Here is a 144179-nt window from a genome sequence, read left to right on the forward strand (position 1 = left end):
TCGTAGTAGATAATGGTGGTGTATAAGTTACAAAAAACACATGTCCTAAATGGTTCTAAACTAAAAGGTCGTCCTAAAATAACCCACCCCAAAAACTATATATATATATATATTTAAGAGTACACGAAACGTGTTGAACTTTATATAAAAAAATAAAATAAATCAACAAAAGTGTAAATATCCAACTTTTATTAGTAAAAGGCATAACATATATCTAATAGGATAATGACGGGTTGAATTTTGTTGCATTGTCGGGTGTCGGGTTTTGTACGGATCTGGTCGGGTTTTGACCCATGCTCATGCCTAACAACACTATCGCCACCGCTGCCATCCGTCACGACGCCACGCTGCCACCCGTCACCTATGTTGTATTGCACGGGTACCCTTTTAGTATAATAATAACAATGCATATATGACTTAAACTATTTTTACTTTTGATTTGAAATTATAAGTTTAAAACCTCATTTTATGAAGCCTTTTTTTCTTTCTATATATCTCAACCGATAATCCCACGCAACAAAACTAATTTACACTTGACACAAAGATTTTTAAATGAAAATTACTTTACGCTGTTTTAAGTTCTTTCCTTTTTACTGGTTCTTCAAGTCTAACACCATTATAATTTTGTTAGCTATGTAAAATATTTAAATTTAAATTAAAAAAATTAAATACATGTCGTAATTAGAAAATGTATTTATATAACATTAAAAAATTACCTTATTTACCAAAAGTTTGACTTTTAATTTTAAAGGCTATGATTGTTTTGTGTATTATTTTAGATAGCTTAGGAGAAAAATTTTATCTATGGGACTAAGGGGTTCATAGGCATTTACCCTAAATGGAGATCAAAGCTTGAATGTATATATATATATATATTCTCATTATAGCTTGACCGACTGGTTACCAAGTAATTTAAAAGTTTTTTACCCAAAAATAATAACTTATTGTCAGTTTAATATAGGGTTTAGTGCGCCGGAATGCAACTAACTATGCCTAGAAAGTTATAGTGTGCAAAAACTAACGTTTTTTTATTGTATGCATAAACTTAATAAAAAAGTTTAAATCATGTAACTTTTTGTGACCGACCAATCAAAACTTTACACGTGACATGTTCAATTTATTTTTTTTCACGTGATAGCTTATATGGGATGCCATGTATACACATTGCATGATTTGAATATTTTACTAAGTTTATGCATACAATAAAAAAATGTTAGTTCGTGCACGCTATAAATTTTTGGGCATAGTTTGTTTCATTCTCGCGTACTAAATCCTTTAATATATTATATAAATATATGGTTCCCATAACAAAAAAGAAAAAATAAATTATCTTCAACTTTGTAAATTTTTTTTATAATATAATATATATCTTCAACTTTGTAGCACGTAAGTAAGGCGTTCGTTTATAAATTAGCTTGTTAGAATACTTGAGATTTAATTAGAATTTTGTATATTTGTGAATGTAGGGCAAATTGATTAATCATATAATTAGTGTGATTTGTTCTTTTTTTGGTTGCATGGTACTAGTATATAATTGCGTTATGCACATGTGATTAACTATTATCCCAGACCGGAATAAAGTACTAAACTTCTGATGAGGGGTAATGGGCCGAATATGAGCTACAAAGATTATTATACAGAGTTCACTGATCATTTGACCAAAGACTACTAGTCCTAAGAAACTTGAAAACTCCACGCGGCCGGGTGACACGGTTTCAAAGTCAGCCTCGGTAATAAACATAACTATTATTTTCAATAAACATAACATATGTCTTTTAACCCCATTTTAAATATAAGTTTGATTTTTCAAGTATGTCTTTCAATTTTGACCGCGGATATTTTTATTTGTGTTATATATAAATTGATTAGGTTTAAACTTTATTTTACATTGATATAACTTTTATCAATTACTCAAACTATATATATAGGATTGGGATTCTCTAAAGTTATTGTTAACTTTATAGGTGAAGTTGATGATTTTGACCTTTGGATTAAAATCAAGAGTCAAGATTCAGATATCATTTTGAATCTTAACCTTTGATTTTAATCAAAAGGTCAAGTTTTTCTCAACTTCACCTATGAAGTTAACAATAAATTTAGAGGATCTTAATCCATATATATAACACTAGTCTTAGACATGTATAAAACACGGAATATTGATAGCCTTTTTATAAGTTTAAATTTTTTTGGCCTCTACTTATTTCATCTAAGTACGTACAAAAGTGACTTCATTAGTTTCATGTATGTTGACAATACCGGTTACATTAGTCATTCATTGGGATGGATGATGGATCTTTGTTTCTAATTACATTTTGACAATCCATGGAATGTTATGTTTGCGTTGGTTTGAATTTGTTCCCAAGTTATTTTTTGCGATGATCAAGCATTGTATATTTGTATGTAGTTAATTAAATTTTCTAAACAAAATCAACACTTTTAAAAAGAAGGATAAAAAGACCAAAAATTTAACCTAACAAATGATGGTCGATATTTTATACAAGTTTAAACATAATTAATGTGGTTTAATTTTGAAAAAGTTTATAAAAAACTTTAGAGATTTATAATAAAAACTTATATTTACGTTACAAAAAACTTTTTACATTTTCTATAATATGCTTTGTACAATTAAAAAGTCAAAGTTAAAGAAATGAGATTTAAAAAGTTAAAATTAGACATTTAAAATTTATATATTTTATTTTGGTAAATTTGATCTCAATCAGACCCGGTGATGAGCCAGCGCAAGCTGCGCACTAGAGCAGGGTACCATTTTTTTACTAATTTTTTGTGGGCACCAATTTTTGTTTAACCCTCCATATATATTGGCTCGGATTACAATTATAAAGAATGTGCTACACGTTTCGCTATACTGCTACCACTTTTGAAGTGACTAATTTTTTTTTTATATATATAGATTAATTAATTCATTTACTTTATTATAATGTATATACATAATACTTATTTTTAAAATTAGGTAAATAGGTCTTATACAAAGCATAAATATCGCTACATTTGACTATATAAATTTAAGAACTTTGTTAAGATTGCTTTAATATGTCTATACATAAGTTTTAATACTCGTAAGATATATAAAATTTTTATATTATATGACTGATTTTATTTATTTTTTAGTAAATAGTATTTGAACATGCTTAATCACATAAGTTTATTTCTCCAAGTATAATCTAATTGCAAAAAACGTTTATCGTAACATATTATCTTTTTATTATATGATGGATTTTTTTATGTTTAGAGGGCCCAATATATATTATTGGGCAGCGCATCTAAAATCGACGGGACGGGCCTGATCTCAATAGAATTTATTTATTCATTTGTTTTTGTAGAAACCATATATATATTACACGATTAGGATATAGTTATTACTGTTTATATGATCGATTATGAGTGACGCCAATTAAGTAGTTTATGGATTCTAGAAGGAGTTAAAGCCGAACCACTCTTGGACAAATTGATCTCTAGAAAGACACATGTACGACATGAGAAAAGGTTGACCATATATGTATGTTGTGGTGTTTGGTTTAGCCCTCTTTAAAAGAAATTAGGACAATTAAATGTCGTCTAATTTAACTTATTCATATTACCGAGTCTAATTCACAGAAGTTTCTTAAGCATTTTTTATAAATAAAAAGTTGATATATATGGTCAGAAGCTCACTAATTACACCATGTGACCGAATTATAGTCATATTAATTAAGAAAGGAAAAATATATATTTCACTCGGTTTCTGTAGTCAACGTTTGAACTCCCTACCAATCAAAATCAATGATTAAGCTCAATTCCTATATATACTTCATTGTTTCCTTCCATTAGACTTGCATCTTACTTCTATATTCCTATATCATATATAGATATAGATATAGATATAGATATAGAAGCTAATCATATATATAGAATTACTAGCTAACATTGACTTTTAAAAGATATGGACAGTGGTTGTGTGTATGAACAGCAGAGAGTTATAAATGAACTGACTCAAGGGATACAGATGGCTAAAGACCTAAGGGCTAATCTCAATTCAGCTGAAGCAAGGAAGTTCTTTATACAAAAGATCTTGTCTTCATACCACAACGCTCTTTCGGCTCTCAAATCAGGTGACAGCAGTACCGCCTGGGCTACCACATTATTACCAGCTCAAAGTCTGCCAGACTCATCGATATCCAACACCAGCACAGAATCTGAATTTGATCAATCCTTTTTTGATCATCAAGGACAAAATGTCGTCTCCAGAAAGAGGTATTTGGAAATTTCCACTTAATTGTGGTCGATCATTTCGGTTTAATTTATACAGTACTAAAATGAATGATGTGATTATGTACACATTCTAAGTTTTGTGAATATTGGTGTGTGTTACAGAAACCTGGGGTTGACAGGATGGGAAGATCAAGTTAGAATGTACACAGACAATGTACTTGAAATGGCACACGACGGGAAACGAGCATGTAACCAAGGAGCTGGTCGTGGTTGGGCTGCATCACCACCACAACCGACTTCACCTGAAAATTTTGAGATAAAGCCAACCCACAACAACCATGATCACGAATTTTCACTGCCAGCTCCCAGTGAAGCCCTCTCAAATCTAAGAGCCAATCTCAGTGTTGATATAACCTCGGACTTTAGTACTATCATTGATGTTCCATCTATGTTTTCCATCCCGCCTTCAACTCCGTCAGTTGGATTCTCTGAAGAAGGTTTCCAACAACTTCATTTCCCAAATTATATTGACGATGAGTTGTTGCAAGTCTGTTCACCATTTATCTCCCCAAATACCTCAGCTGAATCAAACTACTTCTCAGAGTGGGGAAGCTCGCAATCATTGGATTTCTCATCATCAGGCGCTGATCATCATCCAGCGCCACATGTAGACGACCCTGCTGATTTCCTATTCGGTAGTAGCTCCTTCTTTTTAGACAGCAACAATGATGATCCCAAATTTTGTCGCCAACTAAGTCTCGTGGATTGGGACCCTACCTTTCTAGGTTGAATCATCAGATCGATTACTACACCGCGCTCAGCATTGTGAAATTATAGACATTTTTAGCAGGGACGTACGTTTGATCGACCTAAAGTACCTGATAATTAATCAAGTGATCGATCATGTCCTATCCAATAGTCATCATTAATGTCGTCAATCCTTTTTGACGCAGTTATAATCCAAGATGATAAGTATGCAATATATGTTAATTACTAGTAGTGAGGACGTAAGTAGAACCGGCCAATACATATTTTAAAGCTCAAGACCAGTGATCATCAGAAGACATTTTTGTAAAAAAGGATGATATATATATATGTAGTGTACATAATGGTGTGTTAAATCATAAATGCTTTAGTAATGTATTGTATAAAGCTGGCGATCATATAGTACTTTAGATGTACGTTGCAATGTAGTATGACATATATATATATATGTTTGATATATCCATATTGGAATGTCAATTAATCTCATAATTACTTGTATATGGTGTTAAGATCTGATGGTGAAAGGGATTATTGCTAGTGGATGAATGAATGTATATAGACCTAAAAGTCGCATTTTTGGTGCCAAAAATATGATACCATAGGGACGAAAAAGTGCAATTAGATCTAAAAACAGCATATTTTAGAGTCTGGACAATTTTTGCTTAAATTATGTCATTCCAAATTTCAATACTCACACTTATACCGGAATTTTATAGTTTCATACACTAGTAAGTGTGAAGTTTTACTGAACATAGTTCTACACTTATGATATAGATGACAAAATCTTATTATTTCTACACTTTTTAAATACGTGAACATATACATATATATATTTTTGTAAAGTGAGTTTCGATTCAGACGTATTGTAGACAATTTTAACCAGAGATTTTCTGAACCTCCAACCCCTTGCTCATGGAAAATTTCTTTGAGATGAGAACCCCAATACTCGAACTTGAGACTTGGGTAATCTTACCCTGGGCCCACATATATATTATTTTTCATAGTAGTTTGGGAAGTATGCGATTATTTAATTATGTTTGCAATATATATGTTCAATCCTTGAAACACCGGATAGCCCAGAATCTGTTGAACACATGATGTGCTCCTGTTGGGTCTTTGCGGTGGTCTGGCAGGAAATCAGTAGTTGGTGCAAAATCAACCCCATTTTTAGTTTTTATGTAATGGATTTGACATCCGTTCATTAGCATGTTGGATGTGGTGGAGGTTCGCCACAAAAAGATCATGCAAGACGTGAAGACTCTTAGTTTTTTTTTTGGTATGAAAATAGAACGAGTTACAAATCGGTTAATTAGTTTGGTTGATTGGTGTAAATTTAACGTCATTTAACGTTGTATAGAGTTTGGTCGTTCTGTAATTGATGGGCGGTGTTTGTGAATATATAATAGTTACCTATTTAAAAAACAATGTTACTCCAACTGATTTTTACATTATATTCACATTTCACAACATTTAATTGGGATAAAACTTTACCAATTCAGCAAAACTCGAACCCGAGTCTTGTATTACTGAAAGACCTGTGTGAAATATCTTGTACCATTGAGTTATTTGCTAGTACGTTGGTTTCTTTGAATTCTAACACGAGGTAAAAAGAGTCTAAACAAAAAGAATAGATAGAGGATAATCAACACGTTTCCCTTAATCCCCTTAATGACTTATTCATCTCTTTTTATTCTTAGCAACTTCTTGATAGCTTTGTGTCATTCTTAATTATTTTGTTTACAGCCAATAATACTTGATGCAATTATTATTAATTAAGCACGTGTCGTTATGTACCCTAATTATAATTAGCAACTTGTATCCTAATAGAGCTCACTCAATACACCTTTGACCGAGGATACCTTATTTTTATTGATTTCTTTTTTGTCTTGAATGCATTATTATACACGTGTGGTTATGTAACCTAATATAATAATTACAGCAGTAACTTGTAACGTGGATTAAAGTGTTAAACTAATAAGATTTTTAGAAGGTTGTTCGGAATATGGTCAAACAGCAAATAGAGCTCACTCGTTTGACCAAAGACTAGTCCATGATAGGAAACTAAATACAAAAACTTCACTCGGTTTCTTCTTGATCAACCTTTGACCCGCCACCAAATACACTCTTTAAACTACCTATATCAACTCTTTCCTTTCATTACACTTCTATATAACTATATATACCATATCATACAAGCTCTTGTATATCTCGAACTGGCATTGACTTTTTTTTTTCTTTCTAAAGTCAACCCAGTTTTTAGTCTAGCTATATTCCCATAATCTACAATAGCTAGTACTAAGAAGACATGGATGGTGTTTGTCTTCATGAACAAAAGACAGTGGTACATGAGCTTACTCAAGGAATAGAAATGGCTAAAAAGTTAAGGGTCAATCTCAATTCAGCTGAAGCAAGAGAATTCTTGATACAGAAAATCTTGTCTTCATATGAGAACGCATTGTCTGTTCTTAAGTCAAGGGACTCCACGGGGCAGCCTTTGGTAAGTAGCCAGCCGGCAAACAGTCTGCCGGAGTCAACAAATTCCATTGGGAGCTCATGGAGTAGAGAATTCGAGTTTGACTACTTTGATCAATCCTTTTTCGACCAGCAGAGCCAAAATGCGGTTTCCAAAAAGAGGAAATCCCCCCTGCTTCCACCCCCTTCACCAGAAAAACACAACAAAAGGCCATGTCAAAACCACCAAATATCACCAACAAACCCCAATGAGATGCTATCAAATATTGGATCCAGCAACCACAGTGTCACCACCAGTGCTACTGGTTCACCCACATTTTCCTTCCCTTCAACACCATTTGGATTCATGGAAGATTATCAACAACTTGATTTCCAGGATCTCCTTGATGATGAACCAATGCAAGTGTGTTCACCCCCATTTATCTCCCCCAAAACCTCTGAATCAAACTATTTTTCAGAATGGGGAAGTTCAACATCGTTAGATTGTGCAGCTGATCCGGCAGATATAAACCCTGATTTCATATTCAACAGCTCATCTTTCTTCTAGAAGGTTGTAGCCATGAATGTTGAAGATGATACCAAAATTTGCTATAAATCGCAAATGTGGCATTCTTGAACTGGATACGTGTATTGAGCCTCGTTACACTTATTGTTAGCGTCACCCTAAGATGTTCTTCCTGGAGGTAATCTGTCATCAAGTTAGAATGTACTATATATGTAATACAGAATCTCTATCTCTGTCTAAAGAGAGCTTCTATCATTTATAAAGATAGGATGGGTATGTTATTCGCCGTGTTGTGATGTGTTGTAGAGAGTTAGAGATTATATAAAAGGATATTACTCCATTCTTTAAATCTTAGATTTCTGCTTTTTCTTTGACGTTTAACCATCAAGTTTCAACGGCTTAAAACTTCCATAGGAATCCGGGGTTTGCTTTGCTGCTCAATAGCTTTACCTGAATTAGTGATAGTATTGTTTAGTTGGTCCCTCACTTAGACTATCACACTCTCAATATGTCTCATTATGTATGTATTTTACTCAAATATTTTATTGTCAAAAATAATAGTACTTAATTTGTAATATTCAAGCATAGAAATTAGAAAACGTCGGCGTTGTACAGAAGATTAAATTCGAAGCTGTGAATAAAAATATTTTATTATGCCTTATGATATTGACATGTACTATGAGCTGAGTGAGGAGAGTTTTCGGATTCCAGGAGTAAACTAAGTTATAACCACTTTTGGACACATTGGTTTCTAAGAAGCAACCTAAAAGCTTTGACTATTTTTGGGTGTTTGGTTTGGCCATTAAAAGAAACTGGGGGGGTTTGGTTTGGCCATTAAAAGAAATTGAACGATGTAATGTCTATATTAACTTATTCATCTTTCTTATTGAAAGAAGCTTCCTAGTATTTTTATAACATTGTTAATAGTCGGTCAGCAGCTAATAGAGCTCAATACACCATTTGACCAAAGATTGGTCCTTAATATGAACCTAAAAACTTAACTCGGTTTCTTCTGTCAACCTTTGACCTCCCACCAAACCTATATATAAGATCTCCACTCTTTCCTTCCATTATGCTTCCATCTCCATATTATAGAAGCTTGCACCTTTGAAACTCTGATGTACTAGCATTGACTTTTTATAGTCAAGCCAGTATTAGCCTGTATCCCCTTTCCACCTAAAATCGTACTAAAATGGTATGGACAGTGCTTGTGTTTATAAACAGACAACAGTTACACATAAATCAAATCAAGGGAACAAATAAGCTAAATAGCTACGGGTTAATCTCAATTCAGCTAAAGCAAGAAAATTCTTGATACCAAAAATCTTGTCTTCATATGAGAACTTTGCTTGTCCTCAAATCAGGTAAATCTGCTGGGCAGCATCAGGCAACTGCCCGTTCAGCACCCCCATGAATCATGAATATCCAACAGGAGTCCACAAAGCAGAGACATCTAGCTTGAGCAGTATAACCTACTCTTTATTAATCAGCAGAGCCAAAATGTTATCTCTAAACAGCGGTAATTCCAGTTTCGTTTCCCATTCTTTTTCATAAAGAAAAGGATGTACAATATCTAAATCTCTCTGATTTTTTAACTGGTGCCACAGATAGAAGTTGCCAACATGGGAAGATCAAGCTAGAGTATGATACTGGGTTATGGGTAACAAAGATGATGGTTGGAAGTATGAGCAGAAAGACTTTTTGGGTGCCAAATTTCCATAGTAAAATTGCGTCCTGCTACAGTCAACCATTGCCCTTAAAAATGACAGCAAGCACACACCTACTAGTGATTCCTACAGTCCCGGTGCTAGAATAATTCTAACAGATTATATTACTATATTACAGGGGTCAACAAGTTGTTTCACTAAATACTCACTCTAATGCTAAGTTTTGATTTATCTAGCAGGAACAATTATGCATGCATATACCGTAAGGTTCAAACTGCATGGGAACAAAACAAGTGCAGCGAACAGATAAAAAACCACTCTATCTGAAATTGCATACAAAGGGAAACAAACTGGTGCCCTGTTGCCGAAACCATCTTCGCCTGAAAAACATGAAATAAAGCCAGCCCACCACCATCACTATTACTATCAATAATCAGAGGCTCAGAGCCCAATACTGGTGGTCACAAAATCAGAGCCAGCCTTGGTTTTGATACCTTTGACTTGGGAAGTGCTACTATTCCAACTTCATTTTCCCTTCCTTCAACACCATTTGGATTCATGAAAGATTACGAGCAACTTAACTTCCCAAATCATTGTGATGATGCACTATTGCAAGTCGAGTCACCTCTGTTTATCTCCCTAAATTAACTATTGTGATGATGAGCATATTTTTGAAAACAAAAATGAACATATATAGCACGTTACCCGTGCAATGCGGCGGAGGTGGCGGCGAATTGTGATGATGGCGGAGACCATTGGTGGTGGTGGCAGCATCAAGTGGTGTAGGTTGGAGTAATGTAATTGACGTAAAGGTGATAGGAGAGATATTTTAAAACATAAGGGTTGAGGGTGTGAATTAGTAAGGATTGAGGGTGTAAATTGGTTAATTCCAAAAGGGCGGTTCAATAAGGGTAATTGGGGCATTTCCAAATTAACCTTTGTGTAACTATTTCTAAATACAAAGGGGTGGATAATTTTTATATAGTAGTAAAGATATAATATTTTGAACAAAAGTAGGCAAACTGATAATTACAAATTACTCATGCTAGAAATAAAAAATGTACGTTTCATAACATACATTTATATTTATATCTCTATCATCGAATTCTCAATAGCAGATTTAAGAAAACCTAAATGAAATACAGATAGTTTGGAGCTAAGTGGAAGGAGTGTTGTCATTGGGTACCTCTGCATCAGGTACAAGGTCCTTTGCATCATTGGGCTTCCTAAGCGCTTGTCTTAGGCCAATAACAATAAACAAATTGGTCAAAGTAAGAAGAGATTCAGCACCACCATGTAACCAATCCACATTTGATAAGGAAGTTCCATAATGCACCTTAGCTGTTCCAAAAAAGCAAAAACATACCTTAGCCGCACATTCTAAACTGAAAGAATGCTCTTTTTGGAAGTCACAAAAGGTTTTAGCATATACTTTGATACATATACATATCATGTATCCAAGATTGACTAACAAGAATACTCTAGCATTGAAAACTGAAATACTATTTTGAATAAACAAAAATGACAATTTGTATTATTTCACACATCATAAATGAAAATGTGATTATGGCCTTATGGGTAAAGTGGACAAAATTAAAAAAATTACAATAAACATAACGGTAATGTCCGTAATTTGAAAATCTGAATGATAGCAACTATAATTAAATGACTTGAAAAATATTGGTGACAATATTGCCTTCAAAAAACATTTTGTTCCGAAGACTCATTTGTGTCACATTACTAGTCGAATAATTCATCAATATATTAATCAAGTTGGCAAAAATAATAAGCTGTTCAAAAGACAAATGAACAACAGCGTATTTGCATTTTTCAGGGGATCAAAGATCAGATCTATATAATATAAAACGAGACCTAAGTTGGGAAAAAAGAAATTACCGTAAATTCCTGCTGGGACTGGACGTGAAGAAGAGAGCCAGAGAAAACACCAGCACAGCGCACAATGAAAGTTAGTAAGATCGCCATTAAGCATTTAGCAACAAATAAGATAGTCATTAGCATTTCAAACAATTGGACTATGCATGTAAAAAAGGAACAAATGTTACGTTCTTCATATCAACATGTTGCACAAGGTTTTCACAATTAGGTGATTGATTCTTAGAAATAATCATGCTAAATTTCACCATAGCAACCCATTTTGACCACAAAAAACCTACACTATTGATTGCATGCCATCTATCGTTGTAGCTAACTGCAAAACAGTTTGTTATAGTTTGCAAAAACCAGAGATTCTGAACATATCATGGAAGCATAAATGATTGACAAAAGAAAAGATGTTTGACATTTCGTTTCCAAAAATGATAGTTATTTCGTAGAAACTAGGCATGCAACTAAAATCAAACATTACAATCAATTGATTCTGTATATAAACGCTTTTCATGCTCAGCAAAGGGTAACATAAAACGAATGCCAAATTCTTACATTTACAGGAACATAATATACCAACATTGAGGCGTAAAATCACAACTTCCCGATTAAGTTTCCCCTAAATGAATTTGTAACTCTGCCATTTTGGCTAACTAAACCATGCTCAATATATAAGAACACAATGTCAACAAACACTTCATAATACACAACCAAAATCTAATCATAAACTTTACATACAACAATATATATACACATTTTTCCGAATATGTTAGCACAATTCACTAAGTAATTTCATCAAACAGTTGGCAGACAAGAAAGCAAGAACATAAAATGAAAAGGGAAACTTAACTGGTGGCACCCACAAAAGCAAGCAAGAAATAGAAGCCAAAAAGGGTAAGCTTTGGAGCAGAATTTGATCTGGTAATGAAGTACAAAAAACCTAAATATGGAAACAATGAGAATGCAAATAGTTGTGAAGCTATACTTTGTGAATCTATCGTTGGTGACCATGGGTCTATGATTGGTAATGCCTTTACAATCAAATTATCTTTTTTGTTGGATTTTTTGCTGAGGAAATGCTGTGTCAGTTTTAAATTGTTATTGTTATGAAAGACGTAGTAAGAAGATGGAGGTAATGATGATGGCGGTACTGTTATGAAATAATAATTATTATTATAATTAGTATAAGGGGAAACAGTTTGAAGACAGTTGATCATTTTTTGGTTTTGGTTTAAACAAGATTTTTCAAGCTACTTCCCTTCCTTCTTATCTGTTTTTTCCGGTTAAATGTTCAGTGTCTTACCCTTATTTTTATTTGAGTTAATTACAGAAATGGTCCTTGTCGTTGATACCAACTTGCAGCTTCGTCCTTAAATTTAATAAATTACAGTTTTAGCTCAAAAAACTTTGTTATGTCATCACTTCAGGTGTGGGTTGATAACGTCCGTTTAAAAACCCATCATGTGTCATATACGTGATAGGTATTTCAAACGTAAGAAAATACTCATCTGCTCTTAAGATTAGAACCTGGGTTTTCCCAGACCTAAGAAGATCCTCATGGGAAGCACTGTCGGCTTGTCAATAGTTAAGGGTTAGACATGGCTCTAAAGTCCCCAAAATACAAAAACCTCTAATTTTTATGTTTTGGGCTTAATATTTTAATTAAACTTTAAACTCGTAAGTTTGATATATGTGTTATATAGATTACAATCGACAACAAACCACAAACTACCACATACATCCACTACCAAGTCCACCAGTGGCGTTCGTGTCATTAAGTTACCACTCGCCTTTTGTGATTTATTTTTATTGTTATTAACGCTAATTACATGTAGTTTGTAAATCTGATTTTGATGATTAAAATAAAATTTTATGGTAGTAAGCTAGGCTCTTAATATTGATCATATTCTCTATACTATATATAAAAAGAGAGATTGAACGCAAATGAAAGTGTTATTTAAGTCCTCGAAATAACTTAAACCGGTACTAATGGAAAGACTGGAATACCAATAAAATTTGAGTGTTGATATTCGTACCATAATTTTGAATGATGTCTCACAATATACTATTTTTTATAGCGGACTATACACACTAAGAGTGCATAGCTATGACAACATTAAAACTAGTGGGGTACAAATATCATTTCTTTTTTACTCAATCAGAAGCGCAACTTTCTACATCAACCAGATAGACTTCAAATATTATATGTGGTGGATATATGGACAAAGAATAATTCTACAACACATATATATACAGTACTAGTAGTAAATAGTAATCAGACTCAATAATGGAAGAAGCAGCGCACATTGCCATTTTCCCAAGTCCAGGAATGGGTCACCTCATTCCACTCGTTGAGTTGGCTCATCGCCTCCTCGTACACTACCGCCGCCTCTCCATCACGTTCATCATCCCCACCGCCGCTGGAGCTCCCATAAAACCCCAAAACGACATCCTTAATGCCATGCCAGAGAACATAACCTCCATCTTTCTACCCCCAGTTAGTCTAGAAGATATCCCAGATGATGCTGCCTTAGAAACCCGGATATCACTCACTTTCATCCGCTCATTACCCGCTCTGCGTACAACGTTATCCGAATTAACTGGTGAGTCGACTCGGAAAAAGCCACCCTCGGCTTTACTTGTTGATATTTTTGGCCCTCCTAGTTTTGATATTGCAAAGGAGTTCAATATTCCATGCTATATTTTTAGTACGGTTTCTGCTATGTCCTTGGTTTCTATTTTTCAATGCCCACTTTTAGACAAAATGTTTACATGTGAATATAGGGAATTAACTGAACCGGTTAAGTTACCCGGGTGTGTTCCGATTCAAGGGGCCGATCTGGCTGAACCGCTTCAAGATAAGAAAAATGAGGCATATATGCATGTGATGCAGTTAGCAAAAATATTTAGTATGGCAAAGGGTGTGTTGGTTAATAGTTTCTTTGACTTAGAACCGGGTGCTTTTAAGGCTTTGGGAGAAGGTCGTGAGTGGTGTAAACCGGATATCTATCCGGTCGGACCACTGATACGTGGCGGTTCTGAGGATCCGACCGGTGATCGGTTTGAATGTTTGAAGTGGTTGGATAATCATCCGGTCGGGTCGGTTTTGTTTGTATCTTTTGGAAGCGGTGGAACTCTTTCCCAAGAGCAGCTTAATGAGTTAGCATTTGGGTTAGAACAAAGTAGTCAAAGATTTCTTTGGGTAATAAAAAGTCCACATGGAAAGTCAAATGCAAGTTATTTCAATGCACAAAGTCATCTTGACCCGTTTGGGTTTTTACCCGAGGGGTTCGTGGATCGGGTTAAGGACCGAGGCTTGGTTGTGTCGACTTGGGCCCCACAAGTCGAGATATTGAGTCATAGTTCTACTGGAGGGTTTTTGACGCACTGTGGATGGAACTCTATTTTGGAGAGTGTGGTGAAAGGGGTGCCAATGATTGCGTGGCCGCTTTTTGCTGAACAAAAAATGAACGCGGTTATGTTGACCGATGGTTTGGGCGTTGCTTATAGGGTGAAAGTTGACAAAAATGGGTTGGTGGGAAGAGAAGAAATTAGCAAGAGTGTAAGAAGTTTAATAGAAGGGGAAGATGGGCATAAGATGAGGCTGAAAATGGGTGAGCTCAAAGATCAAGCTGCAGTGTCTTTGAGCCAAGATGGTTCATCGACTATGTCACTTCAACGTGTGGTTCAAAAATGGGTCGAGTAATGTTTGTTGATTTCTGAAACGTTAGTACTTTTTGTAATAAAGATCGAGTTTGATAAGCAACAAGAATCTATTTATGCACGTAAGTGATTTATTTTGTGACGTGAAATGTATGATTGTTACTTCACTTGTCGATCACTTATTATATAATTTTAATTACATGTTGTTGGTTGATTAACATATGAATGTAGTGTCTAGAAACGTGATATATTGCAAATATGAAAGTTACAATATCAAATCTATACATAGACCTTTTGTTATGTAAAGTATGGTAATGGAAATTAAACATATACACCAACATTGCAGCTAGTAGGATCGGAGTGTGAGGATCCGTACACCGTGAAGATACCTCGTCCATGGAATTTCATCGATCTCTTAAATGAATTCTATATATAAATTCATTGAAAATGAAAAAAGATAAAGAGATGTAACATGTTACCTTCCTATCAAATCAAAAAAGTATATCACATGGCCATACATAGTTAAAGTCATGGACCACCTTAGACCACTAACCGAGTTATACCAACTTACCAACCTTAAGTCAATCATACATATCTTGCTATACGAACATGGTACCCACACAATGCAGCGATAATAGTGGGGAAAACGGTCTGTTTTATTAAAGATTTTGGGTATTTACGTAAATAAAAAAAAACAAAAAAATCTAAGGGAAAATAAGGTAGCTTAATTTTTTCACTTTTCGTCCCTCAGGTGTAACGTGAAATGACATTAGTGCCCTCACGTGTTTAGCACGTGCGTTCGTTAACGGCCAAAAATAAACGTCGTCGAGTTGAAGGACCTTGGTTGCAAAATTTTGCCAACTTTAAAGTCAAAGTTGATAATTTTTTCCACTTCATGATCAAAAGTGAAAAACGTGTCAACTTCAGGGACGAAAAATGTATATACTCTAACTATAAACAATATTAGGACAATCTTAACTTGTTTAACATTTGTAGTTATTAAAGTGTCTAGAATTGAACCTAAAACTTTGTATTATTTATGACAATTATGTCTCATTTAACCGAGTTGATTAATAACCAACTTGAAGTAGACCCTCGAAGTTTGGTTATTGATTTTTAGCCACTCAAACAATGTTGCTCGATTGTATCATATTCATAACATTTTATGATATTTGAATTTTTAGTGGTGGCTATTAAAGTCAGAAAGATTATTTAGTAATATATCCAAGTGACTAAGTTTTTAAAAAAATTTATAATTGTTTAATAAACCAATATATTTATAAAAATAAATAAATAAATAAAGCCATAGTTAGTTAATAGTGTTTTATGTGTGTTCTAAATTTATATTTACTGGAGAGCATTTTTTTCGCGAGTAATTTCTACGTACGCTATAAATCACTAGTGAATAAATGATCTTTACAATGCATAGAAATAATATTTACATTTAAAAATGCGTACAGACAGTGAGTAAACATTTTTCTTGATAATTATATATGACCCCATAGAGTTTGAATATGAGTGTACGGCCATGTGAATTATGAAATATTTGATACAATATATTTTAATGATGATTGTACCATGTGAAATAGGAAACTAACTAGATTTTAGACTCGTATCTAATACTGGACATGAGACTTACGACATTATTAATATTAGATATTCATACATGTAACTCATAAAAGCTAACAAGTTTAAAGTTGAAGATATAAATAGATAATAAGTGTTCAATTCAAATGTCAATAATGTTAAGCTAATAAAAAGAAAACTAATGTAATAAAAGAACATTGGAAGCACATATTCTCCTTCATCATTTAAAAAACTTCTTTATAGACGAAATTTGTTTAAGGTGTCACATATTAACGCCTTAAATCCCTTTCTCGACTTCACTCGAGATACTACAATGTACAATTGTTCATGTGTGAAAACCGGGTTTTGTAGATAAAAACCAATTTTAATAACACTGTAAAAATAATTATTTCAATTATTTGTTTTTTATTAATTAAATAAAATTATGTAAAATTAATTAATGACATCAGCGAGAGTCAATTTGATAAAATCGAGCGATTAATAAGTCATTAGTTCAACTGTCTTTTAGTATATATTAAAATAAAATAAAAATAAAATTAAATAGTACAATTACTATTAAAATCATAATATATTTACATTAAATTTAATTTATATATATATATGATATAACAAATTATATATTAGTTATTATTTTATTGGATTAATATTAGCTATTATTCTATCGGATATATATTTTTAGGTTAAGTCACTGGATGACCATCGTACTTTTCTTCTTGTACATGGTTGCCCATCAAACCAGAAAACTAAGCTGTATGACCAACATACTTTTCAAATTTGTACACGATTGACCAAAAGTTTACCTTTTTACCGGTTACATTATTTTTTGATGACGTGGCCTTGACGTCGCAATTTGAAAAGTCACTGGATGACCATCGTACTTTCCTTCTTGTACATGGTTGCCCATCAAACCAGAAAACTAAGCTGTATGACCAATATACTTTTCAAATTTGTACACGGTTGATCAAAAGTTGACCGGTTGACCAAAATTTGTACATGTATTTGAATTTAGTTTGGATTTGGGGGTTTTGAAAACCCTAGTTTTGAATTAGGAAATAAATTTCCAGATCTGTTGCATGTATAACAGATTTATTTGTATTGAATTTAGTTTGAAATTAGGGGTTTTGAAAACCCTAGATTTATTTGACAATTAGTGAAATGAATTCGTTTTTCATATATGAGCATGTATGAATTCGTTTTCAATATATGGGAATTTATGTTTGGTTAACTTTTTTAGAGTCTGCTGCTTCTAGCCGGACTCTGCTAGTGTTAATTCAATATATTATTATTATTATTATTATTATACAAATTAGGAATACATTTTTATACACATAATTGCTGATTGGCCATCCAAGTCATTATTAAAAATAATCCACTTCATTGCCACGTCATCAAAAAATAATGTAACCGGTAAAAGGGTAAAGTTTTGGTCAACTGTGTACAAATTTGAAAAGTATGCTGGTCATACAGCTTAGTTTTCTGGTTTGATGGGAAACCATGTACAAGAAAAAAAGTATGATGGTCATCCAGTGACTTAATCCTAAAAGAAAATAAGTTTAACCGGCTATCACCGGTCAACCGGTCAACTTTTGGTCAACCGTGTACAAATTTGAAAAGTATGTTGGTCATACAACTTAGTTTTCTGGTTTGATAGGCAATCATGTACAAGAAGGAAAGTACGATGGTTATCTAGTGACTTAACCCTAGTTATTATTATTTATTTATTATATTAAAATTAGTGGGTAAAAAGTGTAAATCTGTGATGGAGAACAAAAAAGTGTAAATTAAAGTCAAAATTGAAAACAAAAGTCAACATTAAGAAATCGAGAGTTGTGATTGGTCAATAAATTATTAGAGCAACTGTGTTTTAGTATAATAAAAGATATGTTTTTTTGGCATTTATTTAAAAAAAATCTTCGTAACATCATTTTAGTTTGATTAGTGGATTTCTTTTATAAAAAAATTCTTTTATCCTTCTCTTGATTTCTTCATGCATCGTGATAATCTTGTTACTAACAAATATTTTTAGAAATATTGATTACAATAATGTATCATAACTCAGAAGTCATAACACTTGGTTTTAACTATTTTGTTAAAATAGTACCTGTATATTTTATATCTTTCTAAACTAGAGAATGGTTACGAGTAAAGACAAGCCCAAAGATAACCCAAAATATGGTTAATTGGGCCCAAAGTTAATGGGCTAATATACATTCTGATCAAACCAAATTTAGAACTAGTCAACCAGATAGGGGCCGTAGGGCATGCGGATTAAGTTTTTAGTTTTTAAGATTTTTTTTCTTTACCTGCAGGCTGCAGCTATTAATAAGAGGCCCAAACTGAGTATGCTAATAAGTACGAGTCCCATTTACCAGGCGATATTCCAGGCGAAAAAACCTCATTATTTCGATGAGGCACCTATAAATGGTTTATAGGATTATAATAACTTTGAGCACAACATGAAAAAGAAATTAACCCCTAGACGAGGAAGAATATTTTTATATTCATTGTGGGGTTATTTATTTGGTGAAAGCCCTAAAAATAATGCAACATTGAAAAGCATTGTAAACGTTTGGTTTTTACGTTTTATTTGAGGAATCAAATAGAAGAATAAATCATAAATATTTATGTGATAACTTCTTTACTAGTTTATGAACTTTTTTTGAACTGCCAACTATGATAATGTCATGTATTCTGTATCTAACGTCTTTATGGCTAAAAGTAAGCACAACCATGTAGTCCCTCGCCTATTTAGAGGGTGTTTGGGATTGCGTAATAAAGTGATTATCTGATTATTGCGTTTGCAAAATGCAAATAATCTAAAAAAGTGTTTGTATGAAAAAGTGATTATCGGCTATGGAGACGCATAATCTATTTTGTAAACGCAGATTTTGTTTTGTAATCGCAATACCAAACACCCCTTAATTGATTTATAAGTTTTCCATTATGAGTTTCAGCTTGATTATTAGGTTTACGCATTAAAGTACAATAGTTTTAAAAGGGTTATATAATCCGTATATAATATATAGGCCCGTTTCTTTCTCTAGTCATTAAGTGTTGAATGTATAAAGTGACTGGATGTATAAAGAATGTTTGTATGTAATAGGTAAAATAAAAATAATTAACGGTTATTTTTGTTTATTAAGTCAAAAAAGAAACATGAAATTTGACTGAATAATTAAGTTTTTAACTATTAAGTTAATTAAGTAAAAAAAAAAAACAAGGCCACAGTGACTAGTAATCTTCGAGTTAAGGGCTATTCTAGCCATCCGTTTAAGCGTGTCATCATAGTTACGTCTTCATAGCTAGCATTTTGGTTAAGATTTCGTGGATTTTCTTCAAGGTAGGTGGTGGTCTTATGCTTCAAGAAGCGTAAGGAGAATCAGTTCCGTGTAATTTTAAGATATACACTATTAACTTGATCTTATGTTCTTGATTACATGTTTTTTTTTTGTTTCTCCTTCTTTTGAGCATAGTACCCGCGCAATGCGACGACGGTGGTGGGAAATACGGTCTAGTGGTGTCAGTAATGGTACTATTGGTGGTGGTGGCGGTGTCAAGTGGGGTAGGTTGATCGATGTAATTGTGATAGTGAAAATTTTTAAATTATAAGAGCTTAAAGTGTTAATTATTAAAATAAATATTTAAAGTGTAAATAATAATTTATTAAGGGTAAAACATAAAAGTTTAAGGGTAATTCTGGTAATTCAAAAGTAGAATTACCTAGAATAAAAAGAGATTATTTCTTTTATAAGGGAGTAAAAATGTTTATCAATCTAATGTTTGATCATTAGAGGATCTTAACAAGTGCCGTAAAGACCAACATACACAGAACCCTAGATGATTTTTTAAAATAGTAGTTATATATCAATTTGAATCTAATTATGTAATTGTGTTATAAAACAATCCACAACAACTTTTATAAGGGATTTATAAATAAATGTAATTTTTTAAAAGAAAATTATCATTAAAAAGCCATAAAATTAAGTAAACAAGGAATGAGCCTCATTTTTTGATCTTACACATAGCATTGATCTACATTCACTTGTTGGCTCTGTATTTGATATCAAGGTCTATTGCGTAATTCTGTGTGTATATATATATATATATATATATATGAAACGCTTCCAGTCATGAGTACGAACGTGAGATATCATCAATGTTACTGATATCAAACAAAATTTTGGTATATCTGCCTTAAATCTCGATCTCTCTATATATATATAAGGTTTGAACTACCAAACTATATATTGTCTTGGGCAGGATTTGATCAGGATCCAGCCTAGTTGGTTTACGTTCGGCCACACAAAATTTTGTGCTAGAGCCTTCGATCAGACACCATATTAATGATAACTGTACGTCGTGTATGACCATGATACATGGCATTAATTACAAAATATATTTATACGTACGTAATAGTTTTATCTTTGAAATGTCAAATAAATATGCGTAATCATTGAATTGATTGGACTTTTTTTAAGTTGTTACCACTTGGACACACAAGACAATGAAAATATTTTATATGCGCAAACTTAGTTACCTCGACACAATTAAATTAAAAGAAAATTTTAATATTATTCTTAATACTTGTATAATATACATAATTATTACTCGTATATATTTACTGTAAATTAAATAATTATATCTCTTGTGCTAAGTAACGTATATGAAAGTAAAAAAATGAACTAAAAAATTTTCAGTATATATTAAAAAAATAAATAAAGTAAAGTAACTCACAATGTTGTTTTTTACGGGTTTTGGGTCTTAGATACCATCTTTGACGGTGTATGGGGGAGGTTGAGATGTAGACAGCCTTACCCCTAACAAATGTAGAGAGGTTACTTCAAAGTTCTACCAAAGGTAGAAAAGGACCCTCAGCCTTGCTGGACATGAGGATCAAACCCATAATACCTGTCTCCAAAAGCAAGGGTTCTAACCACTGATCGATCCAACCCAGTTCATTTTTATATATTAGAAAAACATAACTCTTATGTATATTCTTATGAAATTTACTAATCATATGTTATTTAAAACTTTAGCAGTTGTTATGTCTTAAACATAACTACTTGAAATACCTAATCAAACACTTAAAATAAAACTAATTTTATAAAACTACAAAACACCTAAACATTAGTTAATAGGTGTTCTAACACTTAAAAAATAAACAAACTTCAAATAACACTCCCCTTTGATTGTTTTATCTAAATATCTATATGGTCAACATGCACTAATTGATCAAAGTAAGATATTAGTATACAACAGATCGATCGACATATACTAAAAGGGCTAAGGTATGCTTTCCTAAGAGATCGCGCGAGTTATATTTTTGGTTTGGTAATTAACATTAATTGATCGAACTGGAACAAAATAATTATTTTAAAGAGAGACCAAAGTACCAAACTAGAAAACAACAAATAATATTCATACAGTATATAAGAAGTCAACTTTGATCGTTTCTTAGTCAGCTATATTGTAAATTAACTGGCATATATATATATATATAGCTAGTCAAAAAAATCCATCTACCATATATTCTCTACACCTAGCTATATAGCTACTTTAATCTACATAGCTAGTCAAAAAAATGAACAAAATAACTCGTATTCAATTCTTCTAAGTATTCATATTATATTGTTAATCAAGAGTTATTGGGTCAATTTGCAATCAACATAATCAAACAAAACTATATAATACGTACATGATCCTAATTATATATACTTAAATTATGATCAGAGTTTGTAACTAGAACTTAATTACAAAACATTAATTAATTAATACATATATAGAAAATTAAAAAACGTAACCTTCATGATCGATATATATATAACTGTCAATTAACTAAGCACACGATACACCCACAGAAGTTGGCATGACGAATCGATCAGAGCGCGATCTCGTCACCAACGACTTCATGTCAGGTGAAAGCCTGTCAAATTCTGAAGAAAGCCTATCGAAATCTGGAACCGTTGTTTCTGGGAGCTCCGGGATAGTGGAAAGAGCACTTGAAGTGTCATATCCATACATACCTTCATATCTCGATGATGATGATGATGATGATGTATAATTTCTAGGCCGAAAAACTGATTTTAGGAATTTGTTAAGGGACCGTGTGAGTCTTGAGTGTTTCTTAGAGGCGGCGGCGGGTTGTTGTTTGTGATCATAATTAGTAGTTGGTGGCGGTGGTTGACGAGGACGGGTGGAAGTTGAAGAGAGGTGAGGCATTGACATGGTTCTAGCGGAGATAGCGGAATCGAGTTGTTTCTCAAAAGATTTGAGCTCAAAAGAGTCGTAAAGAGAGCTTTCACAATCCCATACTTCACGTTGTTGTTTGAGTTTAGCTTTTTGGGGTAGTGTTTTTGTTGTTGCTTCTTTTTCCATCTTTCGATCTACTCGTAGTTCTTGATCAATCTTGATCAGAGAGAAAGTCGGCATGGATGTATGTATATAATTTTGTAAAATGTGATGAGTTGTATATAGAGGTAGAGAGCTAGCTAGAGATGTATATATATGCTTTATATATATATGATGGTTGTGTGATGTGTACGTAATTAATTTTATTAGTTGGGTATGTTAATAATTAATGAATGATCATATTCTTCTTCTTCTTATTATTATTATATTAGTCTCTTTAACATTGTGTAGTCATCACAAAATTATGGAGTAGTTTGTTTGACTATTATTAAAGTCAAAAAGCACAATATCTTTCGTTTAACAGTAATTTTGCGATGTCCCAAAATATTTTGTGGCGTAAAATGCTTTTTCTTTGTAGTGTACACTTATAGGATTGGTTATTGTAAATAAATATTAAAGTAGAATAAATAAAATAAGATTTGATTTTTAAATCATGATGATAAAATTAATCCATGAAAAATTTTTAAAATACATGTGTATATATATAGATGTACGATAATTTTTATTATGCATAGTAGTTTTTAGTAAAAGAAAACCTATTGTGTTATGTTTTTTACATTAATACTTATTTTATTTTACTTAGAAAATTTTCAAATTGTAAAAGTTTTACTGTAAAAACAATTTTTTTAGATTGTTTTTAAGTTAATTGAAAGTAGATTTATTCTATACAACAACAACATGACTCAATCTTTGCGCGGGGTATGGGGGAGATAAGCTGTAGACGGTCTTACCTCTACACAAAGGTAGAGAGACTGCTTCCATAGGAACCTCCGGCCACAAAGGAGTGCAAGACGGAAAATGAGAAATGTTTAGAAAATTATACCTGTCTGCCGAGAATCTGAAAAGAAGAAATATCTGTCTGTTGGGTCCGGCTACTATGCGGGTCGAACGTTTATCAATCATGCGCCCTACCGATATCTTAGAAACATGTTTGACAATACAAATACAAATACAAAAGCAACCATATTGGGCATATTAAACAACATAAAAGTAGCAAACTAATATGTAACTCGAACAAGTAGTGAGAAACAACCAAGACAAACATACATATAAATAAGAAATGACAAAACCTGAAAAGATCCCGATTGAGCCAAGGCAGTAACTACTTCTAAACAACCAATGGAAAAAAGGAACTTAGGCCGCCTAGCTATCCTAATCCTAGTCCTCTCACTTGCTCTTCCAAACCATTAAACTAGTTCTAAACCCTTTGTCTTCTAGATAAACTCTCATTGGTCATGTCCTCCGACAGACATTTTGGGGGAACAAACACAAGAGTAACCTCCCCCCTCGGTTTAGGCCTCTCGAGACTCAAGGCGAAAAACCCCTATGAAAGGTCACAGAGAACCAAAGTCTAAATAAAAAGTCTAATTAATCTAAATAAAAACCCTAGTCCCCTATATTTATTATATAGGTATCTTTAAATAGGAAAAGTAAGCTAAATAGGTAGATTTGGTTTATCTATTATATACAACTTTATAAAGCGATTCTTTTCATTTTTCCAAAAAAGAATTTAATCTTATTAAAATATCTTTTTTTAATATTTAATTTATATATTTTCTTCTAATATACCTATAATATGCTTAATAAAATTATTTACGCACAACATATATACCTCTAACCATTAAAATAATCATTAAAATAATGAGACCACTACCGACACCACAGCCGTCGGCCCACCACCTCTGCCACCTCCGTTGTCACCTTCTTCGCATTATGCGGTATCTTCTAATAGTATCAAATATATATAGGAAAAGAGAATATAAGGTTGTCCGACACCTAAGCTTAGGTGTGATATTATTTATTGTTTAATGAATAAATGCATGAGCCCCATGATTTTTATGATTTAAAAAATTAATATGTAAGTGTCCGACATCTAAGCTTAGGTACCTAACAACTTTATATTCTCAATCTCCAATATATATATTATCTGTAATGTTTGTACTTGAAAATAACTAAAGTTTGAGTTATTGAAATATATTCATACAAACATACGTCGATTCTATCAAATAAAAAATTTTAATCTTATACTTGCCACTAAACGTTTAAACCCAATAACACACCAAACATATGCTTAACTTAATTTAGAGATCGCCAAAAATGTCCAACATAGTTGGTAAGGAGTTTGAAACCATTGATAAGAGACACGGGGAGACTCGGGTTCAGTTGTTGAGATAACTGATCGAGTTTCATCGTTAATTTATTGTCGTGTTTACGAACGGGCGAGTTAGCATGTTTTCTCCAGAACTGGAATAACATGGGAGGCTTAATTAAGGGTCCCGACGTCCCATATATTGTAGGTGGGGTTAGACTGTTGGAGTAGCTAGCGGTGACCTTTTTGCCATTGAGTCATCCTATATTCCCATAGGCATTTTTTGTTTGTTGGCTGTTAGAAGGAAAATTTAATCAAGCAATTAGATGGATTCTTGGTGGGTAATGGAGGCACGGGGTTGAAATATGGACCATTAAATCGTAAAGGTGTTGTGGGGAGATTTGGTTTGCTAAATTTCAAAAGACTTTGGCGATGCCATTTAATGGTGATGGCGAGTTGCACGAGGTGTACTTACCGTGTGCATATTCTAATTCAATGCTAGCTCTAACATCTTATTTTGTTCATCATTCATAGCCTCATCTCAGATATTGACATATTGTTAATTACCAACATTAATGAGTTCATGTTTATTTAACTTGTCTATTATTTTTAATCAAACTTTAATACAGTAATAATTAAGTTTTACTTCGCATACGAGTAGAGTGATAGTGATGGTGTAAGTATGGATATCGACTTCAGTTAGGAAGTGTCGAATGGTTAATATATAAGGTTTAAGTAATGATATATATACGTTAGGTATATGGTAGGGAATTCATATCACACATTCACACATGATCGATTTTTCATCTTTTTTTCTTTTAATTTTTTACCTGTTAATAAATCATATGTTTTGATCTTATTTTTGAACTTATATCACCTAGTTTTAGGTTTTTTATATCTAGTTAATTGTAAGAAAACTTCGAAAACACAGTTTAATGAATAATAAAAAACAATGAGTTATCCATTTCTTATATGAAATTACATTTCAACACGTTATTGGTACTTAATTAATTTCTTGATATGATTACATCTTGTTGTAACTGTGGAAATTCTGAGAATAAGTGTAAAAAATTAACTAATTGTTTTAGTTCCGATGAAATCATCACTCCATTATATTATGCCTTTTCATAATAAACACTGCAAGCGTACGTCCAAACATCTACGTAGACATCTCATTTGATTCGAAGCCATTAAAGTAAAATATAAAAGTTGCTGAGATGTCTTACAAATAACCAAATTACCTTTCGTTCACACCATCTAGCTATTTTAATTCAGTTGTACCCGTCTTTTATGTCCCGAATGATGAATTTCAAATCACAACTAATTTAGGATAGACATAAATACTTCGTCTGTTTTTTTTTTTTTAACAACGAGTTAGTAGTTAGTAATTAGCGGTTAGCATTCGAGACACCAAAGTGACATTCAATTGGGCAGTATGCGATGCACGAACCACGCAAACTTGAGATGAAACCCAGGACTCTCGAAACCCCCCATAATAATCCAAAAAGTCAAACGGTAAAATCTCATCATTTATGTTGCTTAACTTACACTCTCCTATGTAAATTTATACATGTGATAAAGGTGCTGATTTTACTATGATTGGTGGCAATAAAGGTTGATAATAATCCAAACCAATGTCTAAGATACCAATTAGAATCGATTGGTTCAATCAGTTGATCCGAAATTTGATTTGTCAATGTAAGCGGGTATAATCTGTCTAGGTTCCATTCAGTCGTTTTTATAGTTTTTCCAGTTGATCGTACTGATGATTTTACATTCCAATAAAACTATTATGAAAGCATACGAAAAGAAAAAAAAAAAGATCTTGAATGAATGATAAATCTACAAATGGTATGCGTAATATATCAAATTATTATATTATTGACTTTGAATATTCAAAATTTTGTCCACATTACAAATAGGATAAGGAATATGAACAAAAGCATAATCTTGATCAGCAGTTTGGCATCTAGTGTACAGCGACTCAATTTGGTTTTGCATACGGGGGAGAGGAGTCATGTAGCTTAATTTTCTATCTCTCTCAAATCCTACCAATCAAATAACTCCAACTTAAATTTCCTTTTCAACCCTCCCAACCATTTTTAACGGCATTATCACCTTCTTAACCCTCTCAAATTTATTTTTCTTTTCTCTTTTTAAATTGAACTAGATAATTTTTTCTATTTAAAACATATTATTGTTAAACTTAAAAATCCATTATATTAAGTTAAATAACTGTAAGTCTCTTTGCCACCGGATCTAACAAGATTAAGTATCTAATGTATAAGTGCGGAAAATCTTATACAAAAGCAATCAACAACAATATATCAATACGAACACAAATATAAATAAACTGGAACCGTATATTACTTCAGTAAATGCAATTACAAGTAAATACCAAGTTCCTAAGTGCAAGAATATGAATGAAAAACAAAAGCTAGAAGATTAATGAGTTGCAACTCAAACTCTCTCCTTCTCTCTCTCTTTTGAAACCTAAACCTTACATCTATATATAGGCTTAAACATAGACCGGGCCAAAGCCTTGACTTGACCTTGACCTCGACCTGGTCAAAGGTCAAGCTTGACTTGGTCAACAGTCAAGGTTGACTTTATTATACGCGAAAACTTAGCGTTTATTACAAGTACATATTCAATAAACTCAAGACAAACTTCTATAATGATGTTGTCACCCGGAAATGCACCAACAGACTCCCCTTTGACATCAGCATTTAGAAGTTTTCATCGATCTTCAAAGTCTTCACTTGTAATGCATGGAAATAGTAACAGAAATGCCCAATCAAGCACTCTTTGACTATTGCTATCACTTATGACAATCATTAGTTAAAAAATCTGCAATCAACAAATTTTCGTTAACTAATAATATTATGTCTTCTTTTGGTAAGACTTGATCTTTATGCGCTGCACACTGATCTTCAAACCGCAAAATCTATGTATCCTTATGACAATCAACAAATTCAATACTCAAATTGTAATTCTCCCCCTGAATAGTAACATCCAAATTAAGCTCCAAGCAATATTATCAGGTCAAACATCATCACTTCAAAGTAATACAGACATCATTGCCTCCTTATGCAATTCGGATATCATCACTCCAAATATTATGCAAAATAACATTGCTCAATCTATTTAGATCTTCAAGCTTAACCGTCATACAATAAAGAAGTTGAATATCCAACAATCAGCATCGAATTTAATCAGCTCTCACAACGATAAGAAATTCTGTAACTTGAATTTCAGATATGCAACACTCACAAGATCCATATCTTCAACCAATAGTGTTTGACTTTGTCTTGTATCTTCATGAATTCACCAATCACCTGAAGTCTTTCATATCAAATCTCCCCCTCAAGGTAAGCATCTCCAAAATACATAGAGAACCACTTAATCTGCAACCTCTTCACTAGTCACCGGATTAATCATCTCTACATCATTGGCATTAAATAAAGGTTTGATTTTCAATTACTCGGCTACAAATGATTAACTTTATCACAAAAGCTTTTCGACAAAATCCCAAACACATGTTAAGCAAAGATCATAAACAGTTTACTCGGATTTTCAATCACGGCCTTCAATCATGCGTCTTTGATCCAAAAACTAGGTCGAACACATGTCACACAGATTCAAAACCAAAAAGATACCATGACTAAACCCTGTCGAAACACCATGATCTTTATTGCTACGAAATCCAAGAACTTTCATAGAAAACATGGAAGCTTTAAACTTTTATCCCCCCCCCCCTTTTCTCTACAAAATTCTTAAAACAGCCTATATGTTTGTTTTTGGTTTCAACGCATCTCCCAATCTCATCTTCATCCCACGGTTGTTCACATATGCAATCCAGAGATAACACAGTAGCTCATTGCCAAAACAACATCATGACACAATTGTTCACATATACAATCAAGAGATAACCAAGTAGCTCCTTGCCAAAACAACGTCATGACACAATTGTTCACATATACAATCAAGAGATAACATAGTAGCTCCTTGCCAAAACAACCTTTTTGGCCTAGTCTTGAATTCCTTCTAAGATTTCTCAGAATCTTCTATAAAGGATAGAACTCTAGCCACCATTGATTCGAGTTGTCTAAATTTAGAACCTAAAATTGATCAAGTTTTCAAGTCTAATGCTTTATTACAGAAATTAAACCAAAACTCAAAGAGTTTACAAGTTCAATATTCCAACAAGCTTAGGCCAAAACTAAATCAAAATTACAAGTTCTTAACAATTTGAAAAGTGATAAATTAGAATCCAAAGTTGATCAAGTTTACAAGTCCAAAACCGTCGATTAACAAATATCAAACCTAAACTCATAAGAGTTTACAAGTTCAATATTTTAGACAAGTTCGGAACCTAAACATAATCAAGATTGCAAATTCTAAAACGTACTTTACTCGAACAAAAGATACGTATCTATATAGTGCACGAACCTTCGAACACAAAATACCAGAAGGTTGGTCGAGCTAGTAGGAGGTCGAGGTCGAGCTTGAGGTCGAGCTCGACCTGGTCGAGGTCAAGTGATGTTCCCATAACCATTTGAAAGTAGACTCATTTACGAATTCGTGGCCGCTTGAATCGTCAAAAACGGAGTTACGGTTTGAAAGTTATGGTCAAAACAAAATCAGGTCGAGTTTGACTAGTATTGGTCGAGCTTGAGGTCGAGCTCGACCTGGTCGAGGTCGAGCTAGGAGGTTGAGTCTGCTGGAAGGAGTGTGGTCAAGCTAGGAGAATGGTGGTCGAGCTAGGAGGTCGAGCTCGAGCTAGGAGGGTGTTCGAGCTCGAGCTAGAAAAAAGGTCGAGGTCGAGGTTAAGTGCGTATGAAGCTTATTTTCACCAAAAAAAACTTTGAGGAAAGGTCGAGGTCGAGGTTAAGTGAGGTCGAGGTCGAGCTTGGAGTGAGGTCGAGCTCGACCTTGGAGCGTGTTCGAGGTCGAGTTTGGCTTGTTCTTGAGCGAATGGACGTATCAAGCTTGTTTTCACCAAAAAACTTTGAAGAATCGAAATGAACCACCTTTATTGTTGTTGATACCTTAATCCCGAACCAAAAGAATAACTCCGTTGGCTCTGATACCACTTGTAAGTCCCTTTGCCACCGGATCTAACAAGATTAAGTATCTAATGTATAAGTGCGGAAAATCTTATACAAAAGCAATCAACAACAATATATCAATACGAACACAAATATGAATAAACTGGAACCGTATATTACTTCAGTAAATGCAATTACAAGTAAATACCAAGTTCATAAGTGCAAGAATATGAATGAAAAACAAAAGCTAGAAGATTAATGAGTTGCAACTCAAACTCTCTCCTTCTCTCTCTCTTTTGAAACCTAAACCTTACATCTATATATATAGGCTTAAACATGGACTGGGCCAAAGCCTTGACTTGACCTTGACCTCGACCTGGTCAACAGTCAAGGTTGACTTTATTATACGCGAAAACTTAACGTTTATTGCAAGTACATATTCAATAAACTCAAGACAAACTTCTATAATGATGTTGTCACCCGGAAATGCACCAACAATAACTATTTAAAACAAATTATATTTAAAAAGCTAACATAACCTGTAAATATATAATACTTGAGGGTATGTTTTGTAAATATTAAACTATCAAATAAAAAGAAAGTAATGTCAATGTGCTGCATTGTGCCTTTAGTCTTCTCCAAAATGCACCAGTGTATGGAAATTATTTTTTTTATTTGATGTTAAACGGTCAAAAAAGAGGATTGGGCCCCACTCCACACGCCCCCCTAACGTTCGAAATCGTCCATCCCTCCGCTGGCTTTTATCCCGCTCACCTTCATGCCGTTGGCATGCCACTGGGATGGCGGCGGTGTTCCCTCGGCGGCATGGTCAACCCGCCTGCAAGCCGCTTGCCACTCCTCTCCCCCTAACAAATAGAAGCGTCTAATATGTGGATTTAACTCGATGATGCTAAAATTTAAAATTAACTCAGTCGAATTTTGAAATTTATTTGATTTATGATTTTTTAATTTGAAACCAAATCGATTTTGCAATTTGATTTATTGTTTGATTTGCAAATTGTTTTTCTTGTCATACCAATGAAAATTATATAATTATGTAACTAAATAAATATTCATATACTTAATACATTGTAAAAAATTTCATCTAGTAACTTTTAGGTGGTAAATTATTCCCACTAAAACCTTCAATTGATGGAGATTATGAAAGAATTTTACCAGCAAAAAGTCCACATGATTCGAAAATAGCCTGGTCTGGTTCATCTCAAATCCATGCTGGAAAAGAAAAAATCAATGCAGTTGGTTCGATTGTAGTTAATTAATTTTGTTTGATTTAGAACTTGTCAAATCGAAGGAATGGAATGAAAGAAAGCTGAAAACATTGTATATCGAATCGCCCAACTCCTCTTTCAGTACATTGTTTTATTAGAGTGATCAACGTAAGGCGCCTATATGCCTATGATAATTTACATATATCAAATGGGTTGATGTACCCATTTCTTTAAAAATAAGTAAGAATGGAAAGAAAAAAAAAACTTACGCATAATTGCAGTATTGCATAAACATTCATTATTGGATCATTCAAAGTTTTTAGGCCTATAAGCCCTTTACTTTGCAACACCTACTATTCCTGGTATGGCTCCTTTTTTTACCACTCAGATATTTCATAATTTCAAGTTGATTTATAACCCAAGTGCGTAATCAAAAGAGAAACCACCAGTGACATAAATATGTGTATGTTGAGCAGTTAATTCAAGGTTCTGCTGACCAGGATATATGTTTCCTGCATTACGAGTTGTACAACATGTGTTGCCTTTCTACTTTCAAGAAGTCGAGTCTAATTCGTCTTCAATCAACCACATCATCACTAAACAGCTGGAACTTACTAGCATCAAGAATCAGCTTCCTTAAAGAAGAGAAGGAACCCAGCAAGCCAACACCCGTAAAAACAACCATAATACCAACATTAATCCAATAAGTGAATGAAGTTTTTGACGGCTTGTAAGTCATGTTGTATAGAAGCATTGGTAGAATAAAATCCAATGGAATGAAACCAAGGGCTCCAACAACCCCATTAATGTCTCCAAAAAATGGTAGCATTGCAGCAAAAAATCCACAAAATATCATGTAGAGTGTTCGGAGAATTATTCTTGGGATTAGGTTTCGTTTTGAGAACATCCCTTGATTCACATCTGCCGATTTTGTTTCCATGATCTCATACGCGACTTGAGAATAAACCTGTTTCAGATGAGATTTTATAATGCAAGTCTATTTCAAAAATCATACATGGGGATATTTAGATTCACATATAATTAGATCTCAATTCTCAAATATATAGGGGTAATCAATTTCATACAAGTGAAAAAAAAAATTAAATAAATAAAAAATCATACTAGTGCAACAAATTAAATACTATGAGTCTTCTATTCGTATTTTATAAATACTAATGGAATGTAGCTTTCTTATAACTATATCTATTAACTTCTTATAAATGATTTCCAGAAATAACACCAAAGCACATCCAAATATCATACTTTAGATCATTTCATATTAATAAACACTCCAGGTTTCCAACAGGAGAACCATACAAGCTATTTCCGACCGATCGAAGTTGTCTTTTTTTGTTATTTTTTAATATTATTGCAAGTATTTTGGAAAAATTGTACAATCAATTGGTTAAGAGCGAAGAGTTGTACCAGGCCAATGGCAAAGAGTTGAAGAAGAACAAAAATAACTCCAAGTCCTAGAAGCCAAGTTGGAGCTAGGGCAGGTCCCTCATCTGGCATGAGACTCTTAAGAATGTTTGAGCTAGCTTTGTTGCCAAACACCCAGTACCCAGAAACTGCAGCAGAGTAAAAAGTCACGAAAATCACGGAGTAACACATCATTAGCCCTTTAAACATCTTCCCGGTTACTGGTGGTGCTAACGTAGCCTGTATTTCAACAACCATAAGACGTTACCATACGCATAAATGAGGCAAATGGCAGTTAGAACGGGTTGGGAAGCACGTCAACACTGGTTCTAGTTAAAATAAGTAATGTAAAGTTAATAAAATGTGGTAGGAGGTTTTACATATGAAAAATACACTTTGGTAGACTTTAGACCCGTCTCACCAACTTCCCTAGTTTCCTCTTTAGCCCCTATAAGTTGACATTTTTATTTAACCATCTGATACGAGATAAATCAACCCATTCATAAGTAAATGGGCCGAAAATGCCACAACTACTCAGGACTTATCAGACTCAGGTACAAGTTGACTTCTGAGATCATGAACATTTTGAGTTGAAAACTTTTAAAGGATCAAGAATGAACATTGCGGATGTTGCAAAGGAAACCTTTCCAATTTGAATGATTTCTGTTTCTTAGGCTTAACTTTTGACTAATAAGAACATTTTTAGATGTGGATCACAATCATAAATTGTGGGAGAAAAGGTGTGAAAAGACGGTATAATTCATTTCCGGGACGATTCCATTTCCGAACAGCAACTAAGATACATTAATAAATGACCTTACTTGTATCTCAGGTACAATTCCGTTTCCAAATATGGCAGCGATTATAGAGATGGAAGTGAAGGCACTCATAACCATGGAAAATTTTGAAGTTTCTAACGAATAATCTCTTGGGGGTGCATTTTTTGATAGGCCTGCATAATGAATTAAAAAGGTTTATTCCACCAAAGATTAGTGACAAATTAACTAGACCAAATACATAAGCCATGAATAAAATTGAAGAAAAGCTAACCCGCATTAAGGCAAGCACCAACAACAATGAATGTGTAGGCCAAACTTAAGAAAAGTGAAGCCAAGTTTACATGTCGAAGGGAATGAAACGTTGGCAACTGAGACAGAACTATCATGACAGCTGTCACCATTGCTATGAACTCCCATAGATGAAGGGGTCCATCAGGAGAAACACTCGTATACATTATCTAAATGGAAGGGAAAAAATGTCAACGAAACAAACACAAGTATTTTTTTAAGAAATACTTACATGCTAATGTATTAAACTTTTATCATACCTGAAGGCATTCCCCCGCAAGCAAGATGGCTCCTATACTTATGCCAGTGTTAATGGCCGTTTGTATAAAAATTACAAAATAGTACATCCAACCAGATCCTAAAAGAAAACGACATATAAAACGTCAAGGTTACCCTCAATAACTTCATCACTACACAGAAAAACAATGTACTTTAGGTGAAATTCTATTGTGTCAGTTTTTAGTTAGCATTGCAAGGACAAATTGCATAGACAAGCAATGTAATTTAGGGGGATTTCTATTACAGGCGATAAACTTTTTTTTTTCACCCATAAGGCCATAAAAAGGTAACATAATTCCATAACTATTGGTATGAAATAATCAACTTCCAAAATATTTGATTTGAGGTAATGTGACCCGGTTACCCAGTCACAACTCGACACAAAGATGTGGCAGCTTAAAAAGTATCACCATTTTGACTAATTTGTACCATAACGTCAAGGGGTGGCAATGCGTCCGGGTTGAAAAAACTCATCCAAACATGAAACATGACCCATTAACATAACCGAGTTTTTTTTTTATTTTAAATAAATTAACAGGAACCGTTTGATCCCATGTACCGAATTGGTACCCACATAACCCCCAGCAGGGATAGTGTCAAGGTAATTCAACCACTTAAATTCAATTCTGCCTCTGGCAAGATTCGAACCCAGGTTGCTCCAAAAAAGTGACAGCTGGTGGCCAACTCTTCTACGGAAAAAAAAAAAAGAAAAACATAACCAAGTTGAAACAATTTAGCAGTAACCTGTAACCTAACCCCAAAACAACCAACATAACCTGTTTAACGCACGGGTCAAACAGATGGCGGAGTGTTTTCGAGTCTAGTTTCGGGTTGGGTTGGGTCGGCTCGAGTCAACTATTCAGTATCGCACATTTTGCACCTCAAACTAATACAGGATCTAGAAACCAGTAAACTTACAAAATGTTGAGATTACCATAACTAAAAGTTTTCAAAGTGCTGTTTTTGAAGTCTGACAAGGAAGTTCATTAAGCATACCTAAACATGCAACTTACCCTTAGACTTACGGGCATGGTACCCACGCAATGCGGCGGCGGTAACAGCGACGACGGTATAGTGGGGTTGGTGACGCGTGGTGATGACATCGACAATTGGTGTCGAGTGGTGTAAATTGATGTTAAGATAATAAAACTATTTTATAAGATAAGGACTTAGAATGTAAATTAGCAAGATAAGGGTTTAGGATGTAAATTAATTCATTAAGGACAAATTTGGTAATTTATAAAAACCCTTCCATGGTGGGGTGTTTATTAAGGACATTTTGGTAATTTCGCATGTGACATTTTGATAACACTTTCCATTTTGAGGGGGGTGTATAATCTTTAATAAGGAGTATAGAAGTATAGATAATCAAATAATCAAACCCTGTCTAGAGACAAATATTATATCCACATTGAACACATACACGAGTCACAACGCATAGTCCATAAACATACCTAATACATCAGAAGCAAGTTCCCGAAAACGAATATGGCGTCGCCCCTCCCTTTCGCAGCGCTCAAGAACCAGGGACAAGAGATAATAAGAGTAAAACGTGACTACCCCCATAACCGTTAGACAAAAGAAACCAAGTCCCCATCCTAACCCTCTAAACGCATACGGCAACGTAAGTATAGTAGGTCCAACTATCGCCGTAGTAAGGTGAAACCCGGCATGATACCATTCACCTACAAGTCAACAAAACAAAAGGCTTCGAACATTAAAAATTCTATGAATCAACACAACTTAATCAAGTCGAGAAAAACATAATCACCTTTTGATTCAAGCACGAAAGCCGCGCCTGCATCTCCTTGGCGGGTGTTTTTGTTTTCGGCTAGTGGAGGAGCTTCTGTCATCAAGAATGATCAGCAAGCAACATACACGTATGAACGTATAACGTTATCATATCTATGAAGATGATCAGTTATCTAGCCATATATAATATAATACAATAATAAATATAATATATTGTCTCCTATGTATTTGTAACAATTTTGTAAGCACGATATTTGTGTGTGACAGCAAAAGAAAGAGATGTGGTTATCTAATCTAATAATAATAATAATATAAAAATAAAAATTGGGCTTTGGAGTCTCCGGTACAATGCAAGATAGGTAATGAAATAAACTTAAATATGGTCTTATATATACAAACATCTAGATATAGATTTAGATTCAGATATACAGATATATACAGATCTAGATATTTATTGATTATCATATGCATATGCAAATGCATATCCATATCCATAAAAAAAAATATAAACAGTACTGCTTTAAATACCACATTAAACATTCTTAAAAAAGTCAAACTTTATTTTACTGTATAGGGTACAGCTATTTATGGCAACAAGGTAAGAATATAAATCATGGAGAGAATATTACCAAAAGTGAAAAACAAAATCACTGTAAAATATTACTGTAGTTATTTACCAATGAAATAAATTTATTGTAAATGTAAATACAAAATACAAAAAGTTTATGTATATATATATATATATATAAATAAATATCAAATTCCTCGCATCAGATATTTTGTTTGTGCATACAAGTGTTCATACATTTTGTGCATTATTTATTGCACACAAAGTGACAACAACAAGAGAAGGTTTCCTTCCTTTTCGGAATGTAACATAAGCAACAAGAGATGGGCTGCTGCTTAATCAACGGTTTGGATCACTACTTTAAGCTTTTCTTTATATACAAAATATAAAAAATTTATTGTATTATTTGAATAAAGAAATAAGTTTTAAAGAATATATTGACTTTTATTGTTATTATTATACTAGCTGATTAACCCGGATTCAACTCGGGTATTCTCAACAAGTTTCGTAAATACATGTTTATTATCATAAATTCATAATGAAGCATAAAAAAACCCGTAAGGTAAAAATGTTTATATTTTTAGTGGCAAATTATCAATGTTGCTATAATGAAAAGAGAAGATTCAACCTTTACTACATCATTAAAAAAGAAGTTATAATATTAAGCTTATTTTACATTAGGCTTGATAGTTTTAAAAACTTTTAAATGAAGGACCTAAAAATTAAAACTCATATACGATGTCATAAATTAGTTAGATAAAAAATAAATAAATAATAAGAAAAAGCCGAGTGATGGCAGATAAGATTTTCTTAAAAAGTATTGATGTAATCACAATGTTGTTTTATTTATATAAAAGAAAAGATTGTTTATGGTTAAAGATAAGTCTACCTTCCTATATACCGTCAAAGTATTAAAATATACGTAACAGACTCATTGGTTGTTTACTTACTTTTTTTCCCCATATTTACAAAGGGAAAATATTCGTGCCGTAGACTTTACCTAAGCTTAGGTACTGCCACATTAAAAAAAGTTAGAGATTAAACCTTTGAATTTGATAAACATAAATAAACCCCCTGAATTTTTACATAAACCCCCTTGAATTTTACATAATCTCCCTACTTTATTTAAGATAGGCACTGCATATCTTACCTAGCATTTTTCCATTTACAAATGAAAAAGGTTTTCCAAGAAGTTATTAATGTTTTATCGCTTGTATCTAATAAATCCTAACAAACTTTTAATACTAGCACTACTTACACCTTTTTCCATTTTTAAGTAAGCAATTAATTAATTTCACATAAATAATACAAATGCTACTACCTAAACATACAATGTCTTCTTCTCACAGTAATCCAAATAAAGATCATATTTATTAATAACACAAGTTTAGCTTAGTTAAAACTCTACACAAATTTAGATTTTTTGTAAATTGTCGATCACGAAAATGTTAGGTTGCGTCCAATCACATACATTACTATTTACTCGGATGCATAAAGGAGCCAAAAAAGTAAATAAATAAATTTGGGAATACGTCAAATCAACTAAACAAATAAGATCCTTTTACTCTGTCTGGACAAAAAAATAAATTTGAAAAATGAATTTTAGGAGTACCTGATTGTAATAAAGGTTGTTGTAGATGAATCGTCGTCATGTAGAATGTTCAGTTTGACTTCAGATACTATAATAATCAATCAATCAAATGAATTACGGAATACTGGAACGCTATATTATCGATTAAAGGAAACGGCGTCGTGTCGTATTTATTGTATTCATTCCAATTTAGAGACTGAAGAAGGTGTAGAAGACAGGGGGAAAGAAATTTAAGTGTGGGGATGGGTTGGTTCAGGAACGGACAGAAGAAATAGGTTTTTCTTTAGCCAGCTAGTGTAAATGTGTTCAAACATGGCGGGTTTAAATGAAAAATATTTTGCTTTTCGACTTCTTCGGCAACGTTTGCATTTTTGACAAAAGTTTTTGACTAAATAGACTCTTAATAAGAAATTATACTTCTGATTTTCTGAATACGCACTAAAAAAAGCCATTTGTCCACATATATCCCTTCACACTTTTAATGAAGTGTGTAAAATTTTATTAAATTATTCACATTTTAAGTTATGTAGAAAAAGTTTATTTTTCAAATATCATAATTTCTACACACTTATAAATGTATTAACAATATTTTCAAAATTAAAAATGTGAAAAAGTATCAAACATTTTCACTTTTTAAAATGTTAAAGTTAATTTGTAACACCTAATTTCTTCACACTTCCTTTAGCGTAAATAAATTTAGTGTTACAATTTGACTTTTCACATTTAAAAATGTGAACAATTAATATATTTTTACGCACTTTTAAGTGTGAACTTATTTTTCCCACATATATAAGTGTGAAAAAACTAAAATTTTTAAAATTTTTACACACTTTTAAATGTAGATTATTTATATACATTTTGAAATGTGAAAAAATTTACAAATTTGTTCACATTCTTTTAAAGTAAGTGTGGACAAATAACATATTTGTTGTAGTGACGAGACTGTTAAACATTTAAATTGAATGAGACTTAATCATTTATTTAAAATTTTAACAATTTAACATGTGAAATATTTTTCACCCAAATCAGATGCGCATACTCACTTTTTCTTCATATATTCTAATTCAAAAATTAAAGGAAAAAAAAAAAAAGGAGACCTAGATTCGAAATTCGAAACTTGAGATATGACCATTATATCGGTGCAATAGTTTAGGATAAATATAAGATTTATCTATACTATATTATAAAGCAAATCTATTTTTCAATTTCAACAATGTACATAATCTAATGCATGATGTACCATACATCATAGCCACATTACATCAATAACTTCTACTACTCACTGCCGCCGCCACTAACCACCAATCGCCGCCGCCGCCACCAATTGCCACCGTCACCACCGTCGCTATCGCCGCGTGCCTCCACCGCCATCACCGCATCTACCGCTGCTCGCCACACCACCCGTCACCCCTGCCGCCGTCATTACATCACCACCATCGTCGTCACCTCTATCACCGTCGCAACGTGTGGGTACCTTTCTCTCATAGTTTTAAAAAATAAACTATAAGTTCTATATTCATAGTTTAAAGTAGCATGGTTTGGATTATTGATAAACACCCTGATATCTAAAGACAAAGGTAATAAGTTCGATCTCCATCCATACAAAAGTTGGAGATCGTTTTCTACTATTTAGGTAGAAAATGGATGGAGTCTGTCAACCTAAATAACGAAACCACATTAGTAACAGATAGGACCATGGTCCATCCCAAATATACTAACTACATCAATATAAATATATAAGCTTATTATAATTTTAATCCATTAAGCATTTTGACCCAAAATGAGAAGGTTAAAAAAGCAAATGAGGCTACTCATTTAACGGTGATATTTGTGTCACATTGTTTTGCCTATCAAATCTCTATGGAAGTATTTTATATAATTTAATGTAAGCATGTTTAATGTTTTTTTTTTTTTGTTATGTCTTTATAATGTATTGCTTTAAATTTGTTTTACTACAATTATTATGGTTTTATATAATTCTATACTACGAACATCAAAATAAGCTATTTGTATATTTTTATATTGCTTTTGTGTGTTTTTCGGTGCTCATTATGGGTTGTTTTCCCAGAATAATATGGTTGAGTTGCTTCAGTTTGTACAATTTCCCCGATAACTGATTTCGTTCTTTATACAATTGGTAGCTAAGTTGTTTCAATGACTTTGTTTAACTATGATAATGTTGTTGTCTTTGGTAAATTTTGTTGTTATATGTCAAAAATATGTTGTTTCATTGTCATTCCATTGTTCGAATACTATTACAGTTAAAAGAATTTGGTCCTTCCTAACTAAATTTTTGATTTTTTGGCTTTGTCATTGGCTAGAGGTAAAGTCTGTTTACATCTTAAAGTCCCTCATACACTTTAGAGGTGTTGGGACTCAAAACTCACGAAAAACGACACTGAGCAATATATTTCTCACTTTTCTTTATAGGATTTGGCTGTTTAAAAAACAAAAATTCAAAATTAAGTATGTACTAATTTATAATGAAGTTTGACTTTTGCTATCAGTTTTTATTTATTATTTATTAATTCGGTATCAATTTATGTATTCAGTATTCCTCGTAGTAGTGTGTTACTGTACATATAATGCGGTTTTGACTTCTGCTTTCCTGATTTTCTACGTGCATTATGTGTCGCATGCTAGGCTGTGCGTAAGATCGAAGTGTTTATCGAAACATAGAAAGGAAAGTTTTGACAGCATCAAGCGGAAAGTTTTGATAGAATCAAGCGAGCAGGATTTCAATTTTACAAAAATGTAAAACTTTGAGTGAAGTGTAGACTTTATATACGCACCTTAAAGAGTTCTGACCTTGTGTGTGCTTCCACAATACAAAAGTCTTATGCTGCAGCTCTTCACGCAATCATTCGCTATAAATTTATCATTGTTCGTGCCTGTCTTGTAACACACTTCTTAAGACGACATGGGATAATCCATATAACACAAAAGCAGTGGCAAGGTGCACATTCAAAAACATAAAAGGCTACTAGTAAAAAGCAAATGCATTAGCTCAAACATATGCTGTATACGATGTCCAAAATAACGTCTAAATGAATAACAAATACAGACTAGGAGATAACAAGTAATTTCCTATACACGATAAACATCTACCCCCAATGTGGTATTATACACACCAAAACAAATTAAAACTGACTTATAGTACCAAATGATACATGAGAAAAGACGAACCATTATACACCAATTTTGCTATGTAATTCAAATCATTAACCTTTCAAGAACAGAGACGAATATACTCAAGCTGCAATATACTCCCCAAAAAAATGGGAAATGAATTCAATTGTACATAAACTATTTACCTTGCCGTTTGCCTTCTTTCAACATTGGTTTTCTTTGAAAGAAGTTCGTGGAGATGATCATAACGGTCACGTTGATAATCAACCAACATACATAGCTGTCTTATGGCTTCTCTTTTCTCCTCTCCGAGATCCAGTAACCCCTCATCTTTCAAATGAAGCTGTTTTTCCAACTCTTTGATCTTCTCATCGTTCCCAGTTGTTTTGTGAACAAGCTGATCAAGGGAATTCTTCAGTTTCTCCTTCTCTATTTCAAGTGCCTTCAGTTGTACCACCAGTTTTGCCACTTTTTCCTTTAGATCATCTTTCTCAGAACTCATGTTCTTTATCGAAATCTTAGAAACTTGAATTTCATTCATGATTTCGTAAATCTGTGTTAATACGTGTCCGTGATCTTCTTCAAACTTCACTGTAAGTGAATCCATGCCACCTGTTATCTCCTTAACCTTTTGTGTGATCTCCTTTCTAACATTCTCTTCAGATTCTTTGTAACTGGCGATTATTTCTGATAATGTAGATATTCTCAATACAAGTGATTTGTTTTCTTGATGCAGCTTCTCCTCTTTGCCTGCGTGTTCACCTTCTTTTTCACTCAGTGTCTGTTCTGTTACACGAAGTTTCTGGTTTGCGAGACGGATTTTGACTTCAAGGTTTCGGACAGTTTCAGTCAAAGTGGTGATATCGTCTCCTTTGATTTCAAGATCTCCTTTAAGGTCTTCAATGGCTTCCTCCAATTGCTCAACACTTTGTTCTTTTTCAGCTAAAGTTGTTTCCAGTTCTTGAATTTTATCTTGCAGTTGGTTTTGTAGCTGAAGATCATCACGTTTCTCGCTTTCAAATTTCTTCTCCAACTCATCCTTTAAGCCATTCACAGAATTTAATTCCTTTTCAAGTTCATTGATTTTTGTTGCATAGCTTTCCTTCTCTTCCACCGTCCTTGTTTGATCTTGTGATTTGCTTTCGAGTTGTTCCTTCAGAGTTTCAATTAGGATTGTAAGTTCAGAAAGTTCGAGACCTTTCTTCTCAAGTTGCATTTCTGATTCATTTTTCAGAGTCTCCAAGGATTTGAGTTTCAGTTCCAGATCTTTGACCTGTGACTCATAACCTTCCTTCTCTTCCACTGTTTTTGCTTGATCTTTTGACTTGCTTTCAAGTTCTTCTTTTAGACTTTGACTCTGAATTAAGAGTTCTGAAATTTCCGTACACTTCTTCTCGAGTTGAGACTCTAATTCAACTTTCAAGCTGTTCAAGGATTCGAGCTTTAATTCTAGATCGTTGGCTTTTGATTCATAGCTTTCCTTCTCTTCCACAGTCTTTGCTTGATCTTTGGACTTGCTTTCAAGCTCTTCTTTCAAACTTTGATTCAAGATTACAAGTTCAGAAATTTCAATACCCTTTTTCTCAAGTTGCAGTTCCAATTCAATTTTCGAGTTGTTTAACAATTCTAGCTGCAATTTGAGATCTTTGACCTTTGACTCGTAGCCTTCTTTCTCTTCCGCTGTCTTCGTGTGTTCTCTTGACTTGCTTTCAAGTTCTTCTTTCAAACTTTGGCTCAGAATCATGAGTTCTGCAATCTTAGAACCCTTTTTCTCGAGGTGTACTTCTGATTCATTTTTCAGGTTTGTCAAGGATTCAAGCTTCAATTCTAGATCTTTGACCCTAGACTCATTATCTTTCTTCTCTTCAGCTAGCTCTCTTGACTTGCTCTCAAGTTCTTCTCTCAGACACTGGTTCAGGCTTAGAAGTTCTGTAATATCAGCACCCTTTTTCTCAAGTTGCATTTCGGATTCATTTTTCAAGTTGTTTAGTGATTCTAGCTGCACTTCTAGATCTTTCACCTTAGACTCATAGCCTTCTTTCTCTTTGACTGTCTCCTCTTGTTCTTTTGACTTACTTTCAAGTTCTTCTTTCAGGGTTTGACTAAGAACTAAGAGTTCTGCGATCTCAGCACCCTTTTTCTCGAGTTGAACTTCGGATTCATTTTTCAGGTTGTTTAGTGATTCAACTTTCAGCTCTAGATCTTTGACCTTTGACTCATAGCCATCTTTCTCTTCCGTTGTCTTCTCTTGTTCTTTTGACTTGCTTTCAAGTTCTTCTTTCAAAGTTTGACTCAGAACTAGTAGTTGTGCAATCTCAACACCCTTTTTCTCAAGTTGATTTTCCGATTCAGTTTTAAGGTTTCTTAATGATTCGAGCTGCAATTCTAGATCTTTCACCATTAACTCAAAGCCATCTTTCTCTTCCACTATCCTCTCTCGTTCTTTTGACTGAGTTTCAAGTTCCTCTTTCAGAGTTTGACTCAGAACTGAGAGTTCTGCAATCTCGGCACCCTTTTTCTCGAGATGAATTTCAGCTTCATGTTTCAGGTTGTTTAACGTTACCGTCTGCAACTCTAGATCTTTGACCATTGACTCAAAGCGTTCCTTCTCTTCGATCGTCTTCTCTTGTTCTTTTGACTTACTTTCGAGTTCTTCTCTAAGACATTGAATCGCAACTAAAAGTTCTGATATTTCAAGGCCTTTTTTCTCAAGTTGTGTTTCTGATTCGATTTTCATATTATTGGCGGATTGAAGCTTTAGTTCCAGATCTTTGATCTTTGACTCACATTCTTCCGCAGTCTGCGCCTGATCAAGAGTCATTTTTGCAACCTCCTCTTTGAAATTCTCTATCTGAATAACATAGTCTGCAATTTCCTGAGTTTTTGTGCTGACTGATGTTTGTAAATCAGCCTTTAGACCATGCAACGACTTGACCTCTTCCTCTAACTCCCTAACCCGAACAAGAAACACTTCTTTCTCTTCTAGCAATTTCTGTTCATCTGCCTGTTTACCTGCCAGATCCTCTTTCAGAGAATCTATCTGGATCAAGCAACCAGAAACTTCCGAAATACTTTTCTCCAGTTGACTTTCTGATTCAAGTTTTTGGTTGCATAAAGACACAATTTCTTCTTGCTTTTCATTTACTTTATCCATTAAAGCCTTCGTATCTTCTTCCAAATTACTTTTCTGAATGCTCAAAGATTCCAACTCCTTTTGCAAATTGCTGACTCTTTCTGTCAAATTCTCTATTTGATATTGGGATTCTTCTTTTTGAATCTCAATCACTTTTTTCTGGGAATTCAAGTTTTCAAACTCTTCTTCAAAACCCCTTATTTTGATTTCCGTTTCACTTTTGTGAGAGATATGCATCTCTGTATGACTAAGAAGCTCTTTCTCTTTGTCAGCCAACTTTTCTTTTAATTGGCCGCATTCATTGGCAAGTTCTTCGACTTTTTCATGATACACTTTGATCTCATCTGCCAACTCTGAACCCTTCATTAATAGAGAGTTCTTCTCTGCATCAGAAGCTTCTAATGTTTTGCTTAAGTTGGATAGTTCGTCTTCTGTAGCTTCTAGTTTCTCCTTCATTCCAGAAAGTTCTGACTTGAAACTCTCATTTTCTCCTTCCAACCCAACAATAACGGCTTTAAGTTCTCCTTCTAGCACTTTGGACTTTTCAAATTTCAGATTGAGGTCTTCGTTGTTAGCCAAAAGTTTAGAGTTTTCTTCGTGCAATCTATCAGCTTCAAGATTCAACTCTCCGAACTTCTTTTCGGTTTCCTGTAATTTGTTTGAAGTGGCCAGACATTCTGAACTCAGTGTTTCCTTCTCTTCTATTACAATGGCCAACTTTCCAGTCAACTCATCAATTTGTGTTGTTGCAGCTTGAAGTTGTTCTTTGAGGATGTCTACTACATTCAACTTCCCATTTTTACTGCCTTTTTTGGTTAATAAATCATCTGAATCTGAATCTGAGCTGGATGAGGAAGAAGAGTCCTTTTCTTTCTTTGAATGAACTTTTGCCCTCAGCTCTCCTGTGATATGATCGTAACGCTCATAAATGGTTTGATGATGTTTGTGGAAATCTTCAATCAACTCCACAACTTTGTTTCTGTCACCCTTGTCTTCCTCTTTGAGAAGCTCTAGAATCTTCTTATAGTTGTCCTCCATTACTGCAAAAGAAATTATTTCCTTTTAGTACATTGTGCATAGCAAATGTTAGATGATGCTGATTGCCAAAACCTTGACAGAACACCCTTCAATAGAAATTTAACCAGTTTCGTGGCTATGAGCATAACAAAACAAATGGTCAATTTATATTTTTCACGCCCATTGTTCTTAACAACATGAAAGCAACTTCGGACAAATTATGTACACATAAATGCTAATATATGTATGTATATGAAATAAAAAATCTTCCTTGGCAGTTTGTAGTCAGAGACTGCTTATTCTCATAAACTGATATTTTGCATTATTTGTGGACAACTGGACGAGGTCTTTTTACAACATAGAGCTAATAATTAAGAATCAGTTGTGGGACAGTGGACATAAGTTGGTAAGGTACCTGCTATGCTAATATATTGAATCTAAAAAATCTCTAGAAAGAACAGATACTTCACCAATGCATAAGAATGTTGGCAAAACCAACTCTTATAATAAATGAATTACTTAAGTGGAGTGGATAATCTTACACATTCTCTACCTTTAAGATTTGTAAATTGATCATTTGACAATTCAGAAAACGTTATGTGCCAACATGTAAAACTAAACAGTATGTGAAAAACCAAGTAAGACAGAGGTGTCCAGTAGATTAAATACCTATATTACTTCCTTTAAGCTCCTCATCTTTGTCAGGATCAATATGACTTCCAAGAATTAAGTTAAGTTTATTTCTGAACCGATGCTTTTTCATTTCTTTGTTTTGTCTTCACCAACAGGTCTGCAAATCTTCAAGAAAAATAGTTTTTGACGGAAGAACAAAAATGATGTTCTTCAATACGACAATGTATTCTTTTTCCCTAACACAATTGTGCTCAATCCTGAAAGTCAAGACGATATACAATTTTCAGAAATTTACACAGGTAGAAGAAGAATCCCAGATGACTTTAATTAAGTAATAGACTGCCATACTTTCTGTGAGCCACCATCGAAGTAAAGACAAATAAAAAAAAGTTAAAAAAAAAATAATAAATAGGTCCATAATTAAAGATCCTTACAAATAGTAGAAAATCATCAATAGTTCCATTTATTATACTTATTCCATCACTTATTTAGCAGTCTTGAATAAGCTTTATGTCATAAATTGTAAATCCTAGGTTCAGGGACTCAAGTGTCCAAATATAAGAGAGGCAAGGATGTATATATGACTCTGATATAGTTTAGGAGTAGGAGTATGTACACCACAGTTCGAAAACAAACTAATCCAAAAAGCCACCCTATAACTCACAAATGTAATGTCAAGTCTTATTGCATTTACATTTTATCAGTGTTCACGTTGGTCAAAACCATCTAAAGGTGTCCACATACTTGGCCAACTATATTTCTTTACAACTACCTTGTTTTCAAATTATGTTAATCACCAATTTTTTTCGTTTCAGGTTTATATAAAAAAATATACTACAATTCCCCTTTCCAAGCCCTCTTTTTAATCCAAGTTACCCCTGTACTCACTCAAGGAATTGGCTACTCGGTCCAATAGAGAGTAAAATGACCTGTTTTGTGTCATAGGTCTACTAAAATACGACGAAAAGTATAAACATGTATGTTCATATAATTGAGTATTTACAGGCTACATGTACCAAAAATTATCTAACTAGTCAAATTTTGCTATTGTGTATACTCAACTACCAAACTTTCACTTGATTACTTTTGTATGTATATGATCTCTTATAACTTGTAAACACGGTAACAGGAGAAACGTATACGGATGCCACGTCATCAAAACTAGATAGCTATTAATCGAAAGCACGATACACATAAGATCCAGTTTACGAGTTCACTCGATCTATTTACGATGAATGGACAATCCTTACAATTCTACAATCGTCGAAGCAGGCGATATAAACATCTTACTTTCGAGATATAAGTATACATATAGACTATACATACAACAGTATATATCAACAACTCACAGCGAATCGATTCGAGCTCGTTAACGTCAAAAAATCGAATCTAACATCAAACTTCACTTATTATTTGGCAGAGAGAGCTTCAAATTCACTTTTAAACATGTGTATACAGATTATATATCGTTTATGTAGCCGATAAACTTACAGAAGCTGAACATATATATATATATATATATATATATTAAGTGTCAAACTGATGAATCGATACGTACGTTATGATAAAAAAAAAAAATATATATATATATATATATATATATAAGCAGTTTTACCTTTGAATTTTGGAATTGAACCGGATTTTGAGAATCGGATGATCGCCGTTGGAAGAGTGAAACGGAAATTCAGATGGAAATTTAAGAAACTGATCAATATATTGTTTCTTTGAGTGTGAGTGATATAGAGAGTAGAAAAGAATTGAAAAAATTTATAACTGAATGAATGAATGAATATGATGGCTGAATGGGCAAATTGATCTGAAATGAGTTGAAATTTTAATTTAGTACGAATTATTATTATTATTATTATTTAGTTTTATTTATATTAGTACTTTTTAGTTTCGGTATCATGGTCCAATTATTTCAAACAAGTTTCATAAGTCCCCTCATTGTTTTGAATCTGCACCTTTAAAAGTCTCTACTCCTTTTTTTTTTTTTTACTATTTACATTTAATTTATTTGTTTGAAATTATCTGGATAATAATGCTCATAGTATTAATAATAATAATAATCATATCGATACAGGTACATAAAAGGCGAGCTATTGCTAAATTTGATGAATTTCATAACATCATTTTTCATATATCTTGAGAGGGAGAGTTTGTTTTATCAACGGAACATTAAGAACAATTACTAAATAAAAACAAACGATAACAAGTCGAAAACCGACAATAACCATGGAAACTGTGGTAAACAATTCAAAGTTAAATCAAACCTTTCGACCATACAATCACTTTTTTTTTACACCCAGGTATGATTCTAAAGTGTAAGAATAATTATATACATACGTTTGTTTTATAAATAATTCATTAAGTTTTCATAAAGCTATAGCTTAAGACAAATTAAATTGTATTTATTATTTAAAGCCATCAATAAAATAATGTTTGACAGTATAAATTAGTTTCAAAACTTTAATTTATTTACCACAGTGTTTTTCTTTAATTTTTAGATTTTTACAAATGTAACTTCTATGGTTGCTGTATTTTTTACGGTTGATTTGGTTAGAACCAGTGTTTAATGTCTTTAATAAGAAATTTTAATATATATATATATATATGACAAAGGTGAATATAAGGTTGTTTGACATCTAAGTTTACATGGAAAACCCTTCACATTACTTTTTGTATTATATATAAATGATTAGCCATCATTTTTTATAAATTTAAATATTAAATTATGAAAAATTCTACACCTAAATTTAGTTATCAAATAAACTTATATTCGCATCCTCGTATACATGTATCCTAGCTACTTATTATGTTACTTCCTTCATCTTGTTCAACTTATTATTTTAGTGTCCTCCAAAATAGTTGTCAAGTTCTTAAAAGGTCATTGAGTTAATTTTCCTATATTATAGTTAATTGGAAATACAATTACAAAATTCAAAGAACTAATACTATCATTAGAACCAAAATTAACATGTAATTATAAATCGGGTTTCACTCGGATGAAAGGTATTTATTAGCAATAATTTTCCTATTTTCGTAAAATGGATAATTATTTTGAGATTATGAAAATAAACGTAACGTCTAGTGAACAAGTCCACCATGCATACATATATGATATATGCAAGTACAAATACAAACTATGGACTATGGAGGCTATGTTTATTGAAATTAGAACATGAGGGGGTGGTATGGAAAAACAGAGAAAGTGAGGTGGCAAGGAAAAGTAATTTTGTCTGGCATGCATGACATAAATCAGACTCGGACCGCATTTTTGTGGATTCAAATTGCTCAGGCTGGAGGGATATTGCCATGTTAGTGGGTCAAATTAAATTAATAAACTTTAAATATTATATTATAAATCAATATAAAGGTACTACACTAGCAGCTTTTTAATCTTTAAAGGATAATGATAAATCAATCTAATTGGTATACTTAAAGATGTGCCTAATTGTAAGATGGTAACATGTGGAAAAATCAAGGGACAAGATTAGGAAAGAGAATTAGTGGAATCCACATGTCAAATTCTTAAAGTTTTAGGCATATCTTTAGACATATCAATTAAGTTGATTAATCATTTTTCTTTCTTTAAATGATGTTAACATTCTTTAGTCGTTTACTTAAAAGTTAAAAAGATACTCGTATTAACACAAATTTCATTAAGTTAACCTTTAAGCGCAAAGTATAACTTAAATATGAAATTAAACATTCATGTTTAGATTTTAACCTCACACCTTCTAAAAAAGTAAAGTCTTATATATACCTTTCCTTTAAATCATTATCCTAAAGATTGGTCTCATTTACTTAATTACGAGAGCAAGTATCCGCGCGTTGTGGTGGTAAGATGGTGAGGGTCATAGGTAGGTGATATGTTATAGATCATAGGAGGTGATATGTGATAGAGTGTCATAGCCAAATGTCTTAGTCGTATGGGTCCCGCCCTTGGATTTAAAAATTCTTCGAAAGTATATCGAATGACATCTCTAATGAAATAGTATAAAATTTTAAGAACACCCGTATAATTTTTATAATTTATCGATGTACGATTTTTGAGATAAAAAATTTTGAAAGAATTAGAGAAATAAAATGATTTATGGAGAAGAGAGAAAGTTGTAATCATTGATGTATGATACATCATGCATTATCATTTGTACATTGTTGAAATTGAAAATTGAAAGTTGAAACCCTATTTGCTTTATAATATAGTATAGATATGTTTGACATACTTTTAAACGATAATTTATTTACACCTTTTTTTAGAATGTCGTATTAGTTTGTTAGTGGTTTAAACTTTAAACCCTAACAGTGACATCCAAACGGACAATATGCTAGCGGTTGAAACCCGAAAACATCCTTGAAGACCAAGGGTGCGATAACACGCATACGACCTGCACGCGTCCGAAGAGGTAAATGTTCGAGACCATGGAGAATTGAGATTCAATCTCAAATCTCCCAGCTAACATTCTCTCTCCTAAAACCCCTAAGTTTTAGTCGCAAAGTGACAAAGTAAACATCTACACACAATTATATAAGAGATAAGAGATTATCACTGCGTACACATTAAATAATTAACCATATGAAAAGTTGAAAACACATAACCAATAAAAAGGATGACCAAAATATAACCCTCATACTCATTGATCAATACAAAAGCCACAATGTCCTTTTTTTAACATCACAAAAATACATATAAACTTCAATTTAATTGGCCGCAATATGACTCTCAACACCATACCATTAACCATGACAGACTATCTAACTGGCGTACGACATACCATGCCAAATCTGTTCACTCATTTGTTATTTAAATCTCTTGCCTTGATCGAGCCTGCACATCTTGGAGTTTACTTTCCATTCGTTTCAGTCCAGACCACTTTTTTTTGTTTTTTCAAAAGATCCATTCATAACATCTCAACCTTATACCTTGAGATATCACATTTGCCGATAGTTACTTTTCATACTTATACCATATTCATGCATAAATAAGGTTATATGTTTGAAAACCTTATTAATCACGTTATTTATGTTTTTCTGTAGTTATTTAAAGGGTAAATTTTCAAAAAAATTGAAAAGTAATAAATTTATAGTTTTCTAAAATATGAGTAAAACAAATATTATGACACAGTAAAGAGTTTTTTTTTTTCCAACTTTGAGATCTTTAAGGAGTTTAATTTGAACTTTGGATTAATTAACGAGTGGCATGATTAGTTAACAAACTTTTATTTATGTGTCAATTTTGTAAGGTCTATGTCTATATCTTTTTCTTTGATAGTTTTTTCGACAAGAATTTCAGTTAACCGGTAACTTTAACTGATATTCAAAACAACTTAATCTTCACAACATAACACAACAATGGCAACACCCTTTGCTAGAGTTGTGAGTTAGTCAATGTTTTTGCTTGAATAGTATGTTTTAGAATGTATATTTTAGAGATTAATAGATCAATGTAAAACGGACGGGTCACATTAGCGAAAGTTAGTTCATTTATCAAGATATATCTCAATGGCTTAAAATTAAAATTCAACTCCTGAATTAGCTCACAGTTAGAGATGTGATACTTTCTTTGTCATGATATTTTATTATTTATTTACTCTTTAATTGATGAAAATATAAATTGATTATTTCTTTATTTAACAAATTGCATTTTTTATAAATATACAGTAATAAGAATAAAGTTTTAGAAGTATTTACATGATTACTCGTATCATAAAGTTAATTCTATAAAACAAACTAATGATCACCAAAGTTTCATTCATGGACTGTTTGAATTTACTTCAATCTTGACATTATTTGTACCAATTTAATTATAGTTAACAAAAATGAAAATTTAGTAGGAGCTTATATTTTATTTCAGACCATTTGAGCCAAATCAAAAATCTCCAAAATCGAATAAAAGTTGAAACAATGCACCCTCCAAGATGAGAGTTGAAACAACCAACATATGTCTAGACCCTAAAATTTTTGTATGAACACAAAGTTGCCCATAAATCACCCTCCAAAAAGGTCATGATTTTGGTGACATACACTGGATAATTTTGTCCACATGTCAAAGTGGACCACATGATGTTATCTGGCCCACGGATTGGTGCATTGAAATTCATCTAGTCTAGAATTCAAATATGATACGAGTATTTCAAACATTGATTGAATGTGAAATAGTCTACTTCTATGTGTTTTTTGAGTCGCACACACATCTCAGTTTACTAATTATGTATATGTATATTTTTAATAGAAAATGACGATACGAGCTAGTAAACTATATTTGCACATCTTAATAGTTTATGTTAAAGAAGAAATTATTTTGATTTGAAGCTCAATGAACCAATCAACTATTGTGTGCATAAATCAAACATGATTCTTCTCATGTATGATCAAATACATATAAAACAAAGAGCCTGATGTGGCACGTTTGTTATGAAAATGGACACATGGTGATGTCATAGTGTCAAGCCAAAGTATAATAAGATTTTACTCGTAATAAGAAAAAAACCCACATGGAAATTATGATTTGTTTAATCCGTTTCATGTGCAACTCCCGCAACTTGGAATTTTGTACTAAAGGTTTTGATAAAAAATAATTAAGAAAAAAACCTACATGGATATTTAGATTGTATAATTAATATAAAAATTAGAGTATGTGCTTTTGATATGAAAAGTACAAATCACGTTAAATAGCCTTAAGCATTGCATTTAACATTTTTTTAATACTAATTAAGAATTGTTAAGAACTTATGATGAATAAACTATAACATAACAAGTTACTAAAGCAAAGGACAATGTTGAAGATTACATTTACATACCATAATTATGTCTTACGTGAATACCCGCTTTCAATATTTAAGTTAAAAAATTAAAAAATACGGAGTAATATCTAACACATATACCTAAAAATCAACATGAATTATAAGATAATGTCATGTGAAATAATCAAATAAAAATAAGGAAGTGAATTAATACAATACACATATCAGATTCTTAAAATTTTAAATTAATTTTTAAACATATGAGTTTGCACAATTTAAACCAATATAATACATTTTTGAATATAATTGAATATCTCATATCATCTGTAAAGGATTCATAGAGTCATCATAATGATCATAAATATGTATACGGGTTTTGATCTACAAGATGATTTTGAAAAAACTAACAAGGTATTAAGTAATAATGATAACTACTATATATTATCAAATTTTTATATAGTTTTAATAGCTTAATTATTTTGATATGAGTACTACCCAATTGTCCAATTAGTCCACTAAGCAAAAAAACAACATTTATTATCATATAATAATAAGTAAATAACAAAACATAACAACTCAGGTTAATACCAACTACCTAAGATATACGCAACTATCGAATGTGACATGTACGAAGCTCCCTTTACCCTCCAAGCATGTCATATAAACACATATGTATTGTGTCATGCAAACATACATACAAGCAAAACGTGATAACATAACTACATAAGGTCCAATATATCCATGTCAAATAAAGACAACTAATTTACCTATTTAATAATGTAACATAATGCCTACTTGACAAAAAAACTACCCCTCAACCATTGAAAAAAGTAAATTCTAAAAGACCTATGCTAACTAGGGTGAGATTGGGTCGGTTTTGGCGTAAAACCAAAACACGAACCGAAGTTTTCGTTTTTTTAAAAACATAAACCATTTGGTTCAGTTTTCATTTGGTTCGGTTTATCGGTCTTTCGTTTTGGTTTAGATCGATTTTCGGGTTGTAATGTGTTTATATTAAGATACATATGTGGACATATTTGTTTGCATCAATATACATATGTACGCTTGTATTATTGTGTATCTAAATACTAAACATATATACATTCATATATTCTGTAAATAGACTATAACTACAGATACTACCGTAATTGAACATTGAAGGTGTCAACTGTTCATAATCTAAAATGTGAAATTTATTAATACAACATCTATGCAAGTTTGGTTCTTTGAACACTAGAAGGATACCCGCGCGTTACAGCGACACCTCTGGAAAAAAAAGGCGGCTAAATATGGGGTATCATGAACAAAAAACAATGGGTTGTATTGAATAGAAATACACGTGATGCGGCTAATAATTTTAATCGAATATAAAAATTAAACTGAGATCTTGTCTTCTACATCAACTAACTCTTATCAAACCAACGTTATAAGGATTAAAATAAAATTAAAAAAAAAATACCTTCAATCTACATGACTATATATAGTGAACGACCTACAAACATCAATATACCACAATATTCATTACCTAAACGTAAAAACATCTCTATTCCAAAAAATGAATGATAGATACGTACATGCATAAGATTTTTCTAAGGGCGCGTTTGGTTCACAGAATGTTTTTGAAAGGAATGAAATCTTTCGAAGGAATTAAAATCTGAAGGAATGAATTTGATGGAATGTTTTTGATTTTTTGAGAATTCAAGTGACGGAAGGAATGAAATTCCTTCCTCCATCCCCAAGGAATGGAGATTCCATCAAATGATAGAATGTTTACATTCTTACGGAATGAGATTCCTCCTTCTTTGAACAAACAAACGCACTAAGGAATGGAATTCAATTCCAATTCCATCAAATTCCATCAAATTTTGTAAAACAAACGCGACCTAAGGGTATTTTAGGAAGTTCAGGAATAAAGTGTTTAGGAAAGTGTAAATTATAAGGGTAAAATAGGGAATTTAAAGGTAGAGTGTTTAATTTGGGGAGGGGTAGTTTGTTTACATAGGGAGTTTAGATTATTCTCTCACATTCTAATATTCTGTACGTTAAAGTTTAATATACAAAGACACTATCTATACTATATTATAAAACAGATATCCCATGTTTACATTTTAAGTTTCAACATTTACTTTCCCAAAATGTCTATATTTCAATTCTATATTTACCTAACACCCTTTCTCTATCCTCAAATCTCAACCAATCATTTGTTTTCTTTCTCCTCCATAAATCATTTATTCCTCCAATTCATTCAAAATCTTTTATCTCAAAAATCGTACATCGATAAATTATAAAAATTATATGGGTATTTTTAAAATTTCATACCCTTTCATTAGAGATGTCATTCGATATACTTTCGACGAATTTTTAAATCCGAGGGTGGAACCCGTACGGCTAAGGCATTTGGCTATCACACTCTATGACCTATCACCCCCATCGTCTCACCGCCGCAACGCGCGGGTACTTGCTCTCGTATATTATAAAGCAAAAAGTCTCTGTCTAAATTTAAGTTTCAACATTTACTTTCTCAAAATGCCCCCCTATATATTATATATTTACCTAAAATAATTATATTACATTTTCTCTCTCCTAAAATCTCAACCAATCATTTTTTTTTACTCCATAAATCATTTATTCTCCCAATTCATTCAAAGTCTTTTATCTCAAAGACTGTAGATCAATAAATCATAAAAGTTATATGGGTGTTCTTAAAATTTCATGCTCTTTCATTAGAGATGTCATTCAATATACTTTTGACGAATTTTTAAATCTAAGGGCGGAGCCCATACGGCTAAGGCATTTGGCTATCACACTCTATGACCTATCACCTTTTATAACCTATCACACTTTATAACCTATCACCCCACCATATCACCGCCACAACGCGTGGGTACTTGCTCTCGTATTCAAAATCAAAGACATATTAAATTGACGGATCACGGTTAAGCTTAATTTACAAACACTAGAGAAATACAAAAACAAAATAAGCCCAGTAAAGCTGGGCCAGGCGGCTAGCCCAACATAAATAAATACACTACGTATCACAAATCCCACAAACGAAACACAGTAAAACACACACGGCACACCGCAAAATAATCAACACATCTCCCCAAATCCCATCCGATTCAAATAGGTTTGATTCGCGGCTGCTGCTTGTGATCGAACACGAAGAAGATTTAAGGTTTGTTTGTGTTTCTGGACCTTTTTTATATTAATTATTTTTTTTGTATTATTATTATATTGCTTTGTTTTGTGAAAACATTAGGTCAAGATATTTGTGATTATGAACAAAACACAAGTAGTTATGTTAGGATGAGGATTTAAAGACGATGATTGATTTTTTTGATGAAATAATTTTGATTTTATTGTTAGGTTATATTTGTTACCAATTCCAAATATACCCTGATAAACCCTAATTCCCAATTTCAGATGGCGAATCGTGAAGGAGACCCTAATTTAGGGTACTTAACCAGAAAAGACACCGAGGTCAAAGTCGCAAGAGCAACCAGGGTTAAAAACAAAACCCCTGCCGAACTCCAAATAACCGCCGAACAGATCCTCCGAGAAGCACGGGAACGTCAAGAGGCCGAAATCCGACCTCCTAAACAGAAGATTACTGATTCGGCTGAACTCGCAGACTACCGGTTGCGTAAACGGAAGGAATACGAGGATTTGATTAGGAGAGTGAGGTGGAACAAGAGTGTTTGGGTTAAATATGCCAAATGGGAAGAATCTCAGAACGATTTTAAGCGTGCTAGGTCGGTTTGGGAACGAGCGTTGGACGTTGATTACAGAGATCATACGATGTGGCTCAAGTATGCCGAAGTGGAGATGAAGAATAAGTTTATCAATCATGCACGGAATGTGTGGGATCGGGCGGTTACTTTGTTGCCCAGAGTTGATCAGTTGTGGTACAAGTACATACACATGGAGGAAATGCTGGGCAACGTTGCAGGTATCTACGTAGTTAAATAAATGCTTGTTTACTATTAATGTTATAATGAATTGCTGTTTCATGTCAAGCTACAACTCAACCAATGGGCGTGTTGGGCTGTCCGCGTTACTATTAATGTTATAATGAATTGCATTCTAGCATGTACTTTCTGTGTACGCATTATACCATTCTGCGTGGAAACCCGTTTTTGTTAATGCTTTTACGAGTACTACATATCTATCAATTACGGTTTTTATGCATGCACGATCCAACTTTATACGTATTATAATTAACCTTTTTGCAGGTGCCCGGCAAATATTTGAAAGGTGGATGGGTTGGGAACCTGACCAGCAAGCGTGGCTCTCTTACATCAAGTTCGAGTTACGATACAATGAGATTGAGAGGGCTCGGGCCATCTATGAAAGATTCGTGCAATGCTTGCCGAAAGTTGGTGCATGGATTCGCTTTGCGAAGTTTGAAATGAAAAACGGTGAGATTGCTAGAGCAAGGAATTGCTACGAAAGGGCGGTTGTTAAGCTAGCAGATGATGAAGAGGCCGAGACTTTATTTGTTGCATTTGCTGAATTTGAAGAGAAGTGCAAAGAAACTGAGAGAGCAAGATGTATCTATAAATTTGCTTTAGACCATATACCTAAGGGGAGGGCTGAGGATCTTTATAGAAAGTTTGTGGCTTTTGAGAAGCAGTATGGTGACAAAGAAGGCATCGAGGATGCCATAGTTGGGAAACGAAGGTTTCAGTATGAGGAGGAAGTTAGAAAGAATCCTCTAAATTATGACTCGTGGTTTGACTATATTAGACTCGAGGAGAGTGTGGGGAACAAACATAGGATTCGTGAGGTTTATGAGAGAGCAATTGCTAATGTTCCTCCAGCTGAAGAGAAGAGGTATTGGCAAAGATACATATATTTATGGATCAATTACGCGTTGTATGAAGAGCTTGAGGCACAAGACTTTTCTCGAACCAGGGATGTCTATAGCGAGTGTTTAAAGCTGATCCCACACAACAAATTCTCTTTTGCTAAAATCTGGTTGATGGCTGCCCAGTTTGAAATTAGGCAATTAAATCTTTCGGGTGCACGTGGAGTTCTTGGAAATGCAATTGGAAAGGCTCCTAAAGATAAGGTATGGTATGAGACCTTGAGTTACTCATTTTCCTGATTTTTTTTTTGTTTGTTTATGGTGTGACTATATTTCTTTACTGTACTTGAACAAGCAGATTTTTAAGAAGTACATTGAGATTGAGTTGCAGCTGGGTAACATAGATCGGTGTCGGAAGCTTTATGAAAAATATCTGGAATGGGCTCCAGAAAATTGCTATGCTTGGAGCAAGTATGCTGAGTTAGAGAGATCCTTGAGCGAGACCGAGCGAGCCAGAGCGATTTTTGAGCTTGCCATTGCACAGCCTGCACTTGACATGCCGGAGTTATTATGGAAGGTAAATATATCTAAAACCATCACCGTCTATTAATTGTTCTCTGTATTTGTAGTAGAGATTCAGTCATAGTGGTCAAGGGCGCGAGGCGCACTCAATGCGCAAAGGCACTAAATGTGGCCTAGGCGAGATGCGCATAAAAAGTGCGGGACTAGGAAAAAAACGCATTTTAAGCAAAACAAAGAAAATGCCATTCAAATTGAACTTTACCATTGACATACCAATATTCAATTCAACCAAAAGCTTAAAAACAAGTGTTCATAAATTGAAAACACAAATATTTAAACCAAATAGTTCAAAACATAAGAATGTAAACTAATCGGAACTATTTAGGATACTGTCAACATCAATTGGGTTATTATCTTCTTCCATGAAATTTTCATCACGTAAATTTCCAAATGCCGAAGGTCTTGAAGTTGACGGTTGAGAAGACCTGGTTCTTATATAGGGCTCTCCTGCCCAGCTCGCCTCTCCAACCATTGTCCATGTTAAATCCTCGTCATCATGAACATGATCTTCCTCCATTATTCCTGTTAGCCACTCATTGCTATCATCAATATCATCTAGTGATATTGGATGATTGGATCATATTCAACATTTTTGTCACGACGATTCTGAAGCATTTTGTTCTACTTAACATACACCAATTCTTGCAACTTCTGATGCTCAAGCCTGTTTCTTTTCTTAGAATGAATCTGTTCAAAATTATACAAGTATTATATAGTAAACCAAGTTCATAATATATCACTAAAATTGAAAATTTAAAAGTTCAATGACTTGCGTGCTCAAAGGTGCTCCAGTTCCTTTCACAGCCTGATGCACTACATGTTAAACTTAACACTTTAACTGCAAATTGCTAAAGATTTGATGTACCTTTCCCGTATAGCTTCCACCACTCAGCTGGTACAAATCATGAAGTTAGAATGGTATCATATTAACATAATAAAGAGAATCACATATAAGTTGCCTTACCGGGAGCTACTTTCCTGTGTGCCCTGTTTGCAACTTCTAATTGGAAAATCTCTTCTTGGTTGACCCACTGAATCGTCTCTGTCATGATCAGATCTTGCATGTCTTTATCCGGGACCAGCCTCTTGATGCACTCATGTAAACCTTCTGATACTTTGTCATTTTCATAACCAGCCGCATGTAAAGGATGGTGCAGCTGAGAGTTCCATCGGCTGTCTATTATATCAGATACGATCTTGTACTCATCTTTCTCGTTGCCCAAACCTTAGCCCTGTCCATTGCTTCATATAATCATATATATATATATACCCCATTGCGGGTTTTTTCTCATTATCAACCAGGCGAAGAACTTTGACCCTAGGACTCATTACTTTGATAGTAAAAATGATATTGGACCAAAAGGTAGGGGCGAAAACAATTTCATTTGCTTTTTCCCCTTATGATCTTTACACCATTTACTTTTGGTCCATTTCTCATCGCCAAACATCATTCTCACAGCATTTTTATGAGTATGAAGACTTTTAAAGGTGAGAAAAGTGGTTGCAAATCTAGTTACTCCACATCTCGCCAACTCATTGCCTTCTTTAAACTCCCTCATTAAGCTTAGAACACCAGCATGGTTATAAATGTAACCAACAAGATATATAGCCTTCTCAATGATTAATTTCACTTTTTTTTAGCTTACCAACGTCTTCTAGCATAAGATCCAAACGATGAGCAGCACAAGGTGTCCAAAGTATATGTCCCCTTTTTCGCCATGAGTAGTTGGCCTACAAGAGTTATCAATTTGGTGAACATTAGAAAAATTAAAATATGTTGTGTATATATAAAAAAATAGTAACAATTAACAAATTAAGTGAAACAACTAACCAGCTATTTTAAAGTTACTGCCATTGTCCGTTATTACTTGCACAACATTTTTTTGTCCAACCCTCTCCACAAAATCGTCAAGAAGCTCAAATATCTTCTCACCCGTGTGAGAGTAAGCAGACGCATTGACTGACTCCATGAAAACTGTTCCCTTAGTGTTCACCAAAAGTTTTATCAATGTTCTCTGTTTCTTATCTGTCCATCCATCGGACATTATTGAACAACCATGTTTTGTCCACTCGACTCTATGATCGTGAACCCACTCATTCACAGCATCTACTTCATTCTTGAGCAATGGAATTCGCAGTTCATAGTATGAAGGTGGCTTTAAATGCGGACCATACTTTTCAACAGCGTCAATCATTTCTTTAAAGCAATCTAATTTGGCTACATTGAAGAGGATCCCTGCTTGGTAGAAAAAAACAGCAATCTTTTGAACAGTTTTTGCTCACAACTCTTTGTCACAAGCATCATTTATGCTTGTTAGTATCTTTTTCCCTTTAGCTTTTCCTAGAAAACGTATAGCAAGAAACACATAATCTTGGATAAAAGACGTAAACTGGGTTAAAGTATACACATATCTGCTGAACTGAATTAATATATATAACAATTGTCGTATAAAGCATTCAATCTGATCGAGTTAATAAGTAATTATGCAAATGCAACGTGTAAAACATATAATTATATAAATGCTAAAACACAACTAAGAACAATAACAAAGATCTAATAAAAGTCTTACCTTTAGTAACAAAAGAATCCCGTGGTCCCTTCACGTCAGACTTTGTTGGTTTCTCCACACGGGGCCTCTTGTTTTGAGTATTGCCTAACTCAACATCCTCATCCTCGCCAGGTTCATCATCACCATATCCACCATTTTCAAAATTCATTGTCAAATCATGTAAGCCGCCGTTTGTCTTCTTTGCTTTTTGGCTTTCTACATATTCTCTTAGTTCAGCCACCACCTCATCTGGAACCTTTGTACAGAGTACAGACTTTCACATTCCTGTTTCTTCCGCGCTTAAGCGCTAGGCGCACCTAGGCTTGCCTTGGAGCTTTTTGGTACTCAAGGCGCAGGGTGTACAGAATGCGCGCGCTTTTGGACCTTTTTTGTGAGCCTAGGCGCCAAAAAGCGCTATAAAGCGTGACCTTTTTGTACACGAGGATTTTTTTATAGAAATAAGTAATTTTTTTTTCTTACCTCTTCTTTCTCAACAAGATTGATCTCTTCTTCATTTTCCTCAACGAGAACAACAATCTTTTGAGAATTTCTTTTCAAATACCAAATTTGATCAAAGCCGGACTTAAACGAGTATCTTATTGATGTTGTTTTGGTATTTTATGTGTTATAAATACTATATAAATAATTTATAAAATTTCTTCATAAGTGTGCACCTTGCGTACGAAAAGCTCGCCGCATTTGCGCTTAGTGCTTCCGAAATGGACCCTATCGCTTTTGTGCACTTATCGCTTTTTAAAACCAAGATCACACCTAACAGCATTCTTGTCATTCTTGTGAACCAACTTCTTGTATTTCCAGCCAGGGTCTTTGGATTGAGCCCGGCCAGCAACACCTTGATTCATTGTATCTAACAATTGGTAATGGAAGAATACTTCACTCGAATAAGGAATAAAAAACAGAAGGAAACACAAAATAGAATGAAGAAAACAATAACTAAGTACTAACCTTTCAGAGAAGGAAGAACTAATGTATACACGAAATATATGGAAAGTAGATATATATGGTCAATATACGTGATTTATGGTTAATATACGTGATTGATACATTCTTAAAAACTGACTCCCCAAAAAACATGCTTAAAGTTATTGGGCCTTGGGCTTAGGGCTGGGTTCCGAATTGGCGGGAACTGTTGCGCCTAGCGCTCAGGCGCAAAAAGCCATTGCTTTTAACAACTATGGATTCAGTGAGTTTGCCAGTGTCAAGTTGATGTTATTGGCTAATTGGTTATGTGGGAAGTGTGTTTATTCTCTCTAGTCAGGGAGATGACTCATTTGATTATTTTGCAGGCCTACATAGATTTTGAGATAGCAGAATCTGAATTCGAAAGAACCAGGCAGTTATATGAGAGGCTTTTGGATCGAACAAAACATTTGAAGGTGTGGATCAGCTATGCAAAGTTTGAAGCATCTGCCATGGAAGAGACAGAACAGGAAGATCTAGCTGAAGATGTCCTCAATGAGCAGAGGAAACTTTGCATTGAGCGTGCCAGGAGTAAGCATCTAATCTTGTTACTCATATTTAAAATTGGCCAAAGTTGGTGCAGTCGTAAAGGGTCAAATTATGTAATTTTGGCACAGGTCAGGTCGGGTCTTTTTGATTTGAGGCATCAAAATACTAAAGGTTAAATATTGGTGTGCAATTATGCCTGCAAAAAAACTTGTGATATCAATAATAATCTAGTCTAGTAACCACAATGATTTAGGAGGTGTTTGGCATTGAAAATATACTACAGGTGAATTCGACCCATTCCACCTTCTATCTTTTTTTGCTAGTTATTTGATCTTACACTTTTGATCTGTTTCACATTTACTGAATGTTTCTGTTAGTTAATTTCTGCCGTTTTGTTAATGATTGGTAAGCAAAGTGGCAAGTGTTTACGATTCTCATATTTCTTATATTACTTGTCATCAGGAGTATTTGAAAATGCAATAAACTATTATAGAACATCTGCTCCCGAGCTGAAAGAGGAAAGAGCCATGTTACTTGAGGAGTGGCTAAATATGGAAAGCAGCTTTGGTGATTTGGGTGACATAGAGCTGGTCCGTGTCAAACTTCCGAAGAAACTAAAAAAGAAAAGGCAATTAGAGACGGATGATGGTCCTTCTGGGTATGTGAATAAGCTTGTTATTATATATCTTTCTAGGTCATTAGACATGTACTTGTATGCTCTTGATTCATATCTTTCTCAAATTTTCATCAAGTTGAACTGTGTTAGTAGATGTGGCATTATGGGTTGATCGGGTCTTGGAACTGAACATTTTTTGGGGTGGGTGGACATAAAAGGCTTTTTGTATGAACTTCGTAAATCCTTTAACATGACCATTCTAGACCCATTCCTAACTCCTAAGTGAATGAGTTGATATTGCTACCCCTTTTGCGTAATTAGGTTTGTAAGCCATTTCAACATCTGTGAGGCAAGAGCACTCTGCCATAGTTTTTGTCGGTCCGTATGCTTTGAACTTTATGAAATACTCTGAAAACCTTGATATTTTCTGCATTTATGTGGTTGGAAATAGCTTTAAGGCTAGCATTAGTTAGGAAGGGGAACCTACAAATTCTAACCTTTTTAAATGAAACGTCTGTTTTACAGAGTAAATTAACTAAATCTTAACACACGTACATGGGTTAGAATTTTCTAAAGAAGACCTCATCTAGGACAGGCTTCTAGTGGTATTTAGCTCAAATAAGTGTTTCTATCTACAGGTTTTTTTTAAAAGTTGCTACAGTTTAGACACGACTGTTAGTTTCTCAAAATATTGTTTCATCTAATCATATTTACTCTAATGTCTACTAGTGTAGTAATAATGACATAAGTAGATAATTTTTGATTTGTCGGGAAAAATGCAGCAATTTTCATGAATGGAATTTTGCATAGGATCTCTGCATCCTTTGAATGTGTATTCCTACAACTGGTTTGTGCTTTTACAAATTATGTAATAATTTTTCTCATAAATGCTTTTGCAAATTGCAGGTACGAGGAATATATAGATTATCTATTCCCCGAAGAAACACAAGCGTCAAATTTAAAAATTTTAGAGCAAGCATACAAATGGAAGCAACTTAAGAAGCAAAAAGTTTCTTCCGATGATGAAGATGATGATTAGTATACGGGGTGTACCTCAACTGAGATTTGTTCAATGAATTTCTATGAAACTTAATAGCCCTCAGTCCCTCACTCGCAACTAGCTCTTCCCTACCGCCACTTCTATGACTTCCAGCGCCACGCTTCAGGTCTTCAGCAGCATGACAAGAAGTTAACTATACATTGAATTTGAATCGGCTGTTGGAACATTTATGTTTTTTAAGGTGGTGGTGGAATGTTCTCCCCGCCAAACACTCAGCATGATTGGGAGGTGTGCTTTCAGCTATTTGAGGATAATCAGAGAATAAGTATTAAGCTATGATTAACCCAAAATGTAATGTTTTAGTTGCTAAGATATTCAAAACATGATATTGTTTTTTGTATAACTCTAATCTTAATTGCTTAATGTTCTATGTAAGATATGTAGTTGGATAGATTCACCATATGTGAAAATTTTGAAGTGGTGGAAATCAAGTTTTTGAACGATTTGCAATCATTGTATTATGTGTTGACGTTCGCAGAACATCATTTTCAACTGCTTGAAGGTGTGATGGCCGACGTGCGTACACTCCCAACTTACTGTGAAACTAAAAGGAAAGTTTAGACTTTAGATTAACAACACAATCAAGCAATATAGGAATTGATATTTGATTGTGGATGATGGATCTCCCTCTCCGAGTCTCACAAAGCTCCTCAGCCCCAAAATTTTCCCAGACGTGATTGGTCGTCAACAAATAAGAGAAATGGATAGTGGATTATGTGTAGATGATGGTGAGGATGAAAATTGTGGCTGGGTGATGGTGGTTTATGGTGGATTTAGGATAGGTGGTTCTGTTTGGAAATGTAAAAAAGTAGAAGTGTGTATGAGTTTAGGGAATTTTTTTAAGGGGTTTATAACTTTATATAGACTTATAGAGGGTTAGAATGGCTGGGCTCGGTTTGGGTTAAGTTAGGCAACAGGCTAAGGCAAAATGTTTATCTCTAGTACTAGCCACCAAACATGTGACCACATATGTGTGTTTTTCTTCTTCCAGAAGTCCAGAACTAATCAATCAAGACAAGCAAGTCGGTCAAAGTAAAAGTCAAAACAGCAATTTAAGTGCAAATGAAGTTGGAGTGATGAGAGGTGTAACATCCCGATTTTTTTACATTAATATTTTATTCATGATATTATATTTTACTATTAGTAAGAGCAAATATTTCATTTCTCTTGTAAGAGTGTTAGTGCCTAAATGAAAAATTAGGATAAGTGAAGGAAAGTTAAACTACCAAACAGTATGTTAATGTGTAATATGAGTTGACCATATAGTTAATTATAAGCAAGTGACCTTGAAATTTTGTTGCGTTAACAGGTTACTGGAGTGGGTCACTTAAGAATTATAGCAAGTTATCGTTTGAAAGGTGAGTACAAATTAGCTTTATGTATGACATAAATACAAGAATTGTCGTTTATCCATTTCTTGTAGGTAGTTATAGTTTGACTACAAGAATTGGCGTTGTCCATTTCTTGTAGGTAGCTAGAGTTTGACAACAATAATTGGTGTTGTCTATTTTTGTAGGTAGTTATAGTTTGACTACAAGAATTGATGTTATCCATTTCTTGTAAGTAGCTAGAGTTTGACCACAATAATTGGAGTTTTCCATTTTTGTAGGTAGCTAGAGTTTGACCACAATAATTGGTGTTGTTCATTTTTGTAGGTAGTTAAAATTTGACTTCAATAATTGGCGTTGTCTATTTTTGCAGGTAGTTAGAGTATGACTACAAGAGTTGACGTTGTCCATATCTTGCAAGTAGTTAAAGTTATGAATACAAGAGTTGGCGTTGTCCATATCTTGTAGGTACTTAAAGTTATGACTACAAGAGTTGGCGTTGACCAATTCTTGTAGGTAGTTAGAACACGACTTCAAGAGTTGACACCTAGTTAATTCTTGAAGGTAGAGTTTATGATTACAAGAATTTGATCCAGTTCTTGTAGGTAGAGTTAATTAGTAGCTAATGAACCCATTTGTTTGTTAGATGGCTGGTAAAAGTAGTTCGATTTATATGTAAAATTGTTATGATTGTGCTTAGATGATGAAAGAGATTATAAATTATATTATTATATTTTGTATTCACTAAGCGAAATTGCTTATCGTTTTAGTTGTTTATATTTTTTTTATAGGTTCAAATGGATCAAAAGACAAAGGCAAATTGGATTAATTAGTTAGAGTCTTTGATGCGAAGGTAGTGTTTATGGTGATAGATAAACCCTTTTATTAGCCAAACTCATTGATTAAATGTTCTTAAAGTGTTGTCTCTTGTGTTGTAATTTAGTCAAATGTTAGCTTAGTAACCTTTTAGTCAAATGGTAAAGTCATGGGTTGTAATGTGTTTTGGTTTGATCATTTAACCAGCGAGTATGGTCTAGTCAAATGACATTTTGGTGTACACTTTTAAGCGTTAATTATGTTTGGTTAATTATGTTTGGAAGTCGAAGTAAATTTTAGTTTGAAAATGTTCAAGTTGATCTTTTACAAGTTTTGGTAAAACTTTTACAGGTTTAGTTGTTGAATTTACATTAAGGTCATGCAGAAAATTCTTTAAAAAAATACTGTAATAAAGTATCATTTTGTGTTTGGGTCGTTTAAAGAGATGCCTATAATTTCAATAGAAAGGGTGAAGTTGCAAAAGTGGTGATTGGTTGAGAATTTTATTCCCAATGCTTGTGGGACCCGCATATTACAATGACATGAAATGAGAGTGGGTATTGCTAGCTGCTATGCATGTAACGTAACGGGCGTCACAAACGGCCAAAGGTCGTTGTTCGGCTCTTTAAGTGTAAGCTAACGGGGGTTTGATGGAGGTTAACTACCGTTATAAGAGCCTTGAAAGCTGGTCTTATCCCTAACAGGAGTCATACCAAAAACCGATGCCTTACCACAGTACTACAAAACTAGGCGATCGTTTTAGACCTCTAAATTTTCAAGGCCTCAATATCCTGTATATTAGACTTAATGTTTGGATTTTGGACTACGTATCATTATATAATTTACATTGCAGTAACGTCTTTTTAGTTTTTGTATCAACATCTGCATCTTTTTTATTACTAGTAGTTGAATAACAAAAATCGAGTTTTTTTTGTTTTTATTTTAATTTATATGGTAATGGATTAGGCCTTCAAAATTGATTTCGTTTGAGGCCTCTAAAAACCTTGAGCCGCTACTGATAACAACCACGACGCTTCAAATTCATCAAAATACTTGTTTAGCCCATTCAAAATGTCATGACTCAAATAGCTTCGCTTGCACGCACCTAAAAGTCAAATATCAATAATCAAAACTTCACCAGAGCTCCGAAATGTCATGTGTTCATTTACAAACTATTCAAAGATTTATTCAAAAGAGTAAATAACCGTTAATTAACATGAAAATTGACTTAAAGTACATATATACAGATGACATTAGCCATTGAAAACATATAGATTTTTGCTAATATCAATGACATTGCTGTTAATTAGCAACCAACAAATATTTAATAATCTTTTAGATTTCTTTGTGTTGGTTGTTAAAACATTCATAATAATGAGAATGTTATTCAAGTGATTGTACATGGATTCAAGATAAAATAGATGATATTGTTTTTCATGCTTATACATTGGCGAAGCCAGATTTTTTTGTTGAGAGGGGCTATAATTTTTTTCCAAAGAAAGTAATATAATTTGATGAAAGATAGAACTAAAAAAATTCTAATAAATATATACTTAAATTTCAAAACATCCCAACACATGGTAAAACGAATCGCAAAAGTCTTCAATTCTACCGACCACAATCACTAATCGTCATGTCCCGAACTAACTCTCTTAATATCAATAGCGAATATAAAAATGTAAGCTCAATGTTCACACACATAAACTAAGCCGTTCATGAATTAACTACATGAAAGTTTTATGCATTTAAAGTTTTTCTTACTTTTCAAGTTGAAATCATTCAATTATTTCATAGTAGAAAAAAGTTTCAATAATTTCTCTCTTAATGTCAATAATCAAGTTACTCTAAAGAAAGTAGACACTCATGCTGTAATGATTTGTTGTTTTCACGTATTTTATTGTTGAGAAAGTTCTTTCATTGATTTTAGTTGAAAGTTGAAACCACTAGAGTTAGTATTAAACAAATCTGTCTATCAACGGGAGTTGATAGTGAAAAATGATTTTTGGGATTAACATATAGACAACCTAAAAATGATGTGTGAGAAAATAATTGATCTAGAATTATTCAATGAAAATTTAAATTAGCACAACAATCCATTTCAAGATTTTAGACGAATACCATTATAATAAGCAATTTTCACAACCTAAATTATATGTCATGTCATAAATTTTGGGGGAGAAAGTGTTTTATCTCCCAAGCAAACAAGCATATTTCTTTCTTTCAACAATTGTGCCGATTAGAACTAGTTTGTACTTAAATTGACACATAGTTAATGACAAAACATTTTCCTACATAATAAAATTTGAACCATACCAATCAAAGAGTTTTTCTTCAAGAGAATGGAAATCAAAGGTATATTGTTTTCTCATGAAATACATGATTGATAACTATCTTAATAATTGAGTTATTGACACAAAACATTCTAATTGGAAGAATATCATTAATATGGAGATCCTAAAAAAAAATTTAAAGCACACTATTTCAAACGGTAATAATTTAGAAACATAAAATCTAGAGCTAATCTCTCAACTCGGGGCCTATCATTTGAAACCAAATAAATACAAAAACAAATAAGCCCATAAACCTGGGCCAGCCCAATCTAAATAAATACACGTTTCTCCAATCCGCAAATCCCACCAACACAAAACATATACAGCAAATATAAATAAATATAAATATATAGTAATCAACACCAACTCCCCAAATCCCAATGCGATTCAAATAGGCCGATTCGCGGGCTCGCGGCTGCTTCACTTTGAAGCGATCGAACACGAAGAAGATTTTAGGTTTGTTTTTCTTTGCCGATCTTTTTTTTTATATAAATAGTTTTGATTGTATTATTTTTTTTTCTTCTTGCAATAGGTTTACATTGGTTGGCTTTGTTTTGCGAAACCTTTAGGGTCAATATTTTCGTTTTTTATGAAGAAAACACGAGTTTTATGTTATAATAATGAGAATTTAAAGATGATGACTGATTTTGTTATTGAATTTTCTTTTTGATTTTGCTGTTATTGGATTGCTGTTTGATAAACCCTAGTTAAATTCCAATTTCAGATGGCGAATCGTGAAGGGGACCCTAACTTAGGGAACTTAACTAGAAAAGATACGGAAGTTAATACAGCAAAAGCAACTAGGGTTAAAAATAAAACCCCAGCCGAACTCCAAATAAGCGCTGGACAGATCCTCCGAGAAACACAGGAACGTCAAGAGCCCGGAATTCTACCCCCTAAACAGAAGATTACTGATTCGACTCAACTCTCTGACTACCGGTTGCGTAAACGGAAGGAATTCGAGGATTCGATTAGGAGAGTGAAGGGGAACAAGAGTGTTTGGGTTAAATATGCCTTTTGGGAAGAATCTCAGAAGGATTTTGAACGTGCTAGGTCGGTTTGGGAAAGGGCGTTGACAGTTTTTCACAAAGATCATACGATGTGGCTCAAGTATGCCGAAGTGGAGATGAAGAATAAGTTCATCAATCATGCACGGAATGTGTGGGATCGGGCGGTTACTTTGTTGCCCAGAGTTGATCAGTTGTGGTACAAGTACATACACATGGAGGAAATGCTGGACAACTTTTCAGGTATCTATATACTTTTATATATGCTTGTTATTTTGTATGTAATTATGTACTCTGCCAGTCTGAAATTATGGTTTTTATGCATGCACGATCCAAGTTTATACATATTATAATTAAGCTTTTTGCAGCTGTCCGGCAAGTATTTGAAAAGTGGATGAGTTTTGAACCAGACCAGCATGCGTGGCTTTGTTACATCAAGTTTGAGTTAAGATACAATGAGATTGAGAGAGCTCGGGCCATCTATGAGAGATTTGTGCAATGCTTGCCGAAAGTTGGTGCATGGATTCGCTTCGCCAAGTTTGAGATGGAAAACGGGGAGATTGCTAGAGCAAGGAATTGCTACGAAAGGGCAGTTGATAAGCTAGCAGATGATGAAGAAGCCGAGACTTTATTTGCTGCCTTTGCTGAATTTGAAGAGAAGTGCAAAGAAACTGAGAGAGCAAGATATATCTATAAATTTGCTTTAGACCGTATACCTAAGGGAAGGGCTGAGGATCTTTATAGAAAGTTTGTGGCTTTTGAGAAGCAGTATGGTGACAAAGAAGGCATCGAGGATGCCATAGTTGGGAAACGAAGGTTTCAGTACGAGGAAGAAGTTAGAAAGAATCCTCTAGTATATGACTCGTGGTTTGACTATGTTAGACTCGAGGAGAGTGTGGGGAACAAACAGAGGATTCGTGAGGTTTATGAGAGAGCAATTGCTAATGTTCCTCCAGCTGGAGAGAAGAGGTACTGGGAAAGATACATATATTTATGGATCAATTACGCGTTATATGAAGAGCTGGAGGCTCGAGATGTTTCCCGAACCAGGGATGTCTATAGCGAGTGTTTAAAGCTGATTCCACACAACAAATTCTCTTTTGCTAAAATCTGGTTGATGGCTGCCCAGTTTGAAATTAGGCAATTAAATCTTTCGGGTGCGCGTGGTGTTCTTGGAAATGCAATTGGAATGGTTCCTAAAGATAAGGTATGGTATGAGATCTTGAGTTCCTCATTTTCTCGACTTTATATCTTTTTGTTTATGGTTTGACTATATTTCTTTACTGTACTTGAACAAGCAGATTTTTAAGAAGTACATTGAGATTGAGTTGCAGCTGGGTAACATAGATCGATGTCGGAAGCTTTATGAAAAATATCTGGATTGGGCTCCAGAAAATTGCTATGCTTGGAGCAAGTATGCTGAGTTAGAGAGATCCTTGAGCGAGACCGAGCGAGCCAGGGCGCTTTTTGAGCTTGCCATTGCACAGCCTTCACTTGACATGCCAGAGTTGTTATGGAAGGTAAATACATAAAACCTTTGCTGTCTATTCATTGTTCATAGCAACTTTTTGAGATGCTGTTTTTTTCTTTGAAGATTGAAGTTAACTTGTAAGAACGTCAACTTAACTGAGGGTACTAGAGTTTAAAAGCACGGTGATATAGTATCTGACCCTTCTTTCCTATGTTAAAACAAGCAATGTTGTTAAATGTTGGAAAGTTATTGGAGATAGCTGTCGTGACTCGGAATGTGACTCGAAAGCAAGCAAAGATAATAGAGTATAATCATATTTCTATTAAAAAAGATAGTTATATGAGTTTATTTTTGTATCAAATTATAACAGAAGTTATATATTAGTATATTTATGTTTCAAACTATAAACAAAAGAAATTTTTTTGAAGGAAACTTTTATGCATTATAATTCTGTGGGGTAAGTTATTTCTGCAGTTCCTTGGTTATTAGGAATTCGCCATGGTTTGATACGTAGCTGATATAATAAGAACCAGTGTACAGTTTAACAATTAATCAATGGTGTTTAGACGAGATTGCGGAAATATTATAGTGCACTCTGCTTCTTTATCTATATTTGCTGTAGAGATTCAGTGAGTTTGCCAGCGTCAAGTTGATGTAATTGGCTAATTGGTTATGTGGGGAGTGTGTTTATTCTCTAGTCAGGGAGATGACTCATTTGATTTTTTTGCAGGCCTACATAGATTTTGAGATAGCAGAAGCAGAATTTGAAAGAACCAGGAAGTTATATGAGAGGTTTTTGGATCGAACAAAACATTTGAAGGTGTGGATCAGCTATGCAAAGTTTGAAGCATCTGCCATGGCAGAAGAACAGGAAGATCTACCTGAAGATGTCCTCAATGAGCAGAGGAAACTTTTCATTGAGCGTTCCAGAAGTAAGCATCTAATCTTGCTACTCATATTTAATAAGGGCCAAAATGGGTTCAGTCGTAAAGGGTCGAATTATGTAATTTTAGCACAGGTTAGGTCTGGGTCTTGTTGATTTAAGGCACCTTTTAAAGGTTAAGTAAACATATTGGTGTGCCGTTATTCCCGCAAAAAAAGCTTGTGATATCAATAATGATCTAGTCTAGTAACCACAATGATTTAGGAAGCGTTTGGTATTGAAAATAAGCTATTGTTGAATTCGATCCGTTCCACTTTCTATCTTTCTAGCTAGTTATTTGGTTTACACTCTTGAGCCGTTTAATATTTACCGAATGTTTCTGTTGGTTAATTTCTGCCGTTATGTTAATGATGATCATAGTGCCTAGTTTTTATGATTCTCATATTTGTTATTTTACTTGTCATCAGGAGTATTTGAAAATGCATTAAACTATTATAGAACATCTACTCCTGAGCTGAAAGATGAGAGAGCTATGTTACTTGAGGAGTGGCTAAATATGGAAAGCGGTTTTGGTGATTTGGGTGACATAGAGCTGGTTCGTGTCAAACTTCCCAAGAAACTAAAAAAGAAAAGGCGATTAGAGATGGATGATGGTCCTTCTGGGTATGTGAATAAGCTTGTAATTATATTTCTTTTAAGTCATTAGACATGTTCTTGTCGATCACTTTGCTTTCAAATTTATATGGCTGGAAATAGCTGTCGGACTAGCATTAATTAAGAAGTGGAAGCTAAAATGGAACCTTTGAGTGAAATGAAACGTCTGTTTTAATAGAGTAATTTAACTAAACCTAAACACAAGTACATTGGGTAGAAATTTTTTAATGAAGACCTCATCTAGGATAGGCTTCTAGTGGTATTAGCTCAAATTAGTGTTTCTGGCTACAGGGATTCCCTTTAAAGTTGTTACACAGCTTAGACGACTGTTAGTTTCTCAAAGTATTGTTCCATATAATCATATTACTCTATTGTCTTATACACACTAGTGTAGTAATGATGACATAGGTAGATTAGTTTTAATTTGTCAGGAAAAATGTAGCAATTTTCATGAATGGAATTTTGCATAGAATCTCTGCATCCTTTGAATGTGTATTCCTACAACTGGTTTGTGCTTATGGAATAATCTTATTTATAAATGCTTTTGCAAATTGCAGGTATGAGGAGTATATTGATTACATATTCCCGGAAGAATCGGAAGCGTCAAATTTAAAAATTTTAGAGCAAGCATACAAATGGAAGCAGCAGAAGAAGCAGAAGGTTTCTGACAAGATGATGATTCCGATTAGTCACACCTAGCCCTACCCTGCCTCCCCATTCAGTATCTAGTTTAGTTTCATGGTTGTTGAGCTGTAATCAGGTACAAACTTGATTTTTTGGTGGAAGCCAAGGGACTCATATAAGCCCTTGGATCAACTAAAATGTAGGTGTGGAGATTAAATGTAAATAATGCACAGGAAGGGTAATTAATTTAACAACTAAAATCACATCCGAGTACTTACTTGGTACAAATACATCTCTCTATTCTAAAACCTATTAACGATCTTGCTGGAGAGTACCACCTCGCTGCCATTATTCATACTGGTTATAATTACTGTTATTATCAAGTTCTCTATTGTCTTCGTGAGTCATACAGTTTATAATCATTTTGTCTCTATTCGAAGCTTTTTGGAGTGGGTCTTGCCTCCATTATTCTTTCTCTCTATCTGTCTCCGAAACCTGGTGATATCATTTTTTAGATTTTCAGCTTGAGATATTGATCAAGTTGATTGAGATTTTGGCTGTATACATGCTTTATATGATCTGATTACAAAAAAAACATTGTTTATATCTGATTAAGTGCTAAATTTGGTTTTAATTTGAATTGGTTTTGCTTGGTAGGATGAAATTCTTGGCTAAACGTCTCTTAGATTTGCTAGATTTGATTCGGATAATGCTAACTGTATGTGAAAATGCCTGAATAAATTTGTATTGAGTTTGGCTGAATTTTCATTTGAAGGTTGCACAAACTGTGTATCAAAATTCCTAAATGACTCTGATAGTTTTGCCCGTGAATAGTTTGGATCGTCATCTTCCTGGTATCTCAATTAGTTTTCAGACGAAGTTGGTATCTCTCATCTACTTAATCTATTACACCTTCATGATTCTGTTACAACTTACAACTTTCAATAGAATAGTGATGAAGAAGCAAACCCCTAGCAATCCCCTGTAATATCACACCCACCTCCATTCTATAGCTGCTTTTTCGATTAAATTTGACAGGAGTAGATAGAAACACTACCAGCTTAAGGAAAGAGCTATCAAACACCGACAACGATTCACCAGATGGATAGATTGCTGCTTAAACCTTCAACTTCTGTGAACTTGCAGTTGCAACTAACAATTTACCCTTCATTGACGTCTTAACAATACCGGTCAAGTATATATCATATATGTGTATTTCATATTAGAATTCATGTTGTCGTTAATGTTCGGATATTTCAATGAAGTAACACGTTTGCGAGGAGTTTTTCGTATAGTTAATTTGTAACAGTAATTTCATGTTAATTATTAAATTAGACTATTATATCTATATCTATACTTATCTATACCACCATATAAAGCATCTACTTCATTTTTTTCAACTTTAAGTAGTTGATAACCCCAAAATACCTTTCTCCTCAACTCTTAAAATATGCTTACATTACATTGTTTATATCAATTACTTTTACATTAATAATCACAACGCAACCGCCGCTAACACCGCCACCACCACTCATCGTCGTCATCATCACCGCCGTCATCACCGCTCGCCACCACCACCACACCGTTGCATTACACGGGCATTTGTGTATAATATTATAAAGCCAATAGGGTTTTCAACTTTCAACAATGTACACATACTAATGCATGATGTACAAATACATTTAAACCACATTACATTAATAACCTACGCCGCCGCTGCCACCACCACCCGTCGCCGCCGACGCCATTACATCGCCGCTACCTCCACCACCTTATCGCGCGGGTACCGTTTTAATAATTATCTAGTGTATCTCTAGTAAAGTTAATGATTACAAATGACATCATGAGAAACCCAGATTACATTACGCTTATGTTTGTTGATGATGAATGTACATATCCTTTAATATCTCTTTTATCTATCTTGGACCAAGTAATACACCTATTTATTACAAGTCTTGTAAAGGATTACATCGTGACTGACCTGCACGCACATTGACTCGATGCATATCATTGTTTGTTTTTGTTATAATTAAACATATTATAAACATGGCTGGTTGCTATTTCTTGCTAGAAAATTAAGATGGGAATTTTAAATCACATGTTCCCTTTTCAAAGGTTCGGTTCAAATGGTATATGCACATTATCTTTTTTTAACAACGAAAACATATGAATTTATTTTTAAACGAGTCAAAAGCTACAAGTTTTCTCATGCGGCAGTTTGGAGGACTTCAAATGTTTTACGCTCAGTTTGATTACCTCTTAATGGAATATGATCAAGGGTGAAATTGAGCGAGCCTCAGTGCTATTTTCGACCTTTGCAACTACACAGCTTCGACATGCCAAGAGTTGTTGTGGACGGCGATTAGGTAAACACTTCTCTTAATTATATCCCTTTTAATTGTAGGTCATAGTCATAGACACTTTTCTGTTAAGGTCTCTTTTATTCCTAATCCGCTCTTATTTTATTACAGTTATCATTAAGGGCTTTTGGAAGGATTAACATATTAAAGTTTATATCAGATGACCGAAGCTTTTCATTAACTTGATCCGATTGCTGCATATGATAATATAATGTGCAAATAAGTAAACCTATACCTCAATCGACTATTAGGTACTAGTTATACTTTGACCATTTAGATCGATCTCCCAAAACGATGCATCTTTAAACAAGAGATTACTATATAAAAAGTGATCATTGTTATTGAAATTGTCCAAAATTTCAACCATATATCAACATCTTACCACATCAGAGATGAGCAGGGTTCTTTAAAATTGTCTACCCCAACATGTTAAACAGATGAACTTATCTGTGGCAGATTTGCTAATTGAAGAAGCCAACAATACTGGTGAAGACATCTCACCATGGTATGTGTGGATATATTAAGAATACATTTGTTGTTTACTACTTATTGGTACCTTACTAAATTCTTCTCATGTGTTGCTTCTTAGTTCGGACTTCTGCTCATATGGGTATCAGTATACCAATACAGCCGACTCATTTGGATGCCCAATTCTCATATTTCACATCCCCGACTCATCATCTATTGGGAACCTTAAAAGTGGAGGTTAAAAGAAGTATGCTGTGGGTGTTAACTACCACCCCCTCAAATAGAAGGATATTCAGGAGGAATCAGTTCAATTCTCCAGAAGACTGGAAGAATTGTCTTGAAAGCTGGAAACATACTACTTCAATACAAGTTGTGTTCAAATCTATGCCATACCAAAGTAGAACTAGCTATAGCAGATGGAGCAAGAGGATAAGCCCGTACTATTCCCACCCTAACTGTTCAACAAAATTCTACAGGATGCTAACATGAAAGAAACCAATACTATAAACACTAACAATACAAACATCATATCTCCTTACTCATATGGGCAAAGTGTAATTCAACTTCTCATTATCTTTCAATGTCGTAAAAATAAATATGAAATTCACCTAATGGCTAAAAAGCGTCATGACCTTTCCGATGGTGAAGATTTAAAGATCAAGGAACATACAATTTAAACCTAGTTATTTTGAATCGACAGTAGGAATCTCTAAAGAATTAAAAATAAAGTTGACATCGTTGGAATATCGAAGATGTTCTCTAGGATCAAGGTATGGTTACTAAAGAAATAACTATGATATGTGAATCTAAAAGCAAAGTTTTATAGCATAATTCTATACTTTTCTCTTCTTAGTACAATGGAGTAACCCAGAGATATGACCAACAAGCCTTTTATACACATTATTTCCATTAAAATTTGTCAAATTTACCCAACTTTACCGGTTACTAAAGATCATGTTACAAGCTTGCAGCAGATTGCATTAGCATGCATACTTCATGCACAAACCATGCCTGCTGTGCCCATCTTTTTTAACCAATTTTCTTTAACAACAATTATTCATGGATGAACAGCATATAAATCTGTCAGAAATTTCCCTTACACAAAAGTGTGTTGGTTATTAATTTTATCTGCATTTTCCATGGATGGGTTTTCTTGTATAACTGTCTGCAATTTAGGGGCATCAACTGACCAAGGTATATCATGTTTGTTGATGTTGCTGGCTTTGGTGCTCACATACGTTCATCCAAAACTTGGATTTTCAGTTAACCTTTCGAGGTTGATTGCTTATTATCTTCTTTATTATTGTAAGTTACTGAGAACTATGAATGATATTGTCATGTAATGAAGTTCTGATACTTATCGTCAGTCCATTGTAGAAGTATTTGTGGAAAAAAAAAATGAAACACCAATGCTAATCTGCTAAAAGTAAGGGATCCCTAGAATTCTTTAATCAAGCAAGACTCACAAATCATCATACGACAAGCTAGGTGACATAACCAGAACATATTAAACTTGTATACGAATTCACCAAATACTTGGATCTGAATTTGTTGGTTACATACAATGCTTAAATCATGAATTATTATTATTACTATCTCAACTGTAAAAGCAGGAAGCAACAGATGGAAAGAAATGTGTAGTTAAAGATAAAACGTCACCCCTGTTTTTGACCGACGTCTCCAGCTTTTGCTTGTTTTTAATCTTTTGCCAGTAAGAACTTCTTCACTTTCTGCACAGTAAAGATACATGAGGCAAAAGGACATGTAACTAACAAAATAATTACATGCGATTAGTTAATCATTAGATGAAATGTATTATAAACAAACTATACAAACTCACACTGAAATGACTAAAAACGTCGCTATTATCATTTGCTGCTAAATAAATTTGTAACTTATTCAACATTATTAAGTGTTTTCAAAATTGCATCTCAAAAACAAATATTATAAACTTAGCGAGCCAGTTCAGTTATTATCAGCTTAAAAATATATCACCAATATACACTACTTGTAAGACCATTATACAATAATCGGGCAAAAATCCGATTTGTTATATATAATTTTAGACAGAAAATGGGATAAATAACGCGGTACCTTTTCTAAGACGCATTTGCGAAGGGAATTGATGAGGTGGATGCATTTATGTTGATCGAAAGATGATGAATCGGCAACACAATTGAGCAATTCCAAGGCTTGCTTTCCGCAAACTGCTGCTGCTGCTTCACCTTTCTCCATTTCCTGCCCGCAAAACACTTTCACAATTTATTGTTAGGGTTTTTAAACTAACCGACTTAATCGAACCGACATTACACGGGGTTTTGACTATTGACCACCAAATGTTTAAAACCGAAACTATTGGCTCGACGAAAATTGATACTACTATACTTGTTTTTTTTTTTAACTAAAATCTATTTATTTCTTTTAAATCCTAAATTACATCTATGTCTCGATTCCAAAAATCAAATACTTTTTTCGTCTCAATCTAAATGTAAATATTTGACTTGCTGAATTTTTCGTCATCAATTTTGACCATAGGTATTTTTGTTTGTATGATATAATACCAAACAAAAAGTATGTAGATGAAAAATAAATCTAAAGCTCAATTTATCAATATGTTTTATATCAATTATCCTATAACACAAACAAAAATATCAAAGATCAAAAGTTAGTGAAAAAAAAAACTTAAAAGGTCAAAATAAGACATTAATTCGGACGGAAAAAGTATTTAGTGTAATTTCATAACATAACATGGTATCTACCTATAAGTAACACAAGTCACAAAAGTGGGATTGACTAACCATCACTCCATGAGAAGTCACAAAACTTGCAAAACAAAACTCTTCAATGGGCTGATATCTTTACCCATTGGGTCAGCTGAATATAAGAAAAACTTCAAGCTTCTTTCGATAAATGGGCCTTGATCAGGAATTATCATAATGCTCGAACCCATCTTCAAGATGACTACATGAATGAACTTAAATCTTGGATAGGAGAGATAGTTATATAATTAGTAATCTATAACTTTGATATAAGGACATCGATCTTGTATAATCTAGCTAATCAATCTGAAGATTTTATGAACGGGTTCTATAAAATTTTGACTAATGTTGGCCCATGACGTCTAACTATCTTCGAATAGTTTTGAAAAAAAAATGGGTCATTTCATATTCCCATCAAACAATTTGTGTCCCTTTTATATGATGAACTTTATAAGTAGTTAAGGTGTAATATATAGTCATAAAAAGTATGTTATCACATAATTGAAACAATCTTTTTGTTGTTTGATCAATAAAGAAAGAATGAAGGGCGAAAACTATATTTCAGATTCACATATTTTTTTACCTCAATTATCTTAATTAACTGGGTATAAAACCGACACCTCTTAATTGATCGGCCATGACATTCTTTACGAGTTAGACATATTTGAGTCAGTGGACGAGTTATGTGGTGGTCACGGGTGGCCATGGCAACTCCACAATTTCTTTAAAACTCTATATTTCTATTACTATTTCTAAGTATTTAATCAGTTTTAAGGTAATTGGCAACCCCAAACTAAAGTAATTAAATTTTGTAGTTTAATTTTACACTTATTAGTCTTATGAAAACTGTTCGGCGACCCTAAATAAAAATTCTGGCTTCGCCACTTATTTGAGTAAACTTTGAACGACTTATGACATGTTTAACCTGTTTCGCTTTGGCTATTTTATTATACTCATTCGATTTGCAATAGAAAAACTAGTACCGAAAATCAACCATGTTACTTATAAAGTGGCAAATCAAAATCGACACCTCTTATTAATTGTTATAATAAATTTATAGTCAATTACAAAAATTTATGTACTCTAAAGTCGTCGCGAAATAATTTTCGATTTTCTTTTCCATTTTTCTTATATGAAGGTGGGCCCCATTTTTGTCATCGCTAAATGTCGTCTCAAAACATTTTCGGAGACGCAGCTTTAGGGACCATGACGTGTCGTCACAAAAGGCTTTTGGGAACGACATACATGACTTTTGGGGACGACAAATGTCGCCCCAAAAACCCAAATTTCTTGTAGTGTGTGCTGCCTGAAATCAAAGTTGTTTTGACTTGGGGTGCAAGTTTACACATGTTTTGACTTTATGGGAACAAAAGATAGAGCCTATAGATGGAGATAAAAGAAACATTGTGTTAATGGTGGGGGTTGGGTACGTACACCTCCAACATATTTGCGTGACACTTTGGTTATTTTACAAATTCCAAATTCCCGATGCAATTATATATAAATAAAACCATTACTATAAGAAAAAAATATATATACTCGTATTATCCTGGCTGAGGTATCTATCTCGACCAGATACTAAGACCAAGTATTTATATTTATTTGCTAATGAATCATAGTACGGCCGTTCACAAATTATACACATTACACACCACTACTACACATAAAACAGATCGACATATAACAATGTTGTTCTTGTAAACTTCAAAAGTTTTGGTTATTAGTTCTTGGAAAGAAGCTTGAAATATATATGTATAAAGTATAATTAGATAACTTTAGGTGGTATAGGGTGGTGTCTGGCAGTGATATACTATATTTGATTTGATTCAATTCTGGTGGTTACTAGCAAATAACGCCCATTGCGATGTTTTAACACTTTGTTCGAACCGGCTAGTTCAACTGATAGAATCAGTATACACATTTAATTTGTAGTTAAATTGAAACGCTTGTTTAGATATTACTTTTGTTGATATATGATGTTGTTATGATTTTGATTGTAAGTAGTAATATATTGAATTGTTCTTGAAATTTACCATTTTTTAAAGTGATAACGGCAGAAAATAGAAATTGAACTTTACTTGATTTTACGAAATTAGTAATATCCTTTAACAATTTTACATTTTAGAAAACATTTTTTGTTTATTAGCAGAAAAAAGTAACAACTGACCTGATAACTTGCTGAAGTGTTAGTTTGATTTTTAATTCATGGAATTAGAAATGAATTTTGGATGAATTCACAGAATTATCAATGCTATTATTTTAATTAATAAATAATAATAATAATAATAATAATAAAATGCACTTTTATAAATAGTAATAATAATACAGTGAATAATTACTTTATATTTTCAAACTAAAGATTAGTCATTAGTCATTAGTCATTATTTCCAATGTCACAAACTGCTCTAAATCACTAATCTGATGCCATTTATTGTATACTTCTTTTTTTATATAATAAAGATTCATTCTTTGGTGTAAGCATTATTTAATGTTATTATGACGGTATTTATTTTTTATTTATGAGATGATCAACGTCATATAAATGTATCATCTCTATTAGATAGAATATTAATATGTGATGTATTTTATCTAGCATATCATTGAACCTTAATATTACTTGATATATGTTAATTATTAAGAAATGAAAGATGATTGTGTACCGAACCGCGTTGGCCTAATATAGTTTGAAGGTTATAAAAAGGGGAATTTGGGTTTATGTTTTATTGACGATTACCCGAAAGTAGGGCAATGTCTCTTTACGCCAAGGAAGTGTTTTAGGGTTGTTATTGATCGTTTGACCTTGTGAAGATATGATTCCGATTAAACAAAGGTTTTCTCTCTTTATATAAGCGAGAGTTTTCCTGTAAGAGAAAATTAGGGTTTAACCTTTTATCCTTAAACATAGCTTCCATAGTTATTCGATTTCTTTCTTAAGAGAATGATCTTATTTAAGGTTGGATATCAACTCTTTTTTCATTGAACATCCTCTTATCTAACTATGTTCTTTCGAGTTTATGGCCTTCGCTACTATGCTTTGTAAAGGGAATCCTTTCATATGATCATTCGAAGGGGTATATCATCAAAAGAACGGATCAGCGATCTTTTTCATCATTTTGGTTGGTTGGGAAGTAGCTTGGAATATTAATTTTGTAACTTGGTAATCTGCAATTGACTGAAGTGGTGACTGAGTTTAGATAGATTTTATGTATGGGTGTAAATTTTAGTTAGTTAATGTGAGATGCTTGAATTCAAGTTTGTTAATACAAAAAAGGGTATAATGGTCATGATATAAAATTTACTTGATGAAATGGGTAAACATGTGTATTTAAAAGAAAATAATGAATATATTTGTTATTTAAATTTTTACTTGGGGATATTTGTAATTTTGATTGCATATTTGGTGATATATGCAATTCTCCATAATAATAATAATAAGTTTTAAAAGTGCTTATTATTATTATTATTATTATTATTATTATTATTATTATTATTATTATTATTATTATTATAAGTGCTTATTATTGTTATTATTAACTAAAATAATAACATTGCAAATTCTGTAAATTCATCTAAAGTTCATTTTTAATTTCATGAATTAAAAATCAAACTGACACGTCAACAGGTTACCGGGTAAGATTTTACTTTTTCTGCTAATAAAGTAATAAACAAAAGATGCTTTCTAAAAAGTAAAGCTTTCAAAGGATATTGCTAATTTCGTGAAATCGGGTAAAGTTCATTTATATTATCTGCAGTTATTCCTTTTTAAAAAACCAAACCAATTTCACTAAAATTATTAATATTTGAACCATTTTTACTTTGTAAAAATTTGTTAAAATAGATTTTCCTTATTTTGAGAACCATTTTTTTTGTAAGAACCATGAGAACTCTTAAATTATATATTTGTTCACATGTTATTTTTGTTATTTCACATGTGAAATGATATAAAGATATATGTTGTAGAAAAAACTTTTTCAAGAAACCTTCAAATTAGTCTTTTATGAACTTGTGAATGAATTTGTTCACGTTTTTTGTTCACATGTGACAAACTGAAACAACTATATATAAAGTTTCGAAAAAAATTTCTTTCACAACATATGTTTTTACAATATTTCACATGTGAATTACCAAAAAAAACATGTGTTCTAATATGAAATTTAAAAGTTTTCACAATTCTTATAAAAAAAATGGGTTCTCAAAACAAAAGATCCTGTTAAAATATATAAAATAATTGTAAAGTAATTATTTTTGAACGGTAAAATTTGGTTAAACGGCATGTCTATCAAGCTCCAGCTTCAAAACTCATAATAAAAACACTTTTGTCTTTGATGAAGCCTTTTTGATCAAATCAAGATTTACACTCAAAAATTTTAAGTCTATCCCAAAAACGAAATTGTCACAAATATGTATGCGGGTTCAAATAATTTGTATATTTAAAGTGAAAGGGGTAGTGTGAATAATGAAGGAATGATGGGATGTATGAGGACATTAATATCTCCTATATAGCATGCAGGTGGATACAAACATTAATAATGAGAAAAGATTTCCTACATTCTGCCCCATCACTATCTTGTCGGTAACTGAAAATGACCTTTATATCCCTCCTCCTCGGCCTCCACTTATCTCTTCACTATTGAAAATCTCGACTTAGGCTATCATCAATGAGATGTCATTGGGTGTCATTAGGTGCCCTTGTATATCCTTTGCCGTTGAAGCTTGTTCAAAATTAAGGATTTTTTTAATGTTGCCCTTACCTAAAGACATGCCCTTACTTGTCGTTACTTAATATATTTTTGTTTTTAGTAAAGGTAAAAAGATATGTAAGGATGTTTGTATGGTTGTAGATAAAATTATAAGATTTGAAGAATTTGTAAGGATGTATAAGGATTTATAAAGATTTATAAGGATTTGTAAGGATATGATGTGGAAGATCAGGGATGTCTAAGGGCGTCCTTAACATTGAAGATAACCTTACGTGTTTGATATATCGATCTGATTATGAAATGGAAAACTCAAATAACGTACTACATAGAACGACGTTTATAACATGCTAAATGTGCAACGCGATGTCACTATACATTTTTACTTCTTTTTTCTTTTGATCGGCTGACACTACTATACTTTTGATGTTGACAACAAATGATAATAATTTTAGCTTGACCCAAAACATTTTCATTTGTGTTTGAGCTCAAGGCTCAAGCATAAAGTTGTCTAAAAGAACAAAAAACATCGAAATCGGTATTGGTCTATATATATGTTTCTGTTTTTTTTTTTAGTTAACAAGTTTTTAAGCTCATGTTTGATAAAATTATAATATAAATATAAAGTATATCTAATACCTCGGGCCGATGCTTTATAAATAACAATTTCAAGAGCTAAGAAGCTTATAAAATTAATTTTAATTAAGCTCATTACGCCTGTTTGACTAGCTTGTCAATTACAACCAGCTTGTTCAATTGTTGATATAACTAAAGTTACTTTTCAAGGAAACAAGCCAAACTTTAATCGTTTTAACTCTACTTTCGAAACTAATCAGAACTATAGTTCTCTAGGTTAATTTAGGTAATTTAGGCAATGTAAAAAAATGTGGTTTATATATTGGAAGTTTAGCTTAAGTAAATAATCGATTTGAAGGACCAGCGTGTTTCATCTTATTTTTTATCTCACAAAATTAAAAGAAAATAAAAGTCAGAAAGTGATCCCCCACCTGAAAATATATAACCTGCTGGACGACATCTGGCAATATGGAAGCAAAAGGGGGGTGCTACCCAAGCCCAACATTCCTACAAATGCTCCATACATGACAAACGTGGTCCTCGTATTTTTAATTTTTATTTTCTCTCTATTTAAATTTAATTCTGTACCGACATATCCCTAAACGACTACAGAGTAGATTTTTTGTAACGTGGATTTATTTAATGTAACTTTATATACTACAACATAAATACAAGTAACTAAATTCGTTAAGTCATAGTAAAGAAAAGGAAGAAAGTTAGTGTCTAAGTCTCTAAGATATGGTGGATTTATCAAAACAATATATCTTTGTTCATGATGAGTAACAAGGTTGCTCAATCCCGATTTGTCCAGCCAAACAGTTTTGTAAGAAACCGGTATATAGAAGGACAAAACAGCTACGAATATTTGGTAACCGATATATAGAACCAAAAATATTAGCACCGATATAGGTATTAAATAGTGTATTTGGTTAATTTGGTATCGAAATTTGGTTTTTGATAAAATCGAATTAATGTAACAAACTATGTACTTAATTAATGTAACAAACTATGTACTTAATTACATAAGAAGAGATTGAAAATTAATTACCATACTCCATCGTTGTTTTGCCGCTTATTACTTTATTAGGCGTTCATGTCATCTAAGACAAAACAAAAGAAGCCATATCTTAAATCTTAATTTACATAAATCCGCATACTTTACAACGTTTCTACACACCGATCGAAGTAAACATACATAAGTGTGTTTGATGAATAACTTGTAATCATGTCGGATGTCGTTGAAGATAATATGATTGATATTTTGATAAGTAAACTGGATTAAAAGTATATTAATGAATTTACAAACATCAACGATTAAAAGTAGATAAATATGTATGAGAAAGATCACTAGTAAAAGCTCAACTAGCTATTTGTCCAACTACCATTTGAACTGGCCACTAATTTAGTTTTCATATATGTAATAGTGTTAAGACGATCCGCCTTAAATCGATTGGGGTTAGTTTTCAAGCTCGTTTTTTTGGAGCAAACTTATACGGTTTTTCGCCTAAAACCCTTACGAACTTTTGATATCTAATCAAAGTCATCGTACTTCTTTATTCCTTATTAAGTTATTAAAGTTTGACAAATTGTTCCATCTAAGTAATTCTAGCTGATGTGGTTATTATTTTATTTTAAACCCGGAATGAGATAGAAGAGACAAGTTGTCAAATTTTAGTGAATAACTTAAAATTAATTATACGATAGCTTGAAAAAGACAACCTAAGAAATACGTAAAAAAAAGTTTAAGCGAACTTTATATTAGTTTGTTGGAAGTTGGAACAGAGGAAAACTATGTTAGAACGTTTTATGAGAATTTTTTATATTAATGATTCTTTCGTAAATTTATTTCCTTTTTAATGACCCATCAAAAGTGGCAACAAAAAGTGAGACGGAATGGATTCGAAAGAAAATGGCGGGGAGAGAGAGCAAGTGGCAAAGAAGACGAGTCCACCATTAAAGTTGGTATACGCTCAACTTGACTAGTATTTGCATTTATTAATTGTAACGTACAACTCTAATTAAAATAAAGAAGCAAAGGGAAAGATATTGAGGAGCGGCTTCCCATAATCTGAAAGGCTGCGGCCTGACCCGGGTCACACCCGTGCCGTGGGTTGGGTGATGTGGGTAGGGTAAGGGGGACCATCCAGATTTCTTTCTTTTTCTTATTTTTTGACTCCTTTTCCCAATGACCACAATTTATTGGTTGTTTTTGCTAATCCTCGTTGAAACTTAACTAACCATTACCGTAATTATTGTGTAATTAAACCACAAGATATTCGACATGAAATTCATTGTATCCTTATTATTATCTTATCTTTAATCAATTTTTTATCTATATCTATACTTCTTATTAAAAATTATTCACCCATGTTGAAAGTTTATAAAAATTGAGACATGCGATTTTACGTTTTTGTCCTTCCTCACCCCTTTAGTCTTCCCTCTCCCAATAAATATCTTCCAATAAATACAAATACCCTTCATCAAAAGCAGACACATTAAATATTAATATTATTTTTCTCTATACCCTAAAACACACACAACATATTCATATGCAGTAGTGAATTATGGCGCTACAACGTCTATTAATATGGATCCTGATCAAGCAAAAGTCGTAATTAACAAGATCAAAAGATTTCAAGTTCAAGAGAAGAGAAGGTCATAATTAACGATATTAAAAGATTTTAAGATTACAACAATCGAAACTCTCTCAATGATATCTGCTACAATGTGCGGGTAACATACTCGTTTATACTTATTTTTTTCAAAGTAAATTTTTTATTTATAAGACATCCAAAAATTAAGTTAATTGGTTGGTGACAATACAACACCAAAACATTATAAATGTGAGGAAAACGACATAAACTACGTTAATTAACTTTATTTGAACGAATGGAATTTGACGTAACGAAATTTGAGAATGTTTTTTATTTTCTGAAAATTCAAGTAATGGGGAGATTACATCAAGTGATTGAATGTTTATATTTCAGTGGAAAGATATTTTTTTATCTTTGAACAACCAGACACACCTAGGAATGTAATTCAGTTCCAATTACATCAGATTCTGTCAAATTTTATGAATCAAATGCGATCTAAAGTTGTTAAGTATATACATCAAATTTGACCCAACGAGACTACGACTATTTGGCAAGGTGTTTTTAACTTTTAAGAGCTTAAAAGCTCAAAGCTTTTAGAAATAACCGCCTTTTAAAATAATAGTTATGTTTAGATATGCATTTGAAATAAAAAAGTCTCAGCCTCAAAAAAACTTTTAAAATATTGAAAAAGTCTTTAAAAATGAAAGTTTGTTTAAGAATAATTGAAATAAATAATGCCTTAACTTTGAAATTCATTTTCAAACTCATCTCCAATCCCCAACCACAACCCAAACTGGAAGCATTTGTGTCAAATGTATTCCATGTTTGATGTCCTCCATTTTAATAACAACTTTGAACACTGTTGATAAGAAAAAACACATGTCTTAATTATACTTAGACTCGCCTTTTATATGAAAAAGTACACGTCATTGGAAAATTTGACTATTTAAAATGCACAAGTCAAGTACATTAAAATCTTTTAATTGAAAAGAAAGTTTAAGTTTAATTAATGAATATGATTTTTTTTTTCTACAACTCTGAAGCTTGTCATTTTCAAAAAATATATATCTTTATATATATATATATATATACATATATACATATACATATATATAGGGAGACAATTAAATAAAAACAGTTTTAAAATAAAAACAGTGTACAATACCTTAAAAACATCATTTTAATGCATTAAAGGTATATAAAACTGACATAGTGTATAACAAATTATCATTATTTAAGTGTTTAACAAAACATTGATTCATCAAAATCGAAAAAATCACGTTTTTTGCTGGATACATCATTTTGATGATTATGCATACAAAAAACATGATTATTTCGATTATGACGGATGAATGTGTTGTTAAAAACTTAAATAAAGATACTTAGTTATGCACTATGTTAGTTTTATGGACTTTTAATGCATCAAAATGAGATGTTTTTAAGGTATTCTCACCGTTAAAATAAGTGTTTTCACCGGAATGTTACCCTATATATATATACACTAGGTTTTTTACCCGCACGATGTGCGACTAATTAAAATATCATTTATAAAACTCAAGTAACGATTATTATCGTTATATAATAAACTTTGTTTTGTGCTAGAATAAACAACAACCAATTTCGGTTACTTTATTTTTATATGTTTCGGCCAAGAGAACGAAGGACACGAACAACAAAATTGTTTTGTTATATATAATCTAATAACAATAATATTTTCAAATGATTTCTAAATTTTGATATAATTTATATATATTTTATAAAAGTTTTATATAATCTAGCTATAATTTCGAATACTTGGAAGTCCATGCAATGTCAAGCACAAAACAATTGAAAAAATAGATATATTTTTTTTTTCGTTTGGAAAACTTTGGAGTAAAAATATATTTAGATATAAATATTCTTTTTTTCATGTACGTGATTCTTTATGATTTTTATAATTAATATAGATATAGAAGTATAAGATTTGATTTGATATTATGTTGTATTTTTCATGTACGGATTTTCTTTAAAAATTATATGAGTATTAAGATTTAATTTGTTATCATGATGTTTTTATTTAATATTTTGTATTTAATTTATACAATTAATTGAAAAATATTGTTAAAAAAAAATATGAAGATGTCATATAAGATAAATTCTACGTGACAATGTTTAAACATAGCTTTAGTTTTAAAAAATGCTTCAGAAGGCTTGGTTAATTATTGTTTTATAATGTATATATATATATATTTCTTAAATGTTAAAAGTCAAAATTTAAATGTTAAAAGTCAAAGGATAAATTTTCTTTTCACTAAATATTGAATATATATCAAGATGGAGTAAATTAAATATATCGATGTATACAATGGAGTAGAACCAAATGTGGTGTAAGTTGCTGCTTTATGTGACTAAAAGACTAGTCAGTAGTAGTCACTAATAAAATGTTTACATTTTCATGAACTATATTATCCATAAAATGCATCGTTTTCTTGTAATACATTAGATTGATAATAACGATCGATGCTTATGTTTTAAGTCAATCTATCATTTCTCATGCACAAGGTCGTCTTTGATCAATGAGGTGGGGCAAGAAGTGCACAAGCCTAGGACCCAAAATCTATAAGGGCCTAAAAAGCTAACGTTTATAGTTTTTAATTACATCATCTTTTATTCTTTTTCAGATAAAAAAAAAAATTAATAACACAAAAAAGGGAAGTTTGATCAAATAGATATGTCATTGATAAATCAACAAAGGTAAAGCTAAATTTCTATAAATTTGGGGGGCGGGGGGTCTAAATTTTCATTTTGCGTTAGGCCCAAATTTTTATTGTTATTTTGAAAGACGTACGGCTCTGTTTAGACACTTAGTTTATGTTATAACCTTGTTAAGACTTAGGAGATACAAGTCTGCAATTTGAAAGTTTAACATCTTCTATATACAGTAGCTACACGTACGTGCATGTATACTTGTATAGTTTAGTGTCAAAGGCTAGGTCCACTTTACTAAACTTGAAGCATCACTAATTAAGTTGATCTTTAGATATATCTAATTAAACCCAAAATCTTACTGTACATCGTTATCGGATATATCCTCATCAATAAGAATAAAAATTGAACATGCATTAAAGCACGGAAATAACTTATTTTGACTCATGTATTTCCATATAAGACAACCAAATCACACGCGATTGAAATCTATAATGAGCTTTCACAATCAAATTTTGTAGCAAATCCAAAGTTTTGTCCTACAAATAACACTTGGTCTGCTCTATTTGTAAGTAGCAAAAGAGGCACTTAAAATTTAATACATATGATCGTGGGGGGCCTAGAGATAGATAGCACAACTTTAGAAGGGGAAAACAAAAAGAACATAATCCTGTTTTTAAGCCTGCGGTCTCTTTCAACTGTATCTTCCTCTTTATTGCCAATATCTGACTGAAAGTTACCTTGCTTCGCCACCCTTTAATCTTTTATTGCTACTACCAAAGAAGACTCGATATTAGATTTTAGTAATGACAAGGATGTGTTTCAAGTATTAAGAAGGTGTTGGAGGACTAAATTATCTATGCCTACAAACCTAAAACCATGATTTATTGTTCAAATTCGAAGTGATTGAATTTTTTTGCTGTGTTGACCTTCGCCTGATGATTTACAAATTACAATAGATAGATGACCTATTTATAAGTCGATCATGATTTACAAAATGAATATAAGAATTATATAAAAGAAATATGTAAAAATGGCTACTACGAAATACGAATGCACTTCTGCTAGAAATAAAAATGTATATTTACGTATCATATATATATTTTTTCTATCTTAATTATTTAAAAGGTTAATTCGAATATAATGTAAGAATATATAACATTACTATCTACAATATTATATCAAATATTGAACTTTTCATAAAAAACTACTTTGCTTACACAATTCTAAGTTTCTTTTTTATCTTGCCATTAATACGGGTTGTCTCAGCCTTTTTGGTGCTCTAGCATTGACGAAACTTGAACACTTACTATAAAGGGATGAAACTCAATAAAACATAAAATTCAGCTTTGTTTGGGAGACTAATGTGTAATATGAAAATTATTTGAAGATTATATAAGAAAATTAGTATTAAATATAAACACTTTTGGAGGCGCTGAAACTCACTTTGGCCCTTAAAAGTTACATCCTTATGCTCTAAGCGGCACCAATTTTTTAGGTATGTTTTAAAGTCTAACAAAACCTTTTTCTTTATGCATATATGTTACTCAGTAGCTTTTTTGAAGCGTTTAGATACAGATTCAACGGAGGAGGTAGACTTTTTACTATTTTTATTTAAAAGAAATTTTTCTAGCTATTAAAATTTATGAAGTTGATAGTGACCGAATTTTTATGTAAAAATAACACAACCTAATAAAAAGTTTATTTCAACTCAAATTTGGGGGCTTATTTATATGGTACTGGGACTTAGGCCATGCCTAGTTCAAAACAACTATTAAGCCCGCGGTGGTCATAAACAATGACTGAATGTAGGTAGTTTGCTCTAAATCAGTGATATATATGTTATTAATGTGAAAAATCGCAGATCAATTCGTAAGATATGATAACTCGTTATGATATGAACCATCTTAGGTTAATTAGTTTCAAACTCTACGATAGATCGAACCATAAAGTGTAAAAAAGAAAAAAGAAAAAAAAAAAAAGACGTGAGAATGTTAACTCTTAGGGCGCGTTTGGTTTACATAATGTTTTTGGAAGGATTGAAATCTGTTAAAGAAATTGAAGTTTGAAGTAATAAAATTTGACGGAATGTTTTTGATTTTTGAAGATTCAAATGATAGGCGGAATGAAATTCCTTTCGTCATCTCCATGGAATGGAGATTCCATCAAATGAGGGATTGTTAGCATTCCAACGGAATGTTATACCTCTATCTTTAACCAACCAAACACGTTAAAGATTGAAATTCAATTCCAATTACATCAGATTCCATCAAATTCTGTAAACTAAACGATCTTAGGTTTAACGCACACCTGGAATGAATGATGTTGTATTTTACTTTAAAAATAGGAACAAATTAAGGACTAAAATGTTATTACCATACATATATAGCTGACTCCGTGGACAAAAAAAACACAACAGGATGAAAGAGACACTTTAGCATATTGTGTAATTGGTGGCCGGATTTCTGATTGTGTGGGGGCAACGTGTCTTCAAATCAGAATACGAGCCACGAAATCTGAGCTCAGGTTCTCTCTTTTTGAATTTAGTGATTCAAGTTTTCTTTATACGGGTTAGTGAAAAAAAATAATAATAATCATTGATTATGAATAAAAATATCTTCATGAACATTCATAACATTTTGCTTGCTTAACCACCCAAAATTATTTGATATATCAATATTGATGATACGTCAATTAACATATACAGATTTAGAGTATGCAATCTAATATTATTATACAAAATAAAGGGGTTTATATGGATCCCATGGCACCTACCATAAGAAGGTGTGAGAAAGATTATGATATTTGGGTGGTGATTCCTTGCTGGTAACTCGTATTATGTTTACGGTTTTATGTCATCCAATCCTATGATGATAGTGATTATGTTAACAATTGATTTGAGGGACGATAGTCCAAGTGTTTTCTTTGATGGAGTTGTCTTGCTCTCTTGTTTGAATGAATTCTTTCATTCTCGTCTATCACTATTTATAGTGAATGTTCAGAATCTTTTAGAAATATTTTATTTCTTTTCAAAGATTTTATTATTTTTGGATAGATATTATTCATTTAGAAAGATTTTACTCCTTTTGGATAGATATTATTCTTTAGAAAAATTTTATTCTTTTTGGATAGATATTATTCATTTGAAAAGATTTTATTCATTTTGAATAAATATTCATTTTGATAAATATTATACTATTTTATTGTATGTATACTATTAGGTATATATTCACGTGATCTTTTTAAACCATTTTTCTGATTATTATAAAATATTTCTTTAGAAACATTTGAACTTGAGTCAGTCCTCTTGTAAAACTAGAATACCTTGCCACTAGAATACTAGATCACACTTATATATATAGTGGTAGAAGAGACCCAAATCCACATTTTATTACTTAAACAATTTCACATGATTAAAAAAAAAGTCTAAGCGATAATTAAGAAAATCTCATTTTAGAATTTAAGTTTTTTGAATTAAAAAATGTTTAAACAAAGAAGTAACAACATGGGAAAAAAAAAAACAAAACAAATGCAACTTTATAAAAAGTAATAATAATTCTGCTATTCTAACCCAAAAGACGAAATTAGTAATGCGAAAAATCAAAATAGTAAAAGGCGTGTCAAAAGTGTAAGTATTAAAAAGTGTAGGGTCCGAGAGATGCAAGTTGAGGCCAGGATTTTGTAGTTTGTCCCAATTCGTCGTCGTCTGATATGAAGAACCCAATAAAGACAGCTAGCTTCATCCTCTCCCCTCTATACATGCATACACAAATACAAACAAAGAGGACCACTGATTCGCTAACGGCCTGTCACTCTGCCCATTATTTCTTGAGTTTTGTACCTTCCATTTGCAACTGATTTGATTTGATTTTTCCTAATTTATATCAAGATTTTGTTCAACAAAATATAAATAAAACTAGCTATCTTATTCTAGATGAAAAAAAAAGTCTCCCTAATTGCATCCTGAAATCGCCTCAACTAAGGGTGTCTTATCTACTAGTCGTTTCAATTGAAAGGTGGCAATAAAGACTCTTTTTTATAATGCGATCTTATAAATATTCGATAGGATATCAGGTGAATATGTTTGGATATATGAAATTCGTTTAGTGGATGTGGTAAGGTGTTGGAAGAGTATATATGTAGATGGAAATCTTAGTAGACCCATACACGACCAAAAGGCAAAGATTCATTTAGCAATTGGGGTATGAAAGAGTCCCCCAAGTATAACCTAATATTTTATATTCCACAAGATTGTTATACACTTGTGCTTTTGACTTTCCATTTTGGCTGACTTCGATGTTTTTTAAAATATTGGTTTCCTAAGCATGCTACTTATATCTACTTAATGATGATGTTAGACAATTAGGATAAGTACATATCTCTACTCCTTAATAAATCAAATTCCCTTCCCCCACATTTAATTTTCCTATCTTTGAAATATCTTATTTGTCCTTAGACTTTTTTGTTTTTATTTTTTCTTTACGTAACTACCCAAAAACCATAATAAAGTAGACCGTCTTCCCCACTACTGCTGCTGCATTGTGCGGGTACCATGCTCGTGAGATATGAAAAATAATGGTAGATTTGTAACATAAATATAGAAAGTATCTTTGAAAAATTTATGACAAAGAAATGTGTTGTATGAACGATGTGGTAGTTAATCATTCCATAAACTAATTAAGTTAAACTTTAAATTATATTATGCTTTAAGGGGTTTGTTAAATACAGCCCTTAGGGTTGTGTTTAAGGTGCATAAATTGTTTGTACATTTAATATAAAAATCAGGGGTGGACTTTTAATATAGAAGATACAAGTTTTTTTATGTACGTTAAATACAGTCGTTACTTAACATTTCCCATGTTTTAAATATAAAACATACACGGTTTAATTTTATAGAACCAGACATATTTAGTGAAACGGCGAAATATCACAGCTAGAATATTTTAAATTTTCTGTCATTTTATATGGTTACATGTTTGGCGATTTTGATCACCACTAATGTCTCTTAAGTTTCTACTTTTCTAGGTATTGTTGTTTTAGTTCTTCCAAATCCCACTAGATACATAGTTTTATATTTGAAGAGATTCGATTTGTGACATACTTGCGGATTTAGCGAAAAAGGTTAAACTTGTTTTGAATTGTTGGTGTAATAGGCATATTAATATCTGATTAAGTTGTGCTTTAAATTTGTTACTTTTAGTAGCACCTTGCTAACAGTTTAATATATTTTACCATAATTGTTTAAAAAGAAACGATACACAATGAATTGATACACACGGTTTATGCTTTTAAGTACAATGGTATGTACTTTAATTTGTAGGTCGTGGTTTATGACTCACGTGTTTGATCGTTCACATGATAAGATGGTTTGTATGATTCAAAAGTCGTAATTCAAGTTTCGTATACCTTTTCGAAGTTTTCTTATGGTGGTTAATACAAACTCTCTCGTCGGAATTTAGTTATAGTAGGACTAGTCATATATCTACCGCACCACGTTCAAAAAATAAAAAATAAAAATCTACCGCACCGCTTTTCGATAATGAAAAGCGCAGTCACAAAGCTTAAATGGCAAGTACCAATGCATTATAATATTATGAACATGTTCTCTCACGTATCATTATTATATAAAGATGGTTGCTTTTTATATACCATATTCTTTCTCATAAAAGCTATTCATAGAAATCGTCAGAAACTTATGTAGTAAGCCTACACTCGCAACTTTTTTTTTAATATAATAAAGTAATTGTGAACTTCGTGTCAAAATACTTGTTTTTGATAGTCTTTCAATCAATTGATAGCGGTGCATCGATGTATGAGTAATCAAAGTTCCTCCACCGTTCAGTTATATAACTTATCTTTTGATCATCAAACTTTTATAGTAGATATTGTCTAGTCGATCGACGCACGATTGATCAAAATATTTAGTAAACTTATAAAGTCTATCAAAATTAAGGAGGAAATGAACAAGCACCGAATGAACAAACTTAATAACTTATAAAACAATAAACATGTAAATCAGATTGCTTTAAAAATACATTTTGTGTTCATAACTACCCATAATGTAATTAATTATAACAAAAATGTAATTAATATTAACAAACCGAAGTTTTGGACATTGTATTTCAACAATACGATAAAAATGTTCAAATCATGTAACCAATCAATCAAAAACAAGTACACGTAACATCTCATATTGGTTGTCACGTATACCACGTTACATGATTTTGACAACTTATCAAATTGTCAACAAACAATTGCCCAAACTTAATTTGTTTTTATTATATACATTTGGTCACGATGATTTTTCAATTTTTTTTGAAAAATGCATTTCTTAATTCGTGAAATTTTTTTAATTTGAAAAATGCATTTCTTACACGAGTAGTGTCTTTTTTTTTTTAATTTTTATCTCTTTATAGGGTGGACGGTATGTCATAAGGAGGGCGTATGTGCCTAATGGGCACCGACATGAACTCAACACCGAAGCACCTATTAGGCACCACATGAGTGGGAAGCGATTAGAAACGATGGTGCATGTTTCCTTGCTTAATTATTTGATCATACATGGTTAGAAGGAATAAAGAAATGTTTTTTTTGCATCAAGTGGAAAAAGTAAACAGCTGAATAATGACCGCATACCATCTACCCTAAGGTTGTTAATCTCAACCCGTGAATTAAAATTAATGGTCAAGATTCAAAGATAATTTTTGAATCTTAACATTTGATTTCAATCTAAAGGTCAAGATACTTTCAACTTTACCCCTAAAACTATTTATAAATTTAAGCAATCTCCATCCCTATCCTAATAACTCAAATGGACACCATTACGTGTTTTATATATTTCTGGTTCAAAGAGTAAAGGGTACTTGAAAAACATATGCTGATGACTATTTTAATAAGTTGATAATGGTTTACATTGAAAAGACATATATATACTCCAATTTAATTAGTAACACTTTGAGGATATATAAAGTAAAAGAATATCGTGGGATACGTGGGGCAAAAGAAACAAATGGTCTCAAATTTTCAATCACTTCGTCTTTGCCATGCTATAATTACTCAAACAAATTATAATTGAAATGATAAAGACGATTTTTTTTCTTATCTTTTCGCTCGATTTTCTAACTTAGGTTTCCAGTATCTTTAATGAAATCAAGCTCCTCTAAAATTGTTAAAGGAAGTTCACTTTTTCGGTTGAATATAAAGAAATATAAAAATTATCCAAAGACTAAGAACGCTTGGTAGAAACTGATTCATTGGTTAGTGTCAATGGATAGATATGAATTGGATCATGATCCGATCTATTAGTGATCTAACTTAAATAGATCATAATTCGATCCGTCATCCAGCATATCGGATCGTGATCCAATCCATATCCAAATAATTTTAAATAAATCGATCATCATCCGTGTCTCCGGTCACCCCGTGCCCCGATTACCACTCGCCCCCAGTCACACGTGGCCCATGCTGTCTGTGCCCTTACTTTCTCGTTTCTCCCGTGATCCCAGTCAATTTTGGGGATATGTCGATCCAGATCAATTCAATGGATCGATTCTATTAGATTGTTAAATGGATAAACGAATATTAATTTTGATCCAATAGATGATATTTGGATCGGATCAGATTTGGATCAATATCCAATTGTTAAAGAAAGAAAGGTGATTCTCAAAGAAATCACATGGTGAAAGGTGGTATTTATGTATTTTAAGATAAATAAATAAATTATAATAAAGTACTCGTATTTTAAGTATGTCAATTCATATTAGATGATCTTTTTCTTAATCAAATGATTTGAAGAAAACAAATCTTGTTTACTTAGATGGACGCAGTCCAATTAATGTATCTTGTGACATCATTAATTTTTAATTTTTGATGAATAAGATTTTTCTTAATTAATTATTTCAATATGTTAATCACTAGATACATAGTTGTTTTTGAGCTTTAGCTCAATGGTTAAAAGACCACTCCCGCTTGTATGAGATATTGTGTTCAAGTCTTGGGAAGGACATATAAATTAAGTCCCTTTCTGATGGCTTGGCTTGGGTATACCCAATTTCATATCTGGGAGGGCAAAGATTTACTCCTATTATTCGTCGTGCCTTCGGTAAGATTAGTAGGGGTTTTTTCCCGATCAGGTATTTGAAATTAACATTTCTACTTCAAGGGAACTCTCAACCGCGAACTCGGTTAAGACAACGTATGCTAGACCTCTCGCTGTCGAATCACGACACGAAATTTTCAGCGAATTTCACCTTTTTTTAAATAAAACAAATTAAAACAAAAACTAGATACATAGTTTTTCTCTTCGTCCATCTCAAAAGTTATACCTAACGAGAGTAAGTACCCGCGCGTTGCGGCGGTGAGATGATGGGGGTGATAGGTCATAGAGTGTGATAGCCAAATGTCTTAGTAGTACGGACTTCGCCCTCGGATTTAAAAATTCGTCAAAAGTATATCGAATGACATCGCTGATGAAAGAGCATGAAATTTTAAGAACACCCATGTAATTTTTATAATTTATCGATGTTCGGTTTTTGAGATAAAAGATTTTGAATGAATTGGAGGAATAAATGATTTATGGAGGAGAGAGAAAACAAATGATTGGTTGAGATTTGAGGAAAGAGAAATGGTGTTAGGTAAATATAGAATTAAAATATGGGCATTTTGGGTAAGTAAAGATTGAAACTTAAAATGCAAACAGGGGAGATCTGCTTTATAATACGAGAGCAAGTACCCGCGCGTTGCGGCGGTGAGATGATAGGGTGACACCTAGGTCATAGGATATGATAGGTTATAGGAGTTGATATGTCATAGAGTATGATAGTCAAATGCCTTAGCCGTACGGGCTCCGCCCTCGGATTTAAAAATTTGTTGAAAGTATATCGAATGACATCTGTAATGAAAGAGCATGAAATTTTAAGAACACCCATACAATTTTTATAATTTATCGATGTACGATTTAATAAAAGATTTTGAATGAATTGGAGGAATAAATAATTTATGGATGAGAGAGAAAAAAGATGATTGGTTGAGATTTGAGGAGAGAGAAAGGGTATTATAGTTATTTTAGATAAATATAGAATAGATAGAAGGGGTATTTTGGGGAAGTACTTAAGATTAATATTGAAAAATTTCAATTTAAATGTTGAAAATTTAAGAAAAATCTACTTTATAATATAGTATAGATAAGTATAGATATAGATAAGATTTAGTTCAATATGTTAACCACTAATACGTACCTTGAAAGTGTTCATTATTACGTCCTAAAATCTAATATTATTGGTCTTGGAAATATGTAACCACCATCTATAAGATAAAAACTTGTTACGTAAAGCAAAAGTACTTGTAGCTGATAGACATAATTTCTAGTTAGAGTTATAAGTTATACCTTTTAAACAATGTTATTAGCTAAAGCTTTATTTTTAAATGTATTTGATATCTGTAGCCACAACTTTAAAAAGTATTATGTAATTTTAAATATTAAAAGTTTCTTTCAAACTAAAAACTTTTAAAACACTACTTGATTCATTTTAGAAACCTTTTCTTTTAAATAATAACTAAAACTAGCTAGTTGCATTTAAATAAATTTTTTAACATAATAAGAGTTTATTGTTTAAATTAAAAAGTTAAGATTTTAAAAAACTATTTGTCAAACGTGCCAAATATGTTATGATGATTTGAGGTTGGATAGTTAAAATTTCCACCGTACCGTTTATCAAAATGGCACAGAACAAATATCAAACAACTAGACAAGATTTGTGACTTAGATGTTGTATAAAATTAAAGTCCTTCGATTAAAAAATATCTTTCGTGAAGCCAATAATGCAGGAAAGAGGAAAGTTGAAGCAAGGAATTAAAAGATCAGGGCAGGTGTCAAGTGAGGAGAGTTGACTCATGCCTACAAGACCTAATTGTCTTATACAACATCTACCAAGAACCAAACACCTCATCACCCTTCCATATCCATTCACATGAAGAACTAAAATGTATAGACGGATCATAGACCACTATCACTCCATAACTCTAAAGTGGAATTTTGGATTCCATAAATGAAACTCCAATTTGGGGAACATGTATTAAAATACGATGTCCAAATAAAGTTTTAAATTTTTTGAATTTTGAGGTGTTTTGTAAAGTTTATTTGGAATTTTATCGGTTTATTACATTATATCAAAATATTTTGTGAGTTTTAATATGATTAGATTTATGATAAAGCATCTATTGTACGTAATGCTAATTGCTAAACCCGACTAAATCCCAAAACTCCGTTTCTCATACCCATTGTCCCCGTTTCAAAACAATTTTTAGAGTTTATCAGGCTTAATCATCTACAGACTACAATTGTTTCTAATGGTATGATAGATGTATAGGCATAAACAGTAAAATCCATATATCAATAGTTGAGTTGATTTTTTTTTGAACAACAGAAAGTTTTATTAAATTAAATAAAGATCATCTAGCAAGACGCTAAATATTGAAAAGTATTACATTCTAGAAAATAACACATTACATTATCTAGAATCTACTCGAAGCTTTAACTGCTAAGATTACAAAAAGGTTGAAAAACTTGTGCCAATTACAGTTTCCTGAGACACAAGAAAAAACCTCACCAAAGAAGACCGTGTCACCAGTTTTCACTTCATTGGTGTTTTTTATGTAATCCCAAACAAGCTCCGAGGAACACCCGTCCCAACCAAACAAAACGATTAAAATGTGTTTGTGGATGAATTGTACGTTTACGTATCATTACTCTTTGAAAATTCTTTTCGAGAAATGTCTATCAAGATTAAAAAACTTTTAATTTATGAAGAGTAGAAGAACTTGTTAACAAATTAACGGGTTTATTTCTCACAATTTCTATGTATTTTCTATTTGTGTCTTTCAAACCACTAAATTTCTTTGTCCATTATACGATCTTTAATCATTCATTTTTTTTTTCTTAAGTTTTTCATGTCAAATACACATCAACTTCTCGTCATCATCACATTTACCTTTTCCAACCCTTTTGCCTTCAAGTTTAATACGAGTATAAGTTATACTCCATAATAACTTCCAATACCACAATATACACAACTATTATATAACACACAATAAAACAAAAGAAACTAACCCACTAGGTTACTATTTACCTCTTCGCCCGTGTGAACCATTTCACCTACTAAGTTTTTTTTTTTTTTTTAACAATCGATCGATATTCAATATTGAGAAGTCACATCACTCAAATGTACATAGGGCCGTCCCGTGGCTTTTATAGGCCCTGCTCAATAAAAAAAAAGTAGGCATTTCATATACGAAAGTTTTGCAATATATGTGACAATAAGTTCAATAATACTAAATAAAACATTATAAGTACTAGGATCAATTATAACAACAATTTCAGATAACGTAATAACAAATAATTATACTAGCTGGGACGCTTCATGCTTTTTCTTTATGCTGATTTTAATATGATTATTTTCAAGAGAACATGATCTTTGAGATGGGCTTGATGGGAGACGAATATAAATTAAATTATAGGCCCTAATATAAACATGGGCCCTATTCTTATGAACGGGTTGAACACCCTTATATCCGGCACTACATGTACGTATTCTATATTACAAGATATAAACCATCAGTCGTCACATGTAATTCAAAATAAAAACCTCGGGACATGTCATTCTAAAGATTCGAACACGTGACCTGAATTAAAACCAGGAAGACTACAACTAGTTGATCTAGGAAACCAATAACCTATTAAGTTTTCACCTATTGATTTTACCTACTATCTTTATGAGTTCGCATGCTTTCACCATCATTTTACCAAGTTCATTTCGTCCACGTACCCATAATATTGAGAGTTTACTTGCTTACATCTCCATTTTACCAAGCTTATTTAGTGTCTCTTATATATACCATCTTATACGAACATAGTACTCACGCGTTACGACAAATATTACTGACGGGTTGTAATATAACACAAAAGAGGTTTAGATCGAAAGAGCATACTAAGTAGGGGTGAGTATGGGTCAGTTTGGATCGGTTTTTGGCTAAAACCGACCTCCGAACTGATCAATTCGGTTTTTAGAAAATCAAAACCGTTGGATTCGGTTTTTGTTCGGTTCGGTTTTTTGGTTCGGTTTGAATCGGTTTCGGTTTTTGTTTGGTTTTTTTTTTTTTTTAAATTTACTTTTTTGTTTATGATGTTATATATTTAATTTTCAATTGTTAACAAAAAAAACTATGATATAGAAACTAAAATAGATATGCTTTTTAGTAACTAATTATACTTTTTAGGTGTTAAAATTGATATAACTTTTATACAACGAACTGATTTTATTGTACGTTTTCATCTAAAACATATAATTTATATATTGTACACTAAAAAGACAAAAAGTTTAAATATATTAACATATTTACAAATTATAAGTAATAAATATAAATGTAATATGATATAAATATAAAATAAATTAAAATCTAATGGGTTCGGTTCGGTTTGGTTTTTGATCGGTTTTTTGACATATGAAACCGAAAACTGAACCGATCTGTTCGGTTTTTGGAAAACAAAAACCAAACCAATTGATTGCGCTCGTTTTTTGGTTTTTTTCGGTTCGGTTTTGTTGATTTTTTTCGGTTTTTGGTTTTCCGGTTCGGTTTTTGCTCACCCCTAATACTAAGTATCATGGTGTATGTGAGAATATAATGGATAAAGGTAAAAGGGTCATAGCCCATGTCCCAAATGTTGTAAACTTTCAATACATACCCTATAATAAGGATGAGAAAAAAAACCCGAAACCCGTGACCCAACCCGGAACTGACCCGCTGAAGGGCTAACGGGCCAGATCACGGGTCAAGCATTTGTTGCATTTTCGGGTCACGAATTGCGCGGGTTGGGTCAGGTCAAGCAAAAAACCGAAAAAAGGTTAAGGAAACTCGTGACCCGACCAAACCCGACCCGAATCATCATGGGCTGGGTCACGTTTTCGATTTTCATGTATTTGCGGGTCGCGGGTCGGACCATTTGCACATCCCTACCCTATAATTTTTATAAGGGTATATTGATAGACCATGTTACTAGAATCGATCGAACCGAAGACACAGATTGTGAAGATTTTTACCTATATGTCTCGACGCTATAAAATAAACTTCATAACTTGAAATTGTACATGGACCAAAGAATATTCCGTCTACTTCTTTTAAGATATGTTGGCATTAATTATATTCATGTAACAAAATAACTTAAATTCTACTATATATAACAACTTAAAACGATAGTTCCTATCATTGATGTTTCGATCAGTCGTCATCAAACAATGACGTTCCAAGTCAAGGCAGGCGTGACATGTTTATAAATAGTGTACATTGACCTCATATAGTATCAAACTCCGTATAAAATCAATAATCTCTATTCTATAATAAACACTATCAAATACCCATATATTACTTATGTCATCGAATGTTGTAAGCAAATTGATTCTCATTCGTTACTCGAATTTACATGTATTATTTAAAACAAAACATTTACATATGTCAGTAGCAAATAATTCGAACTTCATGTTATTTATCTTCATAGATGAGTCAAAATAAAGGAGTAAATTACTGAAATGACACATGTGATTTGGTTGAAATTACTAGTTTCATATATGTTAAATTTAAATTACGCTCATTATACTCATGGTTTACAATTTCGCGGAAGCTACCTCACCCTGAAATTCGTTAGTTGTATCGTTAAGTAGCCAAGGTGTCTTACACGTGAGGTATGAAACATGTAATATTATACATTGATAGGTACCATTTGTGTAATTTACAATTATTTTTTATCAAGAGATTTAATAAATTTAATACTTTTTTAAATAAAACTATTATCATTCTAAAATTATTTTATTTATTTAAAAACTATTGTTGGTTTACAAGAAAATTAATATTAGATATAATATTTTTTAAAAAACTTGTATTAAAATTCTAATGTTATTATTTTAAAAAATATTAATTAATTATTATTATCACTAATGGTTTGATAGCTCATTGATAAGTTCTTTGATCTTATGTTATTTTATCAAGGTTCGAGTTTCGCGTCTTACATTTGATTACTAGCCAAACATTAATTAATTATTGTTATACAAATTCTTTTTATAATAGCCGAATTGATTGTATAATAAAAATCATTTGAAGTTGAGTTACTTTTTTAAGTATTATATTAAAATACTCTAATATGATATATATATATTTATTTATCTTTTTTAGTATTATATCAAAATACTTCTACATGAAATACTTTTTTTCTATCTTTCTTAAACATTCTATGTGATTTTAATAAAAATAAAATAAAATAGACTATTAATTGTAACTAAATATATAACATATTAATTATGTTTTTATATTATATAAATAATATATATTTTGTAGATTTAAAATACTGATAATTTTTTTTAAAATAGTAATAAATGTTAAAAAATAAATTTTTTTAATATAAATAATAACTGTAAATTATACAGATGGTACCTATAGTTTGTACAATATTACATGTTTCATACCTCACGTGGAAAGCACGTTGGCTACTTATTGATACAACTAACGACCATCAGCGTGAGGTATCTTCCGAGTACGAAATTTTAAATCATGGGTAGAATTGGCGTAATTTAAATCTAATAGGTATGAAACTTAATTTACTCTAAAATAAGGTTTTAGATCTCTTATTTTTAAGATCTTATACTTTGGTGCATATGTATGTATAAATTCATATTTTGACAAACTAGAGAAAAAAAGGCATATTGTTATTTAGCAAATCATAAGCTAAATGTGTCTAATCAAGCACCGGCAAGAATTAAAGCTTAGAATTTCTAATGAATAATTAACTGTTTGTAAAAAGGGTCTCTATTCTTGTACCTCATTTTTCAAAGTAAAACTACGTATGTATCACGATAGGCATATATTTAGTGTATAGTGTTTAGAGGATCCTATACACCAAATAGGCAAATATATCTCGTTGGTGACCAGGTAATACGCTAACTATTAAATCCCAGTAGCAGTAAACTTGTAGCTATAAAACACTTGATACATTCTTATATGTCAATGACAAATTGACAATACTATTTAATCTCGTCAGTAATGACGAAGCTAGAATTTACGGTCTAAGTTGTCAAACAGTTTTCATAGTACTAATAAACATAATTGAGGTTACGAGATTTTAAGTATATATTTTATGAGGTTGTCAATACATTTAAACTCGATAAATACATAAAATAATATTAGAAATGTAGAATTTTGCAGCTATTGTGGACCTGTCATAGCCACTATATAACTCCGTCACTGATTCGTCGGTATAGTTGTATAGAAGAAACATATTTGGAACGAATTGTCTTTTCAACTTAATGGTTAGAGTGGAGGGAATACATGTCGGGTAAGGGATCGGGTACCTTTACCACGATCGGGTACACCGCCGCAAGGTCTCAAGTATCAATCGGGTAGACGGAATCGGGTAGAGGATCGGTTGGGTTCAAAATTGTAATGCTAAAAAGCATGGGTCCCCCCCCCCCCTCAACGGCCACATTGACTAGATTTAAAAAAAAATAAAATTTCCCTTCCTTTCCTTCTTCTTCTTTCTCTCTCTATATATATACACCTATATGTATATATTTTTTATTCACCATAACTATTTCTTCTTCACCATATACAACCACTATGGAACCACCAAGAGGTAATAAACAAAACCCACTACCACCACCGAACTGGGCGCCACCTCCAAATTTGGCACCACCACCGAATGAAAATGAAATTGGGTAGGATTGGGTATGTGTTGCCAGTGATTTGGGTAAAAATTGGATAAAGTTAGGTAGTGATGAGTTGAAATATTTTGATTGGTAAATGAATTGGGTAATATTGGATATCAAATTTGTACTCAGTCCACCCTTATATAGTAAGTTTTGAATTATAATCTTACTTGATGATATACATAAAAAAAGGTATTTTGGACCATATTCGAACTACTGTGATTGATTAATAAGGAAAAAACCCAACATTAATATCATGTAAACCCTGCAACTCTGCATCACAAGTTATACACATATAGATAGCAACAAGCATTGAATAGCATCGAAAAAACAAACAAAAAATAGGGTGGAAATCATATAATGCATGATCAAAACAGCAAGCATTCATTCCATTTCATTCTTTTACCTAATTAATTTAAAATACTATTGGCATTTTCATTGTCAATTGTGCAAGATACATCATGCTAATGACCTCTAGTGCAATCGGTTAGAATGAAATAAGAACATTTAATTTTTGATAAAAAGTCCGAAGTTTAAAAATTAAAATATGTTCATTGATAAGTAATATTTGAGATAATGTAAGAATTAATAACAAGTAACGTATGAGAAATAAAGCAACATCGCGTCGTTGAAATATAAATAAATATGCCACACTTTAAACATCAAACACTGAAACATCCACATATATTAGCAACTCGTCCATTACTCTTAAACAGTAATGGAGTTCACCTAGATATTTATATATATCTATATAGTCTATATCTATCTATCTTATCTTCTTATCATACGTAATATATATAGTCATAATAATAAAAATAATAAACAAATATAATAAACTTCCTACTTTCCGTACAAAAATTCCAACCCCGGGTGGGTCTTTTACTTTCTAAAGTGAAACAAGAGGATCCGAACCGAATATATCACCAAACTCATTAAAGTAATCATCTGCAGCCCAACTACCAAACCCGACATCGTAACTCGAATCAACAAACATGTCAACCGGGTCGGTTCCTTCAAACGGGTCACCCGTTAAGCTTGCCGGGTCGAATATATCCGGTAATATATCTGGGAACTCAAACAAATCCGAAGTACAGAAACTATTATCAAAAGGCTCAAACCCTGAAAAATTCTCCGACGATGCCACGTCATCTCCGGTAACTTCCGACACTTCAACACCGGCGTCGTTGTGAGTTGACTCAGCAGTTGACTCGTCGGAAGTAAAACGTAAAACAGACTTGGGTGACGTGGCCTTCATGTTGCGGTGAGAGTCTTCGCCGGAGTTGTTACTCGAAGACACCGGAGAAACCTTTGCTTTTATCTTTTCCGGCAAAGACAGCGGCGGTGGTGGAAAGGTGAAATTAGTGAGCGCGTGAGGACCACGTAACTGAATAGCCGCGTGGTCGTAAACCATAGCAGCCTCCTCAGCGGTATTGTAGGTACCAAGCCATAACCGTACACGTCGCATTGGATCTCTAATCTCAGCCGCCCATTTTCCCCATGGTCTTTGCCTCACCCCGCGAAACTTTTTATTATTGGTAACTTTTAATTTCGGTGGAGGGACATCACCTTTGCCGACACCTTTATTTCTGGATCTTTTATTGTTGTTGTGGTTTTGAATTGATTCTTTGACCGTGGTTGCGGGGGAATGGTTTTCTATAGTAACTTGAGTTATGTACTTCTTGACACGTGTACGGGTGGATTCATCTCCTGAAGAATCGGAGTCTGTAGCATAAGGGTCAGTTAAGGAAATACGTATGATTTTGGAAGGAGAAGTGAGGGCATTCATAGTGGTGTGGGTTTTGTGTTCGGTAAACTTGCGAGAATCCATCATTTCTTCGGATATATATTGTTGACTAGTGAATATATATCTTACGTACGTATATGATTTTATTATAATTTTGACAAATTAGATTCGCATTTGAGTGGGTGAAAAGTGGTGGTGGTGGTGGGTATGTGAGAGTTGCTTATTCCGGTGAGACAAAAAGGGGGACTGAGGAGTACTTACTAGTAGGGGTGAAAGGGGAATGAATGAGAGAATTTGGAGAGAGAGAGAGAGAGTTTAAAGTTTGCGCGTGAATGAAGAGTGAAGAGGGAAAGGCTTCGCCCAACTTGTTATTTTATAGGGTCCTGTTACTGTTACTGAATATCTATTTCACCGATTTTTATATTTGTTTTTATCTTTTTAGTTGTATTCAATATATTCTACATAAATACATGTATTACATTACAATTTTCTTAACTTATTATTAGATTGACTATTGTGTTTATATTTACAGTTTAACGTAATCTTTATAAATTTCAATTTGTTTTACACTTTTGTCTTATCAAAATCTTATTATGACCACTACTAAATTGGTGATAACCGATATCTAATTTATATAAATAGTTTGATCGAAGCTTTTTATGACCACTACTACTGAATTGGTAATAACCGATTCGGTGATAGTTTCATCGCTGGGCTAGGTAGTCATCGGCCCTATGACAGAGCCTTTATTAATGGCCTTAGGCATTTTCAAAGGGAGGTTATGAAAAATTATATATATAGAACGGTGAGAACACTTAAAAACATCATTTTGATGCATTAAAAGTCCATAAAACTAACATATTGCATAACTAATTATTATTATTTAAGTGTTTAACAACATATTCATCCGTCAAAATCGAAATAATCTTGTTTTTTGTTTTGTACATCCATTTTGGATGCATATTCATCAAAATGATGCATCCAACAAAAAACGTGATTTTTTCGATTTTGATGAATCAATGTGTTGTTAAATATTTAAATAATGGTAATTAGTTATGCACTATGTCAGTTTTAAAGACTTTTAATGCATTAAAATGATGATTTTAAAGTGTTCTCACCGTTCTTATTTTAAAACTGTTCTTATTTGATTGTATATATATATACATAAGCGTAATTGAAAATTTTTATGTCAATGAAGTACAGATATTTCATTGAAAATTTTTATGTCAATGAAGTACAGATATTTCTTTTGAAACCCATTAAAACAATCAGTTATTTTTTATATAAATTATTAATTCGACCTTTACAATATAGTTTTAACTAACTATAGAGAGGTCCTTGAAAGTCATAGAGCTGCAGAAACCCAAAGAGGCTCACAACATATTTGTTGTAAAATTTAACACAAAATAATTATGAATAAAATATTTGCTGTCATCCATTAAAGTCTAATAATGAATTTTAGGATCCACTAAAAACAGTAGATGTTTTTTAAGAAAACTGATGCAATCATATCTTGTTACATCGTGTAACAGAAAAACCGTTAAACATAAAAAAGATTCCGGTAAGTCTCAGGCAAACAAAACGACCAGTAGCGAACAAGGAGTGAACACGTGACGTGTGGTTATTTTTTTTTTTATATATTTATATTCTATGATAATATTAATATTATTTTCAGATAAATAAATGGAAAAGGCTGGTGATGAGTCAGCGAGTAATGGAAGCAGGTCACGTGACACCATCAGAGAGTGGGGGGCTCCTCAATTTCAGTCTTTCAAATACTCCTGTTCCGCCACCTCACTTGTGTTTTTACATTCATCGAGGACTATTTCTACTAAATTAATTAATTTAAATTTTACTCTTTTAAGAAAATATAATATTCATATGTAAAATTAGGTTGGTTGTATTTTAATTTTAAACTTTTACTTGCATATCACTTGTTAAATTAAGGTTTAAGGTGTAAGTTGATTGGGAAAAAGATATAACAAAGAAACATTTAAGTTCCACTTGATAGAGGCAATGCCTCTTGATAAATAAAACTTTTTCTTCTATTATTTTCTGAACATTGTACTGTGTCTTTGTGATGGTTGCACGTAAATACTCTATTGTGGTCAAGTTACATAAAGTATGATGAGAGTTATAACTTATAACAAGAAGAAAGGCTTGAATAGCATTGGCGCATTACTATTGGTGTATATTTATCTCAAAATAAATTTCTTTTTTCAAGTGATGTTCTGTCTTTTTAATTCTTTCAAGTCATTGCATAATACGGATTACGGAGTACTATGTTTTGCCTAGCTGGAACCCATCGGTTCATCAAATCTAGTTATACATTGACGCATAATCTACTATAATTCTATCATAAACAATGACATTATTTTTGCATTGCTTGTTTAGTTGTTTTGGTCATGTTAACATCTACGTGACTTACATTATTTCAAGCTTTAGAAATAATCCCTGTCAAGCAATTTAGTCAGTTCAATCATTCGTCTTAGTCATCAAATTAAATGCAACAGAATTTATTTAGAGCCTCTGTAACGATACATAACTTATAAATTAACATGATATATAAATAAAGATTTCTAAGTATTCGTATAATTAGAAGTAAAAGTTAAAAAAAAAAAAAAACAGTAAAATTAATATGCTGTTCAAAAATATATGTAAAATAAAATGTTTTATTATCTAATTAAATGAGCAACTTAAAATCTGAGGCCTTTTTGTTTTATCTAATCCGCCTACTATTTACAAATACAATGCAACTAGCAACAAATTTTTAAGTTGCCTTAAAAAAATATAATTGAAAGAACATTACATTAACAAAATTTTTAGTCGTATATTCCGTATGTGTTTATTAAATGGGAAAAATGAAAGAATCACCATATTACGAAACATGTTTCCTACGAAACAACAAGTAACATAAGAAGTAACAACGTAAAGTTGGATAATTACTGCTGGATTGAGCCGGCCCAAAGTTATTGGGTTATTTGATTCGGGATGGTCCAACCATATGTGAACGACGGATCAAACAAAAAATAGCCGCCCCCATTGTTTCTTCTTACAACTTTTTACCATTCATACTTATATCTGTCTCTCTGAAGGATTGTATACTTTACTCTTATCTAAACCTCAATTGAATCAATTCACAAAAAAGATACTTATTTTATGATTATCATTGGCATCTTCTATTGCAAACTAGATTACAGATCAGTGTTAACACATGGACATCCTACAATAATCACTATGCAAGTATAGTTCATGTTTGGCTAACATTTGTGTAGTATGATAACGGAAGAAATTTTATGTTAAAAACATATCAAACATAATCAAGAAACATGTTTCAAAATTTGTTATGTCAATAATGAAATAAAATATTTTATAAACAGATTATGCTGCGCGCTAAAATATGTGTATTATCCACTGATAAGATTAGATTTTTATTATCAGGTATTTTTAATTATTTTTATTTTGGTTGGTATAATTCAATAACAACATTAAAAGTAGTATATATGTTGAGTTTAACTGTTCAAGTACTTATTCTAAAACCAATATGTTAAAAAAGATTCAATTAATTAAGAAAGTTTAAACAAAACTAGAGAACCTTAGTGCAGTTAAGATTAAAATAATAATTAGATATCATGTCAAAGTTTTAAAGAAAAAAATGTCTCAAAAAAAATAAAAAAAATAAAAAAAAAATTCACCAAAACAAACGAGAACGGTATGGAGATTCAATTAGAGGGACTTTGCACGGCCGTCATAAATTAGCCAGTGTCATACACTCATACAACGTAAATACGCGTTATCTCAAAGACGTGTTTTTGGAGTTAACGATTGTATATTAGGACAATGCATGAGTAGTCATTTCGACATTTCTTAAGTATGAAATTTACCTATCCCTAAGAGACAATCTGTCGAGCTTCATAAAATCACTTATATAACATTTTTAATGTTTCGTCTTTTGATACCACTTATTTCTTCCATGCATGATATCTTCAACAAAAAGTCAGGTACATTTGTACGAAGTAGTCCTCGTGTATGAATTTCAAATAAAACGAACTGGTTTTATTTGGTAGTACCATAGTAGGTAGAAAAGTATATCAACCTCTCTCTGGTAGATGAAGCATAATTAAAGGTCTTAACATTAGAAGCTACCTTATGCCTCCGTCCCTCATTTGTTTTTGGACTCGTCCTTCATAGAACATTACGGGGTTGGATTTGTCCTTGAATTTGTCCGTCCCCACTCGCCCCTCATGGACGAATTATTCAAGCATTTTTTTTCTTTTTAAAATTTGTGAGTATATAATTAAATAAAATATGAGTCCAAAACTAGTCTTGGAATAAGGCAGCTTCATATAGGCCACTGATCTACGAGATTTGCACCAAGCACTATTTTTTTTTTTTAAACGGCATTCTAATCTACTTTTACTCCTAAATTACGTGTTTACCTGGGATGAAACTCAAGACTCTCGAAAAATCTCTATTAATCTATCCCCACAAATGTGGAAAGTAAGACTCGAACCTCCAAGGTTAAAGACCTTACCAATGGGTCATCAACCCCATTGGCATACCAAGCACTAGCTTTATATATCTTCTTACAATGTGAATTAACTCCCAATAGATCAGTCTAGCTAATTTAGAGAAAAAAAAAACTTCTTTGAAAATATCACTTGTATAGTATTGACAGGGATTGAACTAATTGAAAACTCTTAACCATCCACTTATAATCACCTATAAGAAAAAGATCAACAATCTGAACCTTTGGTAATTACTTATAATAAGATTATTATAAGAAGAATTATTAATAGTGATGAAAGCTAATTGACTTTTGTTCTAATGGCATCTGAGCGTCACTTATCAATCAGATTTCGAAATAGGTTAATAGTGATGAAATTGAATTTAGAAACAACTTTTTTCTATTGATCAATAAAAATCATTTGTTGCCCGTAGTTAAAATAATTTAGAAATATATCAAAAACTGCGTGTGCGTTTACAAGTATCTAAGACTAGTTGATGTAAATATGTACGAGTATTAAGGGTACGGTATACCCCAGGGACCAAGCCGGTATTGGTTGGTCACCGAGTTAAACACAATTCCGCCCCATAGGTATACCTAGTGGGTGTAGGACTTTAAACAAACTGAACAGTTTATGAACAGTTCACGAACCGTTCGGCGGGAAGTTCATTCGAGTTCGTTCATTTATTTATGTTCATGAACGTTCGATAATTTGTTCGTGAAAATTCCCTCGTTTATGTTCGTTTACATATACTAATACCTAAGCAACTATACCTAAAAAATAGCTTAAATATAAATATTTTATTTATCTCATATAGATATAATATATATACATATATATATATATTAATTTATATTAAATTATTAATACCTACTGCCTATATTTTAAGAAAAAGTTTAAATATAAATATTTCGTTTATATTAAAAGCGTGTGATCGTGTAATATTGAGCTCGGAAATAAAAGGATATAAACCTCTTTTTTATTAGATTAGTTATGCTGTATATTCGTATCATACATAGAAATATTTCGTAAAACTTTTAGCCGATGGATATTTGTAATCTTGAGTTTAAGTTCTAATGCTTATAGCTGTATGTTTATTGTTTGTTCATTAGTGTTCGTTCATTTGTATTCGTGAACATTCGTTTATGGACATAAACGAACGAACATGAATAAGCCAACATGTTCGTTTATCCGTTCGTGTTAGTTCAGGTTGTTTACAACCCTAAGTGGGTGGAGAGGGAATTAGGGAGGGTGGTGCGTGCCCGGGTTCCTCACCGGCCTCTTTCCTTTCTTTTTTAACTTTATTTGGGTGGGAAATGAGTGAGAAAAAATGGTGAGATATTCCGTGAAGATAGGAAAAATTAGAGTAAGTGAAGAAAAGTTGGGAAGAGTGATAAGGTACACCCCATAGTATGCAATTCCAAATATTGAAATATAGGTTATTGATAACGTAATTTCCCGAGTATGAAAAAAAGGATGAATAAAAGGAATCCATAGTAATGGCTGACAATTTTGACACGAAACTTCTTAACACGACATGACACAACCTGTTCTTAACAGGTTTTATATTTATGCTTAACATGTTTTGTATCCTAACAGATCCGAATCTGTTAAGACATGAAATGTTTTCGTGTCTTAACAGGTCCGAACCTGTTAGACATGTTAAAGACATGTTAAGTCACACACACACACACACACCATGTTAAAATTATGAAACCCTAAATACCTTTTATTTTCCAGTAGTCTAATATGCAGCCTCCCAGGTCCCAACCCTCCCTCTCTTCCAAGATCGATCCATCATCAATCCAACTATCCAAGGTCGATCAATCATTAATCCAAGTCGATCCATCATCAATCCAGTCGATTCTTCATCAACCATCAATCGATTCTTATTCAATCCATAATCAATCCAAGTCGATCTGTTCAACCGATTGGTAACTTCTTTACTTTTTACTACTTCAATTCATCAATCGATTTGTTTAATTTCATCGATGGATTCGTTTATTTTTATGTAACTAAGAACGGAAAGTGTAGTCGATTTATATGTAATTAAGAACAGAAAGTGTTCAATCGATTTATATGTATTATGTAATTAAGAACAAAAAGTGTTTATGAACTTTTGTGTCATTGTGGATTATTATGGTTATGTATTAATTAAGACTTTTATAGAACTTTTGTATTCCATTTTGTTAAACTATTGTGGTGTTTTTGACTATTTTCATATGATCATAATCGTTAGAACTTTTGATGTTGCAAGTTTTACCCCATTTTTTAAGTGAATTATATAGGTTTAGTGTTAAGAGGTCCTTAACAGGTGCACCTTTAAAGTTCGTGTTGTGTTTGTGTCCAGAAAAAATGACACAATTTCTTAACAGGTCGTGTTTGTGTGTACCCTTAACACGTTCGTGTATACCCTTAACAGATTCGTGTATTAACAAGTTTCGTATGATTTGTTATGTCAGCCTTATCTATACTAAAGACAGGAGAGTGGCTTCTTAATTAAAAAGAAAAAAAAGAAAATTAATATATACAAAAGCATCGGGGGAGCGCTACGTGTACTAATTTGGGTTTCCCGTACCCGACAAAAACCATTTTTATGTGGTTAATGTATTATGTTTTTAAAGGCCTTTGGAAGGAATAAAACAAAATAAAATCAGCTAATGACCCAAAGTAGGATATATATCTTAATTAATAACATGAAGTTTTGTCTTAAAAGGTTGATTAGAGTACCAACTTGCTAACTACTCGTATATGTTTATATGCGACTTATTCTTGAACCATTAGCTGGGGTTTTTGTTAACCGAATATTTTAATGTGTCATCTTTTAAATATAAAAATGGTATTTTTTGTTTGTAAAGCTCTAATATGACAACATTTATTATTTCAAATTTTTCATGACAAATAATTATGTTAAAAAAGAGGTAACTGGTTATAGAGTTAATATTTATAATTTGTACCATTGTGTTACAACAGATGTAAATAATGAACCTCACTGAAAACACAATAGATTTAATATTGCGTATATACAATTTTTTGTATAAATGTGGATGCTAGAATTAAACAGAACGATAGTATGCATGCCGTCGTAAACATTTCTATATATATATATATATATATATATATGGGGTGCCAATCAAATGAGAACTAATTTAAAATGAGAACAAATGAGAAAATTTAAAAACTACATTTTGATCCATTAAAAGTCTATAAATTTGACATATAGTGCATAACTAATTATCATTATTTAAGTGTTTAACAACACATGGATCCGTCAAAATCGAAAAAAATCACATTTTTTGTTAGATGCATCATTTTGATAATATGCATCCAAGATGGATGCATAAAACAAAAAACATGATTTTTTCGATTTTAAAAAATTAATGTGTTGTTAAACACTTAAATAATGATAATTAGTTATGCACTATGTTAGTTTTATGGACTTTTAATGCATCAAAATGATGTTTTTAAGTGTTCTCACCGTTCTTATTTTAAAAGTGTTATCTTGAAGTTTATAACTGTATGGAGGCATGGATTATCATCCGTTATACACTTATGTGTAGATTTGGATTCTTGATCACATGTGCACGAATATTGCTGTGATTACATGTGAAAATCATGATTTTTCTGTGGGCCCGTCGCTGGAAAGTCTTAGTGGTTTTACAAAAAAGTCTTGTATATCGTAGTAGATGATGGTGGTGGTCTATAAGTTACGAAAATCAATGGTTCTTTTTTGGATTTTTTTTAGTTAGTCTCAAATTATCTTTCCCCTATATATATATATATATATATATAACGGGAAGTGATATTCGTATAATTTCTTTTGATTGATATACCACAACTATGCATTACTGGTTTGTACAGTCAACTCTACAATTTGTACATTGTGGTACATTAATCAAAAATGATTGTACGAATATTAGTTCTCATATATTATTATTATTATTGTTATTATTATTATTATTATTATTATTATTATTATTATTATTATTATTATTATTATTATTATTATTATTATTATTATCGTATGACTAAAATTCACAAGCTCACTTCAGTAAGTGTGAACTTTTTTTTTTTTTGGATGATGAAGAAGATATGATATTCAGCAAATGTAAAGCAAGCTAGTCAACCCTAAAAAAACATAGCTTAAGATAAAGTATAGTATTTACTATATTTTGTAACACTGTTTTGATAATGACAGATGTTGCTAATCTCTCATTTAATAAGGAGTAATAAATACATAAATGTGCGACTATCACTTCAAATCAACATTTTCTATTTTTACCATTTCTTGCATGTAATAAATTGCTATGACTTATTAGGAACATGCAATTCTTCGGATTGTTATTAATAAAAGAAAAATGTTAAATAAATTAAGCCTTTAGGGCTTTACTTAAGGTTTATAAAAAGGTTGTACGTTTCTATATCAAAAATTCACCCCTGATTTTTATGGTAAATGTACAATTATTTAATGCACCTTAACGAAAGCTCTTAGGGTTTCGTTTAGCAAAACTCTTAATAAAATTCACTTTCATTCTAATAATTAATTTAACAAAAATATATATATATACGTTTAACTTAGAGTAAACAGCACGTACGCATTAGGCATTTTTAACAATATTATATTCATATTAATTATTAAAATATTTTTAAAGAGAATGTACGTTTAGCAAAATAATTAAACAATATTGTCGTTCAACTTTAGGCTGAAAGTTGAAAAAAACTAAAATCAACTGTACATGTTGCTATGTGTTGTCAAATGATTAATAGATCATTTAGCTCTCTTAATCAAGGATAACGACATGTAATCCTTCCAACTGGGAATAGTTTTATTATAAATTAATTACTCTCGATCACATGCCGTTTTGTCTCTAAAACAAATTTGGATTACATATGATCGTTTTGTGTTTACAATTATGCCTTTGTCCCCCTGCTAATTCTTTTTGTTTGATCAACAGAACAAAAGGAGTTTGCATCTTTTCTTAGGAATAACAAAACACGCTAATCAAGGAAGGTAGGTAGCTAGAGAAAACAAGAAATTAACCTGCTATCAAGCTAGCTTCTCTTTGTTGAACCGTTTGATTTTACTAAAGTTACTTTGATAATACGTCGTTAATGCATGAGTATATGGATGCATGCATTATTAATATTATTATCTATAGATAAAAGAAGTTAGGTTAGATATTATATATGACCGAGTCTAAAACAATAGATAGGCCACCTATACACATGTCACAATTGTATATATGTACACTTATCCCGGTGCAGAGCCACATGGAGGCAAAGATTATTGCTCATGATCACCTATTCACCCACAAGAAAATCTATGAACTTTATATATTTCTATATATATCTTATACATTTTATATCTGTTAATATCTCTTGTGAAAATGTCCACCCTTCTAATTTCTAAATCGAATAGCTAGATCGTGTGTGTATATATTATATATATGTTTGATAAGTTGGGATTCCGATGATGAAAGTCTAAATAATGACAAGTCGATCAAGAGATCGACAAATTGCAAGAGAGAGGCCTTATTATTATTATTTACTATTATTGTTAGTACCTAATATATTAGAAACCACTTTGATCGTTATTTTGTCTTTCTTTTCTAATAAGTTTAAAATGTTTACGCGGCCAATTTTATATTTCTACTTGCAATTTGCATTGGGTTCGTTTAATAAACATGAAGTAAAAGTCAAAATCTACGTTAATCTCAATTAGTGCATTTTTATATTTCTACTTGCAATTTGCATGGGGTTCACTTAAGTAATTCATTAAATTTACATGATTCTTATATTAGCTTTAAAAAAAAGACAATTAATTAATCTATGTAAAGACAAGAATCATATTACCTAATGAAGAAAGTATGACTAGAGAAGATGCACCAGATCTTAAGTGCTAGTATTTAAATAAGTACACTATTTACGATAGCCAACATTCTTCAATTTTTTCATTTTCTCTTTCTTTTCTTTCTCTCTTTTGTTTATATACAATTAACTAACTACTAAAATTATCTTCTTACTAGACGGATGTCCGCACGATGCGACAACGATAACGGTAGCGACGACGGTGTGATGATGGCGGTAGTGGTGGCGGCGATGTACAACAGTGATGGTGGCGTGGTAGTGAATGTAAATTAATTGATGTAAAAGGAGTTAATATGGTAATTTAAGGGTTGCAGAATTTATGTTGTAAGTTATTTCATCAAGAGTATTATAGGTATATAAGTGAAGATGTTTAAATTAGTGAATAAAGAAGAGAGGTAATATGGTTATTTAACGTCGTAATTACTAAAAAGGAAGGACAATTTGCTTTATATAGTAGTATAAATATAGATTAAGTGTATTAAATGGCTACAATGAGGGGTTTTGATGATAGTGCGGGGTGGATTCCTTGCAATTTGAAGTGGATAAGCGGTGGATGAAAAGGTTGATGATGTGGCAAAATTAGAGTGTAAAATTTGGGGTGCGTGATAGAAACTCTCCATATCGCCCTATTTATACAACAAATATTAGTTAACTACAACAAAAGTACACAATTTATTACGTAGTGTATAACTGTAAGATTTGTTGTAGAAGGCTAAAACTTGTTGTAGCAATATCACTTCCCTATCGCCTAAAATGAAATTTTGCTTATGAATTAGTTTGTATCTTTATATAGTTACTCATTCTAGACGTATTTTCGCTTGTTCTTTGTTCAAACACTTTCAAAGATTAGATAAATTAGAATGCACGTACATGCTACAAATTGTCAATTATAAGTAAACTAGTTTCTTACTCCGGGCGTTGCTTTGGAAAATTTACAAAACAATACATTATACAACATGCATTACAAAAGCATATTATTAAAAAAAAAAATACTACTACACAAATAATAAAAAGCGTTGCAATAGTCTATTTAAAAACTAACCAGAAAAACTATTTCATAGTATTATACCCATCCATTGTTATATAATTATCGATCGTTAGCGTCGGGTAACTAAAATAAAGCATAAAATGTGAATTCTTGAGAGCCCATTTATTTATGTTTTTTTTTTTTTATCATTATTCGTTCTGTTTATTTTGATTTAAAAAAAAAAAGAAAGAAGAAGATGAAGCCTCTTAGAAAATAAAATAAAAGAAAATGTCCATAATTCATTCAAATGAAAAAATTGAGTAGGAGTTGTGAACTATAAAAGATAGGGGTGAAAGTTGTAAGAGGTAAAAAATTAGTGGTAAAAATAAAAAGCCTATAAAATGCACCGTAGATAAGATTGTTTTGAAATGTATATATATACTAATGATTTAAACCAATACATATACTCCATATAAATTATCTATAGACTAGGAAGGGAAGATGACGTTTATAACTATAACCAGAACTTGTTGTCTAATGTGTACGTATTATCTTTCCAGAGTAATAGACATATGCGGGTTTCATACATATCAACAAATCCATACTGTAAAAGGATGAAGACGCTTTTCACTTGCCTTTGTAGTTACCAGTTACCCATTAGGAATTTGGAGGTTTGATCAGGCAACAAAAAAAGCTTGATTCATCAGCAAACTTTAGGAGAGGGTTATGCAGATTTGATTGATCTCAAATGTGATAACCAATGACAATTCAGCATTTTATACGATTTTACTTTGTTTCAATATCTCCAATACTTTAAGATCTTCCATTGATGCACATTGATGGTTGAATAACAAGACTAACTTTGGGGACATTTTATACATTTTGATTTAATCACGTATTGAGACAATAGTAACCTTTTGGCAACGCTTGATGTCATAATGAATTATGGGAGATTATATTAGTACCATATATTTTAATAAATCTACCACATTCATGCTTAATCCATTTGTACAGTATGTTATAACACTTACACAGTGCAATAAATTAAGGGCATTTTTTTTTTGTTAATTATTGCATTTTCTTGTAAAGACAAATCAAATTTGGGTTAAAATTTGAGCTAAATTGTCTACTAGAACTTTTTCTTTTTTAACTGGAACACTTAAGAACTACAAAGGTCTTGCATCTAAAACTGAAAGTAGTAAATAGAAAAGGGTGGAAATTCCCTCAATTTCCCCAACTTGATTAATCAAGATTGTTCTAACTTGACCCCTCAAGTTAGAAACAACTTGAGGGGATTTCTACCTAGATAAAATGGCTGAAAATGGAAATGTAGATAAGCAGATGGGAGTTGATAGAAAAGGTGAATATTTCCATACAAAGAGAAAAGCAGAAAAAGAGTGTCATAAGGTTATAGAAGGGATGTTTTTGTGACCTTTTCCAATTTAGTCCATCTTACGATAGGCGCATTAATTCAACACAACTTTTGTTTTTACAAAATAAAAGAAGCAAAACCAACAAGGAAAAGGAGCACTTCCTTATCAAACCTTTGCATACACCAGCAGCTAGCCCATGGCATACTTCTGAGTCCAGCTACGAGCTGTTGTCTCATATTTGCTTCTGTCTGTCTTGTACATGTGAGCAATCTCAGGCACTAGAGGGTCATCTGGGTTTGGGTCTGTCAACAGAGAGCAAATCGACAGCAATACCTGAAATTCATCGCAACAACATCAACCATCATTCTAATATTGGTGATCCAATAAGAAATGCTTCAACTTTCAACCCATTTCCTTATTAACAGGTCAATTCAGGTTATGGTCCATCTTGAATGAGTCAAACCAGTGAACTTGAAATAATGTCCAAAAAAACTAAAAAAAGAAATGAGTCAAACATATCAAAAGTCTGCCCAAAAATACTTTATATGCACAAAGAAGTGAAGAATTTACTAAATCACTTAATTCAAAATATTAATTTATTATTGAAATAATAATAACATTTTCCAATTATATTTGGCACACCAGCTGTTTACTATTTTCCCCCATATTAACCAGCCCATTTTGCCACATGTGATCCTACTGTTGAATCGTATTTAGAGTTTTTGATAAACTATCATTTTTAAGTGAAAAAATGACTATATTTCATTACATCATACTTGAATTGTAGTGATTGCTACAAATAGATCTTTGTTCTCACAAAAATATAAAGAACATTGCTTCTTGGAAGACATGGCAAAATTTGGAGAAATAATGTTTTGAGTAAATTACACTTTTCGTCCCTGAAGTTGGCACGTTTTTCACTTTTCGTCCCTAAAGTGAAAAAATTACAATTTTGACCTTAAAGTTGGCAGATTTTTTCAATCATCGTCCCTCGCCAAACGTCGTTAAGTTTCAACCATTAAGTCAGACACGTGCAACACACGTGAGGGACTGAAACTGCAAAAAACGACAAGTTCAGGAACGAAAACTGAAATTTACTTTTCTGTTTTCATCATCTTCATCTTCTCCGGCTGGCTTTCGTCTAGAAAATTCGCTGAAAAACTTAAAATGCGGATATCTCACTCGTTTCTTCGAATTAGACCACGAAACCACCACTAAACTTCTCAAAATTAACTTCCGCACGAATCCTAACGGCTAAAACTTAACGACGTTTGACAAGGGAAGATGATTGAAAAAATCTGCCAACTTTAAGGTCAAAATTGTAATTTTTTCACTTAAGGGACGAAAAGTGAAAAACGTGCCAACTTCAGGGACGAAAAGTGTAATTTACTCTAATGTTTTATTTGAACAGCTGAAGAAAAAATGTTTGCCTTTGAAAAAAAAAATCATGTTTTGACTCAATAATGCATAAGCTTTTTTGTTGGAAATCATCCTACAATGCAAAAAAGTATTTCCAAAAGTTTTTTTAACAATCACCTTCACAAACATTTACTACTTCATGGGCTAAGCATTTTCTAGGCCATTAGGTACAATACTGTAGTTGAATGTAAGTCTTTGATAGCTACTTTGCAAATAAAGGAGCCTTTAAAGAATTTCCTACTAATTTCTTGTAAATCCTACAAATTTATAATGAAAGTGATTTTATATAAAAAAAATACTAATAATAATAGTATTTTTAATTGTATACAGATTAGATATTTCTAGAAAAATTTATGGATGGTCAAGAAAACATTCAGGACCAATTCAACTGCACACGTGCAGCTGAAGTATCAACTTCGATCTCTATAAAAGAAATTTGCATAGCTTGCAAAGGTAAAACTCAAATGCAATTAATTATGATAGTATGCTAAAATCGCAAATATCAAACAGTTAAAATAGATTGAGTAGAATGCTAGCCTTGGAAATTGTAAGAGCAGGGCTCCATTGTTCCTTTAAAATATCAAGGCAAATACTGCCATTGCTGTTGATGTTCGGATGGAAAACCTTCGTCCTAAAAGCTACCTGATAAAAGAAGGGTGGAAACATAAGCACAATAAAAAAAAATACGTGAAAAGGGTTGATTTATTCTCTAAAGTTAAAGCAAAGGGATATATCATTCTACATAAAATAGATTACCACAATACCACCTAAGTCATATGAAAAGTAAAGATGTATTGATATGGTCGTAAAAAACTTTAGTTTATATTAACTGTGAACAGCAACTTGTTAACCCAATCCCACATGTGTGGGGTATGGGGAAGGTAAAAAGGTAATTGAACATTAAAAACAAGATAAAAAGGTAAAAAGCTATTTGAGCAGTACAGTTATAATTTCATATCCCAATCAATATACCAAAGAGCTCATGACATGATATGGTCACGTAACAACAACTTACCCTTTGCGCTCAACTGAAGTGAAGAAATAGAAGAGGAAAGTATGGGTTACAAGTTGGTTGATGTGAAGCCTAAACGGAGCAGATGAGTGCTTGGGAAGCATGAGCACATCTGTAACAATAGGCTTACTTGATTTTCCAGACGTGTAACAGTATCAAACAATAGATCATGAGAGACTTGGACTAGTCTGGTTATAGTGGCAATTACCATGAAAATGGACATCTGACGTTATAGTGGCAATTACCATGAAAATGGACATCTGACAGACCCATCAACTGGTAAGAAAAATGCACTTGAAATCCATGAATGTATACTCAACCCAATACTTTTTGGTCAAACTAAGCATAAGCCAGGAATAAATTTCAGACAATGTACAAACACCTATACCAGCTGACTGAAGTGTAGATATAAAAACTTATAGGCACGACGGTATTATAAACTCAACTAATAATACACCTTCCTAAATGTAAATTAACTAAAAAAGACAATGTGTAGATATGATTTATGCAACGGAATGTTAGATGGAATATTAGACTTGGTTCATGATCCAAAGACAGGGATGTACCAACCTTGAAGGGGGTGGTTACATACAGAGAAAAATATGACCCACCATGAGGCCTTAAAGGTTGGAAACACACTTTAGCTGGCTATGGGACGTGTAGAGAAACTTGAAAAATTAATCCTCAACACCACATCACCAGCGCAGATTTTTAAGCTACTCGATGCAAAATTTAGCAAATGCACCATTTATAAAAACCCGATATAAGGTGGGGCAGATAACAGGTTTAGCAATGGCTACGACCAACACGTGGCACATGGAAACCTATTTAATCGTTAATCTCTGACTGATCTTATATGCTACTGGGTGGCAGTCCTGGTGATATGATATTAGCAGTGAAACAAACCAAAATGTGAGGGCCGGGTCCAAACTAGTTTGGAATGAAGGCGTGTTGTGGTCTATCTAATCTGTCGCATTGAATTAGATTTTTAATACTGAAATAAAGTGAATGTAACATACTAAAATCACACATCTAGGCATACCCTCATGACAAAAACTTCTTAAAAGTCCAAAAGATTGTTTTAATGATGCATGCAGCATATCAAATGCCAAAAGACAGTTCTCGTGATTAAAGTGTCCTCTCTAGCGAAGCAATAGTTGTAAGAAAATTATGGATCGACGATGTAATAATATGCATTATCATCATTACTCGAATAACAGCGGTGATAGGTACCTTAGGTGGCTTAAATGGATAATCTGGAGGGAAATGAATGGTAACTAGAAACACTCCACCAGCATAAGGACTGTCAGGAGGACCCATTATTGTAGCTTGCCAGTGAAACATGTCTTCTGCCACCGGGCCTAATATCACAGCAACAAAACCAAGATCACACATGGGTTTGCAAAGTTGCAATGAGCCAATGAACATCAAAAGATGTACAGACATGTGGATTTAGTGCAATAAACAGTCAATATACTCACATCTATAAAAAGCGCTTTAACTAGTTGGCGGTATAGAATGTGTCATACCACCAGTTACTCCCAACTATTCATTGTTTAACATAATCTAATTGGTGCTCATCAAATTCTTAAACTAGGCATATTTACACCATGCAATATTCCCCAATAGTCATGTACACATTACACATATAAGTCATTGTGTCAACCAAATTAAGACGTAGTTGTTCTCTTGCAGAACCAAAACAAAATAAAGAAACTATAGCTCTATTCTTTTGTATTGTTTGGTGCAGCTGGACCTTTCTTAACAGCTATGGCTGGAACTCTCGCCATGGAAAGTACACTTTGGTGAACGTTTGTGAGAAACTTGGTACAACTAATCACCTGAAAAGGCAAGTCAAAAGGATTCATAAATGTCACCAATTAATCAGAGATAATCCCAGTCTTACTGCCTTAGATCTAATACTAAAACTTTGGCTTATAAACTAGAATAAAAAACACAACTTCAGCACGCCCCGAAGTCATCCACCCTAAGAAAACCTAAACTGAATTAACACACTACGAAAAACTAAATGAATACTCCAGATATTTTTCGATCCCACTTTCATCATAGCCATAAATACTACCAATCCACTTATTCACAAAACTTTAGATATGCCCTAAATGTGCCAATTTCAACTGGTTACTATAGAAACCACTTCATCATGAAGGTAAGCCCACTAAACTAAACAAGACAATACCATCCTTCATAGCCTGGTTCATCCGTTATGTCCATGTATACTAAAAAATATATAACCTTCATGTACCATAAGAAAGGAGAATTTCTATCTCTATATCGATCATCTTTCTTTTGATTTCCATCTAAACCAACAGGCCCACGCTAGACAGCGTTAGGCCAATTACACGAAAGGTAAATCAAGCTCGGGTAGTCCCCACTCAGAAGGTACTCCAACCAGCTGATACACATTCACCAAATTTTTTTTTTCATTTTTCTAATAAATCAAGTTCTTCCTTAACTTACATGATTGATCAAACCCGAAATACTTTCCAAAAACCCCACACCTCCAAAACCAACTAAGCTACATAAAAAGTACCTTACTTGTAAATTGTAATATGAGCATAATTACTCAATTTCCTACAAAATTTAACACGCTGATCACCTTCACCAATTAATTTCTCAATTTCCTACAAAATCAAGTTCTTCCTGAACCGAAACACTATCTAAATACCGCAATCTCCGAAACCAACTACACCACAAACAAAAAGCACATTCCTTTTTACAATTCAAGCACAATCACCAAAAAAAAAAAATCTAACAACTTTACATACAAAGCTTTCAACCAACAATTACCCACATCACAAAAAAACAAAAAGATTCCAACTTTATCACAAAAATACAAATTTAAACACAAAATAAAGAAAATCTAACACAGATCTTTAATTTATACCAGCACTGCAAGAGGTAGGAGGATCTTTCTGAAGATCCTTAAGTTCTTTCAAGATCCGCTTCGAAGCCATCCTTTAAAAGGACACGACACACCCCACCAGGATTTCCTACAAATTTCCCCACGCAATTTTATGCATAAATAAACTATAGATACAGGAATCATATATATTTGAAAAAAGTTTGACAAACAAGTTGTTGATAGAGAGAGGGAGAATCTTACCTCGAAGATCCTCTCACCTCTGATTATTATTAATATTATTATTATTTTAATTTTAATTGAATCTTTTCGTGTTTCTGAAAATTCGGAGGAAGGTATGGTGATCGATCAAATAGATAGATATAAATTCTCTCTGTATGTATCTATTCAGTCGTCTCTTTCTTTCTATTGGTCCGATACCCTCGTCTTTCTGATGATGCCAACTTTAGTCCTTAAGCTTTAAAATGATTATACAACAAATAAACACTGGGAGTTTTTTCATGTTTGATTTATCTGAAACAATGCTTTATTTTACTCACATGCTAGCTAACTGGAGTTCTTGCTAAAATCTCTTAAAAAAAACAAACTTTTAATTTTTAACCATTAAGGCATGGTTAAACAAACCTAAAATCTCTTAAAAAAACAAAACTTTTAATTTTTAACCATGAAAGCATGGTAAAACAAATAAATTTAGAGAGTGTTGGGGTATTAAGAGCCTTAGAGGTAAGGATAAAGAAAGGTAATAAACAAACATCTTTGGTTAAAAGGTAATGAGTAGTCTTCTTTAGGGCTAGCTCAACCTTTTCGGGAGTTTTAAGCAGGATCAACTTTTGGGGCCTTTTTACGGTCTTCAATAGATACCCTACCCCGTTTGAGATCGACAAATGATAATCGAAAAAACTTATAAATGTGAGTAATAGTCACCCGTAAAAACATACATGAAAGTAAAGTATAACTAAAGTAAATCTTCTTATTAACTAAAATAAATCTTTATGTCTAAATTATTGTATTTCATTTTTAAGTTGGCTTTGGTCACTCATCGGGAGTTTATTCCTAAATTTATATTGTGTAATTGTACCTATTAGCAATTAGCATCTTGTTAATTTGCTTTTATCAATAAAACATATGTCGTTCCAAAAAATATATATATAAAATAAATCTTTTCATTTAAAGACATAATATGATTAGTAATAGAATTGTTATGGTGACTATTAATAAGTGTTCTTTTATATGTTTTTGTGTATACATAATGACAAAAGGATTACGATAGCAGTTATTAGGAATTGAGAAAATGATCAATTTTGTGTATACATATGGACAAAAGGATAAATTTTTTTAAACCCAAAACTAAATTTATATAACAAACTAACAAAGTACACCTCAACTCAATTTGGTAGCAATTGGGGGGCCTTAAACAATGGCCTAGCCCAACATACATATAGAGCCGACACTTTATCTTCAAAAAGAGTTAATTGCGTAAAGTGAATGGAGCTAGTAAAATGGACGAACGTGGCAATAATGAACCAGGTTTGGACTTAAATAACTAAATTTTTTGATGAGGGATTGATGTACAAAAAAGATATAACCACAAAGACGATTCGTGTAATTAACTCTTTTTATAATTGTTAAACTTCTAAATGCACATCTTCTGTTTTTCTTTAATTATTTTATGTACCTTGTATGTAAAAAAATATAAAAAATACTTTTTTAAATCAAAAATATTGTACATTATTATTGGAAATTTGCCTTTTATGTTTAACTTCATAAATTTGTAGTTGGTTGATTGTCTTTATAATCATCATTAGATCATTAGATTAGTATACTTTGGATCTTTGTTAGTGTTTTGAAACGTCTTAGACGTGGTATTACGAATCTATGCTGTCCTTAACAAACAACATTCGAATTATTCAAAACCTAATGTCACAAATCATAACCTAGTAACAAAACAACACCCCTCTTTTCTTGGGATTGACTCATCATCAAATCCACAAATGCATGTTCGCTTAACAGGACGAACCAATTGCATAAGACATTAAAATAGACGTGGGTAACACTTGACCTTAATTGAAAAACGAATCAAGATACTGTGAAATGTAACAAAATGGTAAACTTATCATGACACGTAAGGTTGAAAGATTGAGTAATTACATACTAATCACATTTTTATTTTGTTTCATGTTTTTTTCCATCACAATTAAGGACGCATAAGCTCATAAAAAAAGGATTATTACCTATGAATGTAACTAACTATGATCAAATTTTTATGTTATGTGAAGATCTTATGAAATGTCTATGTCATGTAATGAACTTTTAAATCTCGATTATTAGATGTATCCGACCAATTAAAAATTTTACACGTGGAAAATTATATGGTTGCCACATATATGCGGGTACATCCAATAACTAAAATTTGAAAGTTCATTATATTACATGGATATTTTATGAGATTTTTACATAACATAAACATTTTGTCATAGTTAATTACATTCACAATTGATAATCCTTATAAAAAATTATTTGTATCACTTTAGTTTTTAAGGGATTAGTTTCCTGGAATATAAGAAACTTTGAACGAATGTCTATAGTAGGAAAATACTAAAGTTGTATGTATTATACAACTCGAAATAATGTTTATTATATGCAAGAATTTTGCTTCAACCAATTAAAATTTGACAAGTATCACCTGTATATGGTTGCCACATATGTTTTCTTACCTACAATAGACATTTTTTCAACATTTTTTTAAATTACATACAATACACACGACTTTAATTTGTTCCTACTATAAATATTCGTTCAAAAATATTCGTATCATATTTTTTCTTCGTGTGATTTTCAATTAAATAAACAAACCTTAACCGTCCATTCCATTCTACAGTACTCCGCAGAACATTTCTCTCTAATTAATTGTTTTCACGATCACTTCCTCACCGGCCACAACCAATCTCCGCCACTCCTCACCGGACCACCATAACTCCGGTCAACTCTGTAAAGTCTAGCAAACATACAATAATTTCAGGTAATTATGTGGTTTCTCTACCCCGGGGCCGTATTTATTTGCCACTGATTTGTTTAGGTTTTACAACTTTATTTTTGTTTTCATTTTTTGTTACGTAAGGTTTTAAGCACAATATTTATGATGCCACTTTATTCAAGCTTAACCCTCCTTTTATTATCTAGGTTGCAGAAAGTGTGACTTATGAATGGCGTGGAGGGAGCTTGGGAAAAAGGTTAGCCTAAATAATCGGTTATATGTTTTTATAATCCATTTCAACTGCAGCTATTAGTATTAATGTGATAAAGTTTGATCATTTTCTAAGGATTAGTGCATATAATCAAGGATGAGTAGTAGTAGTACCAGGTGTTCGATAAAATGTCTATCGTAACGTAAACCATCTACCTATTAGTATTAATGTGATCTTTCAAGGTTCTTGTAAGCATCAGATGACATGATATGTTAGATTAGATACAGTGTTGCAATCGGTATATTGATTTAATCTGTGGAATTGACTTGAAATAAATTAAAAGGCATGTTTTTATAATCACCTCATAAAGTCCTGAATTACAAAGTCTTCTGTATTACATGGATCACGTCACATGACTGTCTTTACATTGTTTAGACAAAAAAGTTTACGACTTTCATTAAACAATCAATGACAAAAACAATCTCATCTACCTGTGTTTTTCCTGAAGATATCAATTCTTGGTGGCGCGTGTGCATAAAAATATTGTTAACTCTTGTTTAAAGTAAACAAAACTATTTCAGTGGTTATGAATTAATTTTATCTGTCATCAACTTTTTGAACAGAGCATTCATTCTAGTTTGTCAAGGATCCTGAATTCAAAAGCTTCTAGAAGTTTTGCTTTGCGCAATTTAGTATCCGGTGTAGAATTAAATTTGCTTTCAGCTTCACCTGGATGCATTAGAGGTAATTGAAAGTTTTATATAAGTTTTCTGTAAGTGTATATGCATTTTTGTTAAACAAAATTTCGCGTCTTTTTGTATCAATTTTGCAGGATATACCAGCATCTCAGCGTTACTTGGTGATGGCACTTTAAGCTTCTTGCCTAGCAGATTTTTAATACGGTAATTTTCATTTAGGCTTGTTGACAAGCAGATTTCTAACACAGTAACTTTCAGTAGGGTGTGTTTTCTATATCTGTGGCTGCAACAATGATGATCCTGTTTCAAAATTCTGTAGGCGTTTCCATTCAAGTCCAGAATTACTCGCCAGAAGAAGAGATGAGGACGTTGTTGGTCTAAAGACATCAAAAAGAGGTACGCCCAAGAATAAGTACAAAAAGAAATCCGAAAATGAAAAGCCGCCAGTTGAAACTCCTTATGTGCCTCCTAAACTTCAAAAGAACGCGAAGTCATATTCAGCTAAAACCATTGAAATATTTGAGGGGATGACAACTTCAGAGCTTGCTAAGCGGTGTGGACAATCAGTAGCCACGTTGCAAAATATTCTTCTAAATGTAGGGGAAAAAGTTGGATCAGAATTTGACCCTTTGAGCATCGACATCGCCGAGCTTATTGCAATGGTACATTCCTCTTTGGTGTCCGTTATAAGTTTTTCTTCCTGTTATTTGGTTATGGGTGATATGTAGGCGGGTTGGATAACAAGTCAAGTCCGCAATCTTTTAGCATGTGGCGAAGTGGGTCAGGTTGGGTTGACTAGTAAATACTTGCTTTCTTCTTAATTTGTTAAGAGTTTAACATGTCAAATATGACAATGAAAAAAGATGTTATTACTATGATAACCTAAATTGTCAATAAAGCGATTTAGGAGGTACGCTTTAGAAAATATGCTTTGGGTGAATTTCTACCCGTATGGCTTGTGTTGTTCCGAGCTACATTATTTTAGTTTTGGCCTGTGTGATATAAAATAAACCCAAAGCGGCCTATTTATAAGGAAATGCATCTTGATTGCCTCCTATGATTTTAAGCTATATATATGCATATATAGTTTCTCAATCTTTTGTTTAATCCAAATTACTGCAGGAAGTTGGAATTAATGTTAAGAGGCTCCATTCATACGAAGGTTCCACAGCTCTTCCTCGGGCACCTGTAGTAACCGTCATGGGGCATGTCGACCATGGGAAAACGTCCCTTTTGGACGCCCTACGCCAAACCTCATTGGCAGCCAAAGAAGCTGGAGGTATAACCCAACATCTTGGTGCATTCGTTGTTAGAATGCCTTCAGGTGCATCTATAACCTTCCTTGATACTCCCGGGCACGCTGCTTTTAGTGCCATGAGAGCTAGAGGTGCAGCTGTCACAGACATAGTCGTGCTAGTGGTAGCTGCTGATGACGGCGTGATGCCACAGACCATTGAAGCCATGTCACATGCCAAGTCAGCTGATGTTCCCATAGTGGTTGCCATCAACAAATGTGATAAACCTGCATCTGATCCGGAAAGAGTCAAAGTGCAACTAGCTTCAGAAGGATTACCACTTGAAGAAATGGGTGGCGACGTTCAAGTTGTTGAGGTATCCGCTGTTACTAAAATGGGGCTTGATAAATTAGAGGAGGCGTTGCTTCTTCAAGCAGAATTAATGGAACTTAAAGCCCGTGTAGATGGGGTGGCTCAAGCTTATGTGGTTGAGGCAAGACTTGACCGTGGGCGGGGCCCACTAGTTACTGCTTTAGTCAAGGCCGGAACTATAGTTTGTGGTCAACATGTTGCTGTGGGTGCCGAGTGGGGAAAGATTAGGGCGATTAGGGATACAGCTGGGAAATTAACTGATCGGGCCACGCCGGCCATGCCGGTGGAGATAGAGGGGCTTAAAGGGCTGCCAATGGCAGGTGATGATATAACTGTTGTGGATTCTGAAGAGAGAGCTAGGATGCTTAGTTCAGGAAGAAAAAAGAAAATGGAACAGGACAGGCTTATAAAAATAAATGAAGAGAAGATTTCTGCTTCCAAATCAACAGAAGAAGAGGAGGAGGAGGATGAGCAGGAGGAGTTTAAGAGGGTTGAAATGCCAATCATAGTGAAGGCTGATGTTCAAGGCACTGTTCAAGCTGTCACAGATTCACTTAAAACTTTGAATAGTCCCCAGGTATGTCTTTTTTAATTTAAGATTTAAGACTTTCTTTTAAAGTTCTTCTGGTTGGTATTTTCCAGTTGTCAACCTTTTTTTTTTTTGCGTATTTTTTAAAGTTAACTTGAATTATGTACTCATCTATTGAACAATTGAACATATAACATGAATTCCCTAACTCTAAAGGTATTTTGAATGTGCCATTTGAAATTGATCATTTGGTGTTAATTAACCAAAACCAGACTGTCAACTGTAATAGAAATGAGCAGTAGAATGTAGTATTTGGATGTGCTTTTGCTGCTTAAAGCTGCAATAATCGCATAATTAGATATTTGGATGTGGCAATTATTCAAGCAATTAATAGTTAAAACTACCAAGAAGAAATTTTTGCAACCAAGAGTGTTAATTTTGAAATTGCGGTGAAAACCATTTTAAGTAGGTATCTAGATTAAACAAAGGGGTAAAAACCTAATGTTAGTTTACCTTCATTGATCAGTGGTGCTAACTTGTAAATAATTATTGATCCTAAAATAATCAGAAGCAGAATATGTATTTCCAAAATTATTAACTGATTATTGCAACTTAAAAGTGCAATAGTTAGATAAGCACCTTAAAACACACATCCAAATACTGAAACACCCCTAAGTATCATACATCCAAATACTGAAACACCCCTAAGTATAGTTTACCAGCTATATTTTAAGTTTAACAGATGTTCCATTCTCTAACTGCATGCAAGAATCTGACAGTTTTCATGAGTTCATTTGTATGTCAAAGCGTTTATTATACCTCAAATTAACCGTTTCTTCTTTTATCAGGTTTTTGTGAATGTTATCCATGTTGGAGTTGGACCAATTTGTCAGTCTGATCTTGACTTGGCACAAGCTACTGGTGCATGTATTGTCGGATTTAATGTGCGGACTCCACCGCCGGCTATCAGTTTGGCTGCTGCTCAAGCCGATATTAAGGTATCCATCTCTGGTTAGCTCATTTGTGAAATATGCACCGTTTTATCAACAGCGTAGTTTAGATGTGTATATCGAAAGTGAGATTATCTGTATCGGATAATCAGAATTCTTGATAAAATGGATCGAACAAAAAGCTATTTAATATGCTTGTCTGAACTAGTTGTACACAAAATATAGGATGCATGTGAATTTGAGCATGCAGAACTTTCTGAATTTCTATTTTCCATATCTTAGCGAGTTAACACGATCAGAAAGAACATATTGTGGAAAAGCATTTAGACAAGTAGTGATGGGAAAAGTCTCCCATATATTAGGTTAAACGGATTATATAAGTAGTTTTATACTTTTATGTTGGACTTGGATAGTACATTTTGCCGCAGATGAATAGATGATATGGAACTCCTTGTCTAAAATTTGATTATTTGATCCTCAAAAAGGTAGAACTGTAGAAGCATAATCTATTTCAAAATATTAACCGTCGGAGCATCTCACAATGACAAGCACAAGCCATTCTTTTTCGTTACTAGTTTGGATGAGCTGAAAATGAAACGAAAAGAAATAATATAATGTTCCCATTGTATCTTGGGAAACAAACATAAAAAAGTGATTCATATCACATGGAAACTGATTCGTGATCTTTTTGTAGATCAAAGTGCATAAAGTGATTTACCATCTTTTGGAGGATATTGGCAACTTTATAGTGGAAAAGGCCCCTGGAACATTTGAAACAGAGGTGGCTGGTGAGGCACAAGTGCTCAGCATCTTTGAACTAAAAGGAAGAAGCAAAGCTAAAGGAGCCGATGTCAAGATAGCCGGTTGCAGAGTCATAGACGGGCAGGTAACTAGGTCATGCACCATGAGACTCTTGAGAAGTGGTGAAAAGCTTTTTGAAGGGTGTTGTGTTTCATTGAAAAGAGAGACTCAGGATGTCGAGACAGTCCAGAAAGGAAACGAGTGTGGGCTTGTTCTTCGTGATTGTTTAGATTTTCAGATTGGTGATGTTATTCAGTGTTTGCATCAAGTTAACAAGAAACCAAAGTTTATTTCTTCAGAAAGTGGAGCTGTTCGTATTGAATGCTAGTATGAATTCTTAACTTATACTATAAAGAAACTGGGCAGGGTTTGGATATGAAACCCTGTAAGAATTTTGCGACTTATTGAGTCTTTTTATTTATCCAGGTTAATTGGGAAGTTGAGGGTGTATTCAATGTTAGAGAAAGTTATATGTTGATGAACTGTAACCATATAATCTGGAATTTAATTGCAATTTAAATTCCTACTCGCATTTAAAGCCATGTTTTATCGTTGTGTTTATTGGTATATTACTTAGGTATTGCTTTGTATTTTTCTTTCTTTCTTCCTTTTTTTTTTCTTAAATCGTTTTGCGCAGTTACTGAAATATGTTCATTCAGTGCGTCATATTTTTTAAAATATTTTTACTGTATAATTTGTTACATTTGTCTTGTGTCTTTGTTCATGTTTTGCTTGTGGATATCGTCTGTCAAGTTTAGTTGACCATTATGTGAATGCAGTTTTCTGTCTTATTATATCAAAATGTAAATGCATATTTTGTTTGCTGTTTTATGTGAATAAAAGATCTATGAGCATAAGAATCTATGTAACAATAAATATTTGCATGTAAAGTGTTGGTAGCGATCTTATGTTTACAAAATCTTTTATGAAGTTGAGTCCAATGAGATCTCTCCGCCATTCTGCAAGGCTCTCCTCTTGGCATGAACCCTACCGATATGGACTCTATGGGTGTTCTAATGGAGCTCTTATAATAATGTTACTATTAACGCTTCGAACCCAGTTATTTCTTTAGTGTTCTTGGCTAGGACTTTCCTATATATGGTATGAAGTTGATAACTTTCTCCCCATGTTCGTCTCATCCGAGTCCTTTCTTTGATAAGTTAAGCGTAGGTCTTGCTTGGTGCACTACGCCAGCCGATTTAAACACCATGTGTATCATTCATATGTCATGAAACCACAAATTGCATCCCAAACAAATTGAATGTGTTTATAATAGACGTTAAACAGTTAAAATCATAATGACTCGATATGCATTGACAAAACCATACAATTCTATCGAGTAACATTTTTTCCATCTCAAAATAAAAACACCGTAATAACATAAATATAATGCTAAAATTCATCGAGTTATAAATTTAAGAAGTTAAGTCTATTAACTGTTTTATATTTTTTTAACATGTCAACATAACATTTTATCGATTCACCCCTCTTTCGTTCTTCCCCATTTGTCAACTCGACTAACACATTTAGTTGTTCTTTTTGGTTAGGGGTTAATATTTAACTTGATCACACTTTACATTAACTAAAAAAATTAATTAACTTAAGTGCCAAGATTAACAAGCACATAATCTCAAAGGACTAACTAGCTAGTAAATCTCATAAAATTGTCAAAGAAGGAAGGTAACGACACCAGCCTTTCGTGGGTTGTGCAGCCACTCCAACTCTTGACACCCTCGACGAGTCCGTCATTCATTTTTATACACACCCACCCACCCATCTCTATATCTATATCTCTATGTATCTATCTCCCTCATTTCCACATCAAAACTAACCCATCTCTCAAAATCTCAATTAATCACTCAATCAATCCATCCAAATGGAAGCCGCTGCTCTGTCTCGCATCGGCCTGGCCGGGCTAGCCGTGATGGGTCAAAACCTAGCTCTCAACATCGCCGAAAAAGGCTACCCAATCTCCGTGTACAACCGCACCACTTCCAAAGTCGACGAAACACTAGATCGTGCTCACACCGAAGGCCAGCTCCCATTAACCGGCCACTACACTCCTCGCGACTTCATCCTTTCTATCCAGAAACCCCGATCCGTTATCATCTTAGTCAAAGCTGGTGCCCCCGTTGACCAAACCATCTCCGCATTATCCGCTCACATGGAACCCGGTGATACTATCATTGACGGTGGCAACGAGTGGTACGAAAACACCGAAAGAAGGATAATCGAAGCTAATGAAAAAGGGTTGTTGTATTTAGGAATGGGCGTTTCTGGTGGCGAAGAAGGTGCGAGAAACGGGCCGTCTTTGATGCCCGGTGGGTCGTTTGAAGCGTATAATAATATTAAAGATATAGTTGAGAAAGTTGCGGCGCAAGTTGAGGACGGGCCGTGTGTTACCTACATTGGCGAAGGCGGGTCGGGTAATTTCGTTAAAATGGTTCATAATGGGATTGAGTATGGTGATATGCAGTTGATTAGTGAAGCGTATGATGTGTTGAAGAATGTTGGTGGGTGTAGTAACGACGAATTGGCCGAGATTTTCGACGAGTGGAATAAAGGGGAGTTAGAGAGCTTTTTGATTGAAATTACGGCGGATATTTTTAAAGTTAAGGATGAACATGGCGAAGGGGGTTTAGTTGACAAGATTTTGGATAAAACCGGGATGAAAGGGACCGGCAAATGGACGGTTCAGCAAGCGGCTGAACTGTCCGTTGCCGCTCCTACAATTGCGGCTAGTTTGGATTGTAGGTTTTTGAGTGGTTTGAAGGACGAGAGGGAAGCTGCAGCTAAAGTTTTGGAGGATGCGGGTTTGAAAGAGGATATCGGGACGGTTAGAAAAGGTATTGATAAGAAGAGATTGATTGATGATGTCAGACAAGCGTTATACGCTTCGAAAATATGTAGTTACGCTCAAGGGATGAATTTGTTGAGGGCGAAAAGCGTTGAAAAAGATTGGAATTTGAATTTTGGGGAACTAGCTAGGATTTGGAAAGGCGGGTGTATTATCAGGGCGGTGTTTTTAGATAGGATTAAGAAAGCGTATCAACGGAATCCTAATCTTGCTAGTTTGGTTGTGGATCCTGATTTTGCCAAGGAAATGGTGCAGAGACAAGGGGCGTGGAGGAGGGTTGTTGGGACGGCTATTGCTGCCGGGATTAGTACACCGGGAATGTGTGCTAGTCTTGCTTATTTTGATACCTATAGGCGGGCTAGGTTGCCTGCTAACCTTGTTCAAGCTCAAAGGGATTTGTTTGGGGCACATACGTATGAACGGATTGATCGTGAGGGCGCATTTCATACCGAGTGGACTAAGCTTGCTAGGAAGAAGAATTGATAACAATGGTAAAACTTTTTTCACATTGTTGATGAATTTGCTTTGGTTATATCTTGATGTTTTTGCTTGAATTATGTATTGTATTACTCGATGAGGATTGTCTCTAATTCGGCATAGCAATTGTTGTGGAATTTGCTTCTCAAATTATTAATAAGTTATGCAATGCCATTGAAGCCACTTCATGTTTTTACTTGTTTTTGTCACATTGCGAGTATTTGAGCTTTAGTTTCCTGATTGAATTTCACAAAGATTAATTTTTTGAGTTAGATTTCTTATAGGTTAATAGCTTATTGTTACTAGTATATTCAACTAATTGGGCTAATGACATGTGTAAGTTTGTCGAACTATAATTGAATGCTTTAAGTTTTATTGAGAGCAAATGGATTCTATTATTGTGTGCTCTTGTTAGGGTTATTGGGGTCAATAGTTGCATGCACTGTACTATAGCAGTTATAGGGTTTTATTATGTTTCATGAATGCCATTGTACTATAGATTTAGTCTATGGGTGTTGTTGAGTCGAGTTGACACACTTAGGTGACTCGATTGCCAACTCGAAAATCAAGCTCGATCTTGACTGAGAATTTATTTCTAATCTTGAGCTTGGTTAATTAGTTTATACTGCCAAGCCCGGGTACTAATCTTAGTAAACGTTTACCATTCATTTGGACTCTATAAGTTAGAGGTCTGGCTTGACTGCTTGACTTGATTCAACTCAATATTTTGATGCTTGAGCTCGATTGAAAGTCAATACTCAAGTAGGTCGAGTTTGATTCGAATATTTTCATGTATCTATCTCATCTAGTACTTTGAAATGAGTATTTGGTTTGATCTATTTATAGGTACAGTAGTTAGACCATGAAGGCTTTTATGAAATCTCTACTCTGGTGCGTTGTTAATCCATGATTTGCCTTTCCTCGTTCCTTTGAAAACTTAAAAAACTTTCTTATGCTTATCTCGCCCTCTTTGTTAATAGTCTTGAATGTTTATCTAAATATTGAATAAAAACATCAAATTAAGAGATTTTGTAAATGCTCGTATACTTTTATGAAGGCTTGTTTCCTAAAACATAGTCAGTTTCACTTCAAAAAGAGTACTATGTTGGTGATACAATTTTTGTCGTCTGCATTTGTTGTCGAAGTGACCATTTGATGATGGGATGGTGGTTGGGATTTTGGTTGCAACTGGGCAGATTCATATATCCTTTGTCTAAGCTTGAGCCTCTGTAGTTGTCTCGAACTCTCGATCAATACATCCACTAAAAATGATAATTAATGTAAAATTTCGTTATTTAGGATATTAGTGGCGTGTGAATAGTTACATGTAGTTAGTCATCTAATTTGCCACATCAATTTATAAAGAATTTGAATGTAATTTGTTTGTCAATTTAGCGTCACTCATTTATAAACCATATTTTCGTTGTCAAATATAAAACTCGGCTTAATATGTACTCATCATAATTCTTTACATTAGCATATTCAAGATGCGTCGATTTTTGAATATCTTATGGAAAAGTAAGACCAATCTAATGAGTCCATTAGCATATTCAAGATGAGTCCATTATAAAAACGTAGCCCAGTTTTGTTAGGACAATACGACTTACGAGAATAGGAGCAATATTTTTCAGAAAGAGAAATATCAAACTTTTTTAAGGGTAAACTAAGCGTAGTGAGTAGCAAGCTGGTAGCCCGACAAATCATAACCCCTTTAGGTTCATCTTGGATACTTATTCTGGCGGTCTCAAGTCCTGCATCCACCAAGAATATTTTTTCTTTTAAGCGTAGAACTTCAGATTTTAAGGTCTCTCCACAAATAATAACGGTTAAAAGAAGAAACTACACCTATGTATCTAAGGGCTCGTCGACCCCTTCGTCGACACCCTTCCGCCATCGACTCCATAGGGAGCGACTCATCGGGAGCAACTCATCGACACCCCCTCTTCGTCCCATTGTTTCCTTCCAGCGATGAGCATTGACGAGGGAGAAGAGAGCGTAAGTGGGTCCCATTCGGTTTAAAAAAGGTTTTTTTTTTTCTTTTTTCCTGATTTGATCGATATATACATACATATATGTATGTATAAAAAGTGGCAGAGGATATATAATGAAGAAGACAAACATAATAGTTTCACTATATATTCAGTTTAGCCCCTAGACTTTTAGTAGTTTACAAAATAAGAATGATACTTTGACTTGAATAATTTTAATTTTTAAACCTTAAATATATATTTTTTGTTTAAGTTTATATAATACTTTTTGTTTAAAAGTAATAGTTTTATTTTATTTTTAGGTAAATATAAAATAAAATAAATACTCATAGAAGTTATGGAAGATATGTGGAAGAGGTGTTATAGGGGGTAAGTGTGGAAGAGGTGAATGAAGAGAAAAAAAAAATTGATATAGCAGCGTAGAAGAGATGTAGAAGTTCATTTAGGGAGAGGCCTAAAAGTTAAAAGACTTGCACCTTATTACTTACTATAATAAAGCAAATAGATGTGAATAGTAACTTTTGTCTTTACCTGCGCTTTTGGCATAAATAAAACATATGTAAAATATAAATAGAAGTTTGAGCAGTGGTAAAGACCTTGCTCTCCCAAAGGGGAGGTCCTTGGTTCGATTCTTCCTCCCTCAATAAATTTTTTTGTTTTAATTTAGTAATAGATTATTTGCATTGTGGTCCCTCCTTCTTTTTTCCTTTATTTTATAGTCCCTCCTGTTTCTTTTTTATTAGTTCAAACCCCTAACTTTATATATTTTTTTTAATGTTTCGTAATTTGTAACATTTTTTTTACCTTTATTGCGTTTAATTTTTTTTAATAACTTTTTAAAATGTTATAAATTTTTTAAAAACCTATATATATATATTTTTTAATTTTCTACTTTTTGGATTTTTTGCTGCATTATATATCTTTTATATTCTTTTAAATATTTGGTTTTTATACCTTTTTTACATGTAACATTTGTTTTTTTATAACTTCTTCATTTGGTTTTCGTATTTATTTTTTTTCTCATTTTTATTTTCTGGTTTATTACATTTCTTTTGTATTTTTAAACTTCTGATTTTTAATATTTTTTGTCGCCTATAAATTTATGGGTTTTTTTAACCCCATTCATAAAGATAAATGTATTCAAAAACTTATGTCGCCCATGAAATTCTTAGTTAGTTATTACGTATCCAATTGAACGATGACGCCTCAATTACCACATGTTCAAATGTGAGTTAAGTAGTATGTTTAAAAAAATCTTTTCATTTTTAGCCTCCTAGGACTCCAACATATTAAAAGATAGATTTTTTTTTAATCATTTCTAGTCTCTTAAAAGATTCCAACGTACTGAAAGAATGATAGGTTTTACCATTTTCTTTCTTTTTGCAAAAGCAAATAGTATGTTTTTCAACCAAACATAATAATTAAATAATCTTTAATATATATTAAAACAAAACCCTTAATTCAAATTTGAAAAAGTGTGAGCCATTGATTACATTTAACTTTTATTTTTCACCATTAGATTTCCTTGATGATGACATCATCATTGACTCAAGAATTAGTCAATAATATTTTTAGTCTTTATAGTTTATTTATTACAATTTACTTTTATTTATTTTAGTTTAGTAATGGCCTAATAAAATACCACTCAATAATTTTATTAACAAAATCTTTAGTTATAATAGTACTTCTTATTCTTTAATGTTATAATAACATATAAAAAAAACATTCATTTATATAGTATATATTATATTTTCATGCATACAAAGTTTTATATATTGTATATTTGTATTTCTAATGTCATATATATATGAATATTTAACAAAGTTTTAATTTAAGTTGATAAATTGAATATGGTATTTAAGTTTGGGATAACTACAGAAAATAGAAAGCACCTTTCGACCAATTTACGAAAATAGCAGTGACCTTTAAAAGTTTGCTTTTTAGAAATGAACTTTCATTTATTCCCGAAAATAGTAACATTTGACACGCGTACATGATGATATGAACATTTTTTGATTACGTGTCATTTTTTAATGACGTGGCATACAATATAACTACAGAAAATATATAGGACATCTTTACCAATTTACGAAAATAGCAGTAACCTTTAAAAGTTTTACTTTCTAGCAATAAACTCTCATTAATTGTCGGATTACTCCAACACCGACGACGGCGATGTTGGAGGTGAAGGTGGTTTCTTCTCAATTTCTTCAACTAATTTATAAACCGTCGGCGATTTGTTCGAGTTCCAGCTAACCTCTGGACCTCCGTTATCTGGATCTTTGTCATCTGTCGACGAACTATTCTTAAACGGTCTAGATCCTGCCTATGAAACTCTCGTCTCATATTGAACATCCTCAAAATCTCCCTTTGACTAAATCGACGACGTTTTGGCATCTAATTTTAGATTTTTATCTCGAGATAGACGAAGAAGAGCTAGATCTATGTTTCCTTTAAGATCTTCATACGCATCTTATCATATTTTCAATGATTGAAATAAGAAGAGACTCAACAGAAATCAATAAATATAAGCTAAAATTAGCTTCAGAAGAAAATGACGAGAAGAAATACCTTGTAAAAACCGAAACTGAAACGGATCCATGTCATTTTTTTGGGAAAATGACACGGCTGATAAAAATTACACAATAAATAAATAAAAAATAATGCCATGTCATTAAAAAAATGCCACGTAATTAAAAAAATGTCCACGTCATCATATACACATGTCAAATGTTACTATTTTCGTGAATAAATGAAGGTTCATTTATAAAAAGTAAAACTTTTAAAAGTCACTGCTATTTTCGTGAATTGGTCGAAAGGTGATTTCTATTTTCTGCAGTTATCCCATTTAAGTTTTGATAAAAACTTTTGGTAAATTTACTATATGTTTATTTATTTGTTAATAACCTATACCATTGACTTCACTAATTACCATTTGGTAAAGAATCTTAGTTGTATGATTTAATTTTATTTATTTGTTATTCAAAAGTATGTAAATATCTATTTAGATGTTAATCGTTTTCAGATATTAGAAGTTATTCAATGCAAAAAAATATACAAATTCCGTGTGTTATACGCTCGTTTGTTAAAAAACAGTTCCAAGCACTCCGTGAATCATAATAGTGTGATTCGATATTATAGTCTAAGATTGATGGTTAAATACAAATGAAAATCACTTAAAAGTGAGGTGGGGATCAAAAGGTTAAACATGAGTGGATCATCCATGATTTCAAGATTTGATACTAGTCTAGATTTGTGTGGCTTTTCTCTGGCTGCTCGAAGAAAAAAAAGATTTTGTGGCTTTTACCACACGACATAAAAAAACGAGTGTAGGTTCCACCCAATTGACCACTAATACAATAATGAGTCAAATTTGATTCCATGAGGTGACACTTTGTATATTTCCACGTCATATTCAACTATATATCTTGAAGAGTGTAGGCGTACACCTATACCGAATATCTCACGTTATCAGGCTCACAATCTGGGGTGGAAGCTTATAACAAATTTTCATATAAGAAAAAAAGAAGTTGAAAGTGTGGAATTTCTTTCCTGTATTGAAAGCTTGCACATGAGAAAAGGTAAGAAAAATAGTGGGAAGGTACGAGAAAACAAAGTAATGAGATGTCGTGTCGAGCTGTTATTGGTTGTGAAGAAGAAAGGTGGACAACACTATACTCCTCTTCTTATCTTACGCCTCCATCATTAAACGTGCGCCTCCTTTTTGTCACCATCCTCAAATTCCCAGTTTTCCTTTCACCCACCCACACTCTCTCCCTCTCTTTCCATATGTATATGCATACAAATACATATATATATATATATATATATATAAATCACTCTGCCGGCCCATTGATTCTCTCGCTTTTATCTCCTTCAGTTATTCAAGGTAATCAATCCTTTCTTATTTGTTTTCAATTTTCATTAACTACATACTAGTATTATAGTACAGTAATAATTTTACATGATCGTGATTAACATGCAACTTAACACCACTTATGTTATACATATTATTAATTTCACTCATAATTAACCCGAATATACCTTAAAATCTATTTCTATTCACAAGTTAGAAGAGAAAAACTGTATGTGTATATAATCAGTATATATAGATGAATTTAGATTAGAAAATCTCCTAAATTGCAATTGTGATTAGTACATATAGTTATATTTTTGTAGATATATGAAGGTTTTATTGGCTGTCTTACATAACTTTTTGAAACAGGATGAATGGTCTATTAGAGAGTATATCGGGGTGTTCTTGCAGACTTGTGATCAGTTATTGTTGTTGATTGATTGGGTTTGAGTTTAGAATATAAACCGATGGATCGACGTGATACTTCAGGCTTCGTAAGCGGTGGTATGATGTACTATACCATTGTAGACAGTTAGTCTTTGTGGGTTGTATGTAGCTTAGAAGAAACTAACCTTAGAAGGGTAGCTTAGATATAATACCATATTGTAGTTAGTTTTGTGGATAAAAAGATTTGATTGCATATATAAGTTGTATATGGATACCGTGTTGCGGTTGGATTCACCGGGGTCTTTGAATAGTTCAGTTTTAAATTCGAAAGGTGTGAAGCGCAAGTGGAGTTTGAGAGATGGGTCAGTGGATCCCGAAGGTGGATTACCGTTATCTCTTTGGGTAGGCCATTCATCAAGTTCCTCTGACAGCAAGGAAAGTTCAGCCACCGGTTGTACTACTATGTCTTCTTATAAAGAAACTGATTGTGAAGAGTCCACAATGGATCTTGATTTGGAGTTCAGTCTTCATCTTGGCAGCGACAAAGCGCCTCTCAAAAAGAAAACCTCTGGCATTCATAAGTTATCGTTGCATATTGAAGATCAAGATGGCCTAGAATTGAGTCTATCTTCAACGCCCGCTGAATCTGATATTAGTAACGTTCAACCAAACTATGTTTTTGAAGATATGAATAAAGGTTCAGTCTCGTCCAGTGTTGTAACTATACCAACAAGTTCAGTCACATGCTTTTCTGGGGTTGTGCGGCAACATAATAGGAATAGTAGCACAAAGATTTGTCAGTTTGATGGTTGCGAAAAGGGAGCAAGAGGTGCTTCGGGCCGTTGCATTTCACATGGTGGTGGGCGGAGATGTCAGAAACTCGAATGTCATAAAGGAGCTGAGGGGCGAACTGCATTTTGCAAGGCTCATGGTGGTGGACGAAGATGCGAGTTTTTAGGATGTACCAAGAGTGCAGAAGGACATACTGATTACTGTATTGCTCATGGAGGCGGCAGGAGGTGCAGCCACGAGGCTTGTACTCGTGCTGCCCGAGGGAAATCTGGGTTGTGCATACGTCATGGTGGTGGAAAGAGATGTCAGATGGTGAATTGCACAAAGAGTGCTGAAGGCCTTTCTGGTCTCTGCATTTCTCATGGAGGTGGTCGGAGGTGTCAGTTTCCGGCTTGCACGAAAGGGGCTCAAGGGAGCACAATGTATTGCAAAGCCCATGGTGGTGGTAAAAGGTGCACATTTGAAGGGTGCAACAAAGGTGCTGAAGGAAGTACACCATATTGTAAGGGTCACGGTGGTGGGAAAAGATGTGCCTTTGAAGGCGATGAGGCTTGTTCGAAAAGTGTCCATGGTGGAACTCTTTATTGTGTAGCACATGGTGGTGGTAAGAGATGTGTGGTGCCGGAATGCACGCGGAGTGCAAGGGGGCGTACTGATTGTTGTGTCCGCCACGGTGGGGGTAAAAGATGTAAATCTGAAGGGTGTGGAAAAAGTGCACAAGGTAGCACCGATTTCTGCAAGGCGCATGGGGGTGGGAAGAGATGCTCATGGGGTCAACCTGGTTCAGAATATGGGAGAAGTGATGAAATGTGTAACCTTTTTGCTAGGGGAAAGAATGGATTATGTACATCTCATGGTGCGCTAGTGCAGGATAACCGGGTCCATGGTGGAGCAACCTTGAGAACTCTGGTTCGCGATACCACCGAGGACATGAATATTGATACAAATGTTATGGTATCATCTCATTTTTCTGGCTGTGGGTGGCAACGTTTAGGTGTCCCGGAAGGAAGTTCAGCTGGACAAGGGCCACCAATGGTTTCAGAAGGAAGGGTCCACGGTGGAAGTCTACTTGCTTTGCTGGCACGTAATTCTGCTGACACATCAGATCAAGCAAAAGTTAATATGATGCCTCAGAAATGGATATAAGGTGATATCCTCTACAATCCTTCTGTTCTGAAGTTTGCAAGAAACTGTATTCCACCATTGTGTATCAATAATGTGAAGTAAGCTAAGTTGTTGGTTAACATTTGAGGGTTGTTTTTTCATTTCATTGTAAATAGTTTACCCATGTCACAGTTTGTTCCTTGTAAATATGTTCTTAGACAAGAAGAT

At 32.9% G+C, this 144179-nt stretch overlaps 14 protein-coding genes across 14 annotated transcripts in view; 8 read left to right on the forward strand and 6 right to left on the reverse strand.

The window, feature by feature from the left end:
- Positions 1 to 3853: 3853 nt before the first annotated feature.
- LOC122584958 lies at positions 3854 to 5463 on the forward strand. The gene is made up of 2 exons (XM_043757051.1): positions 3854 to 4251; positions 4372 to 5463. The coding sequence occupies exons 1-2, from the start codon at positions 3941 to 3943 to the stop codon at positions 4997 to 4999; spliced, it is 939 nt and encodes a 312-aa protein (XP_043612986.1). The 5' UTR covers positions 3854 to 3940; the 3' UTR covers positions 5000 to 5463.
- Positions 5464 to 7152: 1689 nt separating this feature from the next.
- Positions 7153 to 8305, forward strand: LOC122584981. The gene has a single exon (XM_043757075.1). The coding sequence runs from the start codon at positions 7280 to 7282 to the stop codon at positions 7991 to 7993; it is 714 nt and encodes a 237-aa protein (XP_043613010.1). The 5' UTR covers positions 7153 to 7279; the 3' UTR covers positions 7994 to 8305.
- A 2339-nt stretch (positions 8306 to 10644) lies between these two features.
- On the reverse strand, positions 10645 to 12772 carry LOC122581408. Its single transcript, XM_043753638.1, has 3 exons — positions 12353 to 12772; positions 11515 to 11532; positions 10645 to 10959 (listed from the first exon to the last, which is right to left on the reverse strand). Exons 1-3 carry the CDS (start codon positions 12717 to 12719, stop codon positions 10775 to 10777), a joined length of 570 nt encoding a protein of 189 aa, XP_043609573.1. The 5' UTR covers positions 12720 to 12772; the 3' UTR covers positions 10645 to 10774.
- A 958-nt stretch (positions 12773 to 13730) lies between these two features.
- Positions 13731 to 15332, forward strand: LOC122603537 (hydroquinone glucosyltransferase-like). The gene has a single exon (XM_043776265.1). The coding sequence runs from the start codon at positions 13790 to 13792 to the stop codon at positions 15206 to 15208; it is 1419 nt and encodes a 472-aa protein (XP_043632200.1). The 5' UTR covers positions 13731 to 13789; the 3' UTR covers positions 15209 to 15332.
- A 7105-nt stretch (positions 15333 to 22437) lies between these two features.
- Positions 22438 to 23221, reverse strand: LOC122585421. The gene has a single exon (XM_043757554.1). The coding sequence runs from the start codon at positions 23179 to 23181 to the stop codon at positions 22588 to 22590; it is 594 nt and encodes a 197-aa protein (XP_043613489.1). The 5' UTR covers positions 23182 to 23221; the 3' UTR covers positions 22438 to 22587.
- Positions 23222 to 31646: 8425 nt separating this feature from the next.
- Positions 31647 to 38548, reverse strand: LOC122584997 (probable GABA transporter 2). Its single transcript, XM_043757089.1, has 8 exons — positions 38230 to 38548; positions 36069 to 36143; positions 35752 to 35982; positions 34279 to 34376; positions 34002 to 34188; positions 33773 to 33903; positions 32955 to 33191; positions 31647 to 32496 (listed from the first exon to the last, which is right to left on the reverse strand). The coding sequence occupies exons 1-8, from the start codon at positions 38267 to 38269 to the stop codon at positions 32107 to 32109; spliced, it is 1389 nt and encodes a 462-aa protein (XP_043613024.1). The 5' UTR covers positions 38270 to 38548; the 3' UTR covers positions 31647 to 32106.
- A 2662-nt stretch (positions 38549 to 41210) lies between these two features.
- Positions 41211 to 47857, reverse strand: LOC122599588 (COP1-interactive protein 1). The gene is made up of 3 exons (XM_043772121.1): positions 47736 to 47857; positions 46157 to 46377; positions 41211 to 45510 (listed from the first exon to the last, which is right to left on the reverse strand). The coding sequence occupies exons 2-3, from the start codon at positions 46248 to 46250 to the stop codon at positions 41519 to 41521; spliced, it is 4086 nt and encodes a 1361-aa protein (XP_043628056.1). The 5' UTR covers positions 46251 to 46377; positions 47736 to 47857; the 3' UTR covers positions 41211 to 41518.
- An 8073-nt stretch (positions 47858 to 55930) lies between these two features.
- Positions 55931 to 64345, forward strand: LOC122598472 (crooked neck-like protein 1). Its single transcript, XM_043771066.1, has 7 exons — positions 55931 to 56041; positions 56290 to 56815; positions 57099 to 57937; positions 58032 to 58250; positions 62112 to 62316; positions 62737 to 62932; positions 63797 to 64345. The coding sequence occupies exons 2-7, from the start codon at positions 56290 to 56292 to the stop codon at positions 63927 to 63929; spliced, it is 2118 nt and encodes a 705-aa protein (XP_043627001.1). The 5' UTR covers positions 55931 to 56041; the 3' UTR covers positions 63930 to 64345.
- Positions 64346 to 68794: 4449 nt separating this feature from the next.
- On the forward strand, positions 68795 to 73326 carry LOC122598461 (crooked neck-like protein 1). The gene is made up of 7 exons (XM_043771060.1): positions 68795 to 68880; positions 69149 to 69674; positions 69800 to 70638; positions 70733 to 70951; positions 71633 to 71834; positions 72253 to 72448; positions 72997 to 73326. The coding sequence occupies exons 2-7, from the start codon at positions 69149 to 69151 to the stop codon at positions 73136 to 73138; spliced, it is 2124 nt and encodes a 707-aa protein (XP_043626995.1). The 5' UTR covers positions 68795 to 68880; the 3' UTR covers positions 73139 to 73326.
- Positions 73327 to 105551: 32225 nt separating this feature from the next.
- On the reverse strand, positions 105552 to 107037 carry LOC122610852 (ethylene-responsive transcription factor CRF2-like). Its single transcript, XM_043783811.1, has one exon. The coding sequence runs from the start codon at positions 106777 to 106779 to the stop codon at positions 105835 to 105837; it is 945 nt and encodes a 314-aa protein (XP_043639746.1). The 5' UTR covers positions 106780 to 107037; the 3' UTR covers positions 105552 to 105834.
- A 12346-nt stretch (positions 107038 to 119383) lies between these two features.
- On the reverse strand, positions 119384 to 125076 carry LOC122602056 (ubiquitin-conjugating enzyme E2-17 kDa). The gene is made up of 5 exons (XM_043774791.1): positions 124964 to 125076; positions 124745 to 124850; positions 123073 to 123200; positions 121365 to 121469; positions 119384 to 119741 (listed from the first exon to the last, which is right to left on the reverse strand). Exons 2-5 carry the CDS (start codon positions 124812 to 124814, stop codon positions 119598 to 119600), a joined length of 447 nt encoding a protein of 148 aa, XP_043630726.1. The 5' UTR covers positions 124815 to 124850; positions 124964 to 125076; the 3' UTR covers positions 119384 to 119597.
- A 2503-nt stretch (positions 125077 to 127579) lies between these two features.
- Positions 127580 to 133032, forward strand: LOC122585177 (translation initiation factor IF-2). The gene is made up of 8 exons (XM_043757287.1): positions 127580 to 127739; positions 127901 to 127950; positions 128529 to 128649; positions 128738 to 128807; positions 128923 to 129265; positions 129726 to 130787; positions 131588 to 131737; positions 132384 to 133032. The coding sequence occupies exons 2-8, from the start codon at positions 127924 to 127926 to the stop codon at positions 132816 to 132818; spliced, it is 2208 nt and encodes a 735-aa protein (XP_043613222.1). The 5' UTR covers positions 127580 to 127739; positions 127901 to 127923; the 3' UTR covers positions 132819 to 133032.
- Positions 133033 to 134189: 1157 nt separating this feature from the next.
- LOC122610522 (6-phosphogluconate dehydrogenase, decarboxylating 3, chloroplastic) lies at positions 134190 to 136020 on the forward strand. Its single transcript, XM_043783506.1, has one exon. The coding sequence runs from the start codon at positions 134367 to 134369 to the stop codon at positions 135828 to 135830; it is 1464 nt and encodes a 487-aa protein (XP_043639441.1). The 5' UTR covers positions 134190 to 134366; the 3' UTR covers positions 135831 to 136020.
- Positions 136021 to 141551: 5531 nt separating this feature from the next.
- Positions 141552 to 144179, forward strand: part of LOC122610452 — a 2645-nt gene continuing 17 nt past the window's right edge. Inside the window, exons 1-2 of the mRNA XM_043783445.1 lie at positions 141552 to 141701; positions 142038 to 144179. The exon at positions 142038 to 144179 is cut by the window's right edge and continues 17 nt beyond it. Of these exons, the coding sequence (XP_043639380.1) occupies positions 142323 to 143993 (1671 nt within the window). The 5' untranslated portion in view covers positions 141552 to 141701; positions 142038 to 142322 and the 3' untranslated portion in view covers positions 143994 to 144179. The remainder of the gene's footprint in view (positions 141702 to 142037) is intronic.

This window comes from Erigeron canadensis, chromosome 1 (genome assembly GCF_010389155.1).
Source record: "Erigeron canadensis isolate Cc75 chromosome 1, C_canadensis_v1, whole genome shotgun sequence".
NCBI lineage: Eukaryota > Viridiplantae > Streptophyta > Magnoliopsida > Asterales > Asteraceae > Erigeron > Erigeron canadensis.

Bases quoted from the DNA above. Each gene is read 5' to 3' on its own strand.
- LOC122598472 (XM_043771066.1), top strand. From the start codon at position 56,290: ATGGCGAATCGTGAAGGAGACCCTAATTTAGGGTACTTAACCAGAAAA. The intron at 62,317-62,736 runs GTAAGCATCTAA...ACTTGTCATCAG, and splicing joins TTGCATTGAGCGTGCCAGGA to GAGTATTTGAAAATGCAATA. The intron at 62,933-63,796 runs GTATGTGAATAA...TGCAAATTGCAG, and splicing joins ACGGATGATGGTCCTTCTGG to GTACGAGGAATATATAGATT.
- LOC122581408 (XM_043753638.1), bottom strand. From the start codon at position 12,719: ATGATCAACTGTCTTCAAACTGTTTCCCCTTATACTAATTATAATAAT.
- LOC122584958 (XM_043757051.1), top strand. From the start codon at position 3,941: ATGGACAGTGGTTGTGTGTATGAACAGCAGAGAGTTATAAATGAACTG. The intron at 4,252-4,371 runs GTATTTGGAAAT...TGTGTGTTACAG, and splicing joins AATGTCGTCTCCAGAAAGAG to AAACCTGGGGTTGACAGGAT.
- LOC122603537 (XM_043776265.1), top strand. From the start codon at position 13,790: ATGGAAGAAGCAGCGCACATTGCCATTTTCCCAAGTCCAGGAATGGGT.
- LOC122584997 (XM_043757089.1), bottom strand. From the start codon at position 38,269: ATGACGACGATTCATCTACAACAACCTTTATTACAATCAG. The intron at 36,144-38,229 runs GTACTCCTAAAA...TCTTGATGACAG, and splicing joins ACAACCTTTATTACAATCAG to AAGCTCCTCCACTAGCCGAA. The intron at 34,189-34,278 runs GTATGATAAAAG...CCTTCCATTTAG, and splicing joins TTGCGGGGGAATGCCTTCAG to ATAATGTATACGAGTGTTTC.
- LOC122610522 (XM_043783506.1), top strand. From the start codon at position 134,367: ATGGAAGCCGCTGCTCTGTCTCGCATCGGCCTGGCCGGGCTAGCCGTG.
- LOC122602056 (XM_043774791.1), bottom strand. From the start codon at position 124,814: ATGGCTTCGAAGCGGATCTTGAAAGAACTTAAGGATCTTCAGAAAGAT. The intron at 123,201-124,744 runs GTATAAATTAAA...CTGTGATATTAG, and splicing joins TCCTACCTCTTGCAGTGCTG to GCCCGGTGGCAGAAGACATG. The intron at 119,742-121,364 runs GCTAGCATTCTA...GATGAATTTCAG, and splicing joins CTGCTCTTACAATTTCCAAG to GTATTGCTGTCGATTTGCTC.
- LOC122610852 (XM_043783811.1), bottom strand. From the start codon at position 106,779: ATGATGGATTCTCGCAAGTTTACCGAACACAAAACCCACACCACTATG.
- LOC122599588 (XM_043772121.1), bottom strand. From the start codon at position 46,250: ATGAAAAAGCATCGGTTCAGAAATAAACTTAACTTAATTCTTGGAAGT. The intron at 45,511-46,156 runs GTATTTAATCTA...TTTCTTTTGCAG, and splicing joins GCTTAAAGGAAGTAATATAG to TAATGGAGGACAACTATAAG.
- LOC122585177 (XM_043757287.1), top strand. From the start codon at position 127,924: ATGGCGTGGAGGGAGCTTGGGAAAAAG. The intron at 128,650-128,737 runs GTAATTGAAAGT...TCAATTTTGCAG, and splicing joins TTCACCTGGATGCATTAGAG to GATATACCAGCATCTCAGCG. The intron at 129,266-129,725 runs GTACATTCCTCT...AAATTACTGCAG, and splicing joins TCGCCGAGCTTATTGCAATG to GAAGTTGGAATTAATGTTAA.
- LOC122584981 (XM_043757075.1), top strand. From the start codon at position 7,280: ATGGATGGTGTTTGTCTTCATGAACAAAAGACAGTGGTACATGAGCTT.
- LOC122585421 (XM_043757554.1), bottom strand. From the start codon at position 23,181: ATGCCGACTTTCTCTCTGATCAAGATTGATCAAGAACTACGAGTAGAT.
- LOC122598461 (XM_043771060.1), top strand. From the start codon at position 69,149: ATGGCGAATCGTGAAGGGGACCCTAACTTAGGGAACTTAACTAGAAAA. The intron at 69,675-69,799 runs GTATCTATATAC...AGCTTTTTGCAG, and splicing joins AATGCTGGACAACTTTTCAG to CTGTCCGGCAAGTATTTGAA. The intron at 71,835-72,252 runs GTAAGCATCTAA...ACTTGTCATCAG, and splicing joins TTTCATTGAGCGTTCCAGAA to GAGTATTTGAAAATGCATTA.